The following is a 135236-nucleotide window of genomic DNA, read 5'->3' as shown; positions in this document are numbered from 1 at the left end:
CGTTTCAAAAGTACCGATTTGGCACCGGTATCGGATAAAACCTAAACGATACCCATCCCTAGTGCTGACACCCTGACCCCCATCTCCTTTTTAAGGTAGTGTCCGTTTGCCCTTTGTCTGCCCCTCACTCTCAGTAACTCTTGCTTCCTGCCCTGGGGGTGGGGGTTGATTGGCCTCCTGCCCTGCACCCCAGTTCTTTGTTCCCAATCCAGGACACTTTCTATACCCATTAACTGCCATATTGTAATATTACAAGCAATCCCAAACTATATTCTCTTTAACTCTATTCTCAACAAAGCACATGCTAAAAGCACTTTTACTCTTGTACTTTTCATAAAAAGCGAGCAGCAGGTGGAAAAGAACGTAGGAGCATTTTCTGAGAACGAGGAGCCGGCGACTGAGTGGATCCCTCATGAAGGGAAAACCATGTGGGTCCCACTACTGAAGAGAGACTGCTCTATAATCCAGTACCTACTGATATAAAACCAGGGCTCACCCTTTATGCAGTTCCCTGTGTAACGCGGTTAAAGGACCAGGGTTTTTATGTTTTTCTGTCACTGCACAAAAAAATAAAGATGCATAAAAGTCATTGATACTGTTAATTATTGCTATGCATGTAACCTCTATCATGGTTAGGAAATAAATCAGATGGCATGTATTATTTGGAAAAAGAAAAAAATTGGGATTTTATGATTTTTTTTCCATTTATGAGTTCTTAGGATTCTGTGATCTAACTCAACGGTCCCCAACCCCCGGGCCTCGGACCGGTACCGGTCCGTGAGTCGTTGGCCACGAACGTTGAGGCTCAGGTGTGAAATGTATGGTTTTTAGGGTTTTTATCAGTTTTCAGCGTTATTTTGTTATCGTGTTTATCGTTAACTCGGTTTTCCTTGGTCTTTTCACATGTGTTATGAATAAATCTTCTTTTGTTCGCTACTGGTACTAGTTTTATTTTGTTGTATTTATCTGCGACACCTTAAAGCCCGGTCCGTGAAAATATTGTCGGGCATAAACCGGTCCGTGGCGCAAAAAAGGTTGGGAACCGCTGATCTAACTGGTATTTAAAGGTTAAAATTCTGAATTTGAATGAAATTTTGATTTTCATGAATAGCACTGATGCCAATTAAAAAAAATAAATCAATGAAAGTGGAATTTTCTTAAATATATATTAATTTTATAGCATTTTGTAAACATAAACAAGGGGTGGCAATTTTTGGCCACGAACAAGCTGAGAGGGAGTTTTTATGATTTTGCTCTCCCTGCACAAAAATAGCAAAGAATTATAATCAATGTTGATGTGAATCAATTACATGTCACAGACTCTACTATTAATAATACAAGAAATTCCAGTAGCACTGCAATGATATAAAATTATATTTATGAAAAGAACTGAAGTTAGTTAAAAGCTTTATGCAGAAAAAATGGCAAAAAAACCCAACAATATAAAAATAATAAAAATTACAGACCTAATCTGTTGGTGGACACTTTTGGCCATGGACAAGCTGAAAGGGTAGTGATTTTGAACAAACCCATATTTCTTAATCCTTAAATTATCTATGGTTGCTCTTTTTAGTATAGATGTAATACCCTCCCTGACCACAGAGGAGCGCTGCCTGATGTCAAACCTGAAACACAAAGGTGTATATAAATGAAACAGCCTCTCAAAGTGTTCACTGTTGTGGTTAAATTTAGTACTGCAGCACGTTCATGATGGGGCACACATTACTAGAGTAGCATGTGAGACACCAGGGTTCAATTCCCTGCTGGGAGATAAAGCTTTTTCTTGTTTTAATTGTTAGGAAAGTGTAGGACCATGAGAGCAACAAATCATTTGAGAGGATTTTCTTGTCAGTGACTCAGGAACAGATCATCATTCTGTGTCAATGCACATGTAAGTTTTGAAGCTCAGTAAGACAACAGAGTCATCAGATGGAGCACCCTCGAGCACCCCACCAAATGATTCCAAGAAGACCGGGTACTCTGAACTGCCGTTCAGCACATAAGCGGAAACTACAGTCCTCCGGGTCCGGGGGGCAACTAAGCGATGGTAGCTTAGACCGTAGTCTCTCGATCAAAATCAAGGAATCACCCCATAAAGTCAATTTACTACAACAAAAATAGTCTTAGTGAATTCCTGGATAGGGGAACGATGGCCACAAAACAAAAAAGAAGGAAGACCACTACGCAAACGACAAAAGAGGCAAATTTGCTTGCGCATGATGCCGCTACTGTTAGCTCTGGCGAAGACATGTCTGGTGAAGCTAACACGGAGGAAGAAGTGACGAACAAAATAATACTTAAAGAACTGCGTGAATATTGACAAGAAATTAAGGCAGAGTTTACAAAGACAAACGCCAGACTGGAAGAAGCTGAGAGCAGGATCGAGGGAAATGAGAGGAAACTACAAGATATGGAAGAAGTGTTAACAGGCCTGCTGCATATGCAAGAGCAGCTACAAGAGAAGTTAACAGACCAGGAGTGCCGCTCAAGGAAAGAGAATGTGAGAATATATGGAATCCCTAAGGGCGCAGAAGGAAACGCAAAAACAATGGTAGCGTTTATCGAGAAAGCCCTCAAAGAAAATTTGGCAATCCCTGCCTCAACAGAGATAATAATGGATTGGATTTGTATAGCACTTTTCAAGGCACCCAAAGCGCTTTACAATACCACTATTCATTCACTCTCACATTCATACACTGGTGGAGGCAGCTACAGTTGTAGCCACAGCTGCCCTGGGGCAGACTGACAGAAGCGAGGCTGCCATATCGCGCCATCGGCCCCTCTGGCCAACACCAGTAGGCAAGTAGGGTAAAGTGTCTTGCCCAAGGACACAACGACCAGGACAGAGAGCCCAGGGATCGAACCGGCGACCTTCCGGTTACAGATGCAATTCCCAACCCCTGGCTCAGATGCACATTGAAAGAGCGCACCGGGGCCTGGGTCCGCAGCCTCCACCAGACGTGAAGCCCAGATCTATCCTTGTTAGATTCCAGAGTTTTAAAATGAAGGAAGAGGTGATCCATCTGGCATGGCAGAAAAAAGGTTTCACTATGGATAATCACCTAATTAGCATTGACCATGACTACGCTCCAGCAGTTCTGAAAAAGCGGAAGGAATATGCTGAAGCCAGGCGTGCATTAAAGGAAAACAAGACACGTTTTCAAACCCCGTATCCAGCCTGTTTGAGAGTACATTACGAAGATGGAAAAACAACGTATGACACGGTTGAAGAGGCAACAGCGGACTTGGCGAGTCGGGGACTGCCGGTAAAAGTTATTGAAAAGCCAGTATCACTCTGGGAGAGGATTCAGCAAGGAGCATGGTAGCCTGTGCGAACAAGGCGGACTTCGGAGGCGGCGAAGCCACGCAGCTTCAAAGACAAACTGCGAGCGTTCAGACGTTCATCACTGGATAATACAGGTTAAACTTAATCCTAACTATAAGAAATGGACTTTAGTAGTGATAATCGACGGTTAAGATAAGATAAAGAGCCACACTTAACATAAATGTGTTAAGTAATTTGATCGAAATAAAGGGACAAAAGGGGAGAGGACCATCATGACTGTTGCCACAGTAGAGGGCCCTGCAACTCATTTTGGGTTGGAGGCTTTCCCTCGGACTTGCTACAGGTCAGAAAGAGGACCGTGTGGGTGGACGTCAGAAGAGGGAGAACTGTTAAGGCAGCAGCTTATATGAAGTGGGGGAGAAAAGGGGAAATTGCAAGGTATGAATGCAGGGAGAACCAATTGAATTAATATCCTTCAATGTAAATGGAGTTCTAAATCCGGTCAAAAGAAGTAAGATTTTGTCTAAATTAAAAAGGGGAAAAAGGCACAGGTGGCCTTCCTTCAGGAGACCCACCTGAGTCAATCAGAACATGTTAAATTGAGAAGACAAGGTTTTAAAAATGTATTTTTGTCTTCATATATGGCAGGACATAGGAGAGGAGTTGCTATACTTATTTCAAATACAATTAATTATGAACACATATCAGAACTACAGGATGGGGAGGGAAGGTTTATAAAAATTACGGGTAAAATTGAAGGTCAGGAAATGACGTTTATAAATGTGTATATTCCTCCAGGAAGTAACTGGACAATATATAAACAAATATTTGATTTAATGGTGAATTCACAAGGTCTGGTAATCTGTGGAGGTGATTTTAATATTAGATTGAATCCTAAATTAGATGTGTCTGGAGCATCTATTAGCTCAAATGCTCTTACAAAAAAATGTAATCAATTGATGGAGGAATTGGGGATAATTGATGTTTGGAGAGAGTTACATCCTAAAAGCAGGGACTATACCCACTACTCCTGTCCCCATAGGACTTATTCTAGAATAGACTATTTCTTTATGTTCAGTAATGATTGTACTAGAGTAAAGGGATGTCAAATTAAAACGATAGATCTTTCAGATCATAGCCCTATTTCACTGTCTTTGAGTTTAGAGAAGAAAGCAAGGAAGGTGCTGTGGAAACTGAATTCAACCATATTAAACGATCCCATACTAAAACAAAAGTTAAGAGAAGAAATAAAGGATTTTCTTGAATTAAATGATACCGGGGAAGTGTCGCAAATCATATTATGGGATACCTTAAAGGCAGTAAAGGCAGTAAAGGCTCTCTCTGCAGGAGGGGGAGACACAGGAGAGGTGGAGGAAGATCTCAGCCTGGGTGTTTATTGTCTTATGTAGTCTGGAAGATGAGTGGATGGTGGGGTGGGTGCAGTTTTCTCTGTGGTGGGGTTGGGTGGACTGTCCCGGGCTCTGTGGGGCCGGGAGGCGCTGCCTTTCTAGGCCCCGGTCTGGATGGGCCTGGGCCCCCTTTCCCTGGCGGGTCGCGGAGTATGGGGGTGCCTACTGGGGTCAGCGGGGGAGCTGGCCCCAGGGAGGGGTCACTTGCCCCTCCCTTCCTTCCCTCCCCATTTCCAGCTGCCTCCCTCTTCCCGCTCCACCACAACCACCCACACATGCAGGGCCTTGGAGTAGGGGTATGTCACCAGGGTGCAGAGGAGGCCCCCCACACCCTCTAGCAGATCATTACATGAAGGAACCTTTTAAAAAACCTTTTAAAAAAACAAGCGCGTCCATGCTCACAGGTGTACACATGGGTGATCACACCCACAAACTACATCCTTTTTGGCTCCTACCTCAAAGCACACTGTGTTCTGTTGATCTTATGTGCTGCACAATAATGTTTAATATTTAGTATTTACTGTCATATTCCCATATATCATTGTGATGCTGTTTATTCTATTACTCTTGTTCTCTTCTGCTTGTTTTCTTTTTTCTTTCTCAGCAGGTGATCCAGGTGATTGATATATGCATTTTTTATTTCTTTTTTTTTTCCTGCTCATTCTGTTGGTTTTTGTTTTTTGCCCTTCTCCCCCGTCCCTCTTCTCAGCTGTTTCTCTTTCCCTCTTTCTTTCTCCCCTTCTTTCCCCCAGTCAAGTCTGTCCCTTATTCAGTAAGTGAAAATAAAATAAACAATAAAAGGTGAATCAAATGGACCATTACGGCAAGGCTGGGATGGTCAATTTGGTAAAGTAAATCCGTTGGGCATCTTTCTTTGCCTTTAGACAACAATTCTGATGGCAAAAGAGCCAAACGGGACAGGCAAATAATTTCAATGACCTCCCATCTGAAAAAGATAAAGCTTCAAAAATTAGTCAACCTTCAGGCAAAGTTAAAACAACTACAACGGGAAGATGGATACAAAGGTAATTCTGAGATTTAAAAAAAAAAAAAAAAAAAGGAAATAAAAAAAAAAATACAGGTCAAAATTGATGAAATTTATACATAAGAAACTCAAAAGGAAATTCTTTTTTTAAAGCAGAAATATTATGAGATAGAAAGCAAATCCTCTAAAGTCTTAGCCTATAAACTGCGTAAACAGAGATTGGAAAACACAATTCTTAAAATAAAAAATCCTCAAACAAAGATAATGGAAAATCAATTAGAGAAAATTCAAGAGAGCTTAGAGTTGTTCTATAAAGAACTGTATACCCAAACACAAACAACGGATGAAATAAAAATGTATAATTTTTTGAACAAATTAAAACTACCAACTTTAACGAATCTCCAAAACGAAAGTTTACTCCAACCAATAACAACCAAAGAACTTCACCTGGCAATATCTAAATTAAAAGTAGGCAAGACCCCGGGTTCGGATGGGTACACTGCAGAGTGGTATTAAAACCTTAAAGAGGACTTGCTTCCTATTCTATTGAATACATTCAACTGGATTATGCAAAAGGGTAAATTACCCCCTTCGTGGAAGGAAGCAGTTATTTCCATCATTCCCAAAGAGGGTAAAGATAGGACAGAATGTAGCAGTTATCGACCGATTAGTGTATTAAATTTGGACTAAACTATTTACAGCAATTCTGGCACGGAGATTAGAAAAAAATCTTACCTGACATAATAGACCTGGATCAGTGTGGTTTCATCCAACAAAGGCAAACACTGGACAACATAAGGCGTTCCCTACATGTTATTGAACAAATAAACAGAGATGGGGTCCAGGCAATGTTGGTGGGACAGGATGCTGAGAAAGCCTTTGGTTCAGTGTCAGGGACCAAGCAGTAAAGCATAAAGGACACAGGTGGTTTTAATTCAAAAAAGGGGTTTTATTGACACAAAAATATGAAAACTAGTGATGTGTCCTGTGTGTCGAAGCTTCGAATCGTGCGTCGGGTAATCGCGGGGGCGTTTTTCTGAAGCGCGTATCGAGGCTTGCTTTGATTACGTATGCAGTGACGTTCGAGGCCTCGCGGGCAGTCCGTACCACGTGACTGATTCAGGGACTGGTTCATCGGTTCGCGCCAGATTCGAAATAACATGGGCAGGAAAACAGCTGATTCCCCATCACACCGTGTTGTGGAATTGGATTACGTACGTGCTACATAGTTACTTGTGCATTTCTTCTTCGATGGAACCAGCAAGGAAGAGATGTTTTTTTTTTTTATTTTGTCTCTCCTAATAAAGTATGCACACAGTAATAAATATCACAAATGATAAACACCAAAATATAAATAAACAACACTACACATCCTATAATCTGATTTCTGTCTTTTAGTTTATTAAAAAGTGAAGCACCAAACACTAGTTTGTGTCATTATCCAGATGTACATAAGGTTTACACATCATTATAATCAAAGAGCCCGCTTCACTTGAATTGTCCACTTGATGGCGCAGTAGAGCAACTGAATCATCACAATGCTTCGAACCATGAGTCGACCAATTGGATGGAAAGCTTCAGTTAGTGATGTGTCCTGTGTGTCGAAGCTTCGAATCGCGCGTCGGGTAATCGCGGGGGCGTTTTTCTGAAGCGCGTATCGAGGCTTGCGTTGATTACGTATGCAGTGACGTTCGAGGCCTCGCGGGCAGTCCGTACCACGTGACTGATTCGGGAACTGGTTCACCGGTTCGCGCCAGATTCGAAATAAAATGGGCAGCAAAACACAGCTGATTCCCCCATGAGCACTGTTATAAAGTCACAAGCACATTCACATCACAACTCCCTCCCTTTTTGTTTCCATGTACATTCCTGTGTTAAGCTGCCAATTTATTATACACAAACATTAATTAAATTAATATAATATAAAATTAGTATAATATTAAATATAACTAATATTTAGAGTTCAGTTATTGGTGTCATGAACAATAGTAATTCCTTTATTCATTCAACTTGAAGTGCCACACACTAGTTTGTGTCATTATTGAGATGTACATAAGCATGATTACGCAGTTACACAATCATCCCAAAAACTGTGTACTGATAGTTTCCACTTTCTCTTTTGTATCAGACATACTGAGACAATATTCGGGATAAATAACCATGAAAAACAATTTATTTATTCAGTTTAACGGTTTACACATCATTATAATCATTGAGCCCGTTTCACTTGAATTGTCCACTTGATGGCGCAGTAGAGCAAATGAATCATCACAATGCTTCGAACCATGAGTCGACCAGTTGGATGGGAAGCTTCAGTTCATCATGAGGCTTCATCTCACCATCACTAGCTTCAGTTCATCATGAGGCTTCATCTCACCATCACTAATGAAAACATATTTAACAAAGCCAAAACTTAAACAGGCAGACCAATAAAAGAGGTCAACTCAATAGATTAACAAAACCTTACCCAAACATATGATAAACTGACCTGCTGAAATGACACACAGGGGGACTTAAATACTGGTTTAGCTAAACCAAATGACACACACGGGGGAAAACAAGATGGCTGCCATATAACCAACTAATACAAAACATTTAAACAAACATGAAACACCCCCCAGGCAATGAAGCATGTGGTGCAATCCAATTAGGCTGTCAGTAGTACTTCAGGTCTCCCAGCCCTTTGCCACACCTTTTGCCAGACAGGAGGAGACACCAACCCCCAGGTAACTCAAACAAAGAAAGATGTATTAATATAACATAAAACAGAACTTTGACCTTGCAAGGTTAATATGTGTGCACGCCATATAAACATTGGAAGGTGTGATGGAAAAATAAATACATTTAATAAAGAAACAATATTGAACAATAAATAGAATATTTTAAAGTAGTGACTGTAAATTAAACTAAAGCAGAGTTCTGAATGAGCTGTAGTTGTCTGACTGATTTTTTAGGTAGACCTGTAAAGATGCTGTTACAGTAATCAAGCCTACTAAAAATGAATGCATGGACTAGTTTTTCCAGGTCCTGTGGGTGGCTGTAGCTCAGGTGGTAGAGCAGGTCATCTACTGATTGGAAGGTTGGTGGTTCGATTCCCGGCTTCCCCCTAGTCTGCATGCCAAATATCCTTGGGCAAGATACTAACCCGAAATTGCTCTCCGATGAATGCATCGGAGTGTGAATGTCAGTTGTGCTTGTGCGAATGGGTGTGAATGGGTGAATGCACAAGTTGTGTAAAGCGCTTTGAGTGCTCAGAAGAGTGGAAAAGCGCTATATAAGAACTAGTCCATTTACCCATTTAAAGTGAATCAACGGGTGGTGAGATGTGGAGCTTACCATGTGTGGCATGCCATCACATTCAGTCAGATGGCTTTTTCTTTATAGGGTACTGAAGACTTTTGGTTTTCACAATAAATTCATTTTAATAATACAATCCCTTTACGATAAACCAAGGGCTCGCTTGAAAGTCAATGGAGATTTATCTGAATCATTTACTCTAGAAAGAGGGACCAGGCAGGGTTGTCCAGTCTCACCACTTTTATTTGCACTTTATATTGAGCCTCTTGGTCAGTTTATAAGAAACAATACCAAAATTAAAGGTATTGTAGTTGCTGGGGAAGAACAAAGAGTTGCAATGTTTGCAGATGATGTCTTGGTCTTTTTGAAGGAACCTGAAGAATCATTTGAGGAGTTGATGTCCTCTCTATCCATTTTTGGGGAACTGTCTGGTTATAAACTAAATGCTAAATGGTAAATGGCCTGCATTTGTATAGCGCTTTTCTAGTCCCCAAGGACCCCAAAGCGCTTCACACTACATTCAGTCATTCACCCATTCACACACACATTCACACACTGGCGATGGCAAGCTACATTGTAGCCACAGCTGTCCTGGGGCGCACTGACAGAGGCGAAACCTAAACAAAACACAGGTAATGATACTAAACTATACAGCATCTAACACTTTATGAGATAATTATAATATAAATTGGGAAGCTGAAACACTTAAATACTTGGGAATAATTTTAACTAAGAATATTTCTAATCTATCACAAGTAAATTATGGTCCCTTGTCACAGGCCATAAAATTTGATTTAGATAGGTGGAATCTGGTGCCTTTCTTAAATTTAAACTCAAGGATATTAGCAGTGAAAATGAATGTATTCCCAAGACTCCTCTATTTATTTCGAATTCTGCCTGTTGAAGTAAGTCAAGCACAGTTTGGGGAATGGGACAAATGGATTTCGCGCTTTATTTGGCATGTGAAAAAACCAAGAATTAAATTTAGATCGTTACAGTTAAGCAAGGCAAAAGGGGGGTGGGGGGGGGGGCAATGCTCCCATGCTTACAATACTACTATTATGCATCTCAGGTCATCCCCCTGCTGCAATGGTGTAACCCGAATTTGAAAGCTAAGTGGAAATCCATAGAATTCAATACAACCCCTAAATTCCAACTACAAGCCTCAATTGCGGATAAAAAATTGGCAGACCGTTTAGAATATAAAGGACCATGGACCACACTTTAAGAATATGGAATAAAGTGACTAAAATATGTGGTAGTGAATGAATACTAAAAGTATTTAGATGGTGTGCTTATGACACAGATTTTAAACCAAATGAAAGTGATAATAGATTTCAGTCCTGGATAGAGAGTGGACTAACAACATTCCATTCCTTCACACATAAAGGGACACTACAGAGTTTCCAGTTTTACAAATAAAAAATGGCTTAAGACAAGTAGATTTCTTCAGGTTTCTTCAAATGAGGGATTACTTTAATAAACACTGCAATATCCCAAACCCAAATATGGTTGAGTCAGAAATTTTTAAGATAGTTAAATTAGCATATGATAGTTCTCTGAGAAAGGCAATCTCCAAACTATATGATGTGCTCCTTCAAGCAAGGAAGGATACTACTCAAAATGTTAAGATTAAATGGGAATTGGAATCGGGGATGGGTATAACAAATGAGAACTGGGAGAGGATTTGTAATTTTCATTGGTACTCAACAAGTTCTTTATCTTGGAGAGACCACTGTTGGAAGAACATTATTAGATTTTTCAAAACCCCTCATCAAACTAAATATAAAAATGGGACAGCAGAATGCTGGAGAAGATGTGGATCAGAAGAGGCACATCATTATCATATCTTTTGGGACTGCCCTAACTGAAAAAATTACTGGCTGGGAATCCATAAAACTTTGTGTGAGGTTTTTAAGATAAAATTTGACATCAATTTTGTAAATTTGTACTTGGGCTTGGTTGCTGGCTCGGTCCGGGGAGGGGACACAAAACTCTTACAAGCGCTATTAGCAGCCAGCAAAAAATCAATAACCAGAAAGTGGTTAAACCCAACTCCGCCAACACTTGAGGATAATGTGGTTTTCGAAATATTTAAAATGGAAAAATTGACATTCTTTTTAAAAATTCGGAAAGACAAATTCTGCAAAATATGGAATAAATGGATTAGCTTTGTGTCCCCCATCTGCCCTGAATTTAGGTAAGACCAGCCCTGAATTGGTGTATCTTGGTGTATCTCCCATGTATCGTACAATGTCAGGTTGACCCTCAACTTCATAATATGTACCTAATGTAGTTTTTGTAAATAAGTTAAACATGCTGCATTATGTAACACATTGTCAAGCCAATGAGTTAATTTTATTTTTTTGCTATCAGAATGTAAAACAAAAGGACTAAGAAAAAGGGTTTTGTTTTTTTTTGTTTTTTCCTTCTCTCTTTTTTTGACTAAATAATGTCAATGCACTTTATTGTAACAAGTCCCTTTTTTTTCTTCAATAAAAATATAATAAAAAAAAAAAAGGAAACTACAGTCCTCTCACCAAGGGAAACTCCAGACTCTAGTCCAGCTTCTCTCCAGGAGACAGAGCCCAAACTGTAAGTCCGACCATATCTAGTTAGTATCTATCTCTCAACCTCAAGCACTAGCTCAGGCTCCTTCCTCAACACAGGTTCCATGTCCCAACAGCCAGCCTCAACAGGCAGGGATAGGTCCACCGAAGACCCCGCTCTTGACCACCAATCAATACACAATAATCCAACTCCTACGGTGCCTCCTATGGGTAGTGGACCCGCATGAGGGCAGGCTCATGTAGCTTGTTAGGGCTGCACATGGCTTGGCTTCATGGACTAAGGCCCAACCACCAGGTGCTCTCTGCCACGCTCCCTCCCCAGGACGGCTCCAGGGTGGAGCCCGGGTAACCCTTTTCCGGGCTGGATACACCAGTCCATTGCTTTTTTAATCACTCTTAATAGTTGATAGAATTGGCCGAGTGAGCAAAGAGTATGATACACCAACAAAATTCTCAGTTGAAATACACTCTCTCCATGACATTCATGACAATGACAAAGGGTTCCTGTAGCTCATGTGGTAGAGCAGGTCTCTTACTAACTGGAAAGTTTGTGGTTCAATCCCAGTCTGTAATTTCCTTGTGCTTCTTCTAGTATACTTCATCTCTATTCTCTACCATCAGCCAAGCAAGCTGATTCATTCACCATACACACATGGATCACTCTCCAACAAAAACCAAAGCAGCTAAAATTGATCATCAACTTATTTGGCTACTTAACTGACCAGATCAATATCCCAGAAGTTTCATCGACTTGACAGTATAGTCTGATTAAAAAGTTTTCATTCAATTTCTTTGAACACTATATTCTTTTTACATGTGAAAAACACCACCTTCGAGGGCCCCACCGACTGTCTGCTCCTTGCATCTGACTGCCAGCAAAAAAATCTCTACATATGATATAGATATAATATCTCTAAACAAAGATGGATCTATCAACAATCACAAATAATAATAGCTTTATTTGTATAGCACTCTTCAAAACACAGAGTTACAGTTATTCACAGTTTAAATAAAAGCCATACATTAAAGATAATTACACATATTTCACCACGCAGTCAGACATTCATTCCAACATACATACATACTTGCAGAGATGCAAATGGCTGCATACTCAAAAAAAAAACCCAGAAAGCTAGAAAGATAATCTATAAACATGTGTTTTCAGCAGAATAAAATCATAAAAACAAAATAAATGAATAAAAATCACAGAATCACAGCAAACCTCGCCTCAAGTTTTAAAATCAGACAGAGGGACAGTCCAGAGACCCCAGCTAGAGTATCAGAGAGGCTGACTGCAGTGATATCATAAGCTCTGTCTTGAGTGTTGTTGTTGAAGCTCTCTATGCACTGTTCTTGAGCTATGAAGGCCACATGAAGTCTGAATGTCTGTAACTCTCAACTCTGCATGTGGTTTATAAAAAACTGTAGTTTCCTCATTCTGAAGAGGTGAATTCAGAATGTGTGTGCGTGTCAATCAGGTTGTGTAAAGTGACAGCACTAGGCCTTTGCCAAATGGTGTAAGGCTGAAATTAAGTGCCTTTATAAGGTACTTGGCCACAGAGTGATTGGCAGAAAGCGATAACATCAAAGAACAGGTGTGCTTAAATGAGCGCCTGTGGGTTTTCCCCTGGTTTATTTCTTAGTGCTGCTGAACATCTTCCAAACAGATCAGTTCCTGTTTTACACAATGCTACCTTTGTTTTTACTAAAACCTGTTTATCCTCTTACTGTTCACCACTTACGTGACACTATTCCCCTAAAAGTAAATACTGCCCACAGATTGAAGGCCATGGCAGAGGTTTGCACTCTGAGTGCTTCTTGCTTGTTCTGAAATTGCTGTCAGTCGTACTTTTACGTTTCCTTTAACTTAACCTGATTTTTATTTTCTTTGGGGATTTTTTGTTTTAATCATTGTTGTATTTATATAAAATTTTATTTCTTTATTCTTTTGATCTTCCTGCTGTAACACAATAATTTCTGTTGTGGGATCAATAAAGTATCTCTCTGTCTATCTCTAGAGTGATCCGTGGACGTTGTGGATTTATTATCAGGTCGGATTCAACTCTGTTTCCAACTGTTTACACCTCCATACGCTGAATGTTGCTTCTTTGCATTACCTTCTGGGTACTGCATCTTCTCATATATTAGCCTTCCTTGTTGGTATAGCGGTAAGTATCCCCACCGGTTGGACCTGTGCTAGATATTTGTTTGATGCCTCGATGGAGAGATTTTTTTTGAGTAGCATTCAAATATCTCAGTGAATACAGAATAAAGATTACCACAAAGTAAGAAAGCACAAGACAAGGCTAATCAAAAGGTATAGGCTGAAGCATATGCTTATTACGCCAACCCTTTCAACCCATGCGGCTCCTTTACACAGGGCTCGAAGCAAAGAAAAAAACAAAGCAAAGCAACAAAACAAAAAAACAAACAAAAGACAAAACAAAAAACGTTCCACCTTAGATAAGCAACTACATCAAAGCAAAACAACCAAGAGTTTCAGTATTATTATTATTATTATTATTGCTCTTTTCATTCTTGATTTATATATTTTTCTAATACTCTATTTTTAAACATGTTTTTAAACAAGGAAAATGAACTACACCTTTTTAAATCACTGTCATAACTATTCCACAAGTTAACTCCTCTAGAAACACATATTTGCTTTATGTTTGTCCTTATCTTGTTTGTGTGTTTTTTAAAGAAACCTGTTCCCATATTGACTTTCTCTGACTTTAAACAGCTTCTGAGTACTGTGGCAAAGCAAGTTATTTTGTGCTTTATACATTATCTGTGCCATTTTATATTCAACTAAATCATAAAATTTCAGGGTATTCAGATTAATAAACAAAATGTTAGTTGGTTCTATATAGTTGGAGATAATCATTCTCTTACTTAATTGCTAGGAAGGTACCATGTGGGTGTGCATACTGTGGGTAGCTTTTGAACCATCCTATTATTCCAGGGTTTTTCTACTTTTCCACTTTCACCACTGGTTAACTCACAGGGTTTACTGCTTAATGAGGGTTAATGGCAGTAGATACAGTGTAATCATTTTTCTATAAAATTATATTACTATACTGTATAAGAGTATTAACTACATTACAAATGTATCCTCTGTCCCGTAGGTAAAAAATGCAAAGCCCCGGTCACTCCAGTCACTCACAACAGACATCGTTATTCAAAGAGCTGTGATATTTGGGGCACCTTGGATGGAGCGTGCCTGTATTTTTGAGCCTGTTTGCTCAGGCTGTTAAGTTGCTCCAGCTTCAGGAAGGGATTCCACAGGAATGAACACTTGTCCTGTTAAAAAGAAGAGCATATTTATCATTTTAACAACTCTATTGGTCAGATTTACTAAGTTAGCAAAACTTAATATTGTTGCAACCACAGAAAAGGCCCAATTTATGAACACAGCAAGAGCAGCATAGAAAAAAATGATGATGATGATGAGGCAACAGATCTACTTAATAATGATATGCACTGTAGTAAGAATAGGAACAGGATTTTTTAAGGATTTTCTTGAAAACAGAAGGTTAAAGAGACAAAGTCATGAAAGTTACTGAGTGCTGGGCACACCGAGGCTTTCAGTCTTAGATCAGAATATGTTATGTTATGTACACTTCTAACAAACTCCTTACTTTGACACACAGTGATGTATGCAGCAGACTTCTTATTATAGTAGATGATTCCAGATATTGCAATAACAAATCCCGTCACGAGTCCGCACAGTCCAACAGCTATCTGAGTTCGTTGTTCCACTGGGAGGGAGGGGTCTGAAACAGTGAGATAAAAGTGAAACTCGTAATTATGCAGCTTCAGTTTTATCTCTCTACCTTTAATTGGCATCACAGCAGCAAACTTACCCCAGACCACAAACATCGGCTCGGAGAGACCAAGGTGTTCGACCATACAGGCAATTTTTTCTGCTGAAGTTGGGATGTACTCCAGGTAGGAATGAGTCTGGTAGTACCAGTCACCATCAGGCATCACGTCAGAGTAACTGACATCTGTGGTCACCTCCTGGCCGTTCCTCATCCACATCATTCTGATTTGTTTTGGATAAAAGTTGTAGGCACTGCACACAAGCGTAGATGCGTGCTCGCCATTAGGCCTTTTCACTGATTTTAGTCTGACAGTGGGTATAGTTGTCAGATTATCTAAAAAAACACAAGTTCAATGCTTATGATTAAGAAAAATACATTAATACACCTCCTCTGTGAACAGATGTATTCCTTAAATATATGTAATGTATCGTAGAATCGTTGTCAATTATGGCATACTTGGAAATCAACTGTAATGTCATGCAACTGAGCAAAACAAATGAAGTACTATTTTTATTTACAGTAAAATAAATATAATAATCTTATGTCATCAAAAATTATCAGAAAAATATTTGATGTAAAAATTTCACGGCATCAAAACTCCATTCAACATTTTAAAACATTATTAAGAAACAAATCTCTTACATATGGATTGGATGAGGTCTGATGTGTCCGTACACAACAGTTTCCTTTCAATCTTTCTTGTTAGTGCATCAAAAGGATCACTGTTCCACCATTTTGCTGTTTCAATTGAATACGCTGTGAATCCCGTCCAGTTGCCTCTTGTGCTGTTGTACTCCATCATCAAGTTCTTATTAAAAATACTAGTTAATATGTACTCGGTTTTTTCAAAGTGTGGCCCTTTGAATGTACAGCATGCTCTCACTTGGTAAAAGTCTTCATCTGTGAGAACTGAAACAAAAAGAAAGAAATGTACTGACGTTAAACATAATAATTCAAATTTAATATTTCACTGATTTGTTCAAACAGAAGACCTTTGCAGCTCACCTGGACTGAAAAGAGAGGCAGCCACAAACAGGATAAGCTTACGAGTGTACATGTTGCATGTGTGTTGTACGACGATTCAGGAAGATGACTTAATCTGCAGCATTTATATGTTCACCAAAACGAGGAAGCGAAAGCAGATAGGCTGATATAACAGTAAAACACTCAGTGGAAACTCCCTCTATCCATTACATTTATGACAATAACTGATAATGATTATGACTTTGCTCCTTTGTTTAGCTAGCTCTTGTTTGTGCACTAATACTAGATGAAGTGACTTCTGTGGACAATCAAACTGTTGTTTGACAATCAGAAACAGTAGAGAGATGTGGGAGCATTTTATGTTGAGACTGTAAAGAAGAATGTTTTGAACTGTAGATTAAATGTGCATTAAATTATAAAGATTTGACATGTTGGTTAATTAAGTTCTGTTAGATTTTGTAAATGGATGATAAGCAGATGAAAAATTCATATAAAGAACCCGACTCTAGCAGCAAATGAATGTTTAGAGCTTAAAATAGATTACAGAATTCAGCCTACAGATATGCTTTCACTTTTATAACAGCTCTTGTGAAAAACATTACTGAAATTTTCTTGTCGGTAAAGTGAACTGTATAACAAAACCTCATATTCTGTCGCAAAAATAAGGCACCTAAATAATCTCTGCAACGATACAAACTTCTTAAAAACTATTTTCCAGAATGTTTTCACTTGTATTGGTTTATTTATATATTTTTTAAACTTAGTTTTCACATCTGTGTAAATAATAGTGTAGTAATTAATAATACTTATGAAGTGTGATGACTTACAATCAGGTAGACGTCTCAGCAACAATGTGTTTAATTCGTTTATGGATACATTCTTTTTTCTAGTCTGGTTTTTATTTTATTTCAGTTGAAAAAAAAGAACCCCACAATTAAGTCTTTTTTCTCATTCTACTTGGCATAATGCACCTAATATGATTTTAGAGTTATGGATCATTAGTGAGGCATATTTCAGCGCTAGAATACCAGTAATGCAAACTTCAAGCTCTGCACTAATGCTAAGAACCAAAAATGTGCTGCAGCGTGTCACATCTAAAAGTGTCGTGTGAAAAGTGCTGGTATCACCGTTCAGCTTTACTGCACAGTATTAATAGTATGAAAGAGTTTTATTATAGAAACACTGACACATCAGCCAAAGAACTACTGCTTTATTTTTTAACTAGAAAGACTTAAATCTGTGGGACTAGTGTATTCATAATGGAAAATGTCAATTGTCGCTGGTAATTTTAACACAGCATATGAGCCATTACACAAGGAATGAAAATAAGAGACAGTTCAGGTTTCTCAGTAAACACAGATGAAAGTTATGCCTGCTGGAAACAAACCAAGGACTATGCAATCTGAGCTCTATAAAATATGTAGTATACATCTCAACCAGTGGGACCAGATTTCCCTGCTTTAAAAAAAAAGTAGGTTCCTATGAAAACTCCAATCAATCCAAGACTCAGGCCAAGTCCACAGAAGACAGCTGGACCTTTGCTGAGCTCATCTGTTTCAACCTCTGCAGAGGACAGCAGAAAGAAATGATGAATTCTAGACATTAAATCGTAATATATGTGCTAAAATATCTGAAGCTTCTTTGTTCTCACCCCAAAACTTGGTCTGAGGCTCGTCCAGCAATTCATGTTCCACAGTGCAACTGTAGATGTCTCCTTTCTCTGGCACAAAGTTGAAGTAGGACAAAACATAAGCAGTCCCATCAGGATTGGACAAAGTTTTGATGAAAGGGTCTTCCACTGTTACTTCTACATCATTCTTGGTCCACTTAATGTTGATCGAAGGAGGAAAGAAGTGGTTGATGAAGCAGATGAGGGTATTATCTTCCCCTGTTATCACTTCATCTCTGGGGTAGATGATGAATTCTGGTGGTTCTAAATTAAATGAACACATGATTTTCTTAAATTCAACTTTCTCGTTTAAAAAAAAAAGATCTAAAAAACTTGCAGCATAAACAGTGAAAACTGAACAGGAAACATAACAGTTTGAGTTTCACTGACCTTTTTTCTTTATTACAGACTTGTCTGGCTTCCATCTGTAGATGTCATTTTTGCACATACTTCGATATAATACTGCATATTTGTAGGCGTTGGGTAAATGAAAACTTACGGGAATTTTGCTCTCCCAAATCAGAAGATCTTTTTTAAAGTCTGCATAGTATACGTCATCACCATCGAATGCTGCACAGATTTGAGTATCACTTGAGTCAAAACATCCATAGATGTGACAAAGTGTATGACTTCCTAGGATCAAGTGACAACACAGTTAAAAACACAGTGTTAATATATTCTAAATTACAAAAACAATAAATCATAAACACAGCTTACAACATGAAAGTTTACGGATTAACCAGTAATGGGAAATAATGATACCTACCTTCAGCCTCGACGCAGGCTGCTGTAGACAAAATAATTATGGTTTTAAGGAACATATTCAGTCTGTACTTCTCGGTGTTCTGCCTTGTCTTTAGTATCAAAGTTGACGCTGATACAAGACAACTTCCTCATTGTTAAACAAATCATATAAATGTTGCTGGGAAGAGAACAGGAGGAGGGGAAGAGTCAAGTAGAACTTGCTGAACAGCTTAAACTAAGATAAATACAGTTTATTGAGCAAAAAATCAAATCCAAATGAACACATTCACTGTGGATACTGTTGGGTTTTTATGAGAGCGAAGCCAAAAATGCTCAAATTATCAGTTTTCACAATTTATAATTAAACATTTAGAATTTCAAATTAGTTTTACATGGTGCCGTGGACCTCCGTCTCTCTGGCTCAGAGACAAAATGCTGCTATACTCAGGCAGTAAAGACTTTTATTGCGTGTGGTAAAACCAGAATGTTAACATGATTGGTCAGCAGTTGGAGACTTTAGACCCTGTGTATGCCGGCTTGTACACATACACGAGAGACACGAGAGTTCTTCTTTACTTATGTTTACTGTGCTTCTCTAAACGTACACAGGTACACCGTAGAACTGGTGATTACAATTGTACAAGAAAATTATATTCCAGCCTTTAAACATATTGCAATATAAAATTCACAAAATATAAACAAACATACCACTTTGGCCTGCAAGTGGACAAACCAGTGTATTTTGAGCTTAGGACTTGTTATCGCTTCTTTGACATTCACACATCTCGACTGTCACCATGAGCAGCTTCTTTGACCTTTTTTTCCCAAAACAGGAAGTGGCCTCTGGCCTTACCTTAAATGTTAACATGCTCAACATAAAAATAAAACATACAAAATAAAATGCGTTAATTCAAATTACATTATCATTACAAGAGCTCCGCCTAGTGGTCAAGTACTAACAATCCAACAGCTGTTACACTATGTCTGACTCATGTTTCTTCTTCTGCACCTTTTTGGACATTCCCTAACACCAGAATTCATAGCCCTGTTGTTCTCTAGACAAGTCAGAACTAAAGTTTTATACCTTGTGGTGACATCACCAGTCCTGGCGGATGATCCCTCTCACACATTCCTCAGAGAAGAAGGCTTCTCTCTTCTTATGGCTGTTAGTATCTGAGTCTAAATCCAAAGCTATCCTACAATGCATATCTGTGTGCAATATAGGATCAAACATAATATATATCACATATATATATATATATATATATATATATATCACATATATATACATATATATGTGATACAAATTTAGGTAATTGTGTAATATAAAATAATGGGAGTACATGAGCTTAGCAGATACAACAGATGGTAAGTGTTGATGGCTAAAGTTGAGTCTACTCATCCTCCATAAGCTCTAATTCATAATCTTTACAAGCGTGGCAGAAGAATAGGGTTGCCAACTCCCTGAAAAATAAATAAGGGACACCTCGTTGCCAGGGCCGGGCAACCCAGTTGTCTTCACCCTTCCCAGTGTGGTGAATTTTCTAGCTCTTTTTTTTTTTTGTGTGAAATTATTTTTTTTAACCATTTGACTTGAAGTTGATTTAAGTAGATGCATATTCTATTCTTTGTGATATGAACACATGTGAAACAAGTGATCATTTAGCCATTTATTTTTAGCTCAAAATGACAACATTAACACAATAAAACAGGTCTCTTTCTTAAACAGAAGCCTGTCATTGTCATGGTCCTGGGCCATGTGGGCCCAGTATTCTCAGTTCCTTGTATTTTTGTATTTCGTTCCTTATTTAGGTCTTGTTTCCTGAGTTGTCCTGTTATGTTGTTCCTTATTTGACTTCCCCTTGTGACTCTTATCCCCTGTGTGCCCCTCTATGTATCTGTGAGCCCTCATCTCCCCTCGTGTTTCATTTCCATGTTTCCCCAGCCCACTATGCCCGTGCTCTCTCTCTCCTCCTGTTTGCACCTCTGTGTACTCTGTGTACTTCCTGTTTTACTTTGACAGTCTCCCGTCAGTGTTGTTTACTCCTGCCATGTCTTGTTATGTTTATCTGTGTCAGCTGTGTTCCCATGTGTGGCCACTTCCCCTGATCATCCCTCTTGTGTATTTAGTCTCTGTGTTTCATGTAGTCTGTGTCGCGTCGTCTGTGTTTCCACCCTCTATGTTTCCATGCCCGGTCTATTGTATTCTTAGTCATAGCTTTACCTTAGTTATTCCCAGTTTAGGTTTCTGTTTAGCCACGCTATCCCTGCTGTATTTGTATACCTTGTCATCAGCCACAATAAAAGGCTCGCTTTTGTTTAAAGTTCACTCCCGTCTGCTCACCTGTGTTCGCACCTGGGTCCACCATACACACCACCGCACGGTCTGTCACAGCGGACCGTGACAGTCATGCTTAACTTTTGAGAATATAAGTAAATCTTTCTTTAAAAGAACTCTGTCCTGCTTAACTTAAAATAATAGAAAGAAAAACATTCTTGTAACAGTGCACATTTAGTGCATTTAGTACAACTGGCTTCAGCTGAGGTATTATTTCAGCTTTTCTAATGCTAATCAGCTGTTCCTGTTTGTAAACCCGCTTGATCCCATGATTACGCATCTTAACTCATCATCATTATTCATCTATGTATTACTTTTATGTATTAGTCATCAATTTGTTGTAATCATCTATCCTTGCAGTTGTTTATTACACAAAATAAATTATATTATCACACTTCTGGCCACATAGCGCTGATATTCACTGCACATGCCCATATTAATTTTTTCCAGCCAGGTGTTTTCCTTTTCCCATTCTTCCCTTTCTCTGAGGGGAACAAACATTGCTGCTCTAATGCTGGGCTCACACTGTGCGGTTTTAGGCCCATTTTGAGACGATTTTTGAGTCGTGCGACTGATTTGGTGATCGGACCGATTTTGGCCTTCGTCGTGCGTCGTGTGGTATACGTGGGGTAACGAGAAGCCATTAACACCTCACGACCAGCTCCCGATCATCAATCGCTCGTGAGGGTCTCACCACAGCCGCTCACACTGCTCACGCGCAAACACGTAAACGTCGGTGAAACAGACGGAGCAGCACGGCAGTGCAGCGTGTGATCTGGACACAAGCGATGGAGGCACAACTTGTAGAACTTTGGAAAGCTCATCCGAGCCTTTTTGATGTGGCATCACAAAATTATCACGACCACAACAACCATGAAAATAGTTGGATCTACACTGCTGCTCAATCACAGCTGCCTGATCAATGTCTTTCATTAGCAATTTAGCAAAGTTGATGATGGTGGTGTGTCTGTGTGAGTGAAAGACAGAGAGAGCGAGCGACAGATTTTCTGTTATAACCTTCATTTTATGGACGCACAGTGTGAGCACTCAGGTCGCATCAGAGCATCGGGCGGTATAGTGTGAGAGACCCTGCATCGTGACCTATGAACTTCTAACCCCTGCGAGTCAATCGTGCAGTTTGAGCAGGAGCTGAATAACGTGACTGAAAATATCGCACAGTGTCTGCCCAGCTTTAGGTGTACTGTCATCCGAGACTTGCACCGCAGTGTCGGCGTTTGTTTCCCTGTTGGCCATGCTTGTTGTTGTGGTCACCTGTTGTCTTCCGGTATTTTCTCCGGAAGCGACCTTTCCTCGACCAATGAGATGAGCGGTAATCTGAATTGTCATACTCGAATTGTCATAAGTGTGCTGTCAGCTCATTGGTCACAAAGCAGGAGAGGGGCTGGGAATTATGTTTTCAAACAAAGCGTTAATTCCATTAAAAGTTATAGACTACTTTTGATTCTCACTGTATTACGGGACAAAGTGCGTCCCTTATTAGCTCAATACGGGACGTGTACTTTTGTTTCTAAATACGGGACGATTCCTGTTGCATCTTCAAAAAATAAAAATACAATAACTGAGCCTTACACCGGAGTATCGTTGCACTGGTTTACTGAACCTTTCTTTCAGGGCATGTACAGAACATGAGCATCCATTTTCTACTGCCTCCTACAGGACACACACTTCTTCCACTTCCTTACACATTAATGTAACACAGAACTAATACTGCCTCTCCTGGCATTACCATTGTAACAACACACTCATTCTGTTTCTTTCAGAAGAATAACAGGAACTTAGGATGTAGGTATCTATGAATAATAACTATTATATATACTCATATATTTATATAACCACTTATTTCTTGCGATACCACATCTCCTCCCCCCTTAAGTCAACAACTCCCTTGACTTACAAAATAACTGTTTATCTAAAGAATGCTTAACAAGCAATCAACATGTAATTAAGGTAACCATACAACCATACAACTGTACATAGGTTTCCATGTTTCTCTTTTTTTTTTTTTTTCTAACTAGGAAGGTACGTCCTTCCTGTGAGATCAGAGCGCATTGTTGCTCTATTTCTGGAAGATCTCACACTACCTAACAAAGTCCTTTAAAGTCTCTGGTGGACGTCTCTCTCTCTGGGAACGTCGCAACACGGGTGTCACTGAGGAGTCTCCGGGAGCTGGAGTCTCCGGAGCATAAGGCAACTCCATTGCCGGAGGTTGTGGAGATGTGTCCAACTCCAATGGCAAGCAGCACTCAGGCACTGATTCTTTGTCAAGCAATGGCTCTACCTCCCTGTCTGGTGTACTGGGAACAGTGTCAGCCACTCTTGCTCTCACCTGATCCACGTGCCGCTTCACAGTTTGACCTGATCCAATGGTAACAATGTAAGACACTGGACCTGATGCTCTCACAATGACTGCGGGAATCCACTTCGGGCCATAGGAGTAGTTTCTGATGAAGACCTTGTCTCTTGGTGTGAAACTTCTCAGTCTTTTCTTGGTGTCATGATTTTCTTTCTGTTTCAATTGTTTGTGCTGCACTTTTGTTTTCACATCAGGCATGAGCAAGTCCAAAACTGATCTGAGTCTCCGTGACATCATCAACTCTGCAGGTGATAAACCAGTAGTGGCATGCGGTGTGATGCGATAACTGAACAGAAATCAGGACAGTCTGGTTTGCAAGGTATCACCTTTGACTTTCTTCATCCCCTCCTTAAAGGTCTGGACCGCCCTCTCAGCTAGCCCATTTGAAGAAGGGTGGAAAGGTGCTGATCTTACATGGTCAATTCCATTCTGCTTCATGAATGACTCAAATTCAGCACTTGTGAAGCATGTTCCGTTGTCTGAAACTAACATTTTAGGTAGTCCAAACACACTGAAACTCTGGCGCAGTTTCTCTATAGTTACCTGTGATGTAGAGGATTTCACAGGGTAAATGTCCATCCACTTGGAATAAGCATCCACAATGATTAGAAACATCTCCCCGAGGAAAGGCCCTGCATAGTCCACATGGATTCTGGACCATGGTGACTCCGGCCACTCCCAAGGGTGTGATGGTGCAGTAGGTGGTGACTTGGAGTGTTTCTGACACTCCTCACATGCCTGCACTTCTCTTTCAATGTTCTCATCCATCCCTGGCCACCATACATACGACCTTGCCAAGCCTTTCATCTTCGACATGCCTGTATGAGTCTGGTGCAGGAGTTTCAATATTTTGTCTCGGCCTTTGGTGGGAATAATTACTCGGGCTCCCCAGAGCACGCAACCATCCCTCACACTCAGTTCCAGCTTTCTCTGTCGATACGGCTTTAAACAGGTGTCGGTCTCAGTTGGCCAGCCTTTTAAGGTGTACTCGTGGACTTGCGACAACAAGACATCCTTAGCTGTCCATCGTTTGATCTGTGCAGTGTCCACTAATGTGTCATCCAGTACATCCATCATCAAAACCTGCTCAGCCATCTCTTGCTCAAGTGCTGAGTCTGGTACCGGCAACCGGCTGAGCGCATCCGCGTTTTCATGATGTTTTCCTGGCTTGTACCTGATGTTGTACTCGTAAGCACTCAATGTCACGGCCCATCTTTGTACTCTTGGTGAGCCCATCTGAGGTATAGGCTTCTTTTCATTGAACAGTTAGATTAGGGGTTTATGATCTGTGTAAATCGTGAAAACTCGGCCATACAAGTAGTTGTGAAATTTCGTGATGCCAAATATCACAGCTAGACCTTCTTTGTCAAGCTGAGAATACTTTTTCTCAGCAGGAGAGAGTGTGCGTGACATGAACCCCAAAGGTCTCTCGCTTCCATCCTCCATCTTATGTGACAATACGGCGCCTACGCCGTATGGGGATGCATCACATGAGAGAACCAACTCACGGTCAGCAGAATAATGAACTAACACCTCTGCTGAGTTCAACAGGTTCTTAGATTTCTGGAATGCTTCCTCTTGTCTCTTTTGCCATGTCCACCGTACCTCGTGTCTCAAAAGTTCATGTAAGGGTGCCAACAGGGTTGCCAGGTTTGGAAGGAATTTGTTGTAGTAATTTAGCAAACCTAAGTATGCTTTCAGTTCAGTGACATTTGTGGGGGTAGGTGCGTCCATGATTGCTTTAACTTTGTTTTCCGCTGGGTGGAGCCCCTGGGCGTCCACTATGTGCCCCAAGTACTCCACTTTCTCTTGCATGAAGGCACACTTGCACCTCTTTAACCTCAACCCAGCTTCCTCCAACCGGGTCAACACCTCAACCAGGTTCTGTAGATGGCTTACTTCATCCACTCCAGTCATTAAGATGTCATCTAAATACACCGCTACATGAGGTATCCCCTTCAAAAGACTTTCCATGGTCCTCTGGAATATTGCTGGAGCAGAGGCCACTCCAAAAGGCAATCTATTATACGTGAACAGCCCCCGAGATGTGTTTACTGTCACGTACTTTTTCGATTCGTCATCCAAGAGGATTTGCTGGTAAGCGTGGCTCATGTCTAATTTTGAGAACTGCTTACCCCCGGACAGTGTGGCAAACAAGTCCTCCATTCTGGGTATGGGGTACTGTTCCAGTGAAGCCACGGTATTTACAGTAAGCTTGTAATCCCCACACAGTCTTATTGTCCCTGTGGGCTTCAGGAGTGGCACTACTGGTGCCGCCCATTCAGCATATTTCACTGGCGAGATGATGCCTTCTTTCAACAGTCGGTCTATTTCCTCGTCGACTTTTGCTCGCATAGCAAAGGGGACAGAACGCAGACGGAAGAAGCGTGGGGTGACATCACTTTTCACATGAATAGCAGCTTTCATTCTTTTCAGGGTGCCCAACTCCTCTTTGAACACATTCTCATGTTTACTTAACACTTGCTGAAGTGTTTTTTCTGTTGTTTTGACTTGGTGCAGCTTTCTGTTGTTAGGACTGTTTTTCACTTCACCCCAGTCCAATTTAATTTCCTCGAGCCAAGCTCGACCTAGCAAGCTGGGGCCGTCGCCTTCGACCACCACCAGGGGCAGATGTTTTTTCTGCTGCTTGTATTTGACGCTGACTCGTGTTGCACCAATCACCTTAACAAGATCCCCTGTATAAGTTTCGAGCTTGATTTTGATGGGCTGCAGGCTGGGGGGCTTGCTGTCTTTCCCTGTTTCTCTGAACGTTGCTTCGTTCATGACTGTTAGGCAACATCCAGTGTCTATTTCAAAGTTCACCTTTTTCCCATCAATTTGCATATCCACAGTGTAGGGGTCTACTCTTCTTAAGTGTACCACACTGCCACGCCCTAACTTGAACAGTTTTCTTTTGTGCCCTTGACTGCACTTGACACAGTTCAACATGAAAGAGTCATCTTCAGAGCTATCAGTTTTGTTGTTATCTGCTTTCTCGCCCACATTGTGAGTACTGTAGTGTGAACTCTGCTTTTTTTCTTTCTTTACATATGTCGATCCATACTTTTTCTGGTTCAGTTTAGTCTTGCTTTTACAAGCTCTAGCTATGTGTCCCACTTTACCACAAGCATGACATTTTTCTTGTTTGTACTTACAGTCTGCTGCTGTGTGCTTGGTTCCTTTGCAACGATAACACTCTTTATTTTCTGCTTTAAAGGTACGACTCTCCTGTTGTCCTCTAGTGAGACTGAAACATTTTGCTGATGCCCTTGAGGTCTGCAGGTCCTGTGCATTTTTATTTGCAGTCTCCATGGCTACTGCAATTGACAGAGCCTTGTCAAAAGTGAGATCTATTTCTGACAAGAGACGTCTCTGAATTCGGTCATCCTTAATTCCGCAGACGATCCTATCTCTCAACATCTGTTGTAACGTGTTGCCATAGTTACAATCCTGTGCCAGGCGACGCAGCTCCGCTACATATTCCATGACTGTTTCATTCGGCTTGCGGGAGCGAGAGTCGAACTTATACCTTTGCACAATTTCACTGGGCTTCGGATCGAAGTGATTTTTCATCAGAAGCACCAGCTCTTGGAAGGTTTTGTCTTTGGGCTTGGTCGGACTGAGAAGGTTTCGCATCAAGCTGTACGTCGCTGCTCCGACGACACTTATTAATATCGCTCTTTGTTTCTCTGCATCGTCGATCCCGTTAGCTGCGAAAAACTGCTCGAGTATTTCCGTATACTCATCCCAAGTCTGATTCTTTGGATCGAACGCTACTAGCGTGCCAATTGTAGCCATTTCCACTTCGAGGTCACTGCCTTCTATTTCCAGCCGAAAACTTTTGCATTTTTTGAAAAGCTAGCCAAACCTGTAGCCGACTCCATCACTTTATTTACTTCTCTTTTCTTTCAGTCCGATCGCCCAAACTCCTTTCCCCTAAACGTCCTCGTCGCCAAAAAGATGTTGCATCTTCAAAAAATAAAAATACAATAACTGAGCCTTACACCGGAGTATCGTTGCACTGGTTTACTGAACCTTTCTTTCAGGGCATGTACAGAACATGAGCATCCATTTTCTACTGCCTCCTACAGGACACACACTTCTTCCACTTCCTTACACATTAATGTAACACAGAACTAATACTGCCTCTCCTGGCATTACCATTGCAACAACACACTCATTCTGTTTCTTTCAGAAGAATAACAGGAACTTAGGATGTAGGTATCTATGAATAATAACTATTATGTATACTCATATATTTATATAACCACTTATTTCTTGCGATACCACAATTCCGTATTTTAAGGGACGGTTGGCAACCCTAAGAAGAGTTTTGAAGCTTTTGCAGGTGAAGCAGAATCATTGATCTGCCTGCTCGTTGTCCTTATAATAAATTCTAGGTGAGGAGGAAAAGCCACTGGGCACAGGGAGAGCCAACACCCCAGGAACGTTTAACCCACAATCCTGCAATCCTAATTACTGTATTTAGTTAAATGCTGCCACCTGGCATGGCATTTTAAAATCAACAGCAAACAAGTTCTGCTAACTTTCAAGTTACTTTTTATGTTTCACAACATACAGTCAGGCTCCACACGCATTTAAATGACAACAACATTTTTGTAATTTTGGCCACAATACAATTTAAGAGCAAACAAATATTCATGTGATTGTCTAAGGAGCTTGGGAAGAAACGTGTCTGGACTTCTTTAAGTTGGACTTCTGTTTAAGTTGTCCATTTTGGACAGAGAGGACAGATGGTTTGAAAGTGGAGTGAAAGAAGCCATCCATGTCCACTGTGAACAACCATCTTTGAACAGAGGCGGTGGCTTACGACACCAACTGTCTGCCATCTATAATCCAGTTTCGAGATCCCTCCCAGACGCCTTAACGCCCACTCACATCCTGGGCCATTTGACGTCAGGAAATCACATGATAGGGTGGATAGGTTTCACAAGAAGTTCCCCCGAAACCCATTTTCACACTTTGGCTCGTGTGATTAGGTAGGATCATTAGGAGGTCCATTGTCCCTCTTGGGGGGACACTACCATAAGGCTTAAATCTGGGACTCTCCACCAGAGGCGGAGCCAGACATTTGAAACACCCAGGGCTTAGCCCTAAAGTCAAGTCAAGTCAAGTCAAGTTTATTTATAGAGCACATTTAAAAACAACCAAGGCTGACCAAAGTGCTGTACAGTAAATACAGATAAAAATACAATAGAACACAATTTCGTAAAACACCTCGCTGATCAAATAAAAAATAAATAAACAAATAAATTAAACCTTTCTAAAAGCCAATGAAAAGAGGTGAGTTTTAAGAGCAGTTTTAAAAGTTTCTAGGCTTTTGGAGAATCTGACGTGAGGAGGTAAACTGTTCCACAGTCTGGGTGCAGCCACAGCAAACGCCCTCTCTCCCTTTGTCTTTAATTTATACCTGGGAACATCTAAAAGCATCAGATCGGCTGACCTCAAAGATCTCCTGGGGCGGATACTAAAGGGTAGTATGCATGTGGGATTTTTTATTTATTTTTTTTTTGGGGGGGGGTTAGAAATGACTGAAAGATTAATAGAGATAAGATAAGATAAGATAAGATAAGAGTTTTCAAAAGCACGGCACCGACAGAAGTTACAGAGTTACAGAATATTATATATATATATATATACACACACACACACACACACACATATATATATAAATACAGAGACAGATATAAATAAAATATACGAAGGGGATAAATAGAATAAATAGGAATAAAAATTAAAATACAAGTGATTTGCACATTTCAAGTATTGAGGTCTATTGCACATTTGACTATTTACAAAAGTATTGCACAAAGGTATTGCACAGTGAGGTGAAGAGGCACTACAGCTTAGTTGTTCCCCCCTCCTTTGTCCTCCTCTCTCCCCTCCCTCTCCCCTCCAGAGAGGAGTTAAACAGTTTGATGGCGTGTGGGACAAAGGAGTTTTTAAGTCTGTTAGTTCTTGTCTTGGGGAGAAGCAACCTGTCACTGAACAGACTCTTCTGGTTGTTAATGGCCATGTGCAGAGGATGCCCAGCATTGTTCATAATGTCCAGCAGCTTTTTTAGTGTCCTTTTCTCTGCCACTGTCACCAGAGTGTCCAGCTTCATGCCGACCACAGAGCCAGCCTTCCTGATCAGTTTCTCCAGCCTGGATGAGTCCTTCTTTGCTGTGCTGCTCCCCCAGCACACCACAGCATAGAAAAGTACTCCAGCAACCACCGACTGGTAAAACATCCTCAGGAGCTTCCTGCAGATGTTAAAAGACCTCAGCCTCCTGAGGAAGTACAGTCGGCTTTGGGCTTTTTTATACAGGTGCTCTGTGTTGCATGACCAGTCCAGTTTATTGTCCACCCACAGCCCGAGGTACTTGTACTTGTTGACCACCTCCACCTCCTCCCCCTCTATCTGAACCGGCAGTGGACCTTCTCTGGACCTCCCAAAGTCCACAACCAGTTCCTTAGCCTTTGAGGTGTTGAGTTGAAGGTGGTTTGTGTGACTCCATGCGACAAAGTTCCTCACCAGACTTCTGTTCTCCTCTTCCTGATCATTCCAGATACACCCCATGATGGCTGTGTCATCTGCAAACTTCTGAATATGGCATAATTCAGAGTTGTAGCAGAAGTCAGAGGTGTACAGGGTGAAGAGAAGAGGGGACAGCACAGTTCCCTGTGGTGCTCCTGTGCTGCTGACCACAGTGTCAGACGTGATGTCCTTCAGCCTGACGTACTGTGGTCTGTCGGTGAGGTAGTCGGAGATCCAAGCCACCAGGCAGGGGTCCACCTCCATCCTGTTCAGTTTTTCCTGAAGCATACAGGGCCGGATGGTATTAAAGGCACTGGAAAAGTCAAGAAACAGGATCCTGACCGTGCCTTTTCCCCCATCCAGGTGTGAGTGGGCTCTATGCAGGAGGTACAGGATGGCATCCTCCACTCCGACATCCGCCTTATATGCAAACTGTAGTGGGTCCTGGGCATGTTGTACCTGTGGTCGGAGGAGGTTGAGGAAGAGCCGCTCTAGAGTCTTCATAAGATGTGACGTCAGTGCCACCGGTCGGAAGTCATTCAGCTCATTGGGCCGGTTCCTTTTGGGGACCGGGACGATGCAGGATGTCTTCCATAGGGCGGGCACTCTCCCCAGTCGCAGACTGAGATTGAAGACTTGTTGTAGCGGCTCCCCAAGTTCAGCAGCACACGCCTTTAGCATCCTAGGACACACCTTGTCTGGGCCTGCTGCCTTTCTGGGGCGAAGCTTCCTCAGTTGTCTCCTGACCTGATCCACTGTGACACTGGGAGATGTTTTGGAGGGGGGGAGAGAAGATGTCTTGCTGCTGAGAGAGGGATTGGAGGAGGGGGGTGTCTTAGTGTCAGGAAGGGGGGGGAAGCGAGGGAGGTAGGAGAGTGGGCAGAGGACTCTGTAGTAAAGGTGAGGGTGGGGGGGTTGTGGGCTGGTCAAACCTGTTGAAGAAGTTGTTGAGTTCGTTTGCCTTCTCCACAGTCCCCCCCCCCCCCCCCCCCCCCCCCCACTGTGCTTTTCTTGGTGTTGTGGCCTGTGATGGTTTTCACACCATTCCAGACCTCCCTCATATTGTTCCTCTCCAAATTCTGCTCCACTTTCCTCCTGTAGGTGTCCTTTGCTTCCCTCAGGCAGCGTTTCACCTCCTGCTGTGCTGCTTTCATCTCCTCCTTCACTTTGCTCCTGAAAGCCTTCTTCTTCATGTTGAGGACAGCTTTGACTTCCTGTGTTACCCACGGTTTGTTATTAGGATAACACCGTACCATCTTAGCAGGGGCGACCGTGTCCACACAAAAGTTGAGGTAGTCTGTAAGACAGTGTGTTGCCCCCTCTATGTCCTCACCAAGTGGGCTCAGAAGCACATCCCAGTCTGTGGTGTCATAGCAGTCTCTGAGAGCATCCTCCTTTTCTGGGGTCCATCTCCGGATGGAGCGTGTTGTGACCGGCTGCCTTTGGACGAGGGGTGTGTATTGTGGCTGTAGGTAAACCAGGTTGTGGTCTGACTTCCCTAGTGGGGGGAGGGGGGTGGCTCTGTATGCATCTCTCACATTGGCATACAGTAGGTCAATTATCCTGTTGCTCCTTGTGGGACAATTCACAAACTGGTGAAAAGCAGCCAGAGTAGAATCCAGTGTGGCATGGTTAAAGTCTCCAGATATAATAATGAAAGCCTCGGGGTTTTGTGTCTGAAGTCTTGCTGTGACTGTGTGTATTTTCTCACAGGCAGCTGCTGCGTCGGCCCTCGGAGGGATGTAAACACACACACAGATCACATGATTGAACTCCCGAGGTAGATAATATGGCCGCAAGCTAACAGCTAGCAGCTCCAGGTCCGGACGGCATACCGAATCTTTAACGGAGACGTGTCCAGGGTTACAGTATCTGTTGTTAACGTAGACAATGAGTCCCCCACTTTTTCCGCTGGCCTGCGTGTCCCTATCGGCTCTCACGGATGTGAAACCGCATAGGTCTACGTTAGCCTGCGGCGTTAGCTCGGTTAGCCACTTCTCCGTGAAGATAAACAAGCTGCACTCACGGTATAGTCTGTGGTTGTTCAGAGCGCACAGTTCGTCCATTTTATTCTGTAGCGAGTTCACGTTGCCCATGATCACTGTTGGGATTGATGGTTTGAATCGCCTCCGGTGATCCGCTCTCCTCGCTCCAGCTTTGCAGCCTCTGTAGCTCCTCTTTATCTCAGCCGGGATGTTGTGTCGCATGCCGGTCTGTCCCTTTGTTCTTAGTGCCAGTAGCTTGACTCTCGAATAGATGAAGGAGCTGGTTCCAGAAGTTTTAAAAAGTCCATTATCCATCTTGTATCGCTATATCTAAGAGGTATAAGTAGAGTAACTAGAGGAAGGTGAAATAAAGTTTGAAAGCCTAGTCTAAAAAAAGTTAAAGTTAAGAAAAAGGTGCGGTGTTGCAGAGCTACTTGGAAAGGCTGCCGTCACTCCAGCGCCATCTTTCAAGTAGGCTCTGTAATAGGCTCTGTTTTGAGTTTTGTTCAAAAAAGAATGACTTCATATAGGGAAAAATATATATCACATATGCAGGACACCTTAAACTAGGTTTTTAATTAAGCAGCAAGGCAGAACAAAATCAGGGCTGTATCAAGACACGAGGACTAAACCCCAATTCAACCAGACCCAGAACTGATCCTGAATTAAAACAGGACTACAACAGTTCAAAATCAGGACTACTTGGGACTTAACCAAGACAGAACCAGATGATAGTAGCACTAAAAATCACCATAGACCTGCACTACACTTGTTTTTTTAATTCTACCAAAGTCCACTATTTAGATTGAGAAAAGTTTATATAATTATTTAGCCTTGTTGTGCAAACAAGCCTGCATAACTTAATAAATATAGAATTTGAAAAATAGCAAACCTCAAAAGAAACACTAGGTACGAGATACATGAGTACCTATGATACGGTGATACTTTTGGTAAACAACCATTTGACTAACATGTGTGTCTCACCTGCTCTTCTTCATCTCTGTTCTGTCCTCATTCTCCTCTCTCTCCCTCTCTGTTCCTCTCTCTCCCTCTCTGTTCCTCTCTCTCCCTCTTTGTGCTGACAATCATCAAATATACAGTTGAAACCAGATATTTACACACTCTTCAGATCAAAACAAACACCTTTTTAATTGTAACATCAAATCAGACTAAATGTTTATTTTTTTAGATTAAATATAAAAAACATATTTGTTAACTTTAAGTGTAAAGAGAGAAACTATCTGTATTTCTTAATTACAAATGGCACCAAATTGTATTCAAACTGAGCCACACTAATGGAGCTCCACGATTCTCTTCCTGGTGTTTTGGTTGACATCTCTTGATTTTCCCATGTCACAGAAACAGGCTCTGTGTTTTGCCTTATATGCATCCACAGCTGTGCCACCAATTTACTCACATGGACTCTACTAACCTATCCGAAGCTTCTTCACCTCAGAATGGAATCGTCTGGAGTTTTCTTATTAATTAACAATAAACTTAGTGTACATGTACTCCTAATTTTGATCAAAGTGATAAAAAATAGACAGCTCTGTCTCTCTTTATTCTGACATTTAACTAATTCAAAATATATTTCACTATTTATCTAAAACAAAATGTTTTCTCCCTAAAGTGTATGTAAATATCTGGTTACAAATGTGAATATCCTGCTGTGTACTGAAATCCCTCTTGTTTTGCATAGAAATATACTGAACAACATAGTAAGCATAATATATAAAATAACATTTACCTGAGTTTTTTCTTTGAAAGAAGCCTCTAATGTCCATTCTTATATTTCAGTACATAACTGAAACCGATTTAGTCGGGGAGAGTAAGAACAGAAAATATGAAATAAACACACGTAAGCTAAGACTCTCTAAAAAAAATAGCATTTGTTCGGCTTTTCATTTCACCATTTGTTGATTCACTTGAACAGCAAGTAACGTAATATTGGTCAAGTGATCAGTTTGATATCAATCTTTCGTGATGCACCGTCATATTTACATTATTTGTACGGTACGAATGATTTGCTTTGGTACCTGGTCAAACTTAAGCTCTCCTTAGTATGGCTGGCTCAGTTTCTCCAACAGCGCACTCACAGGCAGCAGCTGCCTCGCCCTCTCGCTCAGTCGCTTAGTGCCTGAGCTCGGATCATACCAATATCAGAGGGGATGCACGCACAATCGTAAATTCCCATAGTGTGCACTATGTGCTTCGAATATTGCTTGCACTTTTTGTTTTATACAGTATGAAAAAATTACACTCCAAAAGACCCCGGGCTTCTGACAAAAAGACCCAGGCTTAAGCCCAGTAAGCCACCCCCACGCTCCGCCCCTGCTCTCCACCATTTGACCTTAGAAGAGAAGAAGCTTCTCAGATGAGAGGTGACACATCTTCAAGCAACTTAAAGAGCAAGACTCAGGGAGGGCCAGCCAATACCTAGCTGCAATATGTTTTCTGTAGTAAAATATTGTGGTCAGTGGTATCAGATGCTGAGCTGAGGTCCAACAGGACAAGCATTCCTGCCTTAACCATTTTGGCATCCTAACAAGATTTTAGGTCTTTAACCACTGCTCTACAGTGCACGCTGATATAACACCACGGACAGCTGACTGTGGAATATTTGGTATCAAGGAAATGTCTCAACGGGACTTTTTACAAAAGCTTCATCCTGTCATAGTACCACACTGGAGCTCACTCATCTCCTGAGGGCGAGCGATCCTTTCACAGATATTTGATTGGAACACTTGAATTCAGTAGCGGTTTTTGATATGGGCGACATGGGTGGTTGCCCAGGGCAGCATCGTGGTGGGGGGCGGCATCACGGGCATTGGCAAAAAAAAGTTGCTCGCACTCATGCTGCCCCGACATTATGCCAGCGCATTTTGGGGATGGCATAGGCACCCATCGGTGTTCTTACGGCCATTTGCTGCAGGGTGCCCTCCGTTTGCGAGGTGCGCCTGCTGCTTGCGGCACAGGGAGGAAAGGGCGGGGCGGCGGGGGATTCTCTGGCTGGCTGGAGTGGCATCTAATAACCAACTCTCAAATTAAAACAAAATAAAAACAAACCAACAAACACGAAAACACCAGACATTATGATACAGACTTATAATCTGCACCGATGTTTTTTCGAAATTCTATATGCGAAAAGTGAGCGTGAGAGCCCTCGGTGCGCCTGCTTGCTGCTGAAGTCAAAGTAAACTTTATCCGGTCGTTAAGTGATGACGTGACGAATCCTACTTCCGGTCCTAAAGTAGTCTGCGTTTAATATGGCTTTTGTGTTGTTAACATGTTTAATGTTTTGTATTTTCTTCTATTTAATCTCAAAAAGCTCCCAAAACAGTCAGTGATCACTGTTGACCTCACTCGGCTTTTATTACCGCTAATCATTTATTTAAGCTCAGTTTTTAAAACCTTAGGATGTAATCTACATTCTGGGAGCTGAGGAGAGCAGCTCTCAGACTAAATTTTAGGAGAGGATTGTTGTCCCATTCTTGTCTGATGGAGGATTCTAGCCACTCAATCATCCTGGGTGGACGGGAGCAACAACAAGCATGTGTTTAATGCACTCCAACAACTATCTGAGTTTGTTCTGCCACTGGAAAGTAGGGGTCTGAAACGGTAAGATAAAAGTGACACTCGTGACTATGCAGCTTCACTTTTATCTCGCTACCTTTAATTGCCATCACAACAGCAAATTTACCCCAGACCACAAACATCGGCTCAGAGAGACCAAGGTGTTCAACCATGCAGGCAATTTTTTATGCTGAAGCTGGTACTCCAGGTAAGAATGAGTCTGGTAGTACCAGTCACCGTCAGGCATCACGTCAGAGTAACGGACGTCTGTGGTCTATTTTTTAATGTAAAACGTTCTGTGTGTTCACAGCATTAAAACTACATTCAACATTTCATTTAAAAATTTAACAAGTCTCTTACATACGAATTGGATAAGGTCTAACATGGTCGTACACAACAGTTTCCTTTCAGCTGCTCTTGTTAGTGCATCAAAGGGATCTTTGTTCCACCATTTTGCTGCTTCAGTTGAATATGCTGTGAATCCCGTATAGTAGACTCTTGTGCTGTTGTACTCCATCATCAAGTTCTTATTTAAAAAAAGTTAATTAGTGTATATTCTGCATATATATTCCTAAGTATAATGTAGAACATGCTCTTACTTGGTCGTCTGAGAGAACTGAAATAAAAGGAAAGAAGTGTATTGATGTCAACAATCAATAAACTAGAGGAGGATCAGGATCAGAGAGGGGTGGACAGGACATAAGACACACTTTGAGAGAGAGAGACAGAGATGAATAATAACTAATGACTAAAATGGTCATTTGGGGTGAAACAATACTACAAGGTCTTTAAGATAAGATAAGGCCTGAATGACTTTAAATTTGATTCTGGATTTAAAAGGTTAACAGTGTAGAGAAGATAATATGGGAGAAATATGCTCTCTCTCTCTCTGTCTCTCTTGTTCCCGTCAGTACTCTCTGATGTCATAAATAAATTATTCATTTTATGTTTAAATTATTTTGGATACTTAGGTTTTTACATGCTTGTTTTATCTGTAAATGTGTACATATGTACAACCCAGATTGTAATTGCAGTTCAAAATAACATCCACTCATTGCTAATTATAGACTTTGAGATGAACTAATTAGATGAACTCTGTAGTCTGATTTGTTCTTTGTGAGCTTCACTGTGTTTATCATGTCTCTCTCTGCTCTTTTTAGTGTTGCTTAGCTTGCTCATCCGTCATCTATTAATTTCCCATTGACTCTAGTGACTCTAGTTTTGTTTGATCAGAGAGAGTCACATAAAATAAAAATGTTGCTATATTATTTCTTTTCTTGTGTCTCAGTCTGCTAAACTCCATGTGTGAGGAGATGCACTCAGTAAAGCTAAGAGCAGAGAAGGAGAAACTAACATGAAAGACAACAGTAAAGATTCTCACTGCGAGCTGAAATACAAATAGTGTTTTTTACATTTTTCACTGTATCGATCTTCATCATTTGTTATTTGTCATGGCCATTGGATCTGGGAGCTGTGACCATATTTCAGTGTCTCATCCTCTCTGTCTTCATGTTTACTTTCCTTGTGTCACATTCAGCTTGTCATCTGGTCACACTTATAGTGGCTTGCAAAAGTATTCGGCCCCCTTGAACTTTTCCACATTTTGTCACATTACAGCCACAAACATGAATCAATTTTATTGGAATTCCACGTGAAAGACCAACACAAAGTGGTGAACACGTGAGAAATGAAACAAAAATCATACATGATTCCAAACATCTTTTACAAATAAATAACTGAAAAGTGGGGTGTGTGTAATTATTCAGCCCCCTGAGTCCATACTTTGTAGAACCACCTTTTGCTGCAATTACAGCTGCCAGTCTTTTAGGGCATGTCTCTACCAGCTTTGCACATCTAGAGAATGAAATCCTTGCCCATTCTTCTTTACAAAACAGCTCCAGCTCAGTCAGATTAGATGGACAGTGTTTGTGAACAGCAGTTTTCAGATCTTGCCACAGATTCTCGATTGGATTTAGATCTGAACTTTGACTGGGCCATTCTAACACATGGATATGTTTTGTTTTAAACCGTTCCATTGTTGCCCTGGCTTTATGTTTAGAGTCGTTGTCCTGCTGGAAGGTGAACCTCCGCCCCAGTCTCAAGTCTTTTGCAGACTCCAAGAGGTTTTCTTCCAAGATTGCCCTGTATTTGGCTCCATCCATCTTCCCATCAACTTTGACCAGCTTCCCTGTCCCTGCTGAAGAGAAGCATCCCCAGAGCATGATGCTGCCACCACCATATTTGACAGTGGGGATGGTGTGTTCAGAGTGATGTGCAGTGTTAGTTTTTCCGCCACACATAGCGTTTTGCATTTTGGCCACAAAGTTCCATTTTGGTCTCATCTGACCAGAGCACCTTCTTCCACATGTTTGCTGTGTCCCCCACATGGCTTGTGGCAAACTGCAAACGGGACTTCTTATGGTTTTCTGTTAACAATGGCTTTCTTCTTGCCACTCTTCCGTAAAGGCCAACTTTGTGCAGTGCACGACTAATAGTTGTCCTATGGACAGATTCCCCCACTTGAGCTGTAGATCTCTGCAGCTCGTCCAGAGTCACCATGGGCCTCTTGGCTGCATTTCTGATCAGCGTTCTCCTTGTTCAGCTTGTGAGTTTAGGTGGACGGCCTTGTCTTGGTAGGTTTACACTTGTGCCATACTCCTTCCATTTCTGAATGGTCGCTTGAACAGTGCTCCGTGGGATGTTCAAGGCTTGGGAAATCTTTTCTGTACCCTAAGCCTGCTTTACATTTCTCAATAACTTTATCCCTGACCTGTCTGGTATGTTTTTGGACTTCATGGTGTTGTTATTCTCTTAGACAACCTCTGAGGCCGTCACAGAGCAGCTGTATTTGTACTGACATTAGATTACACACAGGTGCACTCTATTTAGTCATTAGCACTCATCAGGCAATGTCTATGGGCAACTGACTGCACTCAGACCAAAGGGGGCTGAATAATTACGCACACCCCACTTTGCAGTTATTTATTTGTAAAATCTGTTTGTAATTATGTATGATTTTTGTTCCACTTCTCACGTGTACACCACTTTGTGTTGGTCTTTCACGTGGAATTCCACTAAAATTGATTCATGTTTGTCGCTGTAATGTGACAAAATGTGGAAAAGTTCAAGGGGGCCGAATACTTTTGCAAGCCACTGTATTTAGCATCCTTACTGCCTGTGTCTGCTTCTTTGTAGCTATGTCCTGTTTATACATTGAAAGGCTTGTTTCCTCTATGCCATGTGTAGCTTTACTTACTTTCCTTGCTCTCACTGATTTGTTGTTTAGTTTACCACTTGTTTCCTTCTCATTTGTTATCCCTTGTATATATTGTCTCCAACTTCCCTTGTCGTCTTCTCTACTTATCTATGCCTCTAAGCTGTGTTCTCCATGTTTACTGACTTTGCATTTCCTGTGCGTCTGCAAATCTAGTTTACCATCTATAGAGCCTATCGTGACATTACTAGTAATGTTAGATTACTGCATCCCTATCCCAAATTACAAGTGAAGCAGATAAAAAGCTGTTGGATAAATTATTTTATGAAAATCAAATAGATCACCAAAAATAAGAGGAGTTAACACAGTTAAAACATGAAGAAATATAAAATGCCATAAAACCTTAACAATGTGAATAATATGGCACATACACTAAATCAATAACATAAAATAATTAGTAATAGCCGTAAAATTAAAGTTGGTATTCATGTAACTACTCCTTTATCGTTCACATTGAAATGGAAATGAATTCTGTGTTTACAAATGATCTGACGCAAGAGACGCACATAGGAAGATCTTGTAGCTCTGAAAGAAGCTGATCTATATCTCAACACCTGTAATTTAGTCAAATGACTGAATGGAGGGAGGGGCTGCCCTGCTCAAGCAAGAACAGACTTCATTTTACAGTCACAGAGCAGACTGTGCATTTTTGTGGTGTCAGAATTTATCAGCAGAATAACGTTCACAGGCCTCTCTGAGTTTCAGTCAGGTTTCAGAGCTCATCACAGCACAGAAACAGCTTTGGTTAAGGTTACAAATGATCTTTTTATGGCCTCTGACAGTGGACTCATCTCTGTGCTTGTCCTGCTAGACCTCAGTGCAGCGCTCTTTACTGTTGACCATAATATCCTATTAGAGCGATTAGAGCATGCTGTAGGTATTACAATTATTGCGCTGCAGTGATTTGTATCATATCTATCTAATAGACTCCAATTTGTGCATGTAAATGGAGAGTCCTCTTCAACTAAGCTGTAGTGCCTCTTCACCTCACTGTACAATACCTTGTGCAATACTTTTTGTAAATAGTCAATGGTGCAACATACCTCAATACTTGAAATGTGCAATTCACTTGTATTTTTATTTTTATTCCTATTTATTCTATTTATCCCCTTCGTATATTTTATTTATATTTGTCTCTGTATTTATATTTGTCTCTGTATTTATATGTGTGTGTGTGTGTGTGTGTGTGTGTGTGTGTGTGTGTGTGTGTGTGTGTGTGTGTGTGTGTGTGTGTGTGTGTGTGTGTGTGTATATAATATTCTGTAACTGTAACTTCTGTCGGTGCTGTGCTTTTTGGAAATCGAATTTCCCAGAGGAACCCACCCGAGGGATTAATAAAGTTCTATCTTATCTTATCTTATCTTATCTTATCTTATCTTATCTTATCTTATCTTATCTTATCTTACACACTGAGGTTAATTATGGTGTTCCACAGGGTTCAGTGCTAGGACCAATTCTGTTTACATTATACATGCTTCCCTTAGGCAGTATCATTAGAAGACAGCATACATTTTCACTGCTATGCAGATGACACCCAACTCTATCTGTCCATGAAGCCAGATAACACACACCAATTAGTTAAACTGCAGGAATGTCTTAAAGACATAAAGACCTGGATGGCCGCTAACTTTCTGCTTCTTAATTCAGATAAAACTGAGGTCATTGTACTCTGCACTGAAAATCTTAGAAATATGGTATCTAACCAGATTCTTACTCTGGATGGCATTACCTTGGCCTCCAGTAACACTGTGAAGAACCCTGGTGTCATTTTTGACCAAGACATGTCCTTCAATACACATATTAAACAAATATGTAAGACTGCTTTCTTCCATTCATGCAACATCTCTAAAATTAGAAATATCCTGTCTCAGAGTGACGCTGAAAAACTAGTTCATGCATTTATTACTTCCAGGCTGGACTACTGTAATTCATTATTATCAGGATGTCCAAAAAGCTCACTGAAAAGCCTTCAGTTAATCCAAAATGCTGCAGCAAGAGTCCTGACAGGGACTAGAAAGAGAGAGCATATTTCTCCTGTATTGGCTTCCCTTCATTGGCTTCCTGTTAAATCCAGAATTTAATTCAAAATCCTGCTCCTCAAGGTCTTAAATAATCAGGCCCCATCTTATCTTAATGACCTTGTAGTACCATGTCACCCTATTAGAGCACTTTGCTCTCGCTCTGCAGGCTTAGTTGTTGTTCCTAGAGTATTTAAAAGTAGAATGGGAGGGAGAGCCTTCAGTTTTCAAGCCCCTCTTCTGTGGAACCAGCTTCCAGTTTGGATTCAGGAGACAGACACTATCTCTACTTTTAAGATTAGGCTTAAAACTTTCCTTTTTGCTAAAGCATATAGTTAGGGCTGGACCAGGTGACCCTGAATCCTCCCTTAGTTATGCTGCAATAGACGTAGGCTGCCGGGGATTCCCATGATTCATTGAGTTTTTCCTTTCCAGTCACCTTTCTCACTCACTGTGTGTTAACAGACCTCTCTGCATTGAATCATTCTTGTTATTAATCTCTTTCTCTCTTCTACAGCATGTCTTTATCCTGTTTTCCTTCTCTCACCCCAACCGGTCGCAGCAGATGGCCGCCCCTCCCTGAGCCTGGTTCTGCTGGAGGTTTCTTCCTGTTAAAAGGGAGTTTTTCCTTCCCACTGTCGCCAAAGTGCTTGTTCATAGGGGGTCATATGATTTCTGGGTTTTTCTCTGTATCTATTATTGTACGATCTACTGTACAATATAAAGTGCCTTGAGGCGACTGTTGTTGTGATTTGGCTCTATATAAATAAAATTGAATTGAAAAAAAAATAGTGGATAAAAGTAAATGTTTGAGTGATGGTCAGTCCAACATTTTCCATTTTCTGCTGAGTCAGCTGTCTCTCTGTGGACTGTAAGAGATCTGTTCATTTATGAGGTACAGGGGCGACTGGGTTTATTACAGGCTAGACTGTGTGTATAGGTATGTGTCTGTGTGAGTGTGTTGTTGTGTGTGAGTGTGTGTTGTATTTCCTGTCCTGCTAGTCTTCAGGGTAATTATTGGACAAACGTGTTTGTCATGATTCTTGCTCTGTGCACACACTTAGTGTTGCTTGTTCCTCTCTCAGACTGAAAAATGAGTGATCTGAAGAAGGACAAGGATCGACCAGGATCCTCATCCTTCACTGGATCCAGGCTTTTGTCTATGAAGCGTCGCATTTCCAGAGATGTTCCTCTGGCATTCAGTGGTGAGTCTAGCCCTTCAGACAAAAAGTAAGAGACTGTTTCTACTGGTAGTTGTGATGAGATGTTTGCATTTGGCATTAATGTCATGGTTACTGAGTTTTTAAAGATATCTTTGAACTGTTATTTTTCTAGCGTGGGATCGCTGTTGGGTTGCCAAGTTTTTAACTATCAAATAAGGGACGCTGGCATGCCAGAATCACAATGCACCAATTTTGCTCATTATACGAGATGTCTCAGCTAAAACAGGACAGTTTGCAACTGTAACTGTAAACAGCATACATCTTTAATAACTTTCTAAATATAAATCCACTAAATCTGCTTCGGTTGGCACTTGGTTGTCATTAACATGTGGGCCCTCGGGTCCGAGGTTATTACAGCCTCTCAACCTCTTTACGAAGCACATTTGTGAAAAAGACGCACACAAAGACACTCACACACAAAAACAACACAGTTGTTGATTTGTGTTGTGTTTATCTTCCCATATTTTTCTCTTCCAGGTGCTGTTTGGTTTTTGTATGTTTTTTCTTTCTTCCAAGGGCAGCAGTTGTTTCCCCATTGTGCTTTTCTACTTTTGCTCTATTCTTTTTTATTATATTATCTTTCTGATTTTTTTTCCTATAATTCTGGATATTTGACTATTATTTTTGGCAGAATTGCTAGTTAATTCAAAATCCTAGCATGGACCTATTGTTCTGTTGGAACAGCCAACTGTGTCCATGTTTCCAAGGTCAAGCTGACAAATTTAAATGTAGCCCTCCGTCATTATTTCATTCACTTTATGCAATCTACAAATCTATCTCACTTGGCTCATGCGTATCCAGCCCAATTTTACTCTTTAAGTGTGTGTGTGTGGTGGGGGGGGGGGATGATTGATTGATTGATTGACTGATCTAAATTTGATTCTGAATTTAACAGAGAGGCAATGAAGAGAAACTAATAGGGGAGAAAAATGCTCCCTTTCTAGTCCCTGAGTACTCTCAGTGCAGCGTTTTGAAACATCTGAAGGCTTTCAGTGACCTGAACAGCCTAGTCTAGTGTAACAAATGCATGAACAAGCTTTTCAGCATTACTCTGAGACAGGATGTCTGAATGATATATCCTGGTCAAAAACGACTCTAAAATTCCTCACAGTGTTACTGGGGTTCACAGTAATGCAATCCACAATATGGATCTAGTTAGATACCATATTGCAAACATTTTTAGGGGAGAGTACAATAAAATGTGTTTTAGCTGAATGTAGAAGCAGGAAATTTGAGACATTCCTGTAGTTTTACCAATTGCTATATGTCATCTGGCTTCATGGATAGATAAACCAGGTATCCATACCTGTAAAACCTAAAGCGTGCTCTCATCTCTGTAATAAAATATTACAGTCAGCAGTATTGAACACTTCACTGAAGTCTAGCAGGACAAGCACAGAGATGAGTCCACTGCCAGAGGCCATAAGATCATTTGTAACCTTAACTAAAGCTGTTTCTGTGCTGTGATGCACTCTGAAACCCGACTGAAACCATTCCTCTGCAGATGATCTGTTAGCTGTTTGACAACTACTCTTTCAAGAATTTTTGAAATAAAAGGAAGGCTGGAGATTGACATATAATTAACTAAGACAGCAGGTTGTGGCTTTTTAACTGAAAGTGGAACTGTCAAGCATGATGTTATCACCACCATGCTCGACAGTTCCAACACGTTCTTACTCTCAAAGCGTAAAATTTTACACTAGGTGACAAATCTTCGGTATGTTACGCTTTCGGACACCCATATAAGCATACACATCCCTATATTATGAGGTCGGAAAAATTAAGAAACATGAGAAGCGTTTGGAATGAATCTACACATTTATTTTACTGTAATCGCTTTGGAAAACACTATCTAACACGGTTAAGGTGGTGGTTAAGGTTAGGGATAAGGTTAGGGTTAGGATTAGGGCTAGGGCTGGAATACACGTTGGAATGTGTATTACTGCCAAAACATCAATCTATTGGATTCCATCCACAACCCAGTGCACATCATGGGAACGCGAAGGTTACCTTTCACGTTCCTGAGGAATGCCTCGGGACATGACAGATAAGGTAAGATAAGATAAGATAACCTTTATTAGTCCCACAGGTGGGAAATTTGTTTTGTTACAGCAGAAAGTAGAAAGTGCAAAGTTACATAGCAAAAATTAGAAAAACACTGGAATAGGATAAGAATAAGATACTTTGCACAACTGTACACAATAGAATAGAATAAAATAAAATGCTATATACAATAGAATAAAAACAAATACAAATGCTATATACAACTGAGTATAATATAACGTACCTGTAGCTGTCCACAGCCTCAATGTCCATGCCTTGAATGTTTAGTGGTTGCAGTGCAGGATGTTTGTGCCTGTGGAAGTCTACCACCAGTGTTGATCTGGAGGTAGTTCTGCTGGCACCAGTCCACAAAGTCATGGGTATGTTACGTGGTCGGAGTGAAAACGGCTCACAGTTAACACAGATTCACTTTTCACATTCACTCTGTTATCTCTTAAGCTCTTCACTCTCAGACTGCAGGCTTACTTGTTGTTCCTAGAGTATTTAAAAGTGGGAGTCAGAGCCTTCAGCTTTCAGGCCCCTCTTGAGCGGAATCAACTTCTAGTTTGGATTCAGGAGACAGACACCCTCTTAGGATTGGGCTTAAAATGTCAGTTTTTGGCCATGAACCATACCTTAGCTGCTCTGTGCTTCTAATGATAAAATTAGCTTCTTTTTTTTTTAAGCACATTTTTTTCGCTGTGTTTATCCCCACTTTGCATTTAATCATTAGTAATTTTTGAACGCTGTGTCCTCTCCCATAGTTTCCATTTTGTCCTGTCTCTCTCTCTCCACTCTCCCTGTGCCATACTGAGCCTGGTTCTGCTGGACGTTTCTTCTTGTTTTTGTTTGTTTTGGGGGTTTTTTGGATTTTTTCCACCTGTCCCGTTCGGTTCTTTTGCCATCAGAGTTATTGTCTAAAGGCAAAGAAAGATGCCCAACGGATTTACTTTACCAAATGGGCCATCCCAGCCTTGCCGTATTGGTCTATTTCATCAGAATCAGAATCAGAATCACAACACTAGAGGCCAACTCCAAGCCCATAGCACAAGTCACCATCAAGTGCGCGATCTACCAAGGAGATGCTCTGTCCCCACTGCTGTTCTGCATAGGCCTGAACCCCCTCAGTGAGATCATTAACAAGGCTGGCTACGGATACCGACTACGGAACGGAGCAGTTGTCAGCCACCTCCTGTACATGGATGACATCAAGCTGTATGCCAAGAGTGAACGAGACATCGATTCACTGATCCACACTACCAGGCTATACAGCAATGACATTGGAATGTCGTTCGGACTGGAGAAGTGTAGTCGGATGGTAACAAAGAGAGGGAAGGTAGTCAGAACTGAGGGGATTGAACTACCAGAAGGCAACATTGCAGACATAGAGGACAGTTACAAGTACCTGGGGATCCCACAGGCGAATGGGAACCATGAAGAGGCCGCTAGAAAAGCTGCAACCACCAAGTACCTGCAGAGGGTCAGGCAAGTCCTGAGGAGTCAGCTGAATGGTAAGAACAAGATGCGGGCCATCAACACGTACGCCCTGCCCGTGATCAGGTACCCTGCTGGGGTAATAGGCTGGCCAAAGGAGGAGATAGAAGCCACTGACATAAAGACAAGAAAGCTCCTTACCATGCATGGAGGGTTTCACCCCAAGTCCAGCACCCTGAGGCTGTACGCTAAGCGGAAGGAAGGGGGCCGGGGACTGGTGAGTGTCAGCACCACAGTCCAGGATGAGACAACGAACATCCAAGAATACATTGGGAAGATGGCCCCAACTGACCGAGTGCTCAGTGAATACCTCAGGCAGCAGAAACCCAAGAAAGAGGAGGGAGACGAGGAACCATCATGGAAGGACAGGCCCCTGCACGGTATGTACCACCGGCAGATAGAGGAGGTGGCTGATATCCAGAAATCCTACCAGTGGCTGGACAAAGCTGGACTGAAAGACAGCACAGAGGCACTAATCATGGCAGCACAAGAACAAGCTCTGAGCACAAGATCCATAGAGGCTGGGGTCTATCACACCAGGCAAGACCCCAGGTGCAGGCTGTGCAAAGATGCCCCAGAGACAATCCAGCACATAACAGCAGGGTGCAAGATGCTAGCAGGCAAGGCATACATGGAACGCCATAACCAAGTGGCCGGCATAGTGTACAGGAACATCTGTGCCGAGTATAACCTGGAAGTCCCGAGGCCAAAATGGGAGATGCCCCCAAGGGTGGTGGAGAATGACCGAGCTAAGATCCTGTGGGACTTCCAGATACAGACGGACAAAATGGTGGTGGCTAACCAACCAGACATAGTGGTGGTAGACAAACAGAAGAAGACGGCCGTAGTGATCGATGTAGCGGTTCCGAATGACAGCAATATCAGGAAGAAGGAACACGAGAAGCTGGAGAAAAACCAAGGGCTCAGAGAAGAGCTCGAGAGGATGTGGAGGGTGAAGGTAACGGTGGTCCCCGTGGTAATCGGAGCACTAGGTGCGGTGACTCCCAAGCTAGGCGAGTGGCTCCAGCAGATCCCGGGAATAACATCGGAGATCTCTGTCCAGAAGAGCGCAGTCCTGGGAACAGCTAAGATACTGCGCAGGACCCTCAAGCTCCCAGGCCTCTGGTAGAGGACCCGAGCTTGAAGGATAAACCGCCCGCAGGGGCGTGCTGGGTGTTTTTTAAATATATATACACATAAGTCACTCATTAATAAATAGCTGGAAAAGAAACATGTGTAGTTGTAGCAGTAACCAGTGTGTTAAGTGGATGCGTTGTACAGGGAGATGGCCACAGGCAGGAAAGATTTCCTGTGTCGTTCAGTGGTGCTTTTCGGTAATCTCAGTCTCTCACTGAACGTGCTCCTGTGACTGACCAGCATGTCATGGAGTGGGTTGGAGGTGTTATCCAACATTGTCTTTATCTTGGACAGCATCCGCCTCTCCGACACCACCTTGAGGGAGTCCAGCTCCATCCCCACAACATTACTGGCCTTACGGATTAGTTTATTGAGTCTGTTGGCATCTCCTACCCTCAGCCTGCACCCCCAGCATGCAACAGCATTGCTGCTAACTTATTACCCAGGAGGGTCGGCCTGATGGTATTGAAAGCACTAGAAAAGTCAAAAAACATGACCCTCACAGTGCTCACCGGCTGGTCCAGATGGGTGTAGACACGATTGATCAGGTAGATGATGGCGTCCTCAGTTCCGAGACGAGGCTGATAAGCGAACTGAAGGGGATCCAGATGTGGTCTTACTATGGGTCGCAGCTGGTCCAGGATGAGCCTTTCCAGGGTCTTCATGATGTGGGAGGTCAGTGCCACGGGCCTGTAATCCTGGGGGCCACTGGGACGTGGCGTCTTTGGTACAGGGACGAGGCATGATGTCTTTCACATCACTGGTACCCTCTGCAGACTCAGACTCAGCATAAACAGTTTATGAAAGACTGCACACAGCTGGGGGGCACAGGTCTTGAGGACGAGGGGACTCACTCCGTCTGGTCCAGCAGACTTGCCTGAGTGAAGTCTCCTCATTTGCATCTCAACCTGGTATTAAGTGAAGGTGATGGGTGGGAGAGGGGTGTCAGGAATCTCACAGGAGGCAACAGCGCCATGTGAAGAGAGAGGCTGGCACAGTGGTGTGGCTCTGGATTCCAGGCAGACTACAGGTGAGGTTGTGGGGGTGTGAGCAGACACTGTGGTGTCGAATCTATTGAAAAACAGATTCAACTCGTTAGCTCTATTCTCACCTCCCTCAGCTCCCCTGCTGTTGGTTGGCCTGAATCCAGTGATGGTCTTCATGCCCCTCCACACCTCTCTCATGCTATTCTGCTGGAGTTTCCACTACAGCTTCCTCCTGTAATTGTCCTTAGCCTCTCTGATCTTGTCCTTTAGTAACACCTGGACCTTCCTCACCTCCTCTTTATTGCCCCCTCTGAAAGCCCTTTTCTTGTTGTTGAGGAGGGCTTTGATGTCCTTAGTCACCCGCGGCTTGTTATTTGGGTAACAATGAACAGTCTGAGCTGGAACAATGGAGTCGGTGCAGAAAGTTATGTAGTCTGTGATACACTCAGTAAGTCCATTGATGTCCTCGGCGTGAGGCTCACAGAGTGTTTCCCAGTTGGTCACCTCGAAACAGCCCTGTAGTTCTGCTAAGGCCTCCTCTGACCACCTCCTAACAGTCCTCGTGGTCACAGGTTCCCTCCTCACAATTGGCACATAGCGGGGGGGTGAGGTGAATCAGGTTATGATCTGACAGTAAGTGGGGGGAGGGAGGAGGAGCTGTATGCATCCTTGACATTAGCATACAGTAGGTCTAGAATTTCTTCTCCCCTGGTGGGACAGTCCACATATTGTCTAAATGTTGGTAGTGTATTGTCCAGTGATACATGGTTGAAGTCACCCGAGATCACAATAAAGGCACTCGGGTGCTGAGTCTGTAACCGGGCTACGGCAGAGTGAATGGTGTCACATGCAGCTTTGGGGTTAGCAGAGGGAGGAACATAAACAGCCACCAAGATGACGTGAAAGAATTCCCAAGCATATAAACAAGCATATATAATAATATAATAAACAACATCATCGAGATGATCTATGTGAATATAACAGTAAATACTAAATATTGAATATTATTGTGCATGTAAGATCAACAGTGTATAGTGTGCTTTGAGGTAGGAGCCAAAAAGGGTGTAGTTTGTGTGTGTGAGCACCCGTGTGTACACCTGTGAGCGTGAGCGCGCTTGTATTTAAAAGGTTACTTCATGTAATGATCTGCTAGAGGGTGTGGGAAGCCATAGCCCCATCCTCCAGGGCATGAAGCAGGTATGGAGGGGATCCAGGCTTCAGACATCCAGAGGCCCTGAGAGCACAAGAGACCAAGGAAGACCAACGGAGGGGCGACCATGCCACTATCCCGGAAAGAGCTGAGGAGAGCCCCAGATGAGGGGTCACTCAGTAGCCGCAGAGCAGAAGCCGGGGGGTTGCAGTGACGTGCCCGTGAGCTCCACCGGCAGCCAGCTGTGCCAGACTGACTGAGCCCCAGGCCAAGAGGCCGAGGGCACTACACCCCCGAAGGGGCCCGAGCAAGCCCCAGGCTCCAGGCCCCTACAAGCAACCACCAGTTGTGAGCCGGTACGTACCTGGACTCCCATCCCCGGACACAAAGAACCACCAATACACCAATGTTTGAGGGCGTCTGCCACTGGCAGGGGGAGTGGTGGGGGGGAGATAGGCCTCAATACCTTGGAGGGCCTGAGATGTCCCTAGAGAGGTGGCATCTGATACCCGACCTGACATATAGACACAAACAAACAGGCACACACAGATACAAACATCCATTCCCACCCTCATGCTCTCATGGCCAGAGGGGCCGATGGCGCGATATGGCAGCCTCGCTTCTTACAGTCTGCCCCAGGGCAGCTGTGACTACAACTGTAGCTTGCCTCCACCAGTGTGTGAATGTGAGAGTGAATGAATAGTGGAATTGTACAGTGCTTTGAGGGCCCCGAAAAGCGCTATATAAATGCAATCCATTATTATTATTATATGCAATTACGCAGCACTCACTCAACGTGGAGACAGACATAAATAGACACTGTACACACAATCACACTCCCCATGTGTACTCTATACCCCATGGCTAGGTACCCTTGCCCCTGGAGGGGGAAACTGCACCCAGACCCAGGTAGTGTTACCCTCTTCCCTGGGGTGGAGAGAAGAAGACCGCCCAGACTCCGCAGCAGCAGGGAGGCACCACATTCCAGACCCTAATCGGATGGCCAACTCCTCCTCCCAGCTCCCCCGCCCCAACAGGCAACAGAGAACGGGGGGGTGTGAAGACTCCAAACCTCCCTCTGCCCGCTCATATGTAATGTTGATGCATGTGTGTTCTAAGGTGCATTTAAAACCCAGGAGGGCATGGAGCTACCTGCCAGAGAGCAGCAGGTAAGCTCATTGCCCCTCCTGACAGCCCTCAATGTATACGTGTATTTAAAATTGAGAGGTCAGCAATGGCGCCAGGGGTGAGGTTGTACATCCTGATGGTCATAAATAAATAAATAAATGAATTTTCATTTATATAGCACCTTTCAAGAGAGAATCACAAAGTGCTGCACATAAGATTACAAGTCATCTGGATGCCGTGTAGCGTGCCCACCCCCAAGGTCCTATATGTATGTGTTATGAGAATGTGAGTAATGTGAATGTCTAAGTTGTGGGATAAAATTGAGGCACAGGCAGCCAGAAGGGGACAGAGGGGGGATGCCTCCCCTGCACCCTGGTGACACACCTCCACCCCAAGGCCCTGCATGTGTGGGTGATTGTGGTGGAGCGGGAAAAGGGAGGCAGCTGGAGATGGGGAGGGAAGGAAGGGAGGGGCAAGTGGCCCCTCCCTGGGGCCAGCTCCCCCGCTGACCCCAGTAGGCACCCGCATACTCTGCAACCCACCAGGGCAAACCCCTCTACCATGATAAGGTGGTGGAGCGGTTTGTGTGTCCCAGGGATCCCAGGGGCTATGTTGTCTGGGGGCTTTTGCCCCCTGGTAGGGTCTCCCATGGCAAATTGGTCCTGGGTGAGGGACCAGACAAAGAGCGATTCAGAAGACCCTTATGAAAACAATATCGAGGGAACAGTTTACCCTGCCCGGGATAGGGTTACCGGGGCCCCGCCCTGGAGCCAGGCCCGGGGAGGGTGCCCGAGGGTGAGCGTCTGGTGGCCAGGCCTTAGTCCATGGGGCCCGGCCGGGCACAGCCTGAAGAGGAGACATGGGCCCATCCTCCCGCAGGCCCACCACCCGCAGGAGGCGCCATAGGGGTCGGGTGCATTGTGTGTCGGGTGGCGGCCAGGAGCGGAGGCCCTGGCGGACTGACCCCCGGCTGCCAAGACTGGCAATAGGAACATGGAATGTCACCTCTCTGGTGGGGAAGGAGCCTGAGTTAGTGCGTGAGGTTGAAAGGTACCGGCTAGATATAGTCGGGCACACCTCTACGCATGGCTTCGGCTCTGGAACCAGTCTCCTGGAGAGGGGCTGGACTCTGTCTCAGTCTGGAGTTGCCCCTGGTGAGAGGCGGCGGGCTGGGGTGGGTATTCTAATATCCCCTCAGCTTGCTGCCGGTACGTTGGGGTTTTTCCCGGTGGACGAGAGGGTTTGTTCCCTGCGCCTTAGGGTCGGGGAACGGGTCCTGACTGTCATCTGCGCTTATGCGCCGAGTGGCAGTTCGGAGTACCCAGCCTTCTTAGAGTCCCTTGGGGGGGGGGGGGGGGGGGGGTGCTGGAAGGTGCTCCACCTGGAGACTCTGTTGTCCTGCTGGGAGACTTCAATGCTCACGTGGGTAACGACAGCGAGACCTGGAGGGGCGTGATTGGGAGGAACGGCCTCCCTGATCTGAACCCGAGTGGTGCTTTGTTATTGGACTTCTGTGCTAATCACAGTTTGGCCATAACGAACACCCTGTTCGAACATAAGAGTGTCCATAAGTGCACGTGGCACCAGGACGCTCTAGGTCGTAGGTCGATGATCGATTTTGTAATCGTATCAGCAGACCTGCGACCATATGTTCTGGACACTCGGGTAAAGAGAGGGGCTGAGCTGTCAACTGATCACCACCTGGTGGTGAGTTGGATCAGGTGGCGGGGGAGGACGCTGGACAGACCTGGTGCACCTAAACGCGTAGTGAGAGTGTGCTGGGAACGTCTAGCAGAGGCCCCAGTTCGCGAGATCTTCAACGCACACCTCCAGCAGAGCTTCAACAGCATTCCGAGGGAGACTGGGGACATTGAGTCCGAATGGACCATGTTCAGCGTCTCCATTGCCGAAGCTGCAGCATTGAGCTGCGACCGCAAGGTGATTTGGGCCTGCCGTGGTGGTAATCCCCGAACCAAATGGTGGACACCAGAGGTGAAGGGAGTCCTATCGGGCTTGGTTAGCCTGTGGGACTCCGGAGGCAGCCGACAGGTATCGACAGGCCAAGCGGAATGCGGCTCGGGCAGTGGCTGAAGCAAAAACTCGGGTGTGGGAGGAGTTCGGAGAGGCCATGGAAAAAGACTTTCGGACTGCCTCGAAGAGATTCTGGCAAACCGTCAGGCGTCTCAGGAGGGGAAAGCGGTGCTCTACCTGCACTGTGTATAGTGCAGGCGGAGCGCTGCTGACGTCGACTGAGAAAATTGTCAGGCGGTGGAAGGAATACTTCAAGGACCTCCTTAATCCCACTGACACGTCTTCCGAGGAGGAAGCAGAGTCTTGGGATGACTCCGCCAATTTCCGGGGGTGAGGTCACTGAGGCAGTTAAACAACTCCTTGGTGGCAGAGCCCCTGGTGTTGATGAGGTCCGCCCCGAGTTCCTGAAGGCTCTGGACATTGTAGGGCTGTCCTGGTTGACACGCCTCTGCAATGTTGCGTGGAGATCAGGGGCAGTACCTGTGGACTGGCAGACCGGGGTGGTGGTCCCCATCTTTAAGAAGGGGGACCGGAGGGTGTGTTCCAACTACAGGGGGATCACACTCCACAGCCTCCCTGGGAAAGTCTATGCCAGAGTGCTGGAAAGGAGAGTTCGTCCGCTAGTCGAACCTCGGATACAGGAGGAACAATGCGGTTTTCGTCCTGGTCGCGAAACACTGGACCAGCTCTTTATCCTCTCCAGGATACTTGAGGGTGCATGGGAGTTTGCCCAACCAGTCTACATGTGTTTTGTGGACTTAGAGAAGGCATTCGACCGTGTCCCTCGGGGTGTCCTGTGGGAGGTGTTGTGGGAGTATGGGGTGTCTGGCCCATTGCTACGGGCCATTCGATCCCTATACAACCGTTGCAAGAGCTTGGTTCGCATTGCCGGCAATAAGTCGGACTCGTTCCCGGTGGGTGATGGGCTCCGCCAGGGCTGCCCTTTGTCTCCGGTTCTGTTCATAATTTTTATGGACAGGATTTCTAGGCGCAGCCAAGTGGCGGAGGGCTTTCGCTTTGGTGGCCTCAGAATCTCATCTCTGATTTTTGCGGATGATGTGGTTCTGTTGGCTTCATCGGGTGAGGGCCTCCAGCTCGCACTAGAACGGTTCGCAGCCGAGTGTGAAGCAGCGGGAATGAGGATCAGCACCTCCAAATCTGAGGCCATGGTTCTGAGCCGGGAAAGGGTGGAGTGCCCACTCCGGGTCGGTGATGAGTTCCTGCCCCAAGTGGAGGAGTTCAAGTATCTCGGGGTCTTGTTCGCGAGTGATGGGAGAAGGGAGCCGGAGATCGACAGACGGATTGGGGCTGCAGCTGCAGTAATGCAGACGCTGCACCGGTCCGTCGTGGTGAAGAGGGAGCTGAGTGTAAAAGCGAAGCTCTCAATTTACCGGTCGATCTACGTCCCTACCCTCACCTATGGCCACGAGCTGTGGGTAGTGACTGAAAGAACGAGATCGCGGATACAAGCGGCAGAAATGAGCTTCCTCCGAAGGGTGGCTGGCCTCTCCCTTAGAGATAGGGTGAGAAGTTCGGCCATCCGGGAGGGGCTCAGAGTAGAGCAGCTGCTGCTCCACATCGAAAGGAGCCAGCTGAGGTGGTTCGGGCATCTGACAAGGATGCCCCCTGGGCGCCTCCTGGGTGAGGTGTTCCAGGCATGTCCCACCGGGAGGAGGCCCCGGGGCAGACCCAGGACACGCTGGAGAGATTATATCTCTCGGCTGGCCTGGGAACGCCTTGGTGTTCCCCTGGATAAGCTGGAGGAGGTGGCTGGGGAGAGGGAGGTCTGGGCCTCTTTGCTTAGGCTGCTGCCCCCGCGGCCCGGTCTTGGATAAAGTGGATGAAGATGGATGGATGGATCGATAATGAAAGAGGTTCCAAAACCAAATTTGTGTAAAGTTGCAAATAGAAATTTCCAGTTTACTCTGTCAAACACTTTTTCTGAATCCAGAGATAATATTGTAGTTTCGATGTTTTTACTGTATGAGTAGTCTATCAAATTAAGTAATCTACGTGTATTTGTTGATGAGTGCCTAGCTTTTATGAAACAAGTTTGGTCAGGATGAATTAAGAGGGGGTTATTTTCTCTAATCTCTTTGAGAGAGTTTTGCAGATTATTTCAAGTTGTTTTTTCTTTATTTATTTTTAGTTGGTTCACTAGAAATTGACTGGATTTAATACCATGTTCATAATTTTGTAAGCATAGACTTTGTACTAAGAATTTTGTTTTTTTATTAATTATCTCATTAAATTCTAGTTTTGTTTTGCGTACCAACCTAGATTTTAGAGAAGCTTATGACTCTCACTCCATGACGGTGTAAAATTTGGTTCTCAGGGGACAGTAAACCAGTTCATGGCAGGCAGGAATATCCTTTAATTTTCTCTCATCTGAGGATGACAGTTCAGGTCTTCTTCCAAACCATGGAAAAATAGTGACATATCCAAATAACTTGTACCTATGTACAATTGTTTGAAGTGATGATTTAATTAGAAATGGTTCTAAAAAACTTACCAACCTGTGTACAATTCTACAAATGTACAATTCTTTGTCTGAATTCCTTGGACATCAGTGGACCCAGAACCGGAGCTGAACTCCAGACTACCGGTAAGAGCAGCAGTGTATAAAGTAAGACTTAACATATATCTGCTGATGGTCTCATTTCTGAAAAATGGACTTCTTATTGTGATATTTGTTTTCTTTCACTATATTTTGTTAGGCTGGGTCTCAATGCATACACACAAATCACAAAAAAAAAAACCCATGATTTATCAATATTTTTGTACCGGAATTTGTTTGCACTTCCCTCTGACCACTCCCTACATCAGTTGTAATGCTGTCTTTACCTGATGTCCTTGCTTGTGACCCCTTTATTTATATAAACTATAAGAACAAAACGCACCCAGTCATATGTCGACAATATACATTTAACACTACACTCTTTTTTTCCACTGCATTGAGCTTCTCACATGGGATTGATAGATTAGGGTTCATGGTTCTTACCCTTCTTTTTTCTTCTTTTTCTTGTATTGTGTTAGTCTGTTGTTTCTGAGCAACTCTGATGTACTAACAAACGCACAGTGGTAAGAACAAAAGAGGCCAGTAATCATGTTTCATGAATCTGGCATGCTGATTTTGCATGGGAACACTTTATTTTTTTGAAAGGTAAGAATACAAATGCAAATGTGTAAATTGTGCATGCAAATATTAGTTAATGAGGCCAATGATTATTGTTTCATTTAGCAGATGCTGTCCTGCAGGAGGTATTAGATGAACATAAGATCAGTCTGAGGAGGAGATGTGAACGTGTGACTGAAGGAACTGATGAAACAGGAAGTAGAACCCTCCTCAACAGGATCTACACTGAGCTCTACATCACAGAGGGACAGAGTGAAGAGGTTCATACCCAACATGAGGTGAGGCAGCTGGAGACAGCTTCCAAGATCCTTTATGACACTCCAATCAGGTGCCAGGACATCTTTAAAGCCTTACCTGAACAACAGAGACCCATCAGAGTGGTTCTGACGAATGGCGTTGCTGGTGTTGGAAAGACTTTCTTAGTACAGAAGTTCGCTCTGGACTGGGCCAAAGGTTTGGAGAACCAAGACATCAGTGTGGTGATTCTGCTTTCATTCAGGGAGCTGAACCTGATCAGAGATGAGCAGTACAGTCTTCTGGAGCTGCTCCATGTTTTCCATCCAGCATTGCAGAAGGTCAAAGCAGAGAAGCTCGCTGTCTGTAAACTTTTGCTCATCTTTGACGGCCTGGATGAAAGCAGACTTTCATTGGATTTCACCAACAGGAAGCTCATGTCTGATATCACACAGAAGTCATCAGTTATTGGGCTGCTGACAAACCTCTTCAAGAGGAATCTGCTTCCCTCCGCTCTCATCTGGATAACTTCCCGACCTGCAGCATCCAATCAGATCCCTCCCATATATGTTGACAGGGTAACAGAAGTACAAGGCTTCACTGACGCCCAGAAGGAGGAGTACTTCAGGAGGAGATTCAGTGATGAAGAGCTGTCCAGCGGAATCATCTCACATATGAGGGCATCCAGGAGCGTCCACATCATGTGTAGAATCCCAGTCTTCTGCTGGATCACTGCTACAGTTCTGGAGCACATGACCACAGAGCAGAGAGGAGAGCTGCCCAAGACCCTGACTGACATGTACTCACACTTCCTGCTGGTTCAGACAAAGAGGAAGAAGAACAAGTACCTCGAGGGACATGAGACGAGTCCACAGGAGCTGATGCAGGCTGACAGGGAAGTTCTCCTGAAGTTGGGGAGGCTGGCCTTTGAACATCTGGAGAAAGGAAACATCCTGTTCTACCAAGAAGACCTGGAACTGTGCGGTCTGGATGTCACAGAGACCTTAGTGTACTCAGGTGTTTGTACAGAGATCGTCAAAAGAGAGTGTGTGATCTTCCAGAAATCGGTCTACTCCTTTGTTCATCTGAGCATTCAGGAGTTTCTGGCTGCTGTCTACATGTTCCACTGTCACACTGAAAGGAAGACACAGGTGGTGGAGGACTTCCTGATAAATATTTTTCCTCATTTATTCGGTGATGATTATGATGATGATGACATGAAAAGCTCCTCTTTGGATGTGTTTCTCTGGAGAATCATGGAAAAATCCCTCCAAAGTAAAAATGGCCACCTTGACCTCTTTGTTCGTTTCCTTCATGGCCTCTCTCTGGAGTCCACCCAGACACTGCTACGAGGCCTCTTGGGTCAGACAGAGAACAAACCAGAAATCATCCAGAGAGTCATCAAGAACCTCAAAAAAATGAATAGTTATGAAATCTCTCCTGACAGGAGCATAAACATTTTCCACTGTCTGATGGAGATGAATGACCTCTCAGTGCATCAGGAGATCCAAGAGTACCTGAAGTCAGAAAACAGATCAAAGCAGAAACTCTCTGAGATCCACTGCTCAGGCCTGGCCTACATGCTGGAGATGTCCGAAGGGGTTCTGGATGAGTTGGACCTTGGGAAATACAACACATCACCCGAGGGACAGCGGAGATTGATTCCAGCTGTGAGGAATTGCAGAAAGTTTCGGTGAGCCCAGATGTGATAATAATTGTGCTTATGCTTATCCTCCCAATGCTCTCTTTTAAAGCTTCCTTCCAGTTGGACATCACCTCACCTAGGAGGCATTCAACAGTCATTTTAATCAGATGCTGAACCACCTAAATTGGATTTTTAATGTGCAGGAGCAGCAGGTTATTTACAGTTGTCTCAAGGCACTTTACATTTTAAGGTCAAGACACTAAAATAATACAGAGAAAGCCCTAATTAGCAGACAACCCCCTATGAGCAAGGATTTGGCAACATTAGGAAGGAAAAACACCCTTGGAACAGGAAAAAAAACTTTTGTAGAACCAGATTCAGGATTTATCATGAATGTTTTTAGATATTAAAAGTCCACATCCACATATTTAATTGTTATCATATTTAATCAGGTTCAGATCTGACACTGTCAAATGTTTGGTTTAATTTCTTTACTGCTTGACAGCAGGCAAAGAGATCATCTTTCCAAGTGGAACTGATGAACCACTGATATAAATAACAAAATGCCAAACAGCAAGACTCCAACTCAAATGTACAAAATGAATATAAAATGTCCTATTTATAATAATGTTTTCTAATATTTTTGCCATTACAGACTTTCTAACTGTTGGCTCTCAACAACTCACTATGAAATTGTGGCCTCAGCTCTGAAGTCCAGCCCTTCCCATCTGACAGAGCTGGATCTGAGTGGAAACCACCTGAAGGATTCAGCATTGAAGCAGCTATGTGCTGCTCTGGAGAGTTCAAACTGTAGACTGCAGACTCTAAGGTTATTTCAATGGGATTGCTTTTATTTCTGGAGATATCTCAGTTGTTTGACTTGTGAATTAAATTAATCTCCTTACAAAGGAGTCTATTGCTGTCCAATATAGGTCATCAATGGTCATGGAAATGAAATAATAAGCAGCTATTTGAATTATTAATGACTTTATCTGTTTTTTCCTTTATTCAGATTGAAAAACTGCAGGTTGTCAGAGATCAGCTGTGCTGCTCTAGTCTCTGCTTTGAAGTCCAACCCCTCTCACTTGAAACATCTAGACCTGAGTGACAACAATCTGCAGGATTCAGGGATCATACAGCTCTGTGGTTTTCTGGAGAGTCCAAAGTGTACACTTGAGACTCTGATGTGAGTTAATTTAGAGTCTGTTACTTATAATTACAATAATGTTACAGAAGTCCAATGTGCCTGCTCGAACTTGGGTAAAGAAAAACATGAAATTCAGTATGAAATATCTCATGATGAAGTCCTGACTTGTATCTTATTGGAAGCTTTGGGATATAGTGGAATCAAATTTGGAAACAGCTAGAAACTATCTGGAACTCCCTAACAAAAGAGACATGTGCAGGAAAAGAATGCCAGCAGGAATGCCAAAACAAGAAATACAAAATAGTTTTTTAGTTATTATTTGTATGCAAATACTGAGTATTTAATCATTTAGTTTATTTGCCTAATAAACAATATAATGCTTTGTTTTAAACAAGTCTTTACACATCTGTTTATTTCCCAAGCACTCTACTTCCATCCATCAAGCTGTAAATTTTTCTTTTAATTATATTTTCATTTTTCTTTTCCGAAATTTACTTTGTTTTCAAATAAGGAAAATTTGATTTATTTAAGATAATGAAGGAGACACACACACAAAGAAAGCGACATTAAAACACATATTTTTATATGTTTAACATATTTATATCATACTGATCGTGTAATCCTGTAAGAGACTTGACAGAGGTCACCAGCATGATGTCTGTTGATATGAATATGTGTTTGAATGTCATGCTGACCTTTGCATGTGTGTAGCTGAGATGATTATGATCCACGATAACAGAATGAATAGTCACTACTCATTTCACAGAAGCTGATTGATTTTTTGATTGCAGTAATCCTGAGCTGCGCATTTAAAACGTGAAATCATCTGAATGAATTATCAGTGATTTTATCTGCTTGCTTTATTCAGATTGGAGAGCTGTAATTTATCAAATACCAGCTGTGCTACTCTGGTCTCTGCTCTGAAGGCCAACCCTTCTCACCTGACACATCTAGACCTGAGTAAAAACAACCTGCATGATTCAGATAAGAAGCAGCTGTCTGATCTCGTGAAACTACAGTTTATTAAGGTCAGTAGAGAAGAGTTAGTCCATGGTGCGCTTAGCAATATTTTTCTACACACATTTAGTGTAGGTATATTTTGTCAGCATTTTTGCCACAAAGAAAATATATAAAAAGGTAAAAATATATATATTTGTAATAGCATAAACATAGTTTGCGTGAACCATAAAACCTCATTTCCATTTTGGTAAATTGAAAAATTGACATGCAAGTTTGATTTGGTGTTAGAGACTTACACATGCTATACTATAAGTGCAAAATTTCGCACAGCCTATAGGGCTTTGGAGTTGACGTCACACCGCAATGCATTGTGGGAGCGCGTCACCATTTACAAGATGCTTCGTTGTAGTCTCTGTCCTTCTTAGGGAGAAGACAAACGTGGGTATCATATATGCTATCAGGGAAAGAGCCCTGTGCAATAGAGCAGTTCACCATTCTGAGTAAAAGTGGAGCGATTATATCAATATGGGCTTTATAAAATTCTATGTTGAACCCATCCGGTCCGCAGCCTTTACAGCTAGGGAAAGAAACTATAGCAGCTTTGACTTCTGTGATGCTGAAGTCAGCTTCAAGTGCTTGGGTGGCAGATTCTGTAAGGGTTGGAATACTCAGAGAGTTAAGAAAGCTAAAAAGCTCAGAGTCAGTGGTGTTTGATTTAGAAGAGTACAGTGTGCTGAAAAACTCAACAAATCTGTCGTTAATCAGCTTAGGATCAGTAATTAATTCACCGGTAGAGGAGGCAATTTTGTGTATGGTGCGATAGGCTTGCACATCTTTTAATTGTCTGGCAAGTAATTTATGGGGTTTATCTCCCAACTCAAAGTGTCTTTGTTTCAATTTAATAATATCGCTACCGACTTGGGTTCCCAAAATATGATTGTATTCGAGTTTTAGTTTTAGATTAGCATTAGATATGTCCTCAGTATCAGATTGGCGAAGTGCCTCCTCTAATGTTGATAATTCAGACTCAATTTGGGACAGACGATTTAATCTAGTTCTTTTCGAAAATGTTTGAAAGGAGATGATCTTGCCACGCAATGCTGCCTTAAAAGATTCCCAAAGAGTGGAATCAGAGACCTCACCGTTGTCGTTATGTTTTAAGAAGTTTTTGTTTGACAGAAGGGTAGAATGGAATTTCCAATTGAAAATTCAAGGCTTTAAATTAAAATCTATTTTCATGGTAAGTGGGGCATGGTCAGAAATCAAGATCTGATGATAAGCAGAGCTGATAATACTGGGTAATAGTCTAGAATCTGTAACAAAGTAATCTATTCTGGTAAAGCTACGATGTACAGGTGAAAAAAAGGAATATTGCCTGTCATTTGGATGCTGAAGCCTCCAAACGTCTACCATGTTGTGTGATTTTACCAGATTGTTCAAAACTGCCGTGGATCTAGTAGTGAGGGCTATTTTTGTAGACAATCTATCTAAAACAGGATCAAAATAGCAGTTAAAATCGCCACCAATTATATTAGACATATTATATTCAGAAATTAGGTCAAATATTTTGGAAAAGAAGTCAGGACAGTCAAAATTAGGGGCATAGATATTTAGCAAGACCAGTGGAAAAGAGTTAATGGACCCAGAGACCAAAACAAATCTCCCATCCGGATCAGTAACGACGGATCCAAATATAAATGGAGTGGTTTTCCGTATGAGTATAGCAACACCTCTGGCCTTAGATGTGAAAGTGGACCAGTAAACCTTCGACACCCAATTTGCTCTTAAACATCTCTGTTCATTGGAGTGAATATGAGTTTCCTGAAGAAAAATTCTATCAGAAGATAAATGCTTCAAATGTGACATAACCTTTCCACGTTTCAAAGCTCTGCCTAAGCCCTTGAAATTCCAGGATGTAAACATAAAACAAAATTAACAACAAGAACACTGAACCCCACCCCCCAAAAAGAAAAAGGCCGCAAAAAAGAACAAGAACCACTGTGGCCCATCCCAGCGTGCATTAAGGGGACTGCCGGGAAGAGGAGCACAAAAAAACAAAAAAGAAAAAGAGAAAAAAAACATCCTTCGTGTATAGCAGCTCCGCACCAGACTCCATTAATCAAAACAATAGTTACACCCATAGCTGGACTGGCCATCGGGCATACCGGGCATTTGCCCGGTGGGCCGCTGGCGATTTTTTGTTTTTATGGGCCGATGGATTTTTTTTTTTTTTTTTTTTTAAGGAAGGGTATATATAATGAAAGGTGTTGGATTGGCCAATTGGTCATGATCGACTCTGGGCTGGACTAATTACAGCCGAGGAGGCCGAATGCACCCGCCCCCTTGTTTAGCAATCATGTGATTTTCACGCATTGCATGCCGGGAACTCGTGGCAAAACAATCCAAGTACCGCATCAAATGCAAGCATTTGCAGCACCGCAAAACGTTCATTCTCCGGTTCCAATACCTTCTTGTTTTTTCTTTGCCACACAAAAAAGGAATGTACAAAACAAAAGGAGAACAATGCCGGTCCGTACAAAGACAGACTCGATGAAAAGACAAAGAAAAGATACGAGGAAAAAATCAAAGGTGTGAAAGGGTCAGACCCTTACGAGAACACAGAGGGACAAAAGACGTTAGCGTGCTGCCCAACTTTCACCACGCTCATATTTATAATTACACGGTTCTTGGAGTGAGTGCATACACTCATGAAGTTTAGTAACTTCAGGTCACTGCAACAAGCCCAGGTACAGTTTACTGACGGATGGGTACAGGACCTTGAAATGCACCGTGTAGAAAGTAAAGACCATGGTACGAACAAAGGTAAGTTTACCAGTCTCACAAATCGTCGTCATAAATACACATTCGTTAACCATTTATTAATATAACCTTTGAGCTCAACGGTAATTAATTAGTAGTGGAAATAATTTCTGGTTCATCACAGAAATGTAGCAGTGACAATAATATTGTATGTTGTAATCACACTGGACAATTAGTGATACAAAACAACTGTTTTACCCTGTGAATAAAAGTATATGTTTTTGTCAATGTACCATGGTAATAACAGAAGCGAAACGCAATATTTTGTCAGGACAATTTACTATTTATGCACAATAAACAAAGGAGCATAGCGCGACAATTTCTGTTCAGCGCCAGACTTGCTTGTAACCTATATCACCAATTATGTTAAGAAAAATGACGTATTAACGACTAAAAAACTCTGACCTTTGTGGGAATGCTTGGAGCAGACTAACATGTGAGCTGGAGTGTTCTGAGACGTTATATTTGGTATATCCAGACCATCCGTCAGGTCTTACTTCGGAAACATGGCTTAAAACATTTCTCTTCAACGACGTAAACCGATTAAAAAAAAACGATCAGCTTCCCGTGGCTGTCATGCGACCGGCTGTTGCAGTTAATAATACAACAGCTTCTTGCCATTTTTTGTGTTTCTTTTTATCGCTGTGTAACGGAGTTCAATTGAAAGCCTGCGTGCGCTAGTACCTCTTGCCACAAGTTCCCAGAATCCTTTGCGGTTTTACCCCTGAATGACGTCACATTTTCAATCTTTATCCTGGTGGGCCGGTCTCTAGTCAAAATGCCCGGGCCGATTTTTTGTCCCAGTCCAGCCTTGGTTACACCCATAAATCGACTGATTGGGTAAAAAAAAAAGAAAAAAAGACACAAACATACAGGGAGTGCAGAATTATTAGGCAAGTTGTATTTTTGAGGAATAATTTTATTATTGAACAACAACCATGTTCACAATGAACCCAAAAAACTCATTAATATCAAAGCTGAATGTTTTTGGAAGTAGTTTTTAGTTTGTTTTTAGTTTTAGCTATTTTAGGGGGATATCTGTGTGTGCAGGTGACTATTACTGTGCATAATTATTAGGCAACTTAACAAAAAACAAATATATACCCATTTCAATTATTTATTTGTACCAGTGAAACCAATATAACATCTCCACATTCACAAATATACATTTCTGACATTCAAAAACAAAACAAAAACAAATCAGCAACCAATATAGCCACCTTTCTTTGCAAGGACACTCAAAAGCCTGCCATCCATGGATTCTATCAGTGTTTTGATCTGTTCACCATCAACATTGCGTGCAGCAGCAACCACAGCCTCCCAGACACTGTTCAGAGAGGTGTACTGTTTTCCCTCCTTGTAAATCTCACATTTGATGATGGACCACAGGTTCTCAATGGGGTTCAGATCAGGTGAACAAGGTGGCCATGTCATTAGTTTTTCTTCTTTTATACCCTTTCTTGCCAGCCACGCTGTGGAGTACTTGGACGCGTGTGATGGAGCATTGTCCTGCATGAAAATCATGTTTTTCTTGAAGGATGCAGACTTCTTCCTGTACCACTGCTTGAAGAAGGTGTCTTCCAGAAACTGGCAGTAGGACTGGGAGTTGAGCTTGACTCCATCCTCAACCCGAAAAGGCCCCACAAGCTCATCTTTGATGATACCAGCCCAAACCAGTACTCCACCTCCACCTTGCTGGCGTCTGAGTCGGACTGGAGCTCTCTGCCCTTTACCAATCCAGCCACGGGCCCATCCATCTGGCCCATCAAGACTCACTCTCATTTCATCAGTCCATAAAACCTTAGAAAAATCAGTCTTGAGATATTTCTTGGCCCAGTCTTGATGTTTCAGCTTGTGTGTCTTGTTCAGTGGTGGTCGTCTTTCAGCCTTTCTTACCTTGGCCATGTGTCTGAGTATTGTACACCTTGTGCTTTTGGGCACTCCAGTGATGTTGCAGCTCTGAAATATGGCCAAACTGGTGGCAAGTGGCATCTTGGCAGCTGAACGCTTGACTTTTCTCAGTTCATGGGCAGTTATTTTGCGCCTTGGTTTTTCCATACGCTTCTTGCGACCCTGTTAACTATTTTGAATGAAACGCTTGATTGTTCGATGATCATGCTTCAGAAGCTTTGCAATTTTGAGACTGCTGCATCCCTCTGCAAGATATCTCACTATTTTTGACTTTTCTGAGCCTGTCAAGTCCTTCTTTTGACCCATTTTGCCAAAGGAAAGGACGTTGCCTAATAATTATGCACACCTGATATAGGGTGTTGATGTCATTAGACCACACCCCTTCTCATTACAGAGATGCACATCACCTAATATGCTTAATTGGTAGTAGGCTTTCGAGCCTATAAAGCTTGGAGTAAGACAACATGCATGAAGAGGATGATGTGGACAAAATACTCATTTGCCTAATAATTCTGCACTCCCTGTATAAAATGACTTGTGTATAACCAAAGTTATAATGTAAACGTTCTCAGTACTTCACAATAGAGAAAAGTTTTAAGACGTCGTAGCAAAAAAAACAAACAACAATGATAGAAAGCTAGCACCACAGAAGCATTCAAAAAATGATTGAACGAATCGCGACTCTCACTATAGGAAGAGAAGAGTGAGAATGTTCAAAAATACAGCCGCATCAACAACATGAACAAATATATTACCAGGTCACGATTACAGTGAGTCCGCAAAACGTTCAGCTTCAGCAGGAGACTTGAAGGTGTTAGTGATGTTGTTGTGAACTACCCGAAGCTGGGCCGGGTAGCGCAGACTGCACGTCACTCCGGAGGCACTAAGCTTTTTCCTGACCGTATTGAAGGCCTGTGCAAGGACCTCCGCAGTGTAGTCAGGGAAGATGGACAAATTCTCTCCATCGCAGCTCAACGGTGCACGTTGGCGTGCCAGACGCAGGACATGCCACACGTCTTTCTCATGATGCAACTGGGCTATGATAGCCCTCGTTCACTGGCCAGCCGTTGGTTTTGGTCTAAGGGTGCAGTGTGCCCTCTCCACTTTTATCGGCTTAATAAAGTTGTCTTTCCCCAACACATCCAGCAGCAGGGATGAAACAAAGTCCGCAGGCTTACCGCCCTCAGCACCTTCCTTCACTCCAACAATCCTAATGTTGGCCCGACATGAGCGCGTCTCCATCTGGCCTAGCTTGCCACGCAGGTTATTGGTGGCTGCCTTTAGTTCCTTGCATGTAGCTTCAAGCATACAAACACGGCTGTCCATTGTAGTAAGCGACTCATCGATAACATCTAGACCAGGGGTGCCCAATCCCGGTCCTCGAGAGCTACCGTCCTGCAGCTTTTAGATGCATCCTTGTTCCCACACACCCGAATCAAATGAATGGCTTGTTATCAGGCCTTTGCCAAACATGATGGCATGCTGAAGAGGTAATCAAACCATTTGATTCAGCTGTGTTGGAGTAGGGATGTATCCAAAAGCTGCAGGATAGTAGCTCTCGAGGACTGGGATTGGGCAGCCCTGATCTAGACGCTGTTCAGATGACCGGATATCTGCCTGGAGCATAGACAAAGTACACTCAATTGTGTCAAGGCGGGTCTCCATAGAGGTTTTTAGGCTAGCGATAGCTGCTAATATGGCGTCGGTGCTCGCAGAATTTTCAGCTACTGCTTTCTGGCAGTGTGTTGCATCTTTTTTAGGCGGCATGTCGTCCAGTATTTATCGTAGTCGATGCAAAGCAGTAGTGCTGTTGACCAGTTAATTAAAGAGGCACGATGTCGCGTTAAATTGTTGGAAAAAAAGAAGAAAAGTGCGGAGCTGAGAAGAGTGCGTCCTACTCCATCAGTGTACACAAGCGCCCCCACAGCCTATTATTTTTAAATTGAGGTTGATGTTCACTTTATAGATCAAGTGCTGCAACACACCTGAATTAAAATTAGTAGGTCATTAGTAGTATGGCATCACATTTAGTAGTAACAAGTGAGATTTAAAAACAAAATCAAAATAATGTTTTTAAAAAGATGTTTTTGTTCACAATAATACTATTTTATCGGTGCAGTTAGTATTATGATTAGGCGATTGATTGATGGCATTACCTTTAGCTCCCTCAGTTGAGCTCTGTATTCATTTGCGTCGGTGATCCGATATTACGTATCGGATATCGGAGAGAAATAAAAAATGTAATGCGATCCATTAAATATCACAAAAGCACCTGACAAAACTTGCGACATGTCGTAACCCAGCTCATGACCTTAGCACGTCGGAGCAGTATGCGTCACGTGATAGAGCCGCTGTGGCGTGTGAGACCTGTTCGCAGTCTAGTTGAGCATTTGGAGCCTCACTATCAAACCAGCATTTCATCTCCGAGAAAGATATCCATGAGAAGTAAACCAAGTGTGTAAATTCATCACTGAATGTTTGTAAAGCATTCCCATGGTAAGCTTAACAACCTTCTCTCCCCCTCCTGTTGCTACTTCAATCATGGAACTGATCAATGACTAGCTGATTGGCTTTTCTGTCACGAGTCCCGTCTCTCTTGTTTGTTTATTGCCCACTTTGCACCAGAAACGTTTAAGCTTGATAAGCTGTTGTTAGAATTTATTTAATATTACTTTCTACATACCTAGCAGTTGGTAACTGTGCAGGTGTGGGTGTAGCAAAGTTTTGCCAGGGGGCCAGGTAGGGCTTTAACAGGGAAATGGGGGCTCAAAGAAATACTTTTCTTTGTTATTATCATTTAAAGTGTCTAGTTTTTAATAAATAATTATTTGAATTGTTTTGTTTTGTGTGTTGTTTTGTTTGTTGTTGAATCTTACCTCCAAAGTTTTCATCGGATGTAAAATGTATAGAAGTCCATTAGTGTATATAGTAACTATTAAGTCTAATATATACCCTAGTAAGCTATATTACTTTATATTACCATCTGTGCAGTCTGCAATTCTGTTGAAGAAATATGTTGAATCGATTTAATTATTTTTACAAAAATAATTGATTTCTGTGCATTTATTTTACACGTGCATTAAATTAAAGTCGATTACGTTAATTAAGCATTTTGCTGGGAGTTGGCAACCCTATTAGTAAGTAAGTAAGGTTTATTTATTAAGCGCTGTACACAAAGGTTAAAATAAAGAAAACATTGAGTAATAAAATAGACAATATAAATAATGCAAATTCAAAACAATTCAAAAGTGTTGATTAACGGAAGGCCTGTTTAAATAATAAAGTTTCAAATAAAGGAACGAGACAAAGACTTTACATGTGAGTCCAGGCCCAGAGAAGAGGGCCTGTTAGTTTGTTTGTTTAATATTTCCACTAAGTAGAGGTATAACAGAATAGCTTTAGTGTTTTGTTTTTTAAAAACTCGAGTATTAACTTATACAAAATGCAGATATTTTTTTTTTAAAGTTTTATTGATTATAAAATACACTATATCAGCTTCATATCGGTATCGGCAGATATCCAAATTTATGATATCGGTAACGGAATCGGACGTTAAAAAGTGGTATTGTGCCATCTCTAATAATGTGTTCATCATTATGCTGGAATTTTAGATAAAAACAAAAAGAAATTAATGACTGAATGTTAGTTCACATTCTGAAGCTGCTAAAATTAAACTAATTCCCAGTAAGGAAATTTGTGCTTGATGGTGTAGTGCAGTCATGCTGGCCTACTGGCAGCCCTATAAGACCTGAGATTGGCTGTGTGCAGTCTGTTTGGACTGTGCAAATCTGTAGAAAACCACCTACGGTTCTTAAGTGCTTAGGAAATGGTTGTCTTTTTTGGAACAACCATTTTGTGCTGTGTTTCTGACATCCCCCATTATATGAAACTTGGCCTTCAATTTGGAGACGGTACTCCAAAATAATGGCTCACTCAAAATAATGCTGCAATGCCAGTAGGGTGCATGCTACTATAGCAAAATGGAATTCCTCATGTTTTAATTATAAAATAATGCAATATGTAATGACAAATAAAAAGTTTTACAGTGAGTATTAAATTTAAGTTTTGAAATTTACCTTAAAGCTTTAACTTTGATGTTTTCTCTCTCAGACCAACTGACGATGTGGATGAAAAGGAGGACAGAGCAGAATCTCCAGGATTCAGTCTGTCTAGGAACTCTAAAAATCTTCCTCCACACTTCAGGAATGAACACAAACCCTCAGACACAAAGAGGTGAAGACGACTGTGAGAATCTGTAAACTTAACAGTAGGGTGGGGGAACCCTACATTCAGGAGTGGTGTCGGGAAATGACTCACTTACAAATAAGTCATGTAATAGTTTCTTTTCTAAGCTCCAGAATATTTTCTCTATTAACGACTCTTTGTTTAGTTTTCCAGTTACAGTAGATGGATCTTGTTACGCCCCAGTCTAGGGGTACAGGAACGCAACATAAGAGTTGAAAAGATTGACCCCGCCCTGGTCCCCAAAACCATACACAGAGGGAAAACCAATTTCTTAGTGAACGGTGGTTTATTTGTCTACACTGAAAAATGAAGCTCCGGGGTGAACAAAGGCCAAAATAACAAACAAAACAAGCTAAGTCAGGAGGAGGTGCTATCTAAAGCCCTATGTGAAATCAAAAACCAAACAAAAGACAAGCATTACACCTAACTCCCTAACTGAGAAAACTGTGCAAGGAAAAACAATAAGGCAGCTCACCCCTTCTGTTCCAGTGTTATTTACAATGTGCTATTTACAGTGAAAACTAATGTGCACACTATATACAGAACTCAGCAAGTCGCAAAAGTCACAGGCACAAATGTCACAGGTTTTGGAGGCCAGGGTCAGGTCTGCTGCTGCTGTCAGTGGCTGCCCCGGGACAACTACTGGTGACAGATTTTGAAGCAACCATATGATCAGGGGGCCAATCAGCAGCCGTCAGCTCATCCAATCAGGGACCTGCAGAGACTTAAAGACACAGACAAAGAAACAGCCACCAAGACAGATTATGGCCAGGGTCATAACAATCTACCAATTAAGTCCATAATTTCATTAAAGAGAAATTAAAGAGTCAACAAGGTCTGCATTTGGAAAAACCTGTATCCAAAATGTAAACTGTTCTCACACATGAAACTGTAATACTTCATAAATTGGGTTCATTTAATTTCACTAAGAATGTTGCTGCTTTAGTTTTTTTTTACTGTACACACTGATAATGTGAGAATGCTGTAACCAGTTTGATTATGCAATAAACAAAATGACATCATCAACAAATAATTTAGACTGTCTGTCCCATTGTTTTTCTACAAATGTATGGGTGTGTTACTACGGTGGCCCTGAGAGGCCAAACGGACTGCAACTTCAGAAAACACTTGCAAAAAGAAAAATGCTGCAAAAAGAAAAACGCTTCAAAAAGAAAAACACTGCAAAAAGAAAAACACCTGCAAAAAGAAAAACGCTGCAAAAGCACACAAAACACAACGGAAATGTTTCTGGGGAGACAATAACCCGACGGACCAGTTGCACGAACCAAAACATGTATGTATGGCTCTATCCCAATTCAGGGTCTGCAGCCTTAAATTACGCAGCCTTAACGGTCCTCAAGGGCCGCGTACTCAAAGACTGCTGAGGCCGGAAGTGCGACGCTTGTAGGCTTGTGAAATGGGACGGACTGGCCTCCATCGCGCTGCCCAAGTTGCTTAGCAACCATGATACTAACAGCTGGAAACGTTTCATACAGCTTTGTTTGACAGAAATGAAGGAGAACATATTTTGTACATTTGTTTCTACATGAGCTTTGTGTGATTTGATAAGTATCTGAGGCTGAGACCACAGGACTGTAAAACATGATTGTTGGGCTTCATTTCTGTGCTGAACAGTCATTTAAGATTAGCTAGTAAATAACAATTAGCTAATGTTGTTCATGAGACTAAAGCCATCTCACTTTGGTAATGTAAATATAATATGGCCAATATTATAGTTATTATATTAATCATTATTAGTTATTACAGCAGTGATTTTGAACTCCGTGTCAAATACTGAGCTTCAGTAAAGAGTAGAGTTGCATTTATTTATATTTCCCATCACCTTAAATCTTCACTCAAAGACAAGTATCTTTGACAGTGTATCTATAGATGTATTATATATAAGAGACAAATATTGTTCTTTTAATATGTTGGCATTACTAAATTTGGCTCAATGCTTACATATATGTGTAAAAACAAAATGTACGAGCTGTGATAACTGTTTCTGATAGAATGAAGAGTAGACTGATAAATTAAATATTCCTTTAATGGGTGAGAAAATAATACCATGTCATAACTGCTTTAAGTCATACAGAATAGATATCAGAGCCTTAAACAGGCTGACTTCTGCTAAATGGGCCAAACTGGGCAGAAAGTATATAAACACATAACATCCTTATAGAATATGATGTAGATCAACTTACCTTAGAATATATAAAGCATATAAACAATTACAGCAATATGATGCAACAAACACAGCAGTGCTACTAATCCAAAATACTCAAAGCTTCACAGAACTGAAACAAACATTTATTTTTAGGTCCATTCTGCTGCTGATACATAGTATTTAGTATTTTAGTATTTAGTATTTATTTATTTATTGTCATTGTCAAGAACAATGAAATTGCGTTTGGGGCTTCCATACAACCCAAAAAAAAGAAGAAAATAATAAATACCCCTTAAAACCCAAGTGTACATATTTAACCCAGTGTGACTCCAATGCAATAAGACAATCCTTAGCAATAATGTTCGTAGAAATTCAGACAAAGACCTGAGAAACATGACAAAATACAACAATGCAACCCATTCAATATTATTGTACTGTGAGATATGATATCAGATATGATAGTTATCTATTTAAGAAAGAGGGGGGGGGGCAGGAGGGGGAAGAGAATAAAGATATGATGCACCAATGCAGACCAGTTCATTGCTATTAAGAAGTTGGATATGGTTATTGTCCGTGAGAGGGGGGCAGAGAGTTCAGGAGCCTCACAGCCTGTGGATACAGGCTGTTGGCCAGTCTGGATGTTCTGGCCTGTATAGACCTGTACCTTCTCCCTGAGGGCAGCAGATGGAAAAGGTGGCGCGCAGGGTGATGTTGGTCCCGCAGGATACTGTGCACCCTCCTCAGACAGCGAGTGGGGAAGATATTACTGATCTCTGGCAGACTTGTTCCAATAATTCTGCCAGCTTCTTTCACCACCCGCTGGAGTGCTTGCTGATCGGCCTTGGTGCAGCTGGGGAACCACACTAGAAATCCATACGTCAGAACGCTGCTGATGGCACAGTTGTAGAAGTTCAACATCAGAGATCTGGGAATGTGTGCGCTCCGCAGTCTCCTCAGGTAGTAGAGGCGCTGTTGGGCCTTCCGTACAACTGAGGTGATATGGTTGCCCCAGGACAGGTCCTCGGTCACAGTTATCCCCAAGAATTTAAAACTGCTCACCCTCTCCACCGCCTCACTGCCAATGAAGAGAGGCAGATGGTTGTTATGACCCCTCTTCTGGAAATCTACAATGATCTCCTTGGTCTTTTTGGTGTTTAAGACCAAGTTATTGTCGTGGCACCATGACTCTAGTTGTTGCACCTCTGTCCTATAGTTTGTCTCATCATTGTTGGATATAAGTCCGAGCACTGTAGTGTCATCTGCAAACTTAACAATGAGATTGGACGCGCAGGAGGAAATACAGTCATGGGTGAAGAGAGTGTATAGCAGAGGGCTCAGAACACACCCCTGAGGGGCACCGGTGTTGACCACAAGGGTGGAAGAGGTGTTCTTACCCACTCTGACACTCTGTCTACGGTTAGTGAGGAAGTCCACAATCCAGTTGCACAGAGAGGAGTTAAGTCCCAGTTGGTGGAGTTTGGGACGTAGTTTGTATGGCCGGATGGTATTAAACTTTAGGTTTCTGAGTATTAAACTTGTTTCTGCCTTTCATAGTGTGTAACTTTAAGGCCCTGAGTACTTTCTCCCACACTGAAAACACTGGGATGATAAAATTATTTGAACATTACCTAATAAGACTGATTCAGGACAGACCATTAGTTATTCTAAACTTTTCTATCAGTCCTTCACAAACAGGGAACAGTCTGTCTATTCTCTCCATCTGTCAGCTACTGCTGGCTCTTCCTCCTCCTCTTCCTCACACACTGCTGAGTTTGTCCTGGTGGATCATCAGGGGTGCAAAGCCTCACAGATGATGTGCAGCAGTGGGTCCCTCAGCCTGTCCTCACTCTGGACACTTGCAGTTGTCACACATGGAAATCAAATGTGTGATAAGCTGCAGGATTCAAACACAAGTGTAACTTATAAATACAAGTTCATACGTTTATTCCACAATCAAAGAAAAAGAGAGAGAGTGCAGGACAGAGAGACAGGTGACAGTCTCAGGTGTATACACTAGAGATGGACCGATCCGATATTACGTATCGGTATCGGTCCGATACTGACCTAAATGACTGGATCGGATATCGGAGAAAAATAAAAAATGTAATCCGATCCATTAAATATCACGAAAGCACCTCACAAAACTTGCAACACGCCGTAACTCACCTCAGAACGTTAGCACGTCGGAGCAGTATGCATCACGTGATAGAGCGGCTGTGGCATGCGGGACCTGTGGTCTGGATAGCATTTGGAGCTTCGCTAGCAACCTGGCATTTCATCTCCGACAAAGTTATCCCCGAGAGAAGTAAAGCAAGTGTGTAAGTCCATCTCTGAATGTTTGTAAAGCATTCCTGCGTTAAGCTTAACGAGCGACTGCCTCTCGCTCTCCGGCTGCTACTTCAATCGTGAAACTGCTTAAATGATCAGCTGATCTGCTTTTCTGTCGCGAGTCCGTCTTTGTTTTTGGCCCACTTTGCACCAGAAAGAGAAAACCAGCGGCTGAACAACAGCAGCACGTTTAAGCTTGATCAGCTGTTGTTAGAATTTATTTAATATTACTTTCTACTCGAGGATCTTTTTCTACGTAGCTGACGCTGGTAACTGTGCAGGGGCAGATCTAGCAAAGTTTAGCCAGGGGGGCCGATAGGGCATTAACTGGGAAAAGGGGGCACAAAGACATACTTTTCTTTCTTATTCTCATTTAAAATGTCGAGCTTTTAATAAATAATTATCTGACACCCAAAGTTTTAATTTGATGTAAAATGAATAGAAGTCAATTACTGTATATAGTGACTATTAAGTCTAATATATATACCCTAGTAAGCTATAGTACTTTTTACTTTGGGAAGGTACCATCTGTGCAGTCTGCAATTTTGTTGAAGAAAGATGTTGAATCTATTTAATATTTCTTGAAAAATAATTGATTTCTGTGCATTTTTTTTCACACTGCATCAAATTAAGGTTGATTACGTCGATTAAGCATCATGAGGTGGCGCGTGAGGGGTGGTTCCCTATTTTTTATTTATTTATTTTTGTTGTTGCTGGGAGTTGGAACCCTATTAGTTAGGTTGCTTAATATTTACGCTAAGTACTCTTTAAAATACCAGAATAGGGAGGATGGTGTAGGTCTAAGTTTATTAGATTGATCAGTATTGCTGAACTATGAAATATTTTTTTTGTATACAGGTATAACAGAATAGCTTTAGTGTAGTTGTTGTTTTAAACTTGAGTATGAACTTGCAGACTTGCAAAATGCAGCAAGATATTTTAAAAAACAGTTTTGTTGATTAAAAAACACTATATCGGATTCATATCGGTATCGGCAGATATCCAAATTTATGATATCGGTATCGGTATCGGACATAAAAAAGTGGTATCGTGCCATCTCTAGTATACACTACTACAAAAGAGCACAAGAGAAGGAGGATTTAGTGTTTGTGTTATTACGAGTGCTAAACAAAAAGAGTTCCCAGATGGTACAGTGGACACATGTGTGACTCCTGTGATTAAAGCATCTTTCTTCCAGCTTAACGAGTGAACCGTCAGCTCGTTCAAACACACGTTAAAGTCCGTTTGGCTCGACACCACCGAACAGAGGCAGCAATATAACATAGCTAACATTAACAGTGCAGTGAATCCTGCTTGTGCCGTGATATTCAGGACTGCAAACCGAGCAGCATCACTGACTTTCAGCCTGTTGTGTTTGTGGATATATGACTGACTTTAATTATCCGCAAAATCATCAGATTCTCTGTAAGATTAAGGTTGACTATCAAACGGCGTATAAATTAAAGGCTTTAAAACAAAGTAAATGCTGTACGTACAAACATCGCTAATGTCACATAACTTTGCTGGCATGTGGCCAACAGTAATGTTTTAATGTTCTTCATTATTAAACATTTGCACAAAAATAAGTGTTTTCTGAAGTTGCAGTCCGTTTGGCCTCTCAGGGCCACCGTATGTTACAGACCAATCTTTTGAACATGTTGTTGCTGCCCAACAACAGTAACATGCACAAGAGACCGAGAAAATTTCCTGACTGGACCTGTTGCACAGGTGACATCCTATTACGGTACCACACTGGAGTTCACTGAGCACCTGAGAGCGAGTCGTTCTTTCACAGATGTTTGTAGCAGCAGTCTGCATGCCGGGGTGCTGATTTTATACACCTGTGGCCACAGAAGTGATTCACCTAAATATTGTATTCTTCATTCAGACCATGGGACTTCAGGTTTTCAGATATCAGGTGTGCTGCTCTGGTCTCAGCTCTAAAGTCCAGCCCCTCCCATTTGGAACATCTGGACCTGCAGTCCAGATATAAAGCAGCTGTTTTTGTAAAAAGTCCACACTAGAGGATTTGAGGTCAGTATAGGGTTCAATTTAGTCCATGTGAATTTCAGCAGTATTGTGCTAAATACATTTGGTATTAAAGTAAAGCTCCTCCTCACTGGCTGGTTTTCACAGTGAAGCAATGAATGGAAACTGATGACAAACAATAGTCACCCAATTAGATCAGCCAGAAGCTTCTGGTAACCATGTGTCTGCATTGATGTGAAGATAACTGCTGTTGTTGGTAGTTGGTAGTCATCTGATATTTCAGAAATACATGAATGTTCATCAATACACAGAGACTCTTGTTTCAGGAGGGATTCAACATTCTTTTTTACTTCAGTATTCAGGATTGTCAGTGATTTATTCCACTGTGGACTTGAAATGTACTCAATACTAAAAGTTATCATGTCCGTTCTATCTTCTTTCCACAACTGACTTGGTGTTCCCATTAGTTCACCTCTTCAGTGACTGTGAACTATGGGAAGTGGTTATGTGGGTGTTTTGTGCCAAAGCTCCATCCTGTGGCATGATGAAGAGCTGCAGTTGATGTTTCAAACATCAAAAGTTGATGTCACACAGCCTACAGCCAGAGGTGGGTCAAGTATCCAAAAATTGTACTCAAGTAAGAGTATCATTACTTTAAAATATTATTACTCAAGTAAAAGTGAAAAGTAGTCATCAAAAAAGTTACTCGAGTAAGAGTAAAAAAGTATTTGGTGAAAAGGCTACTCAAGTACTGAGTAAGTAGCGAGTAACTGTTTGAAATGTCCGATTTATTTTATAAATAAATGCTATCAGACAAACAAAAATAAATAAATATACAAATTTTAGTATTTTCAAAAGGAATATATGTAAAAAGATCCACAAAATAAGGCACAACAATTCTAATTTCAAGATTTCAGTTTTTCACAACGTAAAGCTTTTTCAAGAAAAACCCACAGTAAATATATTCACATTTACAGCAGCCTCAGAGAAAACAGAACAGGCAATTTCAACATAACAGGCTACAGCTGATGCGCCAGAATGTCATACTAGGGGTGGTTCTTTTAAATACAAGGAGGGATTAAGTAAATCAGAAACAAATGACACAGAGATGCAACAGGTATAATCAGGAAAAGTTTGTTCCCAAGGCGGACAGCAGGAAACACACACACACACACACACACACACACACACACACACACACACACACACACACACACACACACACACACACACACACACACACACACGTGCTAAAATTCCACAGGAATAGACATTCTAACAAAACTATAAAATGTTCTTTGTATACTAAAATACCCTCGAAGTATGGACAGTGGATTAACACAATGTAATATGTAAAAATGTAAAAACTGCACTAACAAATAAACACTGAAATCAGAGTAAAACTATTTATAAAAGAAATACAAATTTCCAGTATGTGGATGTACATATGTGTATGGCTCACTTTACCATAAATTGTTTCTTCAGTCAGTGAAATGGTGGTTCAGCTTCAGCAGCAGTTGGCTCTCAAGGTTCTTGCTGTGAAGCTGTGACCGTTTGGCAGTGAACAGGAGGGGGGTTAGGGAGGAGTTAGGGTTAGGCAGGAGTCCTGCATGACTAAGAAGTCTTTCAGAGGCTCCTGATGCAGGAAGAGCTGTATTGATTTTGATCGACAGCTTCTTGATGTGAGGAATGCCATGCAATAGAGCCACACCTCCAGTGAATGGACATGAAAGGTAACTCTCCAGCTCCCCTGCCTCTGGCTTTCCTGACCCCATGGAGCCATCATCTTAGTCGGTTAGGCTGCTGTTTGCGCTGGCCTCATCCAGCTCTGTGTCTAGGTGACGTCTGATGAAGTTGAGACCTGTGGAAAGATGTATGGTTTTTAAAAAAAAATTAGGTCTGGGCATTATAGTGCTGTATACACTGCCAAGCTGCAGATGTTTGGCAAGAAGATTTGATCACACTGGAGATGGTTTTTACTAACTCTTGTAGAAAAACAAAATCTTGTCATTCATATCCCGCACAAACAGTTTACAATGAATTCCAGATTAAGTTTAAAATAAGAATGCATGCAAGGCTAAGCAGTGCTCGCCAATAGATCCTCCTGTGGACACTGAATGGCGCGGCCACGTCCAGACGCCTTCCTGACCGCTCCGCTCCAACTATCCACTTTTCTTGTTTTTTTACTTATTTTTTGCTCTGGTTTACATCCCAAAATCCTCTAGTCTTATAGTATACGACAGCAGATCACTTGTGACATGAGGGACTGCAACATTCTGTGCTTCACGGAGACATGGCTGACCCCCACCGTGCCGGACCAGGCCATAACTCCGTCGGATTCATTCTTTGTGCTCCACGCAGACAGAACGGCAGAGTCGAACAAAACCAAAGGTGGAGGAGTGTGTTTCATGGTAAACTGAAAGTGGTGTGATGCCAGGAGCATTTCTACTCTTTCCAGCGGCTGCTTGCCACATCTGGAGTTCCTGAGCATTAAGTGCCGCCCTTTCTATCTGCCCCGTGAGTTCACCTCGGTCATCGCCACGGTGGTCTACATCCCACCCCAAGCGGACACAGGTATGGCTTTGTACGAATTACATGATGTGCTGAGCTCGCTTCAAAACAAGGACCCGGGCGCAGTGGTTAGACTACACGCCTTTGGAACAGAGGATCGCAAGTTCGATTCCTGCCTGGGGCGTCTGTATCCAGTAAGGGTCCTAAGGTTAGACCCCCTATGCTAAGCAAGCCTACCACAGATATGAGCGAGACAGATAAATATGAAGGCATGCCGGCTCGGACGTCGCCCGGATCAACAAGGTCCGCGTCAGGTGTTGAGGAACCAGGGCACCCTGACGAAAAGTGGGCTACTGGAACAAGAAGGCATCGGTGGGCAAGAGACGAAAACAGGGCGTTGTTGGAATGCTACTACGCAAGTAACCCCGGCGGAAGGGGCTATATGAATAGGATGAGGGACCTATGGATTCTTCGATACCCAACATCCACAATGACGGCGAAACAACTAGTAGCTCAGTGTTCCAACATTCGAAAGAAGGGACTGCTCTCACAGTTGATTGCGAGAGGAACTGACCTGAAAAAATAGGATCATGGCCAAGCTTGAAACCTGGATCCCCCGTAGCCGGTTACCAAGATTATGTGAAGTACCCTCAGAAGGTCTGCTAGATGATGTTAATGCAGCACTACGGACAATACCTACAACCACAATTACCGACACTAACAAGCTGATCTACAATACGGCAGCAGTGATCAGTGAGATGCTTGGGTACAAGTTGAACAGCCACAAGGAGCAGTACCCTCCATGGAGAAGGAGGCTAGAGGGCAAGATCAAAGTAGCATGGAGGGAGGTTAGCCAACTATCGGAGTTGCAGAAAGGTGCGACAAAGAAGGTGCATAAGAAATACAGCAAGCTGTCCATACCTGAGGCCTTGGAAACTGCCAAGCAAAGACTCACAGCCTTGGCCAGCCGCTTGAGGAGGTACACCAGAGAGATAGAAGGCAGGAGAATAAACAAGCTGTTCTCCACAGAACCAGCAAAGGTGTACTCTCAGTGGCAAGGGAACAATAATAAGAGAACAGCACCACCAAGGCTGGAGACGGAGCAATACTGGAAGAGCATATGGGAGAAGGACGCAACCCATAAAGGCAATGCTCAGTGGCTAGTGGATCTGAGGGCAGACCACAGAGACCTCCCTGAACAGGGTCCAGTAACCATCACAGTGGCAGATATCCAAGAAAGGGTCTCCAGTATGAAGAGTTGGACAGCACCAGGGCCCGACATGGTTCACGCCTACTGGCTAAAGAAGCTGACTGCACTCCACGAGCGTCTGGCAGCACAAATGAACCAGCTGCTAGTTAACGAGAGACACTCGGAATGGCTAACCGAAGGTCGGACTGTCCTGATCCCCAAGGACCGGTCCCCTCCAACTACCGACCAATAACCTGCCTCAGCACTACATGGAAGCTCCTGTCAGGCATCATATTGGCTAAGATGAACAGGCACATGGGTCAATACATGAGCAGGACACAGAAAGGAATTGGCAAGAATACCAGAGGCGCAAAACACCAGCTACTGGTAGACAGAACAGTCAGCCGAGACTGCAAGACCAGACTGACCAACCTGTGCACTGCCTGGATTGATTACAAGAAGGCCTATGACTCAATGCCCCACAGCTGGATACTGGAATGCCTAGAATTGTACAAGATCAATGGGACCCTAAGAGCCTTCATCAGGAACTCAATGGGGATGTGGTGTACAACACTAGAGGCCAACTCCAAGCCCATAGCAGAAGTCACCATCAAGTGCGGGATCTACCAAGGAGATGCTCTGTCCCCACTGCTGTTCTGCATAGGCCTGAACCCCCTCAGTGAGATCATTAACAAGACTGACTACGGATACCGACTACGGAACGGAGCAGTTGTCAGCCACCTCCTGTACATGGATGACATCAAGCTGTATGCCAAGAGTGAACGAGACATCGATTCACTGATCCACACTACCAGGCTATACAGCAATGACATTGGAATGTCGTTCGGACTGGAGAAGTGTAGTCGGATGGTAACAAAGAGAGGGAAGGTAGTCAGAACTGAGGGGATTGAACTACCAGAAGGCAACATTGCAGACATAGAGAACAGTTACAAGTACCTGGGGATCCCGCAGGCGAATGGGAACCATGAAGAGGCCGCTAGAAAAGCTGCAACCACCAAGTACCTGCAGAGGGTCAGGCAAGTCCTGAGGAGTCAGCTGAATGGTAAGAACAAGATCCGGGCCATCAACACGTACGCCCCGCCCGTGATCAGGTACCCTGCTGGGGTAACAGGCTGGCCAAAGGAGGAGATAGAAGCCACTGACATAAAGACAAGAAAGCTCCATACCATGCATGGAGGGTTTCACCCCAAGTCCAGCACCCTGAGGCTGTACGCTAAGCGGAAGGAAGGGGGCCGGGGACTGGTGAGTGTCAGCACCACAGTCCAGGGTGAGACAACGAACATCCAAGAATACATTGGAAAGATGGCCCCAACTGACCGAGTGCTCAGTGAATACCTCAGGCAGCAGAAACCCAAGAAAGAGGAGGGAGACGAGGAACCATCATGGAAGGACAGGCCCCTGCACGGTATGTACCACCGGCAGATAGAGGAGGTGGCTGATATCCAGAAATCCTACCAGTGGCTGGACAAAGCTGGACTGAAAGACAGCACAGAGGCACTAATCATGGCAGCACAAGAACAAGCTCTGAGTACAAGATCCATAGAGGCTGGAGTCTATCACACCAGGCAAGACCCCAGGTGCAGGCTGTGTAAAGATGCCCCAGAGACAATCCAGCACATAACAGCAGGGTGCAAGATGCTAGCAGGCAAGGCATACATGGGACGCCATAACCAAGTGGCCGGCATAGTGTACAGGAACATCTGTGCCGAGTATAACCTGGAAGTCCCGAGGTCAAAATGGGAGAACGAGGGACAGATTTTGTATGATAAGCTTCATGTTATGAATGCACAGTTTGAGCACTCAGGTCGCATCAGAGCATCAGGCCGTATAGTGTGAGACCCTGCATCGTGACCTATTAACTTCTAACCCCTGCGATTTAATTGTACAGTTTGAGCAGGTGCTGAATAACGCGACTGAAAGTGTTTGCCCAGCTTAATGCAGACTGTTTAAACTAAACAAGCTGCTGTTTCACATAATAAACCCTGTCAGTCGGAGTATTGCCTTCTGTTTTAACAGTTAAAGCAGTAGAGACGGGCTGTTTGCATGTGCGTGGAACTCTAGCGTCATTAACCAGGCTAGCTGTTAGCTTATAGCTCACGCTAGCTAACCAGCGAGCAGTTAAAAGGACAGCTGAAGCTGCACAAAACATCCACAAACTTATCTCACTACAACGTAGTGCCAAAAATATGACTCGCAGCTCGAGCTCGACACAGCTGCTGTAACATAAGACTGACATCCAGCTAACCACAGCTAAAAGATATTTAGAGAAAACTTACCATTTCCTCAGGTTACACGAGCTGAGTTTTTTCACGCTGAAAAGTTGTTGTTTTGGCTCTCACTGAAGACAATGACGCTGAAGACATAGCTGTTCTTTTGTACTGCTTTTAAGCGAAACATCCTTTGTATATAAGGCCAAGGGTGATCATCCTCTTCAGCTCTAGCCATAGCTGGACTGGCCATCGGGCATACCGGGGCCGCTGGCGATTTTTTGTTTTTATGGGCCGATGGATTTTTTTTTTCTTTTTTTAGTAAGGGTATATATAATGAAAGGTGTTGGATTGGCCAATTGGTCATGATCGACTCTGGGCTGGACCAATTACAGCCGAGGAGGCCGGATGCACCCTCCCCCTTGTTTAGCAATCACGTGATTTTCGCGCATTGCATGCCGGGAACTCGTGGCAAAACAATCCAAGTACCGCATCAAATGCAAGCATTTGCAGCTCCGCAAAACGTTCATTCTCCGGTTCCAATACCTTCTTGTTTTTTCTTTGCCACACAAAAAAGGAATGTACAAAACAAAAGGAGAACAATGCCGGTCCGTACAAAGACAGACTCGACGAAAAGACAAAGAAAAGATACGAGGAAAAAATCAAAGGAGTGAAAGGGTCAGACCCTTACGAGAACACAGAGTGGACAAAATACGTTAGCGTGCTGCCCAACTTTCACCACGCTCAGATTTATAATTATACGGTTCTTGGAGTGAGTGCATACACTCATGAAGTTTAGTAACTTCAGGTCACTGCAACAAGCCCAGGTACAGTTTACCGACGGATGGGTACAGGACCTTGAAATGCACCGTGTAGAACGAAAGACCATCGTACGAACAAAGGTAAGTTTACCAGCCTCACAAATCGTCTTCATAAATACACATTCGTTAACCGTTTATTAATATAACCTTTGAGCTCAACGGTAATTAATTAGTAGTGGAAATAATTTCTGGTAGCATTACAGAAATGTAGCAGTGACAATAATATTGTATGCTGTAATCACACTGGACAATTAGTGATACAAAACAACTGTTATATCCTGTGAATAAAAGTATATGTTTTTGTCAATGTACCATGGTAATAACTAGGGGTGTGTATTGGCAAGAATCTGGCGATACAATATGTATCATAATACAGGGTAGACGATACGATATATTGCAATACTAAAAGCCAGACGATATTTGTGTTTAGTATGACTAAATTTAATTAGGAAAACTCACAGTAAACAGTCCAAACTGTTTAATGCTTGACATGAAACATCTGAAACAAAAACACTCTAAGTTCAAAATGAATGGAGAAATTAACATCTGCCTTATTAGAAGTCATGTCAAATAAACAAACAAAAACTACTTTACTGAAATATCAAGTATTTTTTAACATGAAAAAAGTAAACATGTAACACTGAAGTCTTTCTAAGTACTATGATTGTAAAATACTTATCCAAAAACTGCTCTATGGAGCATCAAAACAAAGTACTTTTTATGTGACCTTAACATAAACAAATATAAATCAAAAATGAAATTGCTTGAAGAATCCATCCAAGTAAACATTAACAAAAAATGTAAAGTGCTATTACAACTAAGTGTTAATAAAATAAAGTACAGCTCTGCAGTGTCCATCAATGGAACACTTTTAGTACAACCTGAAAAAAGGAATTTACTCATCTAAATAAAAGTGCTTATGAGACTCAACCAAAATACCAAACATTCTCATATCAGAGATTTTACATGTGTAGTGTTTTCTCAGTGTTTATTTTTCAATTTCCAGATTTTTGTGCAGGAATACAAGCTGATCGACATGGTCAGCTCTCAGGACACTTCTCTGTGCATTTACTATGTCTCCTGCAGAGGAGAAAACTCTCTCTGCAGAAACACTTGTTCCAGGAATGCATAGGAAACTCCTTGCTACTTTGGATAGCTGAGGGTATTCCTGTTCATCGTCCTTCCACCAACTGAGAGGATTTCCTGTGAGAGGCAAAGGGGTCTCATCTCTATACCTCTTGATCTCAGCTGCAGCAACATCATGTTCTAATTTTGGTGCAGTATTGTCACTAGTAGAGGCAAACGTAGCTCCGAGCAAGTCCACCAATGCACATGGGGTCCTCTGTCTCTTTAGGGGTGGCCGAGGGATGGAGTCAAAGTTGTCTTTGATATGTGGGTGATGAGCCTCCTCTGTGGCATTCTCTTCCTCCACCTGTTTGTCAGTCTCCTCATTCTTTTGCTGCTGAAAAACATTAAATTCAAATAGTATTAATGTCAGAAAGTCAAAATTCAAATCCAAGCTTCACCCTGTTTTTCACTAATATTTGATGACAAATGTCATCAATATGCATTTTTATTTTTTTGCTTTTTACTTTATTCACTTGCTTATAACTTCAGTTGAATTTTTGCAAATAAATTAATTTATTTACTTACATTTTCTTCCTTCTTTATCACAGTCACCACAGTGTCCAACAGTCTGGAATAGGTCTCACTGGTCTCTGCTTCAGACAGGAAGGGCAGGTCCTTAAACCGAGGATCAACAGTTGATGCCAGCCATAGTGTCTCCCTCTCATTTACATATCTCTTTCCCAGATCTTCTGCTATGGCAGTCTTAATGTCCCTTACTGTCGGTGTATCATCAACACTTTCTTGTGTACCCATCACAAGCTTGGAATGAAGAGGAGCAATGATGGACAGGGTTGGCATACTCTCCTGTGACATCACCAGGGTGGCTTCCTTCATAGGCTTGAGTGCCCTGACAACTTCTTCTGCACATCTGATGTCAGATTCACTCAATGTGAAAATTTCTGCAGAAAGCAGAGCTGCACAGATGGCTGGTTGCTGTTCTAAAAATCGTTCTATCATATCATAGGAGCTGTTCCATCTTGTAATTATGTCCGTGATCAATCTGTGAGCTGGTAGCTGAAGGAGACACTGTTTCTGCTTCAACTGGTTGCTGGCTGTGGTGCTGCGCCTGAAAAAGGCTGTTACACGTCGGATCCTCCCGAGAAGTCACACCACGGATTGTATTTTCAGTGCTTTCTGTGAGGCGAGATTCAGACTGTGTGCAAAACATTGTATGTGCGTCATGCCTGCAAGTCTAGCCGCGAGAGCCATGTTTGGTGCATTATCGGTAACAACAACAAGGTCCTTTGCGTTCAATCCCCATTCAGCCACAGCGTCAGTTAGTAACGCTGCAATGTGCTCACCTGTGTGACTGTCATGCATGGCTCGGGTTTGTAGTACATGAGACTGAAGGTTCCACTGGTCCGTTATGTGATGTGCTGTAACAGTTACGTACGATTCAGTGGCTCTTGAAGTCCAAGCGTCGCATGTCAGAGCAACTGTCTCAGCCGAGCTGAGAGAGTCCAGCACTGTCGCTTTGACTTCTTGGTACAACTTTGGCAGAGCGATGTCCGTGATGTGTTGTCGAGAAGGAACGGTGTAACGGGGCTCCAGCATTTTAATCATATTACGAAATCCTTTATTCTCCACAACACTCAGAGGGCGCATGTCTTTGCAAATAAAAACAAGTACTGACTGCGTTATTTTTGTTGCACGAGTTGAAGTTGCTGGTAGTTTCGAAAAGTTAACTTCTTCAATTGTCCGTTGAGAGGGATCACCTCGTTTCGTTTTAAAATTAGCATTTGACGCTACGTCGCTATGGTGTCTAGACACGTGTGTTCGTAAATTTGTTGTGTTACCGGAATATTTGACTCTGGCGGTGCAGATTTTACAGACTGCATAGCTCTTGTCATAGTCTTTACTGCCTTCTTTTGTCCTAAATCTAAAATAAGTCCACACATCAGCTTTGAAAGCTGCGGGGGCCGGCTGTATCCTCTCCTCTTCAGTCATCAGTTAGCTAGCATCACACACGTCCACTGACTGTTCTACTTCGTTCTTTTGGCAAACTAGACGCTTCTACAGTTATCGCGAGACCTCGTTTTTACGTTATAGTAAAGGCGGTGAAAACTGCAAACCAGTGGCCGGAGTTTGAATTCCAACATACAAAAGAAATAAACAGTAAATGCATGTTATTTTTCAATGAAAAAAAATCGATAACACTGATTTTAAATATCGATTCAGTATCATTGCGTGAAATATCGCGATATTTCGTTGTATCGATATTTTCTTACATCCCTAGTAATAACAGAAGCGAAACGCAATATTGTGTCAGGACAATTCACTATTTATGCACAATAAATAAAGGAGCATAGCGCGACAATTTCTGTTCAGCGCCAGACTTGCTTGTAACCTATATCACCAATTATGTTAAGAAAAATGACGTATTAACTACTACAAAACTCTGACCTTTGTGGGAATGCCTGGAGCAGACTAACATGTGAGCTGGAGTGTTCTGAGACGTTATATTTGGTATATCCAGACCATCCGTCGGCTCTTACTTCGGAAACATGGCTTAAAAAAATTCTCTTCAACAATGTAATCCGATAAAAAAAAATAAAAAAACAACGATCTCTTTACCCGTCGGCTTCCCGTGGCTGTCATGCGACCGGCTATTGCAGTTAATAATACAACAGCTTCTTGCCATTTTTTTTGGGTTTCTTTTTATCGCTGTGTAACGGAGTTCAATTGAAAGCCTGCGCGCGCTAGTACCTCTTGCCACAAGTTCTCAGAAACCTTTGTGGTTTTATCCCTGAATGACGTCACATTTTCAATCTTTATCCTGGTGGGCCGGTCTCTAGTCAAAATGCCCGGGCCGATTTTTTGTCCCAGTCCAGCCTTGCACAGATTATCATTTCTTACAGTAGACAGTTGTATTCCCATTTTCTTTTAAACACAATAAAAGTTTTTGTTTTGTAAACATGGTTTTATTTCTGTTCTTAATGATCAGGCTAAGGATGCAAAAAATACTACAACTAAAAACAAATGCCTTAAGTCTGTGATTTATAGGTACCTTTTCATATTTTGATGTATTGTCAAATCTAAAGAACCACGTTTTTGGCATTTCTGCCTATTAAACATGAATCAGGACACAGATGCAGAGTTCACTCACTTTATATTTAACAAAAAGAGGAAAAAAAACAGCATTTGATGAGTTACAACAGCTTATGGTGGCAGCTGGATGGGCTGTACAGGTCCATCTGGTTTACAGGTAAAGCAGTCATCATATAAAAAACAAAACAACAAAAAATGTACAGTTAGTGGAATTTAAACGAACATGACGAACCAAATGTTGGTCGTCTCCATGAAGCACCACAAGATCAAAACAGATCCCGACAGTTTTCCTGTCGACCCGCCAATAAACTAACAAAAGTGCTTTTAATAGTTTTTTTTTAAAACACCTTTTTACATTTCTACTTCCTGGAACCATTTTCATCCACATTCCTCGCAATCTGCACAGAAACGTCCCTGGATCTGCAAAGCCTGACGGTAGTCAGAAGGGACGTTTTCTTGGTAAATTCCTCCCAAATACAACAAACAAACTAGAGCTGCTATATCTCTTTAAACCCAGATTTATCCAAATAATTTTATTTACCAAGTGGAATCCCATGTAATATTTATCAGGACAAATGACTCATCCAATCAGTAAACTCATTTATTCCCTCAAATGTTTCTTTTGTACCTTTTAAATCCTTAAACCTGCCATTATATGAAAAAGTTTTGACTCCAATTTCAGTCAAGCTTGTAGATTTAGTAATTCTTAACAGTATTTTCTTCACATTTGACTTCCCAGATCACAGACTTGACACAACAAAGACTTTAATAAGCTCAAACTCTTCATGGAAGCAAATGCCGATCAGAGGAGAACACAGAGGACCGAGCCGTTGCAGATTATCGAATCAAGGGTTCATGCTATGAGTTCTTGATTCGTGTCAGTCATCTTTTCTTTATCTGTCTTCACACAGTGTAAGTCAGCTACAATAGTTTGTACAGAAAAAAGTTTGATAAAGCTCAGAGAGCAAATGAGAACTTCTCCCAGAGCAGATCATTGTAACTAAAGAACAAAGAAGCTCTCGTACAGATGTGGACACATATCGAGATTGTTGAGGGGGAGTGGGCCGCTAAAAATACTAGGATAGGACAAAACCGGAGTGTAACAGTTTCTTAAAAGAAACTGCTGCTCTTTAAAGATAACAACAAACAGGCAAAGGGGCCTCAAAACCCAGAGGGGGAAGAAAAAAAATCTGAGATTAAAGTACTGTACTGGGTAATGTTATTGCATTGATGAGAATAGAATCTGCCCCCGCCAATGCTAATATGCAGATGATGTGATTATATTCATTTATCAAGTTCCTTAAACCCAGAAAAGCTGCTTTTGTCTGTGGCAGCTAAGCATCTGTACAAATATCTTAAACATAAAACATATTGCAGGGGTGTTTATTAGGAGGAAAACAGTTCTCACAGATTAATATATTGAGAAGTCATTAAACTGTAACATGTCTCTGAACTTCACTGGCTCTGTAGACGTTTGACCCCAGAATATCTTTCTACTTTCTTCAGATCATAAAGACAGTTTCTAAAAAATCCAGTGATGAAATGAGAAAACTTCAGTGGAAATATGAAATTCAGCTAGTCTCAACAGGACGCGTCAGAATAAAATCACTTTATCGCTACATGATACGAATTTTGTCAGTGACTGAAAATTTGCCCTCAGTCTCAGACTCCTGAATCTCAAAGTCCTGGCTTTATGTCTTTTTTTTTTTTTTTTAATACAAACTCCAAGATTAAATACTTTTTTGTTTTTGTTTTAATGAATAAAGGATGGGGACGGACGGACACAACAAAACAATTATCAAGCAAAAAAAGTATCAAGACGAACTGAAGTTTCTGCTTGCCAGTGGTTTGGGGTTCTGATTAAAATGTTAAAATGTCACGTTTTCACTTGCACCCTGTATTTGGATTCTGACGACAATAAGGTGAATAAAAAGCCAGAAAAGTGGCTTAAAGACCGACATTAAAAAAATAAAAAATGTGTAGAACATCAGATTGTCTTCAAATTCATGCTGGTGTTATTCATCTCCTACAAAAGCAGGAAGGGAAACGAAACTTCTCTGACGATTCATGAAAAAAAGATTGAAGTTCACTCAGAGCGTAAAGACACAAATAGACTAACAGACACGAGCGTCTCATGTTTCTCCTCTGGTCCCAACATCTGCCTCCACGTTGTTTGACAGAGAAGAGAGAGAGAAAAAAAAAAAAAAAAAAAAAAAAAAAGATTTGGCACAACAGTCCTTCAAACATCAGAGCAACTTTAAACAGACAAGAAAACCTGGATATGTTCTTCGACTGGACTGATGGGAGATTGTCACCGTAAGTTTGGAGTGATTTTCTGTAGAAAAATATAATGAGGCAATATAAAAAAAGACGGAATGAAAAGTACTGCAAGAATTCAATGGATTTACAATGATTTACTATATAGCTTATAAATACGTTATCTACACAATATGTGGTACAAAAATACTATATAGCATTTAGTGGGCACTGGATTTCATTTGTGTGTTTTTCCTCAAAGTAACAACAACATAAAAAAAGGATATGAAGCTGGTCAGGCACAACATCGTGTTCTTGAAGGGGAACGCTGCTTCCACACGTGAGGAAAAACAACAACAACAACAAAAAAAAAAAAAAACCCAAAACAGAAGTGGAAACTGAAGAGCGCCTCCTGCGTCCACTGTGCAGCTTTGGCTCGCTTCAGTTGCAGTCGGGCATGAGAACGTTTCGATGAGAACATAAAACACAAGCGTACGTTTTGGTTTAAATCCTGTCTGAACATCAACGGAGAGGTTTGAGGATGTGAGTCATGCTGCCTCAATGCGTTTGTGCCGTGTCTACAGAGGCTCCGGAGAGACACGAGCGCACATGTGAAAATGAGAAGGAAAAGAAAAGAAGAAAAAAAGATTCTTTTTTTTGTCAAGCACTGCGTGGAGGTCAGTGTGAGCACGACGGGTGCCAGTGGAAGTTTGTTATCCCGGTAAGTAAAATGTAACAGGGGCTCACACCTGTAGTTTATAATGCACTGCATGTAGGTTAATGGTGTAGTACCAAGCAGTTTGCAGTGAGAGCCGTGGAGCTGAAATTTGCTGAATATAATATGCAGACCTTACATGAAGTTTGCAGAGTGCAAAATATAGCAGGTATTGCGCTGCAGGTAGTTAAACATATGTGTCCATGTAGTTTGTGGAGGGCAAATATGAAGCTGCAGTAACTCACAAGGACATCCAAGTCAAATCCTTGTCATGACTGTAGTTTTCCCATTGACGCTTGTATTTGGCCTCATGCAGTACTTTGCAGCGCATTAGAGTTTGTGCCAAAACTCTCTGCAGTGTTTGACACTTAAAAAAAAAAAGTTCCTTGTGACAAACAGAAACAAAACCAAACCAACAAACAAAACAGAACAGAAAAAAAAAAAGAATCCACGCTCGTGTCGTCTCTGGGGCTCTCAGAGACTGGACCACAGTTGTTTGAACCCCTGCAGCGTCGTCGATACTCAGTGGCTTCTGGTTTGATTTATTGGTAAATATGTGCCTTATTGCTCAGACCGAGTGTCCTGGATTCGCAATCCAGCACATGACTCACACCCACACAGACGAACCGTTCAGTAAAAGAAGGAGAGGTAAGTTCAAATCAAAGACCCAGTACCACATTCTCTCCAGCCGCTCCTCATCCAGTTTACATGGTAACTACAGAGCAGCGCGGCGATGGGAGGAGCCTCCGGGCAGAGCTCTTCTTGTCCCTGTAGCTGTCGATGTTTTTTATATTTGGCATCATAAGTTAAACGTCCCATTGATTTGTGTGCTTTGTGTCCTTCAGCCTCTTTTCTCCTGGTTTAAGGCAACTTATATTTGTGATGATTTTAATAAAACCTTTTCATAAAAAATGTACAAATTTCTTAATACAAACCTCTATGGCATTATCAGTAAACACTGTATAGAAAATATATAAATATGCTTTTCTCTTTTCAATGTACAAATGTTCTGTAGCTCCCGGTTCACTTTTCCCTTTTTCGTCCTGCATCTCGCTCCTCCTGTTACATCAGTCTCTCTTTCCCGTTTTTTACCTCATATATGCACAATTGCTATTTACAGTGAGGGGGTGGAGCTGTGAGGAGGGGGTGGGGGATCACAGGGGATTTGGCTCATGAGGAGTCCGTGCAGGGCGACGGTGGCGGCGGATAGAGGTGATGGGAGTAGCTGCGCTCGGTGTAAGGCGACGGCGGGCAGCTCTCACAGTTCTCCTCCGCAGACAGGTACTGGCTGCGGGGCGTCGGCGGTGGCGGGAAAGGCTCTGAGTCGTAGTTGAGGTCGCTGGTGTAGCCCTTGGCGGTGGCGCTGGACTTGAGCGGCGCTCGGCGTCCCGGAGTGTAGTCGCTGTCGCACACGTCGGTACTGCAGGGGGTGGTGGGAGGGGCAAAGTGGCGGTAGGTGTAGGGCCGGTAGCTGAAAAAGAGAAACGGCAGAGTGAGAACAAAAAACACTTTTTTCTGCTTCTTTCACTTGGTGTAGAGAGGTCAAAGGTCACATGTGTTTTGCATGCTTGAAAAGCAGAGCAACAGCTCCAACTTGTGGAGAAAGAGTCAAATGCCCCCATGAGGCATTCAAGAAGGACGGAACTTCAGAGACAAGACGCAGACTGAGCTGTTGGGCCACAATGACAAGGTGTGTTTGAAGGAGTGAAGAACATTGGACCAACGGTCAAGCATAGCGGCAGTTCTGGAAATCATGAAGGAGGCCAACACCTCCACCTTTTGTGTACTGTGCTTAAAAGACGGGCCTGGAAACCAACCAATCTACCAAGAATTGTTGCTGAATATCAGCCAGAATTATGCCAAATGCTTGTTAATGGCCACCAAACGCACCTGATTAAATGTTAAAATTTGCACCTGAACCAAATATTTGGGAGGGGTGTACACATATAGCTGAGCCTGTGTGAATTAGAGAAAAACAAAAATAGATTTAAAATGGTAAATGGCCTGTATTTATATAGCGCTTTACTAGTCCCTAAGGTCCCCAAAGTGCTTTACATATCCAGTCATCCACCCATTCACACACTGGTGATGGCAGCTACATTGTAGCCACAGCCACCCTGGGGCGCACTGACAGAGGCGAGGCTGCCGGACACTGGCGCCACCGGGCCCTCTGACCACCACCAGTAGGCAACGGGTGAAGTGTCTTGCCCAAGGACACAACGACCGAGACTGTCCAAGCCGGGGCTCGAACCAGCAACCTTCTGATTACAAGGCGAACTCCCAACTCTTGAGCCACGATCGCCCCATGTCCTCAAAGGTTTATGCTATGCAAGCATTCTACTGGGGAGAAAGCTCCATGAAGTCATTAATGCCTCTTTACTTTATATGAATTCTTAACTTGAAGATGTCTGACTCTGAAAAAGTAGCAGACGCAGCTTCTTTCCACAAGAATCTAAATGTCCTCCTATATTAACACACACTCGGTCTCACGTGAAAAAATTGACACACAAAAAAAAAAAAAAAAAGGCCGAGGGTCCCTGAAGGCATCTCCGAGGGGTAAACATTCACATGTGTGGCAGGAATTCTGATTACATTTCCAAACCAGCTCCATTACTCTGGAATCCTCTGAATACACAACCAGAGCACTTCAGGGATTTCAGGAATTCACTGCAGCAGACGCTGTTTGGAAGTTCCTGACAGACAGAAGCATACAGACCTGTAGGATCTGTGCGTGGAGGGGCTGTTGGAGGAGTAGCCGAACTCCACTGTGTATTGGGAGCGGACCGTGGCAGGAGACGGAGGAGGGTTCAGGATCTGCGAACCAAAAAAATAAGAGAAATTTACCAATTTGACCCAGGACCAGAGAGTCCACAAGGAGAGAGGCTTAACATGCAGTGTTAAAAAGAGAAAGCTCAAATAACTCAGACACTGTAATGTTAGCTGCTTTTTAAATCAGCATGAATCCAAATCTACATTCAGCTCAAACCGAAAACAAAAAAAAATAAACAAATAACTGTTAATAACTTCACTGTTTCATTCTTTAACAAAACCTAAAACAAAGAGTTGTTCCTCAGACAAATAGTGGGGGGCAGCGTTTGCTAGTTTAGGCTAATTTACAGCACAGTCACGTTTCCAATCAATCAATGGATCCAGCTAAGGACAGCAGGTAGAGTCTTATAGAAGGAAGTGGGGAGAGTAAGCGTGTGTTTGTCTCTCACCGGTGGGAAGTACGTTCCCTTTGTGCTGGATGAGCTGCTGGATGAAGCCCCGGTGACGTGAGCGCGATCATAGGGCGGGCCGCTGCTCCCACCCATGATACTGAGGGAGCCAATCACAGACTTCCCCCTGGACATACCTGTCGATGGGTTTATACACAAAAATCAGCAGCTATTTATTAAATAAAACATGAATTTCAGATTTTTGGTCAGTTTGAGAAGAGCAGCGGGGAAAATTTGCCATGTGTGACCCAGGATGACATCATCACCTGGCAGCGAGCTGGACAGTGAGCTCGGATGCGGCACGTATCCCAGTGGCACAGACGACGGCCCGTGAACCACGAAGTCGTTGGTGACCGTTTCGCCGTCGTCCTTCATCTGAGGACAGAGGACCCTCTGACACACAAAGTAGATGGCGCCCACCACAAACAATGCCATGACCACGGCCACGATGGAGCCGATGGTGTTGTGAGGAGGCGGCGGTGGCTCCTCAGTTGGATCTGAAATCACAGAAGATTTTTTATTTTTATTTTCTATGGAAATATAAGTTCTAGTTATTATTTTACTAATATAAGATGGAGACAAAGAACTGATTCAGCTTTGGTGTCACACACACACACACTAACTCTTGGTGTACAGTAAACCTGTGTGGGTATGTGTGTACCCTAACTCTTGGTGTAGTACACGTACGTATTTATTCATAACTGTTAGACGTTTTTCTGTTTCAGTGATTTGAAGTCTGACAGAAGCACCACAGCTAAGATGTTCCCGCAGGTCAGAACACAAGTGATCAGATTAAAAAAGATAAACCGGATCAAACTGTTCGGATGTTTTGGATGTTTGTGTTTGCAGACTCACAGCAGCCCGTCTCGTCTGAGTTGTCCATGCAGTCCATGTTGTGGTCGCACTTCTTGTGCTTCCCAATACACTGGCCGTTGAAGCAGGTGAACTGATCGGCGGGACACCGAACTGCAGACAAACATTTAGGCAAAAGACGCTCAACAGACTTGTTACAGCTGCCGTTTGTGGTCGGGCCACTGATATTTAAACACTGTGGCTCCTTTGACTTTTATTTCAGGAGTGAAGCGTTTAGAAATTATCAAACAAATGTTGTACACTCTCACAGGTACACACACACAAGCTTTGAAAATTAAATCGCTGAGGAATTAAAGTTTTACTTTGCGGCGATCCCGCCTCAAAGATTCTGTCTTACCCGGCTCACCTTCACACTTGTTCTCGTCAGATTTGTCCTGGCAGTTGATCTCTCCATTGCAGCGAAGGCTCAGTTCGATGCACTGCCGGCTATCGCACTGGAACTCTGAGTCGGAGCAGACCGGACAGTCCTCCTCATCGCTGCCGTCGTCGCACTCGGCATAACCATCACAGCGCCAGGCCTGTGGGATGCAGTCCACCTCGCCCGACGTGCAGGAGAACTGCTCCGGCGAACAGGTGGGCGGCTCTGAGGACGACGCAGACACTGGTCAAACCTTATATTAACGTTGAAACTGTATTCAAATATATGAATATATATCTATATCACATATCTATCAATATCTACATCAGGGCTGTGCGATATGACCAAAATTTCATATCCCGATATAAGACATTTATTAAAATTCTGTGACTCTCGGGCAACTCGACTTGCATGAAGTGTTTTCAGCTGGGCGTCGTGCACCTGGAGTTGAGTGTTACATAAGCTCAAACAGCTGCAATTTTCTTTGTGAGTATTTATTACACGGCGTGTTGCGGGGGAAAACCTGTTCTTATGTTTACTTTTTAGCACATGACGTGCTTCTCGTCTGTAAACACTCTGCGTACTCTTTCACGTGATTCGGTTTATTTTGAAAAACCTCAACAGGATCTACAGCTTTATTGTGAAAGGTTTATGTGGAAAATAAACATGCGGACAGCGGAGCCACGCAGTGCATTTATCGTCGCTGTTGCTAACGACAACGCACAAAAACAGTCGCTTGTCCGTCCGTAGTGTGGTTATATTAAATATAAGAGAAAGAGAGAACTTTAAGAAATTAATTCTACAGTGACCATCAAAATGATGAAAAAATATTGCCGTAAACAGTTTATTTTGTGTCACCACAAAATAAACAATAGGCTAATTTGAAATGATAGACATTTTCCTATCCGATATATATCGTTATCTCAAATAGCCCTTATCTATCTATTTTATTTTACTGAGAGGAGGGTTGCTCAAATCTTTGAGCAATCTTTATTAATGCTGATGATTTTATGCTTCACCTCCACATGAAAGCTCGTCGGGCAGCAGCACCAGGTGAACAGGACATGAGCAGCGCGTCGTCCCATCTCCTTTCACGATGCAGATGTGAGAGCAGCCGCCGTTCTCCCACGTACAAGGATGTTTACCTGGAAATCGCAGAGCTCAGGTGAGCGCGGTTTCAGTTTGAGTTTGATCTGTTAAATCGTGCATGTAAAGCGGACTCACTGTACTCCCTCATGTCGAGCTCGTGGACTGCGTGGATGTCACTTAAGTAGGCGATGCGGGCCTGGATCTTGGTCCGTCCCTCCCTCGTCGTCTTGTCGATGCGTTCGATCATCTGCTGCTGTTTGTCGATCCAGTACAAGTGGTTCCCGAAAACAGTCAGGCCCACGGGCTGCAGGATGTTCGAGTCCGCAATCACGATGCGATTGGCTCCTAAATCATTTCAAAAAAGTGCCGGGAAAGAAAAAAAAGAAAAAAAGAAAAAAAAAAAAAAAGAACAAGGTTGTAGGGCAAAAACTTCAGGAGCAAAGAAACGGGAGAGAAACTGAGGGGTGAGGCAGAGGGGAGGTGGGAGGATGGAGAGCGATACACCGAGGTCAACAGCCTGAAAATCTGCTCATCGAGGCGGAGTCCCAGAGGCACAAAATTCACAAGAGAAAAAGGATTCACGGCAACCTGCAGCTAAAATCTGCAGGGCCGAGTTTCCTTTAGGAGGAAACATTTGAGGAACTGAACAGTTTACATTCCTGCCGGCCGGCACGCGGCGCCGGAGAATCACAGGAATGCCGGTCTCCACACCAACCCCCACCTCCGCTGATTTCTGACATTCATGGAGGTTTGTTTATTTCCTGTTTAGGTTCGTACTGCTGAGCATTAGGTTCAGAATCCACAGGAACAGATTTGATTTGAATGTGCAGCAGGATGAACTCCAGTTTTAAATAAATTCCTTTAATATCTTCAAAGCTGAAAAACACCAAACTCAGTTTTTAAGACGAACTCTGAGCCTCTGGTCAAGCTGCAGTAAACAGTAAAATATTTGGACAGGTGACACTGAAGTGGACCCGACGGCCCCAACTCACCCGAGAGGTCACTGCTCTCGATGCGCCGCAGGTCTGAGTCGACCCAAAACAGCTTCCCCACCTCGTTATCGATGGCCAAAGCAACGGGCTTCATCAGGCCGCTGAAGAAGAGCACCTCACGCTCTGTACCGTCCAGCGCCGCCCGCTCGATCTTTGCGGAGCGCTCCATTAGATTGGTGAAGTACATGTACCTGTGGGGACATAATGTACGGGCTGTGAGGACAAAGACTGGAGGTTTGTACACGTTCTCCCTCTCGCTGCTCTGAAGTTAACCAGAACATCTGCAGACTTCATCTCTCGACCACAAGGCCTGAAACTAACCTACAATTATGGCTCAGAGCGAGCGAGCGAGTCAGAGCCAGTGAACTGCAGCAGCCCGACAGAACAAACATGGAGGACAAATTAGAGAGTGATTAAAGGCAGAGTGCACACACACACACCGCCATACAGACGACCTGCAGGTGGGTCAGGTGACATTTTCTGGATCTAAATCAGATTAACTACAGAAACACAGGAGGATGAAAGAGCTGATTTACAACCAGGAATCATGTTAATGTTTATCATTCAAGTGTTTCTCAGCTGTTTAATGTTGAATCCTGAACAGATTTCAGTTTCCATAACGATTTTTTTCAGCCTGGGATGGTGTAAACAAGGAAGATGAAGTACCCCACAGTATTTGTTCCAGTTTATTACCATTACATGCCCATGCTACAAATACTGGGTGTTTTTGTCTGTTGTTAGGTGGTTGCTAGGCAAGATGATAACATCATAATATTTGATCTAGAGACAAACGTTCAGGGTTTGATTTATACTTCTGTGTTAAACCTACACCACAGGTCCATCTCACCGCAACCTGATGCTTTCCAGAAACAAAGATTCAACTCATACACAACAAAAAACACAAGAATCTGAAGAAATCTAAAAGATTTCATTCCTGTATTATCCTTTTGTGTTACACATTTCGATGTTTTTTTCCTCGCTACCTAGCCTGACCTGTCTCCCCAATGTGATGTTTGTGTATTGTATGGTCTGTCATCTCGGTTGTGGGCAAAAGACCTGCAACTGACAAATAAAGGCTATCTCATCTCATAGTCTCTCATTTGAACAAAAAATGTATTTATCGTCACTTATATTCATATATGAATATACTGTTATTTGTAAAGGATTTAATAATATTTATTACGTTGTGTTTTTGAGCCTATGTGGCCATGCTGACAGGGATGTGCATTTACATTTGTTTTTGTTTTGTCATTTTTGACTGGCCTGAAAAAAGTGCCCTGATGATGATGATGATGATGTAATGATGGCGATTACTGGCGTGAGGCCTCACTGGTACTGACCCTCTCTCCGGGTTGACGACAATGGCCCGCGGCTTGTCGTGCTCCTCCCGCAGCACCACACCGACTCTACTGCCATCGATGCGGGTGACGTTGATGACGTTGGTGACCTCGCTGGTCCAGTAGATGAAGCGGCTGTAGATGTCGATGCTGAGATCGTACAGCTGCAGACCCTGACTGTGTCCGCCCAGAGAGCCCGACACCACTGTCATGCTCTGGAAAAACAAACCAGAAACGGGCAGTTTGAAATGTTTAATCTGTAAGAGACAAATGAAGGTTGTTTTTACTGCCCACACGCACAAAATGTCCTTTTTTTTTTTACATATTTATTTGTTTTATGTCTTTTTTTTTTTTTTTTTTTTTTGCCTGTCCCGTTTGGCTCTTTTGCCATCAGAATTGTTGTCTAAAGGCAAAGAAAGATGCCCAACGGATTTACTTTACCAAATTGACCATCCCAGCCTTGCCATAATGGTCCATTTGATTCACCTTTTATTGTTCATTTTATTTTCACTTACTGAATACGGGACAGACTTACGCACAAAATGTCCAAAATGACACCAGCACACCAACACCCTCCATCAAGAACGACATCAAAGTGGCGACATATCATTTGCACGTGCTCACACATGGCCCTCTCCTCTCTATAGATGCTGTCACTAAGGTCGTTTGCGATGTTTATTTAGGAATGACTTGAACTCCCCCTGAGAAAACTGCAGGTTTAAGGTTTCTGTCTCATCTCTCTGTTTACGTTCAAAGTTGAAGATTCATGAAAAATGTCAAGACATTAAACTGTTGCAGTTTACTGAAACTACAATATATCCCATGATGCTCAGAGCTGATTATACAAAAAAATAATGCTTAACAAAAGCCAGATTTAGTCGTTAGCTTGTTTCTCGTAGTGGATGTAAACTGTCTCCATTTCTGTTTAAATGTGGTGAACTCATCAGGTTATGAATCGTAAATGTTAAAATTAAACTGATAATATTAAAAGGAAATAAATCTTGACTTTTCTGGGTCTGAAACAGCGCTTAAAACAGTATGAAGGTCAAATTGACTTCTGCACATTTACTACAATTATTGCAGTGAAAACTGCTCATGGGGCTCAGACGGGACCTTATTTTATATCCAGTGAGCCCGTCGTTTTCTTTTATGGCACCGGTTATCCGGTCCTTAAGTCTGACGTCCAAACTCCGCTTCAGGTCCTGAAGTCAAACGAACACTGCAGCATCACTGAGAGTTACAAACTGATTAAATTCTTTCTTCTTTGATAAAAGGATCAGTGTGCTGCTCTACCAGGGGTAACAATTAAGTGTAAAATCCAGGCATCCATGAAAACAGAATTTATCAAATTTAACAGAGTTAGAAGTTAGCAGGGAGTTGGCTCGCTAGTTTCCACCTAAACATGATATAGCATGTTCTGACAGAGTTTTGTGAAAAAATCAAAATGTACAGCTCTGCTATCACTTCCAACATAATTGAAGCCAGAAAACTAAACAGTAGTGACGTTACTAAAGTTGAGCTAGCTGGTATATAATGATGTGCTACCTGGTGGCTAGTGACACAGCTATGTTAGCATAACATAAACATAGTGAAGCTGGAGGATGAACCTTTTTCCACTCGATAAAAGTTAACGTGAGAGTTCCCGATGGTTAGAGACAAATGTAATCGCATGGCAGGATGCTGTAAACGGACCAAACTTCAGTCAGGAGAACTACTGAGATAATCCATCCACAATATGAGGTTAGTCATTAATATACTGCTGCACGGGCTGGGCTGTAGCTATATCATAAGGTTTTAAAAACTGTGCTTTAAAATGAGTAGTGGTACACAGTGATCACTGACTTTTTTTTCTTTTTTCTTTTTAGGGGCTTGTTTAGATTAAATAGAACAACATACAAAACATTAAAACATGTTAAAAACAAAACAGCCTTAATAAACAGCAGTTTGGACCCAGAAGCAGGGTTCATACCCCGTCACTTAAAGACCGGATTCATGTGTGTGTGCGGTGATTGGAGTATTTGTAGCGAACTTATGGTAGTGGTTACTCAACATTAGCAACACACCTATATTTGAATCTCTTTCATGTGAATGTAGGAGACAAATTTAAGTTTCTTATAGAAACAGACTCTCCAACTGTCCAAAAACACTTTCAGTTCCTCTGGCAGTTTTGATCTGACTGTTAACTAAAACCACCAGAATCTGGATTTTCTCCCCAGGGACCGGCAGTGGTTCCAGTTTTTCTAATGGATGCAGTACCTGGTTCCCGTCCTCCTGAGCACGGCGGATGACATTTTGCTTGGAGTCGATCCAGTACAGCTGCTTGTCCAGTGGGTCGTAGTCGATGGCGCGGACGTTCCTCAGGTTGTGGATGGGCAGGATGATGTCAGGGCTCTGCTGCTCATCAATCACCATGCGGTTGATCGCTGTCTTCTGGCTGAAGAGCAGGAAGGATGTGGGAGCTGAAAGACAGAAACACGTCAGACAGAATTCTTAGAGCTTCTGTGGGGCAGAAACAGTAAACAAAGATAACTCAAGCTATCAAGCTCAAACTTCAGCTGAGTCTGAGATGTCCCATAAAGGCCACCATACAGAAGTCAAAGATGACGCTTGCCGTTTCAGTTATTTTATTTCTCTCTCAATCTAGGTGTCAAAATAACTCTGCATGATGTTTGTATACATGCAGGGGTGTAAGCGTCTTCTCACCGCTGCAGGTCTTGTTGTCATAGTTGAGGGAGAAGTGGGCGGGGCAGCCGCAGACGAAGCTGCTGACAGGGACAGCAAGGCAGAGGTGGGAGCAGTGACCGTTGGTGGAGGCACAGGCGTTCCAGCCGCCCTGTCTGGACGAGTGAAACACCAGGATGTCCATGACGTAATCCAGGTGACCTTGGATGACAGTGCGGTTCTGCCCGCTGGTCTTGTTGGCACGCTCAATGCTGCGCTGGCTCCAGTCTGTCCAATAGATGTAGTCTTGATACTGGGTGAGACCGAACGGGTGAGGGAGGTCGTCGGCAATCACCTCACGGTCGAGACCTAAAGGGGACGAAGAAGTAAAAACTTTGATGCTTTCTATCGTTTATGTCACACAACACGAAGTGCGCTCTGCTACTCTAACATGAGCTGAATGGTTAGGTTGGCAGTTATGAGGTTGAGAGATTACCCAGCATGTTGGAGGACTCGATCAACGTTGTGTCCAGGTCGGTCCAGTACAGGCGGCGCTCTGCGTAGTCGATGGTGAGTCCATTGGCTCGCCCCACATCGGCCACCAGCGTGATCCGTCCTGTCCCGTCCATGGCCGCTCGGTCGATCTTTGGCTTCCCCCCCCACTCTGTCCAGTACATGTACCTGCAGAGAGGAGACAGGTCAGCACAAACCACACCCACCATCATGACCTGCAGACCGCTTCATGCGGTTCTCACCCTTCGGCCGGATCCAGAGCCAGAGCTCGGGGACTGTCCAGATCCTTCCAGACCAGAACCTGCCGGTGCTGCCCGTCCAGTTTGGCTACCTCAATGCGGTTCGTGCCAGTGTCAGCCCAGTACAGGTTCTTTCCCAGCCAGTCCACCGCCATCCCCTCCGGATAATCCAGACCAAATTCCACCACGTGCTCCAGAGCGCTGCCGTTCATGAAGGCCCGGCTGATGGTCTGCACAGGTCAAAGGTCAAAGTAAAGACTGGATAAACAACAGCAGTTCACAATAGGCCTGGGTATCCTCACTGATTTCTAGAATTGATTTGATTTGATTAGATTTTGACTCAGACAGTCAGAAATATCATCATTTATCAGTACTGAGACTTGAGAGACTTCATCAGAGGTGTGAGCATCACAGCAGATGCCTTTGTGTCAAAGTAAATGAGGATAAAACACAGAAAATCATGAAGGAGATTTTCCTGGCCTGGCTTTTTATAGCAGATAACCTTAAAAATATTCTGCTGTAGATCAAAAACTGAAGAAAAGCAAGAATCAACATATGGACATTACCTGATGCTACTGAAGCAGAGCAAAGTTACAGAGGTTTTATTAAGAGAACCAGCCAAGCGTTTTGCAGTTTGGCAGAATTTTAGTTTTAATTTCTTTGGTATTAAAAAGCAGAAATGAGGCTTTTTTGTTGGAGGTCATTTTTAGAAAACAAAACAAAACAAAGAAGTGACCGACAGCACTGTAAACAACGGTAGACTAGTGCGTAATAAGCAAGCAAATAATACAGAAAACAGTGGTTTGAGATGGGAAACACTTCTTGAAGTACAATTAGAGAGAACTGCCCAGGAAGTGTGATTTTATCATGATGGAAGCAAAACAGCAAAAGTAAGAGGGAATTTATGACAATGTTCATCAAATGTGAAGTGTAGTTTTGATCTTCTTTTGCTGCTGGTTCAGTGAATTTTGGTTGGAGAATGACAAAACCTGCAGCTTCAGAATCAGTGAGCTGTCTTTTTTTGCACCGATGGTGTGTCCATGTACATGCCGTCAGGTGAGAAAGCCGACATCTCACACATTCTGATGCGCAGGGTCCGAGCTTTTTGTTTACATCTTTGTGTGGAATTCGTTTACCTGCTCTCATTTGCCGTTTTAGCTGTTTGGTGGTTGTTGAAATCGTTTTGTGAGCTTTAACCTCAAATTCTCGCGTTTCTGGCAAATACATTTATATTTAGAAAATGATTCAGGATTTAATGAATCGATAGAGCTTTATTCACGCTAAAATTTATTTTTGAAACCCACCCCTAGTTCACAACCAAGGTTCTGCTCACACCAGGAAGTGTTAGAGAGAAAGAAGAAAAAAAACTAACAGAAGAAAAGATTCAGACGACGTGAGGAAGAAAGAAAAAAAACAAAAAAAAAAAAAAAAAAACTGAGAACGACTAAAAACAAGTATGTGAAAATGAGTCCCACCTTCAGAGTGATGTCGGTCCAGTAGATGCGATTGTCGGTGACGTCAAAGTCGAGTGCTGAAGCCTCCTTGACACCAGTGAGCGGGATGGCAACATTGTTGCTGTTGGTCTCCAGGGAGATCCGGCGGATGTCTGTGTGACGAGAGAAGAGCAGGAAGGCCTCGGGGACGATGCAGGTCTTCATGTCGGCAATAAGCTCCAGGCCGATGGGACAGCCACATTGCACGCCCTGAGGCTTGTACAGACAGAGGTGACTGCAGCCGCCATTATCATCCGCACACGGGTTCGTACCTGAGCATGTGAAGCAGAAAGTTAGCATCTGGGGAGAAAATGGGGAGGTTTATTTGCTGCAGACCAGACCATCATCAGCTGGACTCACCATAAGCTTCATGTACATTCGTGGCCTTGAGGCCCATGAGGTCGGGTAGCTGGTCGATGATGAATTCTCTCACTGCGGTGCGTTTGTGCACGCACTCGATGCTGCGCCGCTGCCAGTCTGTCCAATAGATGTAGTCTCCAAGCAGGGTGAAGCCAAAGATGTGAGGAAGCTTGTCCTCCACCAGCACCCGTCGCCCCGTCCCATCCATGTTCATCACCTGAAAACACAAGGTAAGAAATTATAGTCTGAAGGAGAAGGAAGACATCAGGGGAAGAGGAAAAGCATAATAAAGAGGAAATATAAAGGAAGAGTATGAAAACAAAGCCAATAAGTGGAAAAATGGAATAAGTACATAAAGACAAAGAGGAAGAAGTGAGAATAAAAAGAGGAAGCCAACCTCCAAATCAGAAGATAAGAAAGAGTAAAGAATAAAATGAAGATATAAACAAAATAAGGAGAAGATAAAAAGGAGGAAGAAAAATGGGGATAAAATTAAAAAAAATTAATTGTTATGGTTTGAATAAGAGTTTGATGTTTGCTGTATTAAAAGTGCTGACACCAGCAGGAAGAGTTTATAAACCTGCTTCCAATGCAGGTTGCCGCATTTCCAGTATGTTTAAACCAGCATCAAACTATAAACTGAAAGTCCATGCAGTCGCCAAGTTCCTGTAAAACAAAGGGATGAGCAGAGAACAGACCAGGTCCCATCACAGAACATTTCCTCTAGCCAGTGCTGCACAGATGGGGGGTTGGGCAGACTCACTGTGGATACAGAGCATGCTCATAAGGGCTCAGGCGTCCTGGCAGCACATCGCAGAGCCACTAATTAGAAGCAACAGCCGGAGCAAACAAACAACAGCAGCATATGGGTGCCACATTTCCTCCTCTTCTTCTTCTTCTGCTCTCACACAAAATTTGACATCTCACTTCGACAAATACCAGGACAGAGTGCTGTAAAGACCCACTCCACGGGACACAAGCACAGAAAAACTCACACATGAAGCTGCAATCGATTAAAACAAAGACTGAATTGACGTTACAGCCTCCACACACTGACGCACCATCAGAGGAGCTCCAACACACCTCCATCAGCACCACCAAACATGATGCATAAGGACTGAGTCACTGCAGAAACCATGTGGACCCTCAACACCGCTCATTTAACCATTAATTACACTTAGCCAACAACCTAAACGACTTTATTACTTTTAGCTTAACATTTCAACCATCTGTGACTTTAATGATTCATCTGTTCATGTATACATAAATATTTTTAACTTTTTAATAATAACAATAATAATAACTTTATTTATAAAGTGCTTTCAAACAAAGTGCTGTACAGCTATTTGAAAATAAAAAGATATACACTAAGCCACTTGTCTTTAGCTCCTGACTAGCTTACTTTAAGCTAGTCATTTGTTAAATTAGATAAATTAAACTTTTTATCCAGCACGTTTAACATTCAAAAGCCAACTATATGCTACTATTAGTTAAATATTTATGTTCGACTGTTTCTAATTGTTTCTCTTTTAAATCACCAATTCAACCTGCATACTCATAACTTAGCTGTTTCAAGTGTTTATCCTTCAGCTAAATATTTTATCAGAGAAAATTTAACTTAACCCAGTTATTGTTTTTTTAATATCATTAAACTTCTGAGCTGTACGTGCAGGTTAATGCAGTTTTTCCTGTATTCTCTTATATACACTGTTAAAAGTTCTTTGTGTAATTAAACCATGAAAAATAAAAGCTTTACATTTTCATGAGCCAGCAGACCAAAGCACAAAGAGTAAAGTGAGAGGAAGAAAAACAAAACATCGAACCCAAGACTCATTTTTAAAGGCAATTCTTTTTTTTAACTGCAGCAGTGTTGGTGAAACAGGCGAACACATGAAGAGGAGTTCACCTCGATAAGATCATTTCTGAAACATGCAGGGAGGCTCAAAGTGTCAACAGAGACAAATATGTGAGGAATTTGCAGAAAAGAAAAAACAGTGAGGCCTGTAATCTGTATAGCGTCCTTCCACCTATCAGTGCAGCGTGGAGCAATGCGATTCGCTGCTCCCAGAACAGCCCCTGCGTGGCCGGCTGCCATCTTTCAAAAACATCTCCACACACTGGGCCTCGGAGGAACGTGGTGTATAAATATAAGACGAAGTTTCCATCCTCAGCCCGACGGCCTCAGCCAAAAGGTCTCCGCTGGTTTGGGAGTTGAGACCGCAGCGCGGCGACGGTTTCAGATTCTGGGTCTATTCTAAACAGAGCCGACCGCAGCTGGAGCGCAGGCCGCAATCGGAACCAGATGTGGGATCTCACCGCAAAAACTGGGTCCTCGGAGAAACCCGGGGGGGGGGGGGGGGGGCAGAGGCCCCTCTGCCGGGGCACTGCCAGGCATCAACATGATCTCTGAGGGGGGGGGGGGGGGGTTAAGAAGGGGTTCAGGTGGGGTCAGATGAAAACCAGAGATATAAAATCAGCTACAAACATGACAGCATGGCGTGAGGATGCAAACCGCAGAGAGAAAGAGATCAGACTTTTACTTTCAGACCCAGCTGGACGGTCGACACCGAGCACAGCTGCCATGAGCACAAAGTTTCACAGCTCTGCGACGAACAGAGAGCTGAAGAGACCGTCCAGTTGCAACGTTTCCTCTCACAGGAAAAAAAACAAAACAATAAAACATCAGCAAACCTTCAGGAGGCCATTTGAAAATAAAACTGTAAACCATTTTAATGTTCATTGTTCACTCTAGTCACTAGAGTGAACAATGAAAAACATTCAGAGCATAAAAAAAAGCACTAGAGTCTAGTGCTTTTTTTATGCTCTGAATATTTTTAGTAGAAAATAACGTCAGCACCAGATTATTTAAAAGGGCAATCAGTGAACGTTATTCTGAACGTTATATATTTGCTTGTACTGTTCCTTGAACGAGTCGCTCACCGTCACAAGTTTAGGGTGATTTCATGTTCAGTTCAGCTGTGGTGGTTTGAATATTGGGCTATTACCAAAAATCTGGCTTAATGGCAGAATCTGAAGTTAGATTTTTTTTTGACAGGTTGAAATTACTGAAATTTTTAATTTCTATAAATTTATAATGATGCTTCAAACAAAACCCAAAAAACAGCCCAAAATGAGTGTTGAGTCAGGAGAAGAACGACTTCACTGTCATTTTATGTTCAGATCTACAACATCACAAACAGGAATCATAATTTCACAATAACTGAAATATTTATTCAACTGTTTAACCTGAAGTCCATGTTCCTCATGTTTTACCTGTGCCTGCATGTAAAGCACCATTACCACCAACAGAAAGCAGTAATGTACCTAACAGCTGTTTACCAGCTAAGATTAACCAACAGAACAAAAGCACTGCTAACTACAAGGCTGGATTGATCTAACAGTCCATAGTCAATATCCTTGTCTTTCACATATTTGCTTGACATGCCTGCCTCCAACACAGATTATTTTACATACAGGACAGCTGGTGGTGTTTCGAGTGGCCCTATAAGAAGACTTGAAGCTCTGTGCTGACAAAAACTAAAAGAACCTGTGTGAAAACTGTTCCCACCACCCTGTTTAAAATTGACAAAAGATTGAAATCATAAAGGTTGACTTTTAAGAATAGCAGATCAGAGAACCATCAGGACACCAAGACTAAAGAATTCTGAGCATCAAAGTAAAATCTGGAGCTCAAACACAAACCTCGATCTTGTCCGTCTTGGCGTCTCCCCAGTAGATTTTGCGTTCTTCGTAGTCGAGTGCGAGGCCGTTGGGCCAACCCAAAGACGTGTTCACCATCACCACTCTCTCCATCCCATCGAGGTCGGCCCGCTCGATCTTCGGCACATCACCCCAGTCGGTCCAGTACATGTACCTGAAAAACAGGAGGGGAAAAAAACTTTAACCTGACCTTGTTGGTTTAAAGGAGTCAAACACCTGAACTTCTACAAAGAACGTTTTAAAATGATTTCACAGAATTAAACTCTGAAGTTTTGTTTGCAATAACTCCAAATATGAGATTCAGATCTTTGAAATCTTTGATTGAAGCCTCATCTGAGAATTTTTAAAATCCTGACATATGCTTATAAATATTTTGTGCCTTTATTCAGATCACAAAACTCTCTCCTTTATTTTCTTCCAGATGTTAGACTCACCCAGCCACGGGGTCTAGAACGATGGCTCTGGGCTCATCCAGGTCCTCGGAGATCAGGATCTTGCGCATGGTACCATTGAGCCGGGTCACCTCGATGCGGTCAGTCCCAGTGTCGGTCCAGTAGAGGTTCCGAGCGATCCAGTCGACGGCGATGCCGTCAGGGTGGTCCACTTGAGATGTGACCACGAACTGAGCGTCACTGCCATCCAGAAGGGAGCGGCGGATGGCCTTCACATCGTCATCGGTCCAGTAGACGTATCCCTCCACCGGGTCATAATCGATGGCAATGGCGTGACGGATGTTGTCCACCTGCAGGATGATGTCAGTGAAGTCTGGCATGTCAAGAGAGATTCGCCTCAGGTCAGTTCGCCGGGCGAGCAGCAGCATCTCCGTCGCACCTGAGGAGGAACACATAGGTTAGAAACAGGGTCAGAACATCATCACTCAAAGTTTTTTTTACAATTACATTACTGCATCACCTTTAAAAAGATGCCAATTCAAAGTAATGAAGATATCACAGCATTAGAGTTTCACCTAGGCTAGTACAGTATTCATAAAAATTGAGATCAGCAATTATCAACATACTTACTGATAATTTTATAGACCATCTATGGTGTCGTAATAATAACACATTACAGTGGCAGCCTGAACCATTTTTCCATCTCAGCTTTCAACAAGTATGAAGCTGTTTGGTAATCCGCCCACAGCTGAAAATATGACCCATACAAAATTTATCCACTCTGGACCAAGTTTAGACCTCGAATACTGCAGAGAACTAAAACTAAGTGTGATCATTTTGGTCTTGAGTAAAACTGAAATGTAAAAACTGTCCAGTGAAAATCTTTAGCCTTGTTTGAGACCATTATGTCTGCCTTCTTTAAAGTTAAAAGAAATGTAAAAGATATTTGAAGGTTTTGATATCTTACATATAAAGAGCAGTGTAAACCCTGAAGGGGAATTACTGCAGGTCTGAATCCACCTGGTGAAGATTTCCTTTCTGTTAGCACACAGCTAATTAAAAACATGCACAGCAGAAATGAACCCTGGGGCTCTGTGTGAAGGACTTTTACTCGCAGTCCTGATATAACACCTGACTTCATTTCTTTAACATTCAGAGAAGTAACAAACATCGACCCTTCAGCTCACCCCCCTTGGCTGAAATGGTTAAACCCCAGCAGTGAAAGGGGGCATTGTCTGCAGGGGAATCATGTGATCCCGTCTCTCACAAAGGCCTCCCCGCCTTCAAAACTCCCATTGCTCTACAGGCGAGGGTTACTGAACCCGAAAATGTAAATAAAAGGAGGCAGAGGGCGGGGAAACGTCGGGCTGCAGTTCAAACGGCCGGCCCCGCTCATGGAGGCGGATTACCATAGCAACAACAGGTCAGCCCAGCACCACCTTCTGCTTGTACATGACTACGATGAAGAAGAGAAGGAGGAGGAGGTGGAGAGTGGGAGCGAGCACATTATCAGGAGTTTTTAAATTAGAGGAAAAGCTAATGAGGTTTGGCACCAGAAAATCTGCCGGCTTCTCTTCAAGCAGGAACAAAAAGCTCAAACACACTAATGAATCCAATCTGCGTGCTCGGCCTGGATCCTTGTAAACAGTTATACAAGCTCGCATTTTGTGCTTTTTCCCTTTTTTCTGGGTGAAAATAAAAGATAATCTGCATGCATCGACGTTGCTCACTGACGCACTTCAGGAAATATTTGGACTCTTTTTCGGTTTCCATTCGAGTGTTTCTGAAGCCAAAATGCACATTTTGCGAGTTTAATCTGACTCTCTGGATTATATAGACCTAAATATACACCAACCACCTCATTAGGAACACCTTTGCAATCTAAGGTAGCTGAGCTGTAGCACAATTTCTTTGTCCTTATGTTTGTCTGCAGTTTTTGTTTTGTTATTAGTCAAAGTCCAACTTTTGACTTTACTATTAAACCCAGACTAAAATGCTTCAGGTAAAAGACAAACAAAGAAACAAACAACAACAAAAAAAACAAAACCCTGAAAAACAACGGCTAAAAATTGACAGATTGCGTCAGGAACCGACAGACAATGAAGGCGGAGAGCGTTCTTACCGTCTCTGCAGGTCTTGCCGTCCTCCAGCAGTTGGACCCCAGTGGGGCAGGCACAGCGATAGAAAGGCCTGACAGGTGAGAGGAGGCAGAGGTGGGAGCATCCTCCATTGTTCAGGGAGCAAGGAGTATTCACTGCTGCCACGAAAGGAAAAAAAACAAGAAAAAAAAAATCCAGTTACCTTCAAGTTACAGCCTCAAAACTGCACTTTACCCTCAGCACGACCCTCAGGAAATCATTCATGTGTTCCAGATGACAGCTCTTACATCAGACACTAAAGGATAAACATCAGGCAGAGAACTGTGTGTTTGGGTGGTCTGCATGTCGCTACAGTGACATAACACAAGCAATTGTTTGGCATTTGTAATCATTTAAAAGTAAAAATGTGTTTTTCATTTTGAATACGTAAAAGTCCACTTTTAAAAAAAACAAACAAACAAGAAATTGACATATAGAGACCTCGCTTGTTTTAAATTATCTTTTTATGTTTTAATAAGATCATCTTCACTGAAAATAGTTTTAATGACTCTAACAAGGTTCCTGTGCACTTTTCAACAACAAATCAAGGACTTTTTAGGAACAAAACAGAAATCTAAACAGCATTTTCACAGTACAGTGATACCAAATCTGTCAGTGCTTGGCTTTTTAATTAGTGCCACATGTTCTCAGTGAGGAAACTTTGCTGTTGTTTGGCTTGAATTAACACGGCCAAGCTATTGTTTGCACAAACCACAACACCTCGTTGGGGTTTTTAAAGGATTTTCTAGAGCTTTTTTTTTTTTTTCCTGTGAATAATTTAACCCCAAGTATAAAAATACACAAGACGAGGAATCTGACTGTGTTTCAGATTCTTTATCAGAGAGCCAACAAAAACATTTGTGCATAAATCCGATGAGGTTTGCTGCAGCTGGAGCTTCACAGACTCCACATGTTGGATATTCTCACATCTGGTTGGAAGGATGTGCCTCTGTTCAACACCTGAAGGGCTCTGTGCTCTCCACAGCCTGAAAGAGGACTGTCTGATCACAGATGAGGACAAGTGAAGACCGAGGAAACATGCAGCTGTTAAACACATCTGCAGAGAGGCCTGGTTTGTTCTTTTCAAAGCTCAGATTCTTACCCGAGTGAGTCAGTGAACATGTCGGAGGGGATGAAACTGTCTGGACTCACCGGTGGGTTGTCTCTTGGTGCTGAAGACGTGGATGTCCATGGGAGAGAAGATGTTGGAGTGGACAACACGCTGGCCACCTCCTGTCTGCTTTCTGCATGAGTGGATGGAGTGGGTGGTCCAGTCAGTCCAGAAGAGCGTGTCCTCAAACAGAGTGAGGGCAAACGGGTGAGGCAGCTCACCTTTAACCACCACCTCCCTGAAAACACACAGCATGTTACGGTTTTGAAAAAACTCATCACCCAGCTTCAAAAACCCTAAAGGTGGCGCTGCATATACCTGAAGGAGCCGTCCAGGTTGGAGCGGTGGATGAAGCTGTGCTTGGCGTCGGCCCAGTACAGTTTCTGCTGGCTGTAGTCCAGCGTCAACCCGTTGGGCCAGTAGATCTCCTTATCGATGATCATGGAGCGATTTGTCCCGTCCATGCCCGCCCGCTCAATCTTTGGGATCTCGCCCCAATCAGTCCAGTACATGAAGCTGAAGACACAGAAAAACGACCATCACAAAGACACGAAACACTAATCACTCCACACTAAACAGCGTGCCCACACATTGAGAGACAAGTGAAATTCACACATGCACCTCATCGTTTTCCACAAACTACTGCAGAACCAGCACAGCTCTCAGCTGTGCAGTAAAAGATGGGTTTTTACACACAGCAACATAACCTACAAGTTTTGACTTTTTCATTTTAAACCATCATTTTCATGAAATGAGACTGATGGTCAGGCAATATAAATTTTAGAGAACCTAAACATCTTCCCTCCCTGCATTACATCATTCTCCACTGCTGTGCGCAAACTACTGGCTGTTATCTGTTATTAATCTGTGCAGGGTTTCTAAATAAACTACAGGAACATCTCAGCTGCAGATAAATGCTATTATTTAGAAACCACCGAGGATACGTCCTTCAGAGGTTTTATTGTAAATATCTGGTAGTGCGGCTGAGTGAACACAGACTCTTGGGAGTGGAGCTCACATAAACAGAATGATGGATGCTGGATGTCCCTGAAACATTTGGATGTGTGATCTCTGTCAGCAGGCCTGAAGGCCTGTAGAAACCACAGTTTGCAGGCAGGGGGCTGGTATTTGATTTCCAGCCTCAGACATACAAACACAGAATATTCTTCATCAGTCCAAATAAGCTGAACTTTTTCCACTCTCTCTCTTTCGTAAAGCCTCAATATGATGAAAAAGGGATACCCAGGGGTGACACCATGTACCAAATCTAAATATACTACTTTTTAGAAAGTTTCTGGTAATATAATATAATGCAGTGTGTGATTGTGTCCTCTGTTATTTTTAGGTAGCTGTTGTCATCGTTAAAGTTTTCCACTGTTTTTACTGCTTGTCAGGTTTAGTCCAGGTCGACTCACCTATGACCAATGTTGGGCTGAAGATTGAGATCAGATGAACTCTACCACAGCCGATTAAATCACGAACAATACCATCAAACCCTGATTAAACGGTTTCTTTTTTTGAATAATCAGTGTTTTTTTGTGGTTTCAGGCTGCTTTGTGAAAGAAAAACTGTTTTAATGTGCTCTCCCAGAGTCCAACAGCTCTAAAAACCATGTCTTCCTCACATGAAGCACACATGTGGAGGTGTTATGAGGAAGGCGGGCTTCCTGCTGTGCAGCTAATTCTCCTCTTTGTTTGCCTTAATTACCATCACAGCTGGACAGCCTCTTTTTCCTCTACCCAGATCCCACACCTCAATCTCAAACCACCTCCCCCCACAGCCCAGGCAGGGATGGAGAGCAGAACAGACCCCTTTATCCCTAGACTCAGGGCCAAACTGAAATCGAACATCAGCAGATCCAAAGAGGCTGATGGAAAACTCACAACCTCTGAAGTTTGAAAACTGTAACCGGATCCTGAAAGTCTTCACAGAGGAAGCTCACTCAGACGTTACTTTGAGTTTGTGAGAAGCTCAATTTTCCAGGAAACAAATTGTAGGTGTGAGTGATCGTATAGCAAAGGGGCTGTGATAAGAAAAAGCTAGAACAAAGCCGAAAGAAAGGAAAGTGGGATTATTCTTGCGGCTTCATATTTATTCCTGGAACCTCTGGTTGCCTCCAACACCCTGTTGACCAATTTCTATGTGATGGACTTGTGTATAGTACAGTGTACAGTACTTACAGTGCATATATTCACACTTTGATGTGATTTAATTGACTGAAAGATGAAAAGAAGCCCACTGATCACACACTAGCCTAGCTGATTTTTCACCCTCAGCTTTAAGGCTTATACATTAATTCCCATCAATTAACTGGATATTTGGGATAACACTTTCACTGTGAGTCAGTCTGATGAGTAAACTGACACACAGGTGAGCCATAAAAGGCAAGTACCGTCACATCCTGTAACTTCATGTTTCTGAATGAAAAACTGACCCAAAAACGGAGCTGCTGGGCCTCTCCACGTAATCCCATTCAGACAAGACAAAAGCTTGAACTGATAGCCTGCCCAGCAGCCTTTAAACGCAGCAGCTGGTTGGGTTTCACTGCGAACAAAGCAAAGCAAAGCGGCCAGATGAGCCGTTGGCTGTGACAGGCCGGCACCGAAGGGTTTCAGTATCTCTTCAAATGAAGAGCTGTGTCCTGAGACGGCACGAGCAGCAGCAGCAGCAGAAGCAGCAGGTAGGACTTCAGAGCTCTGAAACATTCAGGGTGTGTTTTTCCCTCCCTGAACAATGAGGCCCCGGCCAGGCAGAGAGGGGAGAGAAAAGCTGCAGTGAAATGCCGAGCACACAACACATCCCCTCACCACAAGAGCTGCATTGTGTTTGGTACCTGATGCATTAATCATCCCGGTTGAACCGAGTCCAGCTCTGCGTTCCACTGTGGATTTGAAGAACCAGTTTTCCTCAAAGACTGTGTTGCTGCAACACAATGAACCCGACTGCAGAAACACTCGCTACTTCACTTCACCAGAGAAACTTTATTACAAACACTAAAAATGTCCCTCTTTGAAGCTTCTTACAAGCAGCTGTGAACTGAATTCCTGCAGGGTACAGTTTTTAGCATTACAGAGTAGCAAAGACAACTGCAACATCTTCAGACTGTAAGGAAGTCAATCTTTAATGCCCAAAAACTGTAAATAAAAGACGGATGCAGGTAGAATAACATTGCCAGGTAAAGCGTTTCAAGAATATCACCAAAGCTGGAGCCCAGACGTCTTGCGCCCTTTTCTTCGATGCGAACTTTTTTTCTTTTTTTTTTTCAAAAAACAAAAGGACCCGCCTGTCGCCTGTCTGACTTGTTTAAAGATGAGATGATGGTTTCAAATCCTCTTTGAGGGGCTTCAGACTGGGGTGTAAAAGCACAAAACTGAAAGAAGAGTTATAAGAGAGAGATATATAATAAGAGAATAAGAGTTCCTTGGAAAGTTCACATTTATTCTCTGGAAGTCAAAGTTCTGCATTTCTTAGAAATACAGATCATCTGATGGAGGAACTATGAATTGACTATGTGCACGAGACAATGCTAACTTCCTGGTTTGAGACCGGATGTGGGGTTGTGCATTTCCGGTAGCTTTACTTTGCGGTCAATCGCTACTGCGAAGATATACTCCAAAATCATGTCCAAAACTCGAAAACGGAAAGATTGCGTTAAGTTACAAAGAGCAGAAGGTGGGAACACTCACCGCTGTTGTGTCATAAAAAAATCTAATGATCAACTTTGACGTTTAAAGCGTTTAGATCGATCAGTTGTTTACATCACTCAACACAAGCAGAACTGCATCACTGCAGCAGAAGACACATCGTCCACATTCAGAAGCACATCTCTGTATAGTGACTGGTCTTATGATTTAAACAGGCAAATGTTCAGCATTCAAACTACAGGTGAAGAATAGTCAAACCAGATCTTTCCCCAGTTATGTCGATATCAGCTAGTCAAGTACACACCTACACAGCATGTTAACAAACCGTGAAAAAAGCCTCACAAAAAATGAATGATTGCTGGTAACGGTTTCTATACATTAGTATTTACGAAGGGTATGTTGTGACTTACCTTCAAAATTACAGTGGTCCCTCGCTATAACGCGGTTCACCTTTCACCTCGCTGTTTCACAGATTTTTTTAGTGCAAGTTTGCACGTTTTTTTACGTCACATTGTGTCCTGATCGCTGCAGACGATCTCCTCCGTGACGTCTCTCCTGTACAGTACAGAATCGCTGCATCGATCGCTAGCAGTGTGACTCTGAAGTGCAGTACTGTATGTCCACCAAACGTTTTGCACCGTCAAAAAATAAATTTGGCTACTTGATTTCACCTATCGCTGGTTATTTTTAGAACATAACACCCGCGATAAACGAGGGACAGCTGAGAAATATAACATTTGAATCCCTTTTCTCTTTTGCTCTGAGGCGCGGGGCAAAAATATCGACAAGTCGATGAACATCATTTACAGATATATTGGGTAAATGCCCAAGACATCTAGAGAAATGTAAATCGCTGCTTGATTCATTTGCTCAACTTGTTTTGGACCGTAAACCAGGCGCGAATAGGACACCGGAAACAAAGCTCCCCACAGGAGGTTCCGCACCGGAAGTAGCATATGCTAACGTGCACATAGTCAATAGAGAAAAAGGTTATACAACTTGATTCACTTCCTTTTCGTTACCAAAAACTAGTTCAAGGTTAGGCACCAGTTTTAAAGTGCTTCTCAGGAAAATTACAGATGAAACAACAAACAAGTCCAGCTACAATCCAACACCATCCACTTCAAAATTACAGTGTGTACAACATCATTTAGCATTTGCCTCATGACATTAACATACAGAAACAGCTTTCTAAGGCATCAGCTAACTAATGTCTTCTAGGCTTTAAACTGAGATAGAATCACAGATAAATAAGTATCTCAAAGAGCCTTTTGGTTCCTTGGAAACTTTCCATCTTTAGTCTATGGAAGTACAAGATCTGACTTTTTCCTGCTTTAGAAACAAAGGTCACTGTGCTGGAGGACATGTTTAAACCCAAGCAGGTTTCTGGAACTTTATTCTTTTTTTTTTTTATACTTGACACCAAAATCTAGTTCAAGTTTAAGTATTGCTTTGGACCACAAACTAAAACTGCCTCAGGGGAAACTTAAATATGGGCCAATGAACAATTCCAGCTGAAGTTTAAAAGCTTCTACCTTAATATTTTGTTGGTGTTGTCATGAACTGGTACTGTCACAAAATTGGGGATAAAACAAGTCCAACTAGAACCTAAAATGGTCCACTGAACTTTAGTGCAGCCCTCATCCTTAACACATCCAACTTTTAGTTCCTTGGAAACTTCCCAAACTTCAAGCTGCTTGAGACGTCATCATGTTAGGAAGTTTAAAGAAGGTTTCCCAGACTTTATTCTGTCCTTAGCCAAAAACTAAAAGATGTGCAAGTCCAGCTAGATTTTAATGTGTCAGTTCGTATTTTGGCACAAGATAACTCGACAACAGGTTTTAATGCATCTTTGCATACCTTCAGACTGAGGCAGAAATACCGATAACAAAGAGCTGAAGGTTTGCTGGAACATTCCTAAACTGCGGTCCCAGGAAATGAAAGTTCTGGCAATTTGGGGTGCTTTAGGGGGAAAAAAAAAAAAAAAAAAAAAAAAAAAAATCATAGAGGTTGCTTAAAAGACGTTGGAAAATTAAAAGATCCTGGAACACTTCATATTCTTTAAATCTTCAGAATTACTATAATCATTTTTATAATGCAGTCATCAGCCCATCACATGTGGAGGGAGTTTATCTGTCCACAAGCTCACGGCTGAGGGGTCTACCTCCTCTCTGCAGAAACAACATTTTCTCCCCTCATCCATGACTGAGTGGAGCTGGCGTGTTGCTGCTGCAGTACCTTCGTCTGGCTTAGTAACCGCTGGAAAAACAAAACAGCTGCTGCGGCAACAATGGGCCTTTGTGAAACGCACGCAACCAAACAAAACAAGAGAAAACAGGGACGACTGCATTGGAGAAGGAGCCCCAGAGCGCGCTGCTGCCGAGCTAATGAGACGCACAGTGGGGACTGCGGCTGATTAAATCAGAAGCTGCTGTCGTTGTTTTACTGGAGCGTAATCACAGCTTTGTTCAACACTGCTCTTCATCCTGCCAAGTGTTCCTCACTCATGTTGGGAGCGTCATCAATCAGATCACATCCATGTTTAACATTTAAAACACGTTTCCTCCATGTTTCAGCCTCTGTCTGGACCAAATTCTGCCGCTTTCTCTCAAAACACAAGACAGTAAAGCTGAAAAAACGAGCTTCAGTTGATCCTCACTTCCTCTGATTAAATGTTTGTTTGTCTGCACTTGGCCATATTTTTTATGTTCACAAGATGTGGACAAAAATAGAACATCTGCATACACTAGCTTGGCTCAAAGATTCAGTCGGTGTGTGCTGTCATTTACCTGTTTTTAACCTGGCATTGGTTATCAAATCTTGACATGATCAGTTTTCTCAACATGTGGCTGTCTGTGTTCACAGCAGCAGAAAGAGGATGAAGGAAAATATTCAGCTTTAGTCACAAAACCAGCCGATTACCATCTGTGAACGAGGTGTACAGACTTTTAAATAATCACCTGTCCTGTTCACTGGATTCTGCAATAGTCTTTTATAAATTACTCTGGGTTTTAAACATGCTGGGTAACCTTTTCCCAGATTAAATGCTTTTGATATTCAATGTTTGAACAGACTGTAGCATAACTTAAAAACTGAGATGTTCCTTGACTCTCTGGAGGCCTCAAACAGCCTGCAGACTTTTATGTGAAAGACTCTGGATGAATTTAAAATCCAAAGGATGCCTCTCCTCTACTGCTAGCATCATCAGTGAGCAACACTAGCTAACCTCAGAAACGTAGGTCTCTAAACATTAGCGAGTGAAGAGCTCTGAGCACAACAAACTTCACTCATGGTCAGAACTAACAGTCAGCACGTGGGTCGTTACAGTAACGGCCGGTTAGCTGTAACTGGGTGGCACAGCATGTTTCTGACACTGTTAGCTTCATCATATCCAGGTCATCTTCCCTAACATTACTCTGAAGCTCAGGTACACAGTGTAAACTCTGCTCTGAAGAATCTTGAAATGCTCTGACACCGCTGAAAATAAACAGATGAACACTCGTAGTTTTCTGTTAATATCCAGGTGAGGCTTCGGAGCCAAAGGCAAAGTGAACAGTTGTTGGCAGAGTACTCCAATAACCCGGTTTCATCAGACAAACAACTCAAAAACAAACCAGACAAAAACAAGAGTGGAGCTCAGAGTGAAGTATCAGAGAGGGATCAGCCTCCTGCATGTGCCAGCGGCTCGGCGAGACTTTTATCTCCAACACAGCGGTGGATCAAACAGCGAGCGGGAAGAGTTTCCATGAATAGAAACCCAAGAGAGAAGAGAAGGGAAGACGGTGAGAGGCAGCGCGACGGGCCCGGATTTAAATAAAACTAATGAATACATTACAGGCCTCTTTTATCTGCACCCTAATGGATTTACATCGTAATCCAACCTCTCCCAAGAGGAAGACGCTGGCAGCACTGGGAGAGGGAAAGAGATGATGAAGGACAGGAAGAGGAGTGAGTGCTGGCCATGACAGTGTCGAGGCCGCGAGCTTTGGCGATGAATTAGGATCAGCAGGTGGAAGATGCTCAGGCAGAAACATCAAACTTCAGGAACACAGGAGAGTTTGAAAGAGCCGTAAAACCCATTTTAACAATTTAAATCAATAAAAATCACCTTTCAAGCAAGAAACTGCTAATTGTCGTCTGTTTTAGACTAAAGTGGGAATTATTTCCAAACAAGCTTTTGTTAAATAATTTTTATTATTTTCTATTTTTATTAAATTCTGCAGTAAACTCACAGGCACATCACCCTGAAGACCACAGTCTGTGTCCCGTTTGGACCTTTGTGTTTTACACTTCATCTTTTTGTACTTCCACTTTCAGTTGCTGGTTAGGTTTAGGAAAGGCTTGTGGTTTGGGTTTAGGCCACAGTTGTAATCTTGTACATTGCAAAATGAGACGGTCCAAGGGCAACAGCCCCGTCTCACCGACGCCAACGCAGGACACTGTGTGGGTAAATGAAACTTTCAGAAAACTACATTATTTCACACCCTGGGAGTAGCAGAGTCCTTCCTGGCTCAAATGGGGCTCTGATGCTTAACATATTTAACAGAAATCTGATTCTTCCTGCCACGACTGACTACCTGATAAACAAAATGTCGATTACATTTAAGCAAATAACTATACAATTAACAAATCAGCAGATTATTAGTATTTTTCATTTTCCTTTTGCTCTTTAGTGGGTGCCAAAAATAGAAATACACAGGAAAAAAAACTCACATCCACCAGTTTTTAAATGATCCTTAAAAAGAAAAAGAAGAAAAAGTGTCCCGACAAAAGGTTTGCACACTACTAATCTTTCCCACCATTTACAACAATGTCTAAAAGTGCAGTATGAAGAGTGTGTGAAACTGCGTGCTGTATACCAGAGCGCAAAGTCTTCCCAGCCTCTTGCCTGGAAACAAACCATCTTGCAAAACTCATATACTCGTGCTGTGCCATACGAGAGAAAAAGTAAGAAGTAGGATGACTAAAGCAGGGGCCTATCATATCGCTAAAGATAAGGTCGCCATCCCATTTTTTGCACAAAGTACTAGATGATATACATCTACAGCTGTATGTTAATAAAAGTCCCTTTGTGATATCTGGGACACGTAGCTCTCAGGGCTCTAGAGTGCAACCAATTTGGTTTGATCACACATGGGACCTAATTTCTCAATGGTGCGACTAAAAAAAAAATAATAATAATAATAAAAATCCTAGTTGCGACCAGGCATTCGAGTAAAAATAAATAAATAAATAAATAAAAAATTCTGTCTCCGTGTGTGTTCAACAACAGCCACAGATTATGCACATATTGTGGTCTAAACCAATCAGAGATAGTCAGGGGAGACCTCTCTGATTGGCCGTGGTCCACATATCCTGTCAGCCAGTGCAGGGGGATAGACAGAGGTGACTAGGTGCTGCAGGTTTTGTCACTCTCCAGCAAAAATTCACTGAACCAGCAACAAAAGATCCAAACTACACTTCACATTTGATAAACATCGTCATCAATTCCCTCTTACTTTTGCCGTTTTGCTTCCACCATGATAAAGCTCACACTTCCTGCACAGCTCTCTCTCTCTCTCACTTCAAGAACAGTTTCCCATCTCAAATCTCCGTTTTCTGCATTATTTGTTCGCTTATTACCCACTAGTCTAACGTTTACTGCTGGGTTTTTTTCCTTCCCAAAAATGACCTCTGACAAGAAAGCCTCAATTCTGCTGTTCAATGCAGAAGAAATGTAAACTTTTTAAAATGAAGCTAAATTGCAAAACTCTCAGCTGTGTCTCTAATAAAGCCTATGTAACTTTGCTTTGGTTTACTTCAGCAAAATCAGGTAATGTTCAAAGTTCATGCTTTTCTTCCGTTTTTGTTCTACTGCACTTTCAAGACAGTTACCTGCTATAAAAGCCATGCTAGGAAAATCTCCTTCATGTTTATCTGTGTTTTATCCTCAGTTACTTTGACAAAGAGGCATCTGCTGTGATGCTTACACTTCTGATGAAGTCTCACAAGTGTCAGTACTGATCAGTGATCAGAATTATAATATTTGTGACTCAAAACTGAATCGAATTGAACAGGGAATCGAATCGGGGACCGAATCGAATTGGGATCTTGTGAATCAGAATCGAATGGATTATAGAAATCAGTGACGATACCCAGCCCTAGTGAGTAGCCTAGGCCCGAGAGAAGTGGATGTAGCTGTGGGTAATAAGAAAAGATGAAAAGAAAGATTGATAACTTTTTTGTGAAGTAAAGCCTGATCCATCTGAAATTCATAGCCAGTCCTCTGACACGGAGCCATAAACCTCTCAGGTTATGTCTAACACTGGTCCGGAGACGGCATCAGATAATGAGCCACAAACGATCGACTCCGAGCCAGAGCGCACTGAAAGTAAAAGGGGGAAAGTGTATACATTTCAAAGACAGTGGCTTGAGCAGTTTCCCTGGCTAAGATAGAGTAAAGCTGAGAATATGATGCACTGCATTTACTATCGTGAGTGTGGAAAGACCATGGCCAGCAATACTGCATTTGTGACTTTGAATTGAAATACTTAAAAAACACAGTGTATCCAGGAAACACATTATATGTCACGATAAATGCACTGCCCAACTGTCCCCCTCTCTCCACTGCCTTTCAGGGGCAGGCAGCAGCAAGCAGTTCATTAAGTTTAACATTGCCAAAGCACTTTAAGCACAAGCACTTTTTCAATAGCTTATCTTTCCTGTAGAACTGCGCTCCAAATAAAGAAATTTGTTTTGACAAGATTCTTAGTTAATCATTTACAAATCAATCTTGTCTGTATGGACAGCAATTAAAAAAAAAAAAAAAAAAAAAAAAGTGAACATGTGAAAGTGCAATGTTAAGCGATGCAGCTGAAAAATTTGGGTGCGCCTAACTCTTGTGCTGGTGCACATAAGAAAAGAAAAAAAAAGTTAGGCGCACCAGCGCAACCATGGCAATAGTTAGTCTAGAGCCCTGGGTTTGACTAAGAACTGTCTTTTTAACCCTTACATATGGGGTAAAAAATATATATATACATATATCGAGATACATAATAAGGTTGGGCAACTATTGACGATAGGCTGACGATAGCCTCAGCCTATGGTCGATCACAGTTTTGACTATGTTAAAAAAAAAAAAAAAAAAAAAAAAAAAAAAAGAGAACGAAACATTTTAATTAAATAAAAAACCACAATGGTGAGGAGGGAAAAAAAGAGCAACTGGCATATTTTTTTCCACTATACAGTGGTCCTTCGTTTATAGCAGGAGTTACATTCTAAAAATAACCCGCGATAGGTGAAATCCAAGAAGTAGCCAACTTTCTACAGCAGTGGTCCCCAACCCCCGGTTCGTAAGTCGTTTGGTACCGGGCCGCGAGAGTTGAGGCTCAGGTATGAAATGTATGGTTTTCAGGGTTTTTATCGGTTTTCAGCGTTATTTTGTTATCGTTTACTCGGTTTTCCTTGGTCTTTTCATGTGTGTTATGAATAAATTTTCTTTTTTTTTTCGGTACCGGTACTAGTTTTATTTTATTGTATTTATCCGCAACACCTTGAAGGCCGGTCCATGAAAATATTGTCGGGCATAAACCGGTCCGTGGCGCAAAAAAGGTTGGGGACCGCTGGTCTACAGCCAATCAGGACGCAGAACACAATGTGCTGTAAGAAAAAAAAAAAAAAACATGCAAAAGAACATGAAAAAAATCTGTGAAACAGCGAGGCCGCAAAAGGTGAACCGTATTATAGCACGGGACAACTGAAGCCGTGTTAACAGGCCGGTCCAGTGTTTTTCTGTCGACCTCGACCTAACAACACATAAGTCAAAAATCAAAACGTCTCTTCCAGGGAACATGGAAAAAAAAAAAAAAAAATCTCTGGTGTAAAGTGAAGTCTTTTCTGCTATTTGGTGCATCTCAAATAAATACACCAAAATGTATTTGACAGGGAGAAGCACATTTACTTTATCAGGTTTTAGCAATTTGTTTAACAATATTACCAGCGGTCCTGAAAACGCGTTCTAAAGTGTGCTTGTGGCTGGTATACACAGCTATATGTGTGACATCAATGTGAAACGTTTTTCATGCATTTTCCACCAAGCCAGTGGATCATCTTCTCCGTCTACAGCCTCCACACTGAGGTAATAGTCCATTTCTATCTGCGCCTTCTCCTCCAGTGTGCAATTTGGCAATTAGTTCATCCATGTTTGGACTTCTTCTGTGCTCTAAATTAGAGATGGACCGATCCGATATTACGTATCGGTCCGATACTGACCTAAATTACTGGATCGGATATCGGAGAAAAATAAAAAATGTAATCCGATCCATTAAATATCACGAAAGCACCTCACAAAACTTGCAACACGCCGTAACTCACCTCAGAACGTTAGCACATCGGAGCAGTATGCATCACGTGATAGAGCGGCTGTGGCATGTAGGACCTGTCGGTGGTCTGGATAGCATTTGGAGCTTCGCTAGCAACCCGGCATTTCATCTCCGACAAAGTTATCCCGAGAGAAGTAAAGCAAGTGTGTAAGTCCATCTCTGAATGTAAAGCATTCCTGCGTTAAGCTTAACAAGCGACTGCGTCTCCTGCTGCTACTTCAATCATGAAACTGCTTAATGATCAGCTGATCGGCTTTTCTGTCGCGAGTCAGTCTCTTTTGTTTGTTTTTGGCCCACTTTGCACCAGAAAGAGGAAACCAGCGGCTGAACAACAGCAGCACGTTTAAGCTTGATAAGCTGTTGTTAGAATTTATTTAATATTACTTTCTACACCAGGATCTTTTTCTACGTAGCTGACGCTGGTAACTGTGCAGGGGCGGATCTAGCAAAGTTTAGCCAGGGGGGCCGATAGGGCATTAACAGGGAAAAGGGGGCACAAAGACATACTTTTCTTTCTTATTCTCATTTAAAATGTCTACCTTTTAATAAATAATTATCTGACACCCAAAGTTTTAATTTGATGTAAAATGAATAGAAGTCAATTACTGTATATAGTAACTATTAAGTCTAATATATATACCCTAGTAAGCTATAGTACTTTTTCCTTTGGGAAGGTACCATCTGTGCAGTCTGCAATTTTGTTGAAGAAAGATGTTGAATCTATTTAATATTTCTTGAAAAATAATTGATTTCTGTGCATTTTTTTTCACACTGCATCAAATTAAGGTTGATTACGTCGATTAAACATCATGAGGTGGAGCGTGAGGGGTGGTTCCCCATTTCTTATTTATTTATTTTTGTTGCTGGGAGTTGGAACCCTGTTAGTTAGGTTGCTTAATATTTATGCTAAGTACTCTTTAAAATACCAGAATAGGGAGGATGGTGTAGGTTTAAGTTTATTAGATTGATCAGTATTGCTGAACTATGAAACTTTTTTTTTTTTGCATACAGGTATAACAGAATAGCTTTAGTGTAGTTGTTGTTTTAAACTTGAGTATGAACTTATACAAAATGCAGCAAGATATTAAAAAAAAACAAGTTTTGTTGATTAAAAAACACTATATCGGATTCATATCGGTATCGGCAGATATCCAAATTTATGATATCGGTATCGGACATAAAAAAGTGGTATCGTGCCATCTCTACTCTAAATGCACAAATCAGTCCGTGCATTATTACATTGCTCCGCCCATCAAAAAGCTTGCGCATTCGCGATTATATCGCATATCGTTAGTTACTGGACTGACGATTGTTGGTTGTAAAATTTTTACATACCACACAACCTTAATACATATTACATATAGGGCTGCCACGATTAGATCGACTATCAAAATCGTCAACGACAAATTTAATAGTTGACGCGCCGTTTAAAGCCTTGTAAGATCATGAAAGATGGAGGAATAAGTAGTAGGATTTAACAGTGTAATAACAGTCTGAAACAGAAGATGGCAGCACTGCATGTACAAGGATGCCAGCGGAGGATGCATTTGAAGCTCAATTACGTTACAGCGACGCAACGAAGGCTTTCCAAATTCGAAGACTTCTGCAAATGCAGCCGACAAATGCGTCCTACTTTCCCCCAGATATGAAGGATGGGTCGGGTGAATCCTTTGTGGCCCAACTTATCCCAGAATTCATAGCACGGCTCAGCCAATTTCAGTTTCCAACAATAGCGGCAGCTACTTAGTTTTAATATTACTCTTTCTGGGTAACAAAATAAACTTTTACCATATTTTCAGGCAATAATGTAGCTGTGTAAACTTCAAATATCTGCTCAGTTTATCAAGATATCACATATTTGTAAAAGTGCTGCGATGTTTTCGGAGACATCTGTTACCCACCAGCCCGATAGCTAGCCGGGTTCAAGGCTCACTAGAGCCGGCGAGAACAGCGGACTCCCGACAAATCGTTTTCAAACCCCCCACGGTCTTTTGCTACTCAGGTTAAACATGATATATGAGGCACTTAGATAACTTAAAACTGTTATTGTTTGGCTTTTTTCAAAGTTTTATTTGTTCCTGAGTAAATCCGTTTGGCTGAGATTAAAGTTACAGTTTTCACATAGCTGAATAAACGTCAAACAGAAAACTGATTAAACCGAAGTGTGAGATGGTCGACAATTTACTCCAGTGTCCTGTTATATTTTAGATAGCAAGGAGCAGACGGCTGAGTTCATTAAACTCCACTGAGACAATCTGCAAATTTCATTAAAAGTTTAATAAACTATCATCTGCTCTTTATTTTTAGTTAGCACATACCTTAAACACTTCAAGCTGTAAGCTAATGATAGTTATATAAGCGCAGATGCATGCTGATGCAATAAGCTGTACTTTTTACATCCAATAGATGCATGATCTGATTAGTCGACTAATCGCAAAAATAACCGGTGACTAGTCGACTATCAAAATAATCGCTTGTGGCAGCCCTAATTATATATCACCATCCAGCTAAAAAATATCGAGATGTGAATTTTGGTCTATATCGCCCAGCCCTAGATAAGCATGTCCCACCAGATATCCTGCATTTTATTTGTATTTTTTAATCCATCTGAGACAAAGCAATGAAAATATTACTGGACAATCTTCTTGTTCTTATTTTCAAAGCTCAGCTACCAACCAGCTAGCACTGCCACTCCCTGCATGTTGTTCCCTTACCTTTAGACTGTAGTGGGGACGCCTCTTAATTTATTGTCTTAGTCACATTGTCTTAAATACAATAAGAAAAGAACAATAAGTAATTAGTAACACACTAACAACTAAGAGCATCACTACGATGCATCATTCTGTTAGGATGTATGTAACTTACTGCGCAAGTGTCCTGGGGGAGGCATGGCTGCACACATTTGGGAAAAGGGGGCAGAAGTTTTGTGTGTGGGCTTTTCGGTTGTTGTAAAAGGAAGCTGTCCATTAAAGGTGGAATTCTAATGTCAAGTGTGAGATTATTGGACTATCAACTAGGGATGGAACGATCCGATATTACATATCGGTATCGGTCCGATACTGACCTAAATTACTGGATCGGATATCGGAGAGAAATAAAAAATTTAATCCAATCCATTAAATATCATGAAAGCGCCTCACAAAACTTGCGACATGGCATAACTCAGCTCATAACCTTAGCAAGTCCGAGCAGTATGCGTCAAGTGATAGAGCGGCTGTGGCGTGCGAGACCTGTCGCCGGTCTGGTTGAGCATTTGGAGCCTCACTACCAAACCAGCATTTCATCTCCGAGAAAGTTATCCCAGAGAGAAGTAAAGCAAGTGTGCTTTACAAACATCTCAGAATGTTTGTAAAGCATTCCCACGTTAAGCTTAACAACCAATATATGGAGCGACTGCCTCTTCTCTCCCCCTCTCCTGTTGCTACTTCAATCATGAAACTGATCAATGATTGGCTGATCGGCTTTTCTGTTGCGACTCCCGTCTCCCTTGTTAGTTTTTGGCCCATTTTGCACCAGAAAGAGGAAACCAGCAGCTAAACAACAGAAACAAAAATTAGAATTATTTAATATTACTTTCTACTAGGGCTGTGCGATATGACCAAAATCTCATATCCCGATATTAAGACATCTATTGTCCGATAACGATATAAATCACAAAAATGTAACATTTTCTCTAAATTCTGTGAATCTCTGACAGCTCAAATTGCGTGAAGTGTTTCCAGCTGGGCGTCGCGTACCTGGAGTCGAGTGTTTTAACTGATGCATGAAACTATACATTTTTAGACATAAGTTGTAACGGCCGTCGTTTTCTTTGTGTGTATTTATTACACAGCGTGCTGCGAGGAAAAGCCTGTTTTAACGTTTGAGTCTAAGGTTTATTTTTTAGCACCTGACGGCTCTTTTTTGCTTCTCATCTGTAAACACTGTGCATCTTTCACGTGATTCAGTTTATTTTGAAAAGTCTCAACAGGATCTTGAGCTTTATTGTGAAATAAAAAATAATTGATTTCTGTGCATTTTTTTTTTTACACATGCATTGAATTTAAGTTGATTGCGTCGATTAAGCATCACAAGGCGGAGGGTGGGGGGGGGGGTGGTTGCCTATTTTTTTTGCTGGCAGTTTACAACCCCGTTAGTTAGGTTGTTTAATATTTCTGCTAAGTACTCTTTAAATTACCAGAATAGGGATGATGGTGTAGGTTTAAGTAAATTAGATAGATCAGTACTGCTGAACTATGAAATATTTTGGGTGCAGTGTATTTTTTGCATACAGGTATAACACAATAGCTTTGGTGTTTTGTTTTTTAAAACTTGAGTGTGAACTTGCACAAAATGCAGCACGATATTAAACAAAACAACAAAGTTTTATTCATTAAGAAAAACACTATATCGGATTCATATCGGTATCGGCAGATATCCAAATTTATGATATCGTTATCGGTCATAAAAAAGTGGTATCATACCATCTCTACTATCAACATGTCCTCCCCAAGAGGACAATGAATCACCCCCTCCCACAAAAGAGAGATAACAAAAAAAATCCTCAAGTGTTGACCCAACCCCCCCCCCCCCCCAAAGACCAGCTGCTAACATTTTGGCCTAAAGGGGAAGAACCAAAAATGCCTTTTTCAGACAGAAGAAATTATTATTAGTTTGAACTAGGAATCATACAAAGCTCCAAGAACAAAAACAGAGCTGGAAAGAAGCAGATCAGAGTAGTGTAACATCATCTGCCAAACCTCTCAGTAACCTTCAAATGGATCAAGGATCAACTCGGAACCAAACCACCAGCTACATCCTGACATTCTTCTCCTGCAGGCCGGAAACCAGCCAGATGATCAGACTCACCCTCGTTCTGGATCCAGGGCGATGGCTCTCGGCTGGTCCAGCTCCTGCCAGAACAGAACCTTCCTCAACGATCCGTCCAGCTCAGCCACTTCAATCCGATTGGTTTCTGAGTCTGTCCAGTAAAGTTTACTCCCTAACCAATCACACGCCAGTCCATCTGGGGAGGCCAGACCTGATACCACCGTCTCCAATGCACTAGCCCCCGACTGGTTGAAGAAGGTGCGTTTGATGGCCTCCTCGCTCACATCACTCCAGTAGATGAGGCCCTTGGAGAAGACATAGTCCACAGCTGCGGCGTCCTCCAACCCTCCAACCACCACCGTGGCGTTAGCCTTCTCATGTGCCGCATCCACGAGCCGAAGATCTCGCCTATTCGCATATAGTAATAGAGGCTCACCTGGAAGACACGGAAATATCATTAGGATTGCACATATCAAAAAAACAAAGACATAAACATAGTTTTACAACATAATGCCTCATGAAACTGCCCTGAACCTCCACCGTTTGGATGTAAACAACAGATGTTTCAGAAAGCAGCAGCCATGCTGTATTCCTAGAATATTTAAAGGTAGAATGGGAGAGAGAGCCTTCAGTTTTCAGGCACCTCTTCTGTGAAACCAGCTTCTAGTTTGAATTTGGGAAACAGACACTATCTCTGCTCTTAAGATTAGGCTTAAAACTTGCCTTTTTGCTAAAGCATATAGTTAGGGCTGGATCAGGTGACCCTGAATCCTCCCTTAGTTATGCTGCAATAGGTGTAGGCTGCTGGGGGATTCCCATGACGCATTGAGTATTTCATTTTCAGTCACCTTTCTCACTCAACATGTGTTAATAGACCTCTCTGCTGAATCACACTTGTTATTAATCTCTGGCTTTCTTCCACAGCATGTCCGTCATCCTGTCTTCTTTCTCTCACTACAACCGTTCGCAGCAGATGAGCCTGGTTCTGCCAGAGGATTCATCCGGTTAAAAGGGAGTTTTTCCTTCCCACTGCGCCAAAGTGCTTGCTCATAGGGGGTCATAATTGTTGGGTTTTTTTCTCTGAATGTATTATTTTAGGGTCTACTTTACAATATAACGTGCATTGAGGCGACTGTTGTGATTTGGCGCTATATAAATAAATAAAATAAATCGAATTGAAAATTGAATTGAATCATGCTTCTTTTCCTTTAACACAATGCTGGTGCTTAATCTAGAACTGGTTCTGATTGATCCCAGTGCCAACCGTCAGGTGCTACCTGAGCATGAGGTTAGAGCAACTAGAATCAGTGATTTCAGGAGAAATACATCAGTCATCTCCACTATGATTTGCTTTCCATGGAAATTATCCAAACTTCATCTAGAATTGTTATATAATCCTTTTTAAACTGTCAAAATGTAGACTGGACTCTGGACTCTTAAGCAGCTCCAGCAGCACTACAGATCTGCATCTGGGAAAAGATCCGGATCCAGTGCCAAACGTGGGACTGTCTGCATGTCTCCACCAAAAACGGTTGGTGTTTGTGCAAAAAAAAAAAAAAATGCAACACCAGCAGAACACGGCTATGGAGGATCTTCTTTAAGAACGTCACCAGTGACTGCAGACCCAGCCCACACATTGTGTCCACCATGACATCTGAGACAGCACTGCTCTGTGATAGTCATCTCTTGAACCTCTTGAAATGCGGACTGGTTCCCAACAAACACTAATGCAGAACCAGCTCTGTCCCAGCAGCAGAAAAAGTGTTACCCACGCTGTGGAAATATGGTCCAATAAGAGGCCCGCCATCTTCTCAGCAGCCATGCCTCCCCCTTTAGCCTTGATGTTTTCTGTTCAACAACCTGACTGAAGCAGAACGAGCTCTCAAAGCGAGCAGCGCAGTCCAAGCATGACACGGCGTGCTGACGAGCAGCCAGAGACTCTCAGCGGCATCCTGGCTCTGAGCCCAACCCACAATCTGACACATCGAGGCGACCATGAGCCCCACGGCACCCGCTGCCTGCTGGCCTGTTTTCACTCCACTCGAAGGGGGTGGGGGTGGAGGGGGGTTTCCTTCTCCAAATATTTACTGAACCAAGACATCAAAACTTCAATTTCAGGTCCCTCCAGGCTGCTTACAAGCCGAACCGTGCCAGGAGGAAACATGAGGAAATCCGACTCTTGGGACTCGCTGACTGCACACAGAGCTGATGTTTACCTCCATTAATCTGCTGAGCGCGTCTTCACTGACTGACTGATCGTTCTACAAATAGAGACAAATGTCCAACATCAGAGCCCAAAATAATCAAGACACTGCAGACACAGCTGAAAGCTGCAGGTAGTACACGGACTGTGAGCAACCACGCGTGAGGTAAAGACAAAACTGTCAGCCTCAAATTTCAATCTGATAAGTTTACGTCTAAAAAAGAAACTGAGCGAATGGGGTTTAATACTATTAGACTTACTTTTCTGAGTTGCTTTTGAGCCTGAACCCATCTTATATCGCAACATCAGTTGGAAAGAACTTAATTTGTTAAGTAAAGTGACTTTCTGCCGTCTCTTATTCTCAAGAGGTTAAGAGCGTGTAGCTCAACACGTTTGATCTGGCAGACTTTTTGAAAAATAATCAGAAGATCAAAATGAATCAATGAAAGAACAAACAAAATCCTTCATTTTCAGTGCATGTGATGATCTGAGCTGCGATTGAAGGTTTGGGAGAACCACAAAGATTTTTAAACTCAAACTGGGCGGTCTGAAGTTTGGGAATGTCTGGTTTACAGTGAGGTGTCAAAAAACTGCACTTAAATTATCCTTGGCAGAAAAAGTTAAACAGACAACCTGAACTACGACATCTCAGCCGCTTGGTGAGGTCATCATCCACACAGTGAACAGACGCTCGTCTGATCAGTTCATGGGTTTGACCGTGAAAAGTTACTGTATGATCATTTTAACTCTTCTAACTCAGCAAAGAGCTGGACTTATTTACAGGATCTGTACCCATATGTGCTGCCATATTTTCACAATAGTGGAGATTTGCACGAGTCACCTGCAATAATTTTACTTACCCTGTTTTTCTTTCATTCATACTCACATTTAAATATAAAGTTTAAATGAAGCTGAAACCTAAACAAAACTCATGAATAATCAAAAAGGGAATTGATGGAGAAACTTCAGGCAGAATATATAATGACTCCGGTATGTGTATGATCTGATCAATAACCACCCAATCATCAGGCTGCCTTACCACCGCGTCCCATTTAAGTCGTGAGTCAGAAAAAGAAACTCGAGAATGCAGGTGGTGGGATTAGTTAAACCCAGCTTTTTTAAACTTGGCTCTAGTGCTGAACCGCAGCACAGCAAAGAGCAATGTGAACACTCTGAAGCCTCTGTGATCTACATACGTCATTGCTTCATTAATATTTTTAATCCTCAACTTAAACTCATTTTATAACGAGTTTAGGTTCTTTAGTTTAGTTTTATTCTGTTCATAATGTTTTAAAGATGTTATTAAAAAAACATTAATATTAGATTCATGTCCTTTATAGTGAGTGCTGGCCTAGAACTTGCGCAGAAAATTGTCTTTCTAGCAATTTTTTTCTATAATTCCTCGCTCATTATCAATTGCTTTTAATCACATTTTTTATATATAGCCTTTATTAATAATCTGAGTTTAAATGAGTGTTTTCCGTTGCGTTGGTACAACTTGTTTATTTCAAATAAATATATTTTAATTCCCACTTTTTCTGTCTTTTATATTCCTGATGTACAGTGAATCAATGTTCATTCATCCCAGATGCAGAGTCTATAGAAACAAGTCATAGAAGACAAGAAACAAGATAAAAACTAATCAAATACGCCCCAATCACCATCCCACAAAGTGATAACAACACCAGTGTCTCCACAACAAAGACTGACAAACATGCAGCTCCAAATCTTATATCTGTTAATCCCACTCAGTGTTGGACTTTGAATTCTTGCTGCAATCTGAATTTAACCAACTGTTAAGCATTTGTTCTGGTACTGAAGATCCAGAAATGCTCATTTAAAAGACACTTACACCTTACATTTGTGCTTTGGTCTCATTTTATCCTTAATATATAATAAATTATACATTAAGGACATTATTATCATCACCGTTTTTTAAACTGTTGCAACAAAAGAAATTACCAAATATAGGATAAAGACAGCATTTTGAATATTTATCTGATTGTCCATTTCTGGTGTAATTTGATAGCAAAAATATGGGGAAAATAACTAAATACATAGCAGTTTGACACTGAAATCTGTGTAATGAATATGTGATATGATAAATCAATGTCTCTCACTGACCTATAAACTTTCTTTACATAAGATGGCTTTATGGGTTTTATTTTTCATCCTCTAGTGTTTACTGGATATTATCAGGAGCTCCTCAGACCAAGATGATGATCTGTATGATATCGTAAGTGTGAGATGTACTACACAAATAAAGTTAGCCCTGTTCAGTTGCTGTGATATAGTATTTCTGCTCTATTGCACACCCGTGCTGTGTAGCAAACACTAAACTAAATTTAACGGAGCATTTTTAATGGCGATGACACCTTCATGAATTTACTTTATTCGGTTTACTTTTCTAAAGAGATCCGCCTCGGACTCATTCTTTACATCCTTTAGATCCAGCTAGCAGTTCGCTTTCATTGTAATCCGAGTTTAGAGGGGTTTTTTTTCTTTTTTTTGCAGTTTTATTGTTTCTTTACTGTCAGATTTATACAAATACATTCATTTCTCACACGTGTCCAGCCGTGTAGCTGCTGTTTTGTGTGTAATACTGTACATTTATTGGCCTTGCTTTTCTTTATTCTGTTCATTGTTATCAATAAAGTTATTTTTCCATGTAGATGGTTTATTAGCTATTAGCTCCCTGATGCTAACCAGCTCGCTCCCTAGCATTTGTTATGCTAACTGCTGTTGAGCCCGATCCAGCCTGTTTTTAAGTTACAAAACACAACCAGGAGCGACCAACTGCGCCAAATACATATTCCCGAGACAAAGGGGTGCGCTGGAAGGGAAGCTGGCGGTGCTGTGAGTAGTCTCTGGTGGGGTATTTTCCAGCTAACAGGGCTGTTTGTGGTTTCTCCTCCAGCAGCAGCAGGCTAAGCTAGCTCGCTCCACTCGGGAGAAATCCGACCCGGAGGCCGAGCTCCAAACATCCACAGAGAAGGGAAAAAGCTCCCCTGGGCTGCTAACAGCACTTTTTCGCGTCTTTTACGCGAGGGGACGTGTGGGTAAAAGTCACAGTGTGGACACAAACTCACCTCGTATGAGAAAACAAAAACTACACAACAACAGACTCCGCAGCGCGACACCCATCTTTCTCCCGATTCTCGGCCCAGCCGCGGCGGCTCGTCAGCGGAGTATTCCCATTGCTGCGGCCGCTTCCTTGGCTAAAAAAAAAGCGGATTTCCCAGAATATTCAGGTCGATGTTCGGCTCCGGTTCGCATTACACCGTGCCCGCTTCCATCCCGGCTGGCTGCTCGCTAACTGCGTCGGATAAACTCTCGGTGTCTCACATTGTCCTGCAGGAGCTCCGTCGTCTCCTTCCGCTGTGAGGAAGCTGCCCCCCTTCTCCAGCCTCCGCCTCCACCGCCACCTCGCTGCCCGGCTTTCTATTGTTGTTCCGCCTCACAGCCGCTGGTACGCTCACAACACGGAAACGTCCCTCAGAACCGACTTCGAACCCCCACAGAACCCCACCCCCGAACACAGACGTTAACCCCACATTCCCGCGGGACTACTTTATCACACGGACAGGGGCCCCACAAAACAGGGCCCCAATATCATCCAACGGCAGGGGCGTTTCCAGGGGTTTTACATCAGGTGGCACAAGGCAAGGGGGGCTCAGGAAATCATTATATACTATATCTGCTTTTTTATACCAAATTCAGTCATTTGGTAAAAAGCTTTTAATCACCTTTGTTTGTTAAATCGCTGCATCACAACATGTCTTAAAAATCCAAGTCTATGTAATGCCATAAAACATCAGAAGAAACACATTTTCACCAGAAACCCACCATAATCACAGATATAGATGAATCTGACACTTTTATTTGATTTTCACACAAAAAAACCATTATGTGGATTATTAAAAAGTGTGAAATCTGATATTGTAAATAAACCTACATAATGTGATAGATTTTACAGCACTTTTGATTCTAAATTTTCTTTCTAAATTTTGGAATTTTACACTTTTTACCTATAGCATCTGATTTCAGGTTTTCTCAGTTTCTTCACACCCTATAAAGTTTACATGTTGCATTTTTCTATTTTTGATTTGCATTTTAATGTTTTATGCCTTAGAGATGCAAGGTTGAGATGGGCAACAGCAGACAAGAAACAGTGGATAGACATGGAGCTGCCAGGCAGAATGAAGTACATGAAGAGGTGATGGAGAAAAATGATAGGGATAGGCCAAGATGGAGGCAGATAACCTGTGGTCGCCCCAAAAGCAACTTTGAATTTTATTAATTTCATGAAAGTAGCAGCAGTAGCATATAAACAAGAAAATTACTCTGGGATTTATAATTTTTACATCTCAGTGTTCTGTTGATAATAACTTTTTACAATATTATTATTGCTTTATCATTATTATCATTATTATTATTGAGATTTTATTCATGAAACATCAGCCCCAGTTTCAGGTTTCAAACATCAGAAAATGCAAGATTTCTCAAAAGCTTTCAGAAGGAGAAAGTTCAATGAGGATGTGAGGCCTCGGATTACAGAGTACACTTCCTATTTCAGAGTAACAGCTTTTCTAAAACCTCTTGCTGATTTAATAAAGTGTGGATCACTCTCGTCTTATCTAATGAATGTATCTGTGGGAGATGTGGAAGTGAAAGCAGGACTGTAAAATTACAAGCAAGGTGGACGGGACTCAAATGTCCTGCTAAGAGGAAAGGAAAGCATCTCATTTAAAAAATTTCAGGGTTTAATCACCAGGTCAGCAAAACTGCCTCACAGTCTCAGGAATATGAGGTAACTTGTTAGCACATTAACTACTACATACCTGATCATGTGCCTGTCATGAGTTCAACCACAATATACATCACACTATTTGATCAGTGACTGAGTTCATAGGATTGGGTTTAGACTTGATGATACTTTTGTAAGTATGGCGAATATCCAAATGAAATTTCAAGTGCTGAAAAACTCATTTAAGCTCTGTTAAAAACTTGAATCATTTGAGCTTCAGTATCATGAGATAAATCATTACTTGAATAAACTGCACCAATTTATTGTTATTATCTAGATTCAGAGCAACAGGAACAAAATTTGAAACCATGGATGTTTGATCTGTTTAATGATAATTCACTGAATAAAACTTTAAAAGTGCATTCTGGGTAAACTTTCAAGACTCACGTCAGCATGTGTGATCAGTGGCTGCTCCCTGAAGTCAGAGCAAAGGTCTCTTTTTTTATCTACATTTGATGCCAGGCTCATCTTTTAGCCACGATTCTTTAGGAGTCAAAATCATTCCTGAAACTGAGCAGATGATCACTTTCTGCCAAGCGCTGTTGACAGCAGCTCTGAAGCACCTGTTGCATAATAAACAGCTTTACTACAAATGTTGAGGTTGTGGACTTCATCAGGGTCATCATAAAACACATTACAGGCAACATTTCAAAGGGTAATAAGGTAAGTATGCTTCTGGTTAGATGTATATGATGTTTGTTATATTTATGATGGCCCCAATGAAGGCCACAAGCAGAAACACATTAGAGTATTAAAGTTTATTTTTATGCAGTCATGACCAAAGGTTTTTCGCAGTGCCACATATTTAGTGTTTTATATACATTTTGCTGTTTCAGTTTTTATCTAGCTTTTTTTGTACGTGTTTGTGATCTAGTGAAGAACAATGGTAAGAAATCCAGTTTCAAACACTTACAGGAGAGTCAGTATAATATATGATTTAAGTCCACTATAGTAAATATTACAGTGCTAAGCAAAGATTCTTGATGTGAAGTTTGGGAAGCTTCCTGGCCAAGGATCCAAAATGTTTATTTGATGATCTCGAAGCCTCTTAGTTACCACTTTTATCTTGCGACACAAGACAAAAGACATCCTGGAAGATCATCAGTCTGAGGATTTTTTTATGCTAGTTTTTGAGTCGAATAGTGATAATCTTGGAACCGTGATAAAGCAGGAGGATCACCATCTTGGGCCCAGAAACTGACAGACAGAAGGGTCGACCCTGTAAATGCTAACTTTTTGCATACATATTAGCCCTGTGCCATATTTATGGCCAATAAAAGTCTTTGAAACTTGTGAAATGCTTATGACTGTTCTTCACTAAATCATAAAAAAACATTTAACCTTCTTCAAAATAATTTTTGTGCAGCATACATAAATATATCTGGAAAAGTGAAAATATAAAAACTTGAAATTTTGAGGAATTCTCAAACAATTCTCAACTGTTTAACCTGCACCAAGAATTTGTCCAAAGTTGGAGCTCAGCTGGACATGATAGAAAAGAAGCTTGATCAAGAACAGCATCGACCAAAAACTCAAGTTTATGAGAAATCTGCACTAACATAAGGCTGAGACCTTTGGGAGTTTGTTTGCAGTTTTTAACAGAGATGAAATGTGGGGTTTTTTTTCAGCCCTGAAAGAAGTAAAAATACTCAAAAACTTATAATACAAGTTAGATAAATCTTAACTGTGACAGCAAGTTACTCTGAAAATACACATTATATGAAGGTAGAAGCATGCATGGCTCCATGACATATATTTAAGTTTTTGTAGATTTAAAAAACAGATGGGTCAGGTGGAAACTTTTCTCAGACTCAGGCTGATTATTTTTGTTGCTGTAATGAACCTTCTCCCAGTTTGGTTAATACAGAACAGTAATAAATGTGATGCTGTGATAAATGTGAAATTTTATTTAATTTGGAACAACTTTACAAGATTAATTTTGATTATTTGTTGGTAGATCACCCAGACGATAAAAAATCACAGTGGTTCTATTTAAAATCAAACACACTCAAGCAAAAATAAATCTGCAGACTCAGATACTTTTCAAAAATCAACAGTTTTTTAATCCTTACAAGAACGAAACATCAAAGTTCAAACTTATGCAAAAGCATCACTTCACAAAACAAGACCAAACTATTACCATCCATGTAATTATTAATTAGACAATCAAAGTAAAAATCAGAGCAGTATCAGTGAAAACGCCTTATTGGTGCAGCTTCAGTTTATCGGACTGCTGCTGCTGCCACCTGGTGGTGAAGTGACGCTATAGCAGTCTCGTTTCTGCACATCCAGTACAATACAAACGTCATTATAGGAAAATAGTGCGCAGCAAGTGTCCTCTTACTTATGAAAAAAAATCAGCAGATCATAGTCAT

The 135236-nt window shown here is 42.2% G+C and overlaps 5 protein-coding genes and 1 pseudogene across 10 annotated transcripts in view; 1 reads left to right on the top strand and 5 right to left on the bottom strand.

The window, feature by feature from the left end:
* Positions 1-14382: 14382 nt before the first annotated feature.
* Positions 14383-16439, bottom strand: LOC113008826 (class II histocompatibility antigen, B-L beta chain-like). The gene is made up of 5 exons (XM_026146653.1): positions 16380-16439; positions 16017-16283; positions 15414-15707; positions 15189-15323; positions 14383-14850 (listed from the first exon to the last, which is right to left on the bottom strand). Exons 1-5 carry the CDS (start codon positions 16429-16431, stop codon positions 14801-14803), a joined length of 798 nt encoding a protein of 265 aa, XP_026002438.1. The 5' UTR covers positions 16432-16439; the 3' UTR covers positions 14383-14800.
* A 1112-nt stretch (positions 16440-17551) lies between these two features.
* Positions 17552-18889, bottom strand: LOC113008827 (H-2 class II histocompatibility antigen, A-Q alpha chain-like). Its single transcript, XM_026146655.1, has 4 exons — positions 18794-18889; positions 18418-18660; positions 18010-18291; positions 17552-17921 (listed from the first exon to the last, which is right to left on the bottom strand). Exons 1-4 carry the CDS (start codon positions 18846-18848, stop codon positions 17791-17793), a joined length of 711 nt encoding a protein of 236 aa, XP_026002440.1. The 5' UTR covers positions 18849-18889; the 3' UTR covers positions 17552-17790.
* A 4318-nt stretch (positions 18890-23207) lies between these two features.
* Positions 23208-27281, bottom strand: LOC113009495 (uncharacterized protein K02A2.6-like; annotated as a pseudogene).
* Positions 27282-41977: 14696 nt separating this feature from the next.
* Positions 41978-69173, top strand: LOC113008813 (protein NLRC3-like). The gene is made up of 6 exons (XM_026146617.1): positions 41978-42079; positions 55308-57129; positions 57737-57910; positions 58094-58267; positions 59097-59256; positions 68030-69173. The coding sequence occupies exons 1-6, from the start codon at positions 42037-42039 to the stop codon at positions 68036-68038; spliced, it is 2382 nt and encodes a 793-aa protein (XP_026002402.1). The 5' UTR covers positions 41978-42036; the 3' UTR covers positions 68039-69173.
* A 19769-nt stretch (positions 69174-88942) lies between these two features.
* Positions 88943-131640, bottom strand: lrp6 (low density lipoprotein receptor-related protein 6). Of its 4 annotated transcripts, none has more exons than XM_026146611.1 (23): positions 131144-131640; positions 125891-126287; positions 109357-109554; positions 109080-109276; positions 107912-108046; positions 105832-106228; positions 105380-105551; positions 101678-101894; positions 101300-101589; positions 99828-100054; positions 99569-99753; positions 99115-99441; positions 98668-98870; positions 96415-96626; positions 95075-95265; positions 94218-94427; positions 94013-94138; positions 92973-93218; positions 92618-92728; positions 92029-92259; positions 91763-91899; positions 91261-91358; positions 88943-90015 (listed from the first exon to the last, which is right to left on the bottom strand). In XM_026146611.1, the coding sequence occupies exons 1-23, from the start codon at positions 131196-131198 to the stop codon at positions 89715-89717; spliced, it is 4863 nt and encodes a 1620-aa protein (XP_026002396.1). In that variant the 5' UTR covers positions 131199-131640; the 3' UTR covers positions 88943-89714. The 4 variants fall into 4 exon arrangements, with proteins under 4 accessions (XP_026002396.1, XP_026002398.1, XP_026002397.1 ...); XM_026146613.1 differs by having other exon boundaries at positions 92982-93218; XM_026146612.1 differs by having other exon boundaries at positions 107912-108043.
* A 3261-nt stretch (positions 131641-134901) lies between these two features.
* mansc1 (MANSC domain containing 1) overlaps positions 134902-135236 on the bottom strand; it is an 11676-nt gene continuing 11341 nt past the window's right edge. For all 3 annotated transcript variants that reach the window (XM_026146639.1, XM_026146641.1, XM_026146640.1), the window contains one exon: positions 134902-135236. This exon is cut by the window's right edge and continues 2646 nt beyond it. The gene's annotated coding sequence lies outside the window, so the exon portion shown is untranslated.

This window comes from Astatotilapia calliptera, chromosome 17 (assembly GCF_900246225.1).
Source record: "Astatotilapia calliptera chromosome 17, fAstCal1.2, whole genome shotgun sequence".
Taxonomy (NCBI): domain Eukaryota; kingdom Metazoa; phylum Chordata; class Actinopteri; order Cichliformes; family Cichlidae; genus Astatotilapia; species Astatotilapia calliptera.
The sequence above is the reverse complement of the archived record's forward strand: the minus strand, read 5'-3'. Positions and strand labels throughout refer to the sequence as shown.

What these genes read in the sequence shown, in the direction of transcription:
- LOC113008813 (XM_026146617.1), top strand. Translation starts at nt 42,037, where the DNA reads ATGAAGCGTCGCATTTCCAGAGATGTTCCTCTGGCATTCAGTG. An exon ending in AGGAATTGCAGAAAGTTTCG is followed by an intron (nt 57,130 to 57,736) that starts GTGAGCCCAGAT and finishes TTGCCATTACAG; the next exon opens with ACTTTCTAACTGTTGGCTCT. An exon ending in TGTACACTTGAGACTCTGAT is followed by an intron (nt 58,268 to 59,096) that starts GTGAGTTAATTT and finishes TGCTTTATTCAG; the next exon opens with ATTGGAGAGCTGTAATTTAT.
- lrp6 (XM_026146611.1), bottom strand. Translation starts at nt 131,198, where the DNA reads ATGGGTGTCGCGCTGCGGAGTCTGTTGTTGTGTAGTTTTTGTTTTCTC. An exon ending in TGACAACAAGACCTGCAGCG is followed by an intron (nt 98,871 to 99,114) that starts GTGAGAAGACGC and finishes TCTGTCTTTCAG; the next exon opens with CTCCCACATCCTTCCTGCTC. An exon ending in CGAGAGCAGTGACCTCTCGG is followed by an intron (nt 94,428 to 95,074) that starts GTGAGTTGGGGC and finishes GAAATGATTTAG; the next exon opens with GAGCCAATCGCATCGTGATT.
- LOC113008826 (XM_026146653.1), bottom strand. Translation starts at nt 16,431, where the DNA reads ATGTACACTCGTAAGCTTATCCTGTTTGTGGCTGCCTCTCTTTTCAGT. An exon ending in AGACCTCATCCAATCCATAT is followed by an intron (nt 15,708 to 16,016) that starts GTAAGAGATTTG and finishes GTGTTTTTTTAG; the next exon opens with ATAATCTGACAACTATACCC. An exon ending in ATACATCACTGTGTGTCAAA is followed by an intron (nt 14,851 to 15,188) that starts GTAAGGAGTTTG and finishes TCTTTTTAACAG; the next exon opens with GACAAGTGTTCATTCCTGTG.
- LOC113008827 (XM_026146655.1), bottom strand. Translation starts at nt 18,848, where the DNA reads ATGTTCCTTAAAACCATAATTATTTTGTCTACAGCAGCCTGCGTCGAG. An exon ending in GTCTGTAATAAAGAAAAAAG is followed by an intron (nt 18,292 to 18,417) that starts GTCAGTGAAACT and finishes CATTTAATTTAG; the next exon opens with AACCACCAGAATTCATCATC. An exon ending in GCCTCAGACCAAGTTTTGGG is followed by an intron (nt 17,922 to 18,009) that starts GTGAGAACAAAG and finishes TGTCCTCTGCAG; the next exon opens with AGGTTGAAACAGATGAGCTC.